At 38.8% G+C, this 144,179-nt stretch overlaps 1 protein-coding gene across 1 annotated transcript; it reads left to right on the top strand.

The window, feature by feature from the left end:
- Positions 1-48,285: 48,285 nt before the first annotated feature.
- On the top strand, positions 48,286-111,861 carry LOC149265825 (putative protein S-acyltransferase 22). The gene is made up of 9 exons (XM_089429786.1): positions 48,286-49,354; positions 49,454-49,567; positions 71,257-71,658; positions 108,307-108,375; positions 108,522-108,593; positions 109,083-109,211; positions 109,359-109,439; positions 109,535-109,717; positions 109,808-111,861. The coding sequence occupies exons 1-9, from the start codon at positions 49,313-49,315 to the stop codon at positions 110,804-110,806; spliced, it is 2,091 nt and encodes a 696-aa protein (XP_089285912.1). The 5' UTR covers positions 48,286-49,312; the 3' UTR covers positions 110,807-111,861.
- Positions 111,862-144,179: the final 32,318 nt, after the last annotated feature.

Raw genomic sequence — 144,179 nt, 5'->3', positions numbered from 1 at the left:
GTCAGGGAGTAATTCGACAGCTAGTTTCAATGAAGGAATCTCGCATTCAATCAGAAGGGTTACCTCTAGACCATACACCAACTGAAAGGGTGTGAATCTAGTTGTTGTCTTAGTTGTGGTTCGGTATGCCCATAGAGTTGAAAATAGCATAAGGTTCCAATTTCGTTTATGCATCCCAACAGTATGTTGAAGCATTGTAACCAAGACTTTGTTGACTGCCTCAACTTGGTCGTTGGCTTGTGGATAGTAAGGAGTTGAGTTGTCGTGACGCAAACCCAACTGAGAAGTAAGCTTTGTCATCATATAATTTCAAAAATGAGAGCCATGGTCGGTGATGATGGCTTGAGGGACACCAAATCGAGCTATGACGTGATTAAAAAGAAATTGAGCTACATTTTTACCTTCAGAATCATATGTGGGCATCGCCTCAGCCCATTTAGTGAAATAGTCGATGACGACGATGATATAACCATGCCCCTCAGCTGAGTGAGGGTTACATGTCATGAAATCAATACCCCATTTGGCAAAGGGTCCGATGGTAATAACTGGGTGCAAGGGTGTGGGTGGGGCACACTGTTTGTGGTTATAAATCTGGTAGGCATGACATTTTTGGACTGCTAAAATGCAATCTTTGAAGATCGAAGGCCAAAAATAACTGGCGCGAAGGATTTTTTGAGTCGTAGCATATCCCGACATGTGACCGCCACAGGCCCCAAAGTGACAATCATTTAAGACTCTCTCAACTTCTTCAAGCGTTAAACATCGATGAAGGATAGAATCAACACCAACACAGTACAAAGTATCCCCAATAATTCAGTAAGGTTGGGACTAGCGTCGGATGCGTCGGCGTCCAGAGTTGGATTAGTCGAAAATTTTGGGTTTGGAGATAGGCAATGATATCTTCATACCATGGATCGATAGTATTAAGGAGGAAGAGAGTTTCGTCAGGAATCAACTCGTCAGATGCAATAGACGTGGTTTCAGAAGGAAGACCACAAATTAACTCAGTGAAAACCAGTGATTTATTCGATTTAGCTTTAACAAATTCTAAATCAAATTCTTCTAAGATAACAATCCATTTAGAATACTTCCCCCCCAAAAACTGATGAGTCAGAATGTATGTCATGGGGTTGAAGTCAGAAATCACAGTGATTTTTCATAAGAGAATATGGTGTCAAAAGTGTTGAACAACGTGAATAGATGCAAAATTTAGTTTCTCGACATGTGCATATCGAGTTTTTGCATAAAAAATATTTCAACTCAAGTAATAAATCATGTGTTTGTCTCCATCATCATCGTCCTGAATAAGTACCATAACAATAGTATTATCAGCAGCGGCCAAGTACAAGAGATAATTGCGGTGATAATTTGGGGGATGTAGTAAATGATCACTAATGATGGCATTCTTCAATGTGTCGAAGGATTTTTGAGAAACTTCATTCCAAATGAATGGGATCCATTTCTTTAACAAATGAGTAAATCCCTTAGCAAGTTCAACGTAATTCGGGACAAAACGACAAAGGAAATTCACTTTCCCTTGTAAGCTTTGCAACTGATGTAAAGAAGATGGAGGGGGAAAATTCATGATGGCCTCCACCTTAAGGGGATCGATCTAGATGCCTTCCTTGGATACAAAAAACCCTAAGAGATGACCAAATTCGACACAAAAGACACACTTATGCGGATTCAAATGAATATTGTAGTGTCGACAGCGAAGAAAGATCTCTCAAAGGTGATCAGGATGGTCGTGACGCTTAGCATAATGTGCTGGTAAGTCATCAAGATAAGGTTGAATGATATGCTTAATATCATGAAAGGCATAAGACATCACTCATTGGAATGTAGTGCCAACATTCTTTAGACCAAAAGGGAGTTTTTTGTAAGCAAAGGTTCCCCAAGGACAAATGAAAGCAATTTTATGTTGATCGGTGAGGAGAATGTTAATATGGTTGTATCCAGAAAAACTGTCCATAAAGGAAAAAATCTCATTGTTGACACATTCATCGATGATTTGATCTATAAAGGGAGTGGGATAATTATCTTTAGGGCATCCCCTATTGATATTATGATAGTCAACACAAAAGCGGATAGTTACTTGTTTCTTAGTCAGAGGAACAATATTCGAGACCCAATATATCAATGGAATGGGGTAAATGAAACCAACTTTAAGAAGTTTTTCGACCTCTCCCTTTATGGAAGTTGCCTTTCTAGGGTGCATGGGATGAACATGTTGACGAATTGGCTTCACATTCATATAAGTAGGAATTCGTGCACTATTATACTCCGATCTATGCCGGAAATCTGTTCGTACGACCAAGAAAATACATCACGAAATTATTTGAAGAGGGCGGTATAAATCTTGATCTCATCCAAAGAACAAGAAACCCCAATATGGATATATTTGACAATCCCTGGTTTGATAGAGATGTCGATGGGCATTGTCGCTGAAATGTTCCCCATGTTTCCTTCATACAACACTTCATGAACCAAAATAGGTGTTTGAAGTGGATGAGTTGGTACATCGAAAACAAGGGTTTATAGACAAGAAGAGATCTCACTAAGGCTTGGGAGAAACGAGGAATGATGATGGGCATCATTCCATGGAGTTTCCTCAAGAGACATAACTTCTGTGATACTCTCGTCAATCAGAAATGTCTCATTCAAAGGATCCAGAGAATCCCAAGAACCAAGCCAGGGAGATTGCGAATATGCATCTAGACTCAGACTAAAATGATCATGAATTTCAGAAGTTGTTGTAGAAGCTGAAACAACAGCTTGATATGCTTGCTCTATAGGGCTAAGCGGCATAACATCGCCAAAAATGTCAATCTAATCAGGACAGGGAATGACCCAAGGATCGTGACAAGTCAAGATCATGTTAATTGAAGTGACATTCGGAGGTGGAAGGGAAAAGGTTCCCATAAGGGAAGATTCTTTGAAAAGACTCGCCCCAACACTCTCATAAGGGATATCGATATTCCCAATATATTGAACATTACCATTTGAGGACTTGGAAGAGAAAAAGGCGAGTTGATCAATCGTGACTATTTTCCCTAGATGATGAAAATGGAGCACTCAGAATAAAGTAGAAACCACGCAAAACATTGCATGGGTCCAACTACGACCAAGTAGAAGATTGTAATTCATATTGGCATCGACAACTTCTACTTCCAGGTTAACGATTTTTCCTTCCAATGATATCAGCAAGTCATTGAGAATACCATATGGGCATGAAACTCTACCATCAAAGGTTTCCAAAGTATTGGGGGACTGGTTGAGAGTTGGAGAGCCAATAACTTTCCAACATGAAAGGGACATGATGCAAGTAGAAGTACCCTCATCAATAACAATCTGATGAATAGTCTTCCCCTTGATAATAACTTGTATCAAGAAAGCAATTTGATGCGGGAGACGAGGAACGTGGTTCTCAAAGTCAAAAGTAATCAGATTTGAATCTGTAGGATCAATTCCTCCTATGGCAGATAATAATGCTTTCCTTTGCAATGGACAACTTTGGAGGACTTCCAAAGCTGACATCCCCGAAGGTGCTTGAGCTAAATATTATAATAATATTATAATGCTAAGTAGCTCACACATTTTGATTATACGATGACTTCCGAAGAACACCTTTGGGAGCTGGTCGAATAATGGAATCATTACTACGTCGTTCGATATGAAGAGGACTAGAACTGGGCGGAGTGGAAGTAGAAGGCATATTAGTGGCATCATTTTCCACAATCGGTTTGGTAGGAGTTTGAAAATATTTTGATCGAGTAGTTACAAGGACAGGTGTCGTTCCACTCGTAAAAACTTGAGAATCTGAAGATTTAGAGGATTGAGATTGATCTACTAGTGAAGTTTGTTGTGACGAAAATGGTTCTTTCAACACAGTCGATGTCCCTGGGATGCCTTATAATAAATGACTAACCTCAGCATGGCGGGGATAATCCTTGGTATAATTATATTCATCACATATAAGACAAGGATATTTTGGCTTGCATTTGGATGCATCATTAGTAGATGGTTTAGGAGGATCTTGTTTTGGGGTATCAGATTTAGCCTTACCTTTACCCTTATTTTTTCCTTTCAAGGCTTTGTCTGTTGTGGTAGATTGGACAACATTCACCTCAAAAGTTTTACCAGGGTTTTTGGGAGTATTCAAAGGAGGAGAAGGCACAGTTTCCAGAGTAGATCTATGCTTCGTAGAAGCAGAAGAAGAATTACTAGAATTTTGAGATACTGACCAAATAATGCCATCAATGGGTGGTGTATCCGCAAGTTTAGAAGACCAGTTGGATCAGTTGAAGGTCGCAAAGCATCGGGTAAGAGATCATAAAGTGTACCAGATTGTGAATATACCAAATCTAGATACTGAACACGGGCGATGGATTGTTCTTCAATCACACAACCACCCATAGCTATGTCTTTGGTGATTTGATTAACAAATGACTTAGTAAACCATTCGGTTAAAAGCTCATCAGGGATTTCAAACTTAATAAGGTGACGTCGACGTCTCCATTCATGGATGTGATCGAAGATGTGGGTAGCAGTATTCTGTTTCAAAGACATTAGGAGATGGGTACCATTTTCATATCAAACCAGTAGCTACAAGTGAGTAATAAAATCCATAGCCAAATTGTTGAAATCTTGAAAGGAACCTCGAGGTAACTCGATGTACCATTTGGTGGCAGAACCCATTAGGGTTCGCTGGAAAAGGCACAATCAAATGGAATTTTCGACCCAAGAATTGGATGAACACCATAAATGGTAGGTCATGACATGAGCTTGGGGGTCTTCTCCAGAATTCCCTTCAAATTTTGGTAGGAACCGGAGGCCAATATGGTGAATGAAGTATTGGGTCGTTTGTGAGCCTCAACACATCTGGTAACTCCAAAGTAGCTAAAAAAAGTAATTGGGGATTAAAAGGCATGAAAGGTCTTTGATATGGTCTAGATTGAGGATTCAAACCTTGTTGGTACGAATTTTTCCCCCATACTGATGGATTTTGACCATAGGGATTTTGATACTACCCCCACTGGGAGAAATTTTAACCATATAAAGGTTTAGTTTGTCCCCAAAAAGGTGGGTTCTAACCAAGAAAAGGTTGATATAGACCTGCCACATGCCTCTAAGAACCATAGGGGGGATAAACAACTTGTGAGGAATATTGGGCACAGGGTTGCTGATGCAACAATTGAGCTTGCTAGTATAACAGTTGACCTTGCTGCTACAATGATTGACCTTGTTAACCCTGTTTTTGCAAAGGTTGTTGATAAGACCCTTGTTGCATGTAAGGTCCTTGTTGCTAATGGGTTCCTTGTGGATTTTGATAGGTTCCTTGCTGTAAAGTATTACCAGCTCCTAAAGGATAAGTTCCAGAAGCAGACTAAAATTGACCAGACGCCCCAAATGAGGGATTAGGACTAGATGGCATTAAGGATCCTGCCTGTTGATTAAAAGGTAGATTTTGAGGTTGTTGTGAACCATAAGGAGGGTATGGATGTTGGTAAGGTATTTGAGCTTAAAGAGGTTGTTGATAAGGAATTTGACCAGATCCAAAAGGAATACTACAAACAATTTGACTTACTCCCATAATGTGAGTTTGAGATCCACTCACATAGGTTCCACCAGAAACAAGAGGTACATATGGAGGAGGTGGTTTCCCCCATGTGGTGTTTTATAGCTCCAAATCTCACTCTTATGGTTTGTGATGCTGCACTCATGGCCTAGGGCAACCCCTCCTTCCAGACTTGGTCCAAAAATTTAAAAAACAATGTTTTATCTCTTATACACGACATTGCCCTGAGTTAAACGTGTGTGTACGCGGGTGGACATATACCCAACCCGCGTATATGTATTAAAACACTTAAAAAAAATATAAAACTCCTTAATTTCGGGCGGAGATCGCGGGTTTTACCTACTGATCACCTATTAGTGCCCGTGGCCCAACTGTTCCCAACCAACTCCCAACTAAAAAACTACTTTGGGAGAGGTATAAAAAGACCTCAATGGGAAGGCCTAAGGGAGGAGAGAAGAGAGAGAAAGGTTATTATGCTGATATTTTTCCCCTGACCAGGTCTGAAGACCCTTGTGCCTTCTGCACTTCCCCCATTTGTACAGGAAACCCTTGTTTCCTTGTGTGTTGATGTTCATCCACTACTTGTGACATCATGGAGTAAGTCATGGAAGGAGTTTGTTAAAGGCTTGAGGCTGGACGAATCCGGAAGGAAGCTTTGCTTGGAGCCTGCGAAAGGTGACTCAGGTGAAATTATTCCTTTTCTGTACTTTATTTGTCTATAATAAAAGAAACACATGTCTTGGTTCCTGATATAAATCTTCTTTATGTTTATGACATTCATGTTGGAATTCATATGTGAATGGTTGTTTATATTTTATAACTAACTACCTTTTCTTTATAACATGAAGATGGTTTCTTTATAAGGTTTTGTCCATATACTGTTGTGCTCTCCGGAATTGGTTGTTTTGTAGGACAAAGCGAGCAAGAGGAACTTGAAGAAGGGTTTGGACCCTAAAAGAGCTTCTCAAACGTAGGACCTAAGGTACGCCCCCTTATCATAGAATTTGCTTATAATGGCTTAATGGTTGTGTGAATGTGTGTTTCTCTATATAGACAACTTTCAGTCTACTAGGGTTTCAACCCAAAAGCCCTAGGGGAACATTTCCCTTAAAAGAATTGGCAACTCCATTGCGGACAACATTGTTGTTGTTCCTAGTTTGGGTGTTTTCAAGCCAATCAGGGCTCAGCTGCCTGTTTGCTTGTTGTTGCTGTGTGATCTGTTCTTGAATTCTAAGTTTTTCCAGTTTCTTCAGTTTGTTTTTTATTTTTCTTGAAATCTTCTATATACGCTGTTTTTCTTAGTTACATAGGCGTATATACGCATGTTTCCTTAAGTGAACCCGCATATACGTAGGTTTCCTTAGGCACAGTCGCATATACACGCAATCTCTACATAAGTACAGTCGCGTATATCTAGTAATTTTCACGATTTTTAAATCATTTTGTCTCTAAAGGTCTGTCTGATGGTTTGACTCAGTCTGAAATAGTCACTTTCCAGTATCAGTTGTTAGTTTTACAGCAAGCATCTTGTCCAAATTCTCTCTGATTGTAAGAAGTATTGGTCTTGTTTTTGTTGTTGCAAGCGTCATCGTTTTTTGCTTAAGCACGCAAGATTTCTTGCCTGGGAATCTTGGCTGCTCTGATTCATCAGGGCAGGAAGATTAATCTCAATCTTTGTGTTAAATCTTGCTTTTGGTGGCTTTTGGTGGCTTTTGTTTGCTTGACAAAACCGCTTTTTGTGACCATCCACTTCTTTGTTTCATGAAAGTTGTTGATTGACACTTTCTTGAAATTTGTCTTTTTGATCTTTTTGGTCTTTGTTGCCAAAGCTTTCATTGCTGCTTTTGGTTGTTAAGAGCATCTTTAAACACATTTCTTTTTGTTGAGTTTTCATCCATTGGGTGGTGTCAACTTGAAAAAGTGTTTGTTGCCTATTCTTCAATCACAAAGTTTCAGTCTTGTTGAGATCATTTTTGAAAAGACTCTCTTGTTGTTGTTTTTGAAGAAAACTTTTCGAAAAACTTAGTTTTGCTTTCTTGAACTTTGTTTTGATTTGGTTTCCTTTTAGTGAATGAAAGTGCTTTATGTTTGTCTTGAAACTTGTTTTTAGTGTTTAGACGAAATGAATGGTAGCATCTCATATTCCATCTAGACATTTTAAGTGGAAAAATAAAAATTGATAAGCAAGCAACTTTCATTTCTTGATTTTAGAGTAGTTTTGAATCTTGCATCAGCATATATCTGTTACATTAGGATAGATTTGCATATCTTTTTAGGCATCCATAACTTTGTTAACTTTTGTGAGTGAGAAGCGTGAATTAACGAAAAGAAAAGAAAATTTGTTTTATTTGAAGTTCCTCTGAACCCTGTAGAGATTGCTTTTCATCGAAAAACGAAAACAAGTGCATGTGCATGTAGTTTGGTTTTTATTAATTTCTTTTGCGTCAAAACACCACTAGTTTCACTTCTGTTTATCCCGTGACTTAAAGAACAGCCTATTTTAAAATCAAGCGCTAATTAAAATTCACTAAAACTTTTTTTTAAGTTAGATACACCAACAAGTTTTAGGATTTTAGGGCCTTGGATTAGGTGAGTGGAGAGTTAACTCTCCAAGGCCATTTAAACTGTCAAACATAGGAGTCTGAATAGTGAGTGAAAATCCAATAGCGTTAGGAAGACCAGGAAAGCTCCGGATCTGGGAGTTAAGCACGAGGGTCTGTGAAGACAAGGAAGAGAGATACCCCCTCTCCTACTTGTCCGAACCTACCTCATGACTGTTCCGCCTGGCTTCTGCGACGAGTTGGTATCCATAGTTGCTACTCCTAGGGATCTACATAGGTGGCTGCGGAGGGGAATCCCGTGGCACCTGAGGCCGACATTGCATCACTCTCAGCGGTACTACTGGAGGGCACCCTTGCGAAGCTTGGGGGCTTGCACCGGTGCAGGCTGTTGTTAGGAGGTTAGTGTAACTTCCTCTGTTACCTTCACTGATAGGACTGGGCCCTCATCATCCCAGACTATCTTCGGAAGGCCCCTTAATTCACTTTCTTGTATTTTGGTGTCCGGTCCTAATCACCCAGAGCGGAAATACTTGGAAGTTGTTTGACTGGTTGATATCTTTAGGGACTTTACAATGTGTGCTCTGTGATCTTAGTTGGCCTAGCTTTCAACTTTTTGAGTCTTTAGTTAGATCTTAACAAAAAATTCAAAGTGGCTGACCGATCACCTAGACGGTCTCGAAGACTTCGTGGTCTTTCACCACCAAGTTTAGATCCTTCTCCTAGAAGGCGCAGAGGTAATATTGCAGGTGGGTTTCGTCCCACGACAGTTGACGCATCGGGGATTGATCATCCTCTCGGGGGCATTAGTGTTCAAGCAAGGCCTGGCACTTCCGTAGAACAAGAGAGAGACACTCCATTTCTTTCTCGAGTTCTCTTTCAAGCGGAGAATAACATAGAGGTAAAAGAACTCTTAGAGTCGTTAGCGGCTCCGAATTCTCCCCTACCATCTAGCCATCTGGACGTATTACAATACATTGGGACGCCGACGCATAGACCGTCAAGCATAGGTTACGCTATGCGCTTACCATTGATGACCACTACTGGAAGCATGGCTTCTACTGCAAGTGCTACAACTATGCAGACTCCAACATAGGTACAAGGGGGAGGAACGATTTCCATCTCCTTTGCTTCTTTATTTGGATCTTTTGCTAGCACATATTTAGTTGGGTCTACCTCCATTCCGTCCACGAGTGGAAATTCCCAAACCAATGCTTTTGGTTCTGGATTCTTCCCATTTGGCACCCGTTCACAGGGTATTCCATCAGTTCTGTTTAGTGCCGCCACATCCATGATGGGCAGATCAGCTTCATTCCAGGGTTTTCCTTTCGGAAGTGGTCATATACCACATTCCAACCTGATGATAGGATCCATGCCTTTTTCTTCTATAGGACAAAGCAGCAATCCTTTCCAAGGTTGGACTAACCCTGGGTTAGTGGCGCGAGAACTGGGAATCTGTTTTTTGGCCAACAAGGGAATAGGTTATACTCCACAGTTAGTTCGTTTCAAAGTATTCCTCCCTTAGCTTCGGCTTGGAATCCGTATCAGGGGTTATCAAATCCTTATAATCCTTTAAGACGAAGCTTTGCTGGTTATGGAGGCTTTGCGGCCGGAGTTGGTCAAACTCTGAATTTTGCTGGATCACAAGGCTTGCCTTTTGGTTCAGCCGGTTCTGTTGGTTACTTCGGGCAGCCTGGTGCCTTCCAAAATCCATGCCAATCTCTTCAGAACTTTGGGAGCTCCACCCAGTCTGGGTGGAATCCCCAAGGTCCTCCTAGGCTTCCGTTTCTAGCAACTTTGAACTTGCCAGATCTCACCAAGTTAACAAACGATCCAATCAAGTACAATCCAACCTGGCCTCCGGTCCCAACCAAATTCCCTTCGGACATTCCAAAATTCGAAGGGAAGAGCGGTGAAGACCCAGGCGACCATGTAACCACATTCCATTTGTGGTGCTCATCGAACTCCCTTATCGATGACTTGATTAGGTTGAGACTTTTTCAACGCACCTTGACTGGTAATGTGGCCAAATGGTATATAGAGTTGCCAGGGGGCAGCTTTACATCTTTTGCTGACTTAGCTAATATTTTCTTAAATCATTTCCAGTTGTCTGTCTGTTATGATGCCGGAACTGAACTTCTGGCCACTTTTCGTCAGGATAAGGCAACTCACATTTCTGACCATATTTAGGAATGGAGACGAAGAAAGAGGCTCATTAAAGCCGAAATCCCTCCGGAGTACCGTATCGAATGGTTTTTGAAATCTTTACAACCGGAGATCTCCAAGGATGTCTCCATGTTTGGAGTCTATTCTGAGGAGCAAGCCATTTTTAGGGCCCAGCAATTAGAATTGATCTACTCTCAATCTGGGATCCTACAAAAATACTTGCCGGATGCTCCTGGGTCTAAGGTTGACATAGCTAAGTAGAAGCTAGGTCCCCACGTGGATGGTATCGTTGGGTCGGCAGACATGAATGCAGTGAACTTGTTGAACCAATTGCAGCAGTTGTCTTTACAAACTGCTTCTAACAACCAAGTCACATCGTCTAACCCTCCGGCTTCCCAAACCTCTTCAATTAATGTTGTCCAATCTGATAACCCCAAAGGAAATCAAAATTCCAATGGGAAAAAGAAAGGACGAGGTAAGAAAAAGAATCAGGATGGGAAGGCTGACGCAAACAAATCTGGCAAAAATGCTGGTGGTGGTAGAAATGAGTCTAGAAAGAAAGTCAAGTTTCCATGCAAGTTGTGTAGTGGAGACCATTTAACTCACGTCTACCCCAAGATTGAAGACGCTCAACGCTTGTTAGGTCAGCAAGGGACTTCTAGTTCTCAAGCTGTGTTAACCAACCCTTTTCCTCAAGGGCAGCAACTGCTTGCTGGCGCGAGTTCAAATCCTGGTACCTCCGCAGGGGGCAACCAGGAAGGGGACAAGTCATCAAATGTTTTCATGATGGGTTCCCACGCTAAGGTGGCCACACGGTCACGCGATTATGGTGAAGGTGAAACTTCCAAGGGTAAATCAGTTCCCGAAACTAACAACCCACTTCATAGTGAGCAACCTTTTGTCAAGACTATACCGCGGGTACCGAAAGGTTCCGCTAAACGCGCGACTATCAACCCTAATATTAGGGTAGCCCAGAATTACTCCATTATTGAGGATCTGGCTCAGAGTCCATGTGCTATGTCCACTTTAGAGGTTCTCCAGTCATGTCCTGCTCAAAGAAGTGCCTTGCTATCGGCAATGGGGGCAGTGGATCCAAGTAATTCCTTAGCTCTCATTTTTGATATGAATAATGTCAAAAAGAGACTTCCTCATCACATGGCTTTCCAGATAAAGTATACCTACCAGAAAACGAATATTTTTCGGACAGTTATAGATGAGGGATCTTCCACGTGTGTCATGTCAATGTCAGGCTTGAAGGCCATTGGATCACCATCGTTTATTCCTTCACCTACCCTCTTGACAGCGTTTGATGGTCATTCTCATAGGCCATACGGGATTATCTCGGCCTTTCCTATATGTGTTGGAGGGAAGGTCATTAATATTGAAGTAGAAGTCATAGATGCTAACCTAGACTACAATCTCCTCTTAGGAAGGAACTGGGTATACGAAATGGAAGCCGTTGTTTCGACTCTGTTTCGTGTCGTTTGCTTTCCTCATGAAGGGAAAATCGTTAAGGTTGATCAATTGGATTATTCTCCAGTCGATCCTCGAGCAACTTCGGACTCTACCATTCCCTTAATGGATAACCCTCGTCTGCCTACTGAGAATCTAGGAGTCGGTATGTACTCTTCATTAATGGGTACGTTTGATCTTCCCCCTCCTACAGCTAGAATAGATACAATTTCATCCTCCAGGGACCCTTTACGGAGAGAGTTTGTTCAAACTCCTTATTCTTCGGATCCTGGAACCTTAGCTTCATCTGTTACCACATCAGATGACGCCCCAAATGAGGGATTAGGACCAGATGGCATTAAGGATCTTGCCTGTTGATTAAAAGGTAGATTTTGAGGTTGTTGCGAACCATAAGGAGGGTATGGATGTTGGTAAGGTATTTGAGCTTAAAGAGGTTGTTGATAAGGAATTTGACCAGATCCAAAAGGAATACTACAAACAATTTGACTTACTCCCATAATGTGAGTTTGAGATCCACTCACATAGGTTCCACCAGAAACAAGAGGTACATATGGAGGAGGTGGTTTCCCCCATGTGGTGGGATAGGGGGTGGTACATATTGCCAACTCAATGGAGGAGGTGTAACCACTATAGCGGTTGAAAGAGGATTTGAAGGACCTATGGGGAAATTAACTTTCCCAACCGTGACTGTAGGTTGAACAAGAACCAAAGAAACCGCAGTTTGAATAGGAATTTGGGAAGCCACATTCGAAATGAACGGGCCAGAGGTAGGCATAACGCCAGATGACCATATCGAATGATGATAAAGCGAAGATGCACTTAGAGTACCTGAAACTAAATGACCAAGATAGGTATAAACTGGCGGGAATAAAGGTTCATTACTTCCAGGTGGTGCAGTTGGCCCACTCCCCATATGAGGAGAAGAAACATATGGAAAGCCTTCAGGTGGAAAGTGATATTCAGATTCATCACCAAGACCCAGAGTATGAGTGGCTAAGACTTCCGGAGGAGGATCTTGAGGAGAGGTTGGAGTCTCACGTTCTGATGTCATGGGGTGGAAATAGTTGGCGAGGAGGAATTCGTGATGAACAAGGAGAAAGTTCAAAAGGTACGTCGAGATTATCAAACAGAATATATGGGTGTTGAGGAGATCTTATCAAAGGATCGTAAAGCATATTTGGGGGAAATAACAAACCATTGAGGAACCTCATGACTTTCTGGGTCAGATTCCTGAGATGATTACAACGACTCTCGAGGTGGAGGATGAGAAGCAAGTGGTTGAATACTCAAGACAATTCCAAGTTCAAAACCTTGACTTTCAAGTGACTCTGGAATCTCAGGGTGGACTCCTTGTGGTGACCCTTCAGTGTCAGACTGTGAAGGGGATAGATAAGGCAAACTTAGCGGTTCTGCCACGATGACCTTTTCTCAAAAACAAAAGGAGAGGAGGTGATTTATTTGAGCTTCAATTAAAATTTACCATTAATAAGGCATAATGAGGCCAAGGAGAACTACATGGGTAAGACATGTTATCATGGGCAGTAAATTTTAGAACTTAAAACAAAAAATAAATCAAAAAGGGTAATCTAGGCAAGAGGGTTTACCAAGTATCTGTGAACCGCTATATACACCTTAGCTAAAACCAAGGACTTAACGTATGACAACCAATCTCCCTGAATGTTGTGTTCAATGTATCACATTTACAAGGTGGCTGACTCGATTATCTATGGCTAAAGGATAACAACATACTGGGGTCTCCCAATATACACGTGACGGTACGGGGAGCACAAGTGCGTGTTAGTGTTGTCTAATGCATAACCGTTCGATGAGAGCATTACCATATACTTGCCATACGTGGAGCGCCTCCGATATACCTAAGAGTACTGGAGAACGATCCTATATACTTTCATACGTGGAACGAGATTTCACCCCCAGGATATAATGCTGGCAAATAACGACAACTACTAGGTTTATAGATGCCAAAACACGTCTCTAGCCTAGACCTCTAAATGTTTGCGTTAGGTTCCAAATGCTCCTTAGGTTGATTGAGTAAATTTTAATGTTTATCTTGAATTATGTTTCAATTTTGGGCTCAAAATGATGTCACTTGAATCCCTAAGATGCAACTATATGAGAAAAATAAAACTTTCCACTTCGATGAAAGCTAGACTAATCAAGGGAAGAAATTTCAATCAATAATGCATCAAACAACATGCCTTCCACTAACTTCCACTTTTTCTTTCCAAATGTAATGCTCAAAAATAAAATGATCTTCACTTTTCACTATCCTAAATGCAACTTTTCGAAAGCAAAATGATCTTCACTTTTACTAAGATGCACTTATATAAATGATGTTTTTCTTTGATTTTTGAATGCTCTAGTGCAACTAAAGCAAAATGAAAATTTGATTCAAATGCTTCTAATGCAACCAATGCATCAATCAAAGCAACACCAATTCGAATTCAAAAGCACTTAAATGAAAATACCTTTCACTTTTTCCCTTTTGAACAAATAAACAATGCACTCTTTTCAACTTGTAAATCAAACAATGTAATCTATGCTTGATGGACAACAAAGATGATTTTTCAAATGCAATATGACCTAATTCAATCGAAAAGCAACTTCGTAAAAGACAAGCTAAAACCAATGCCAATTGATGTTTTGAATGATTTCCACATAAAACAATATCTAATCAACCAACAAATCAAGATCTTAGTGACACTCACAAGCAACAAGTGACAATCAAATGACCTAAAAACCCTAGAATCAATCCAATTTCACTCCAAGCACTTGAAAACCAAAGAGACAAAAATTTGCTAATTAATGAAGATGACTAGACAAAACACTAATAAATCCAATCACAAAAGACAGGAAAAAGACCTCAGGGGCCAAGACACACTGGATTTTGACAGAGAAACCCTAATTTTTCTCAAATATTTGAGATCAACGCGACTGTTATAGCCAAACCCGTGCTGAAAGGGGGTTCAACGTAAATGTTTTAAGGAAATGCGCGTTGGCAGCGCCACTGTCTAGGTCAAAAATGAGCTGGGCGAGGACTATGGAAAAAAAAAGAAAAAGAAAAAAAAAAAAGATTTCAAAAAACAATCCAGATTCAATACTCTTAAGGTAGTAATAATTGAATGTGCAAACCTATACATGCTCAAGCTAGCTAAGAACTCAATGGTCGATCAAAGTGATCAAAAGACCAAATCAAGAAAAGAGATTGAAGAGGCTATAGCTTCCCCAGTGGAGTCGCCATTTTGTTGTGAAGATAAATCCCCTGTGTGGACAGAGGTGGTCTCTCTAACCCAATGAGTGGCTCTAGCAACAAATTGAACAAACTAATGCAGACTTTCCTAGCTTATGTTTAAAAATGCAGAGAGAGAAATAAACCTAACTCACTCTAATGCTAATCGCTCAATCATTTGGTGATGACTTCGATCTCCTAGCTTACAGGCTCGCTCCTTGCTTGTTCTTTACATCCAAATACCTGCAAGAGAGATCAAAGGACAATACAAGTACAAGAGCATACATAGTAAATATAAAACATAAACTACTTGATAGATCAAGGAGTATCAAGCTAAATGCATAGATATTTAGACATTTATGGAAAGTGAACATCAGATGTATATATTAATGAATAAAAAAGGGAAGCATATAGCCATTGCCTCATGTTGGAGACCTCCTTTTGGTGGATGTCCAATTCCAAGCCAAGACTCTTCAAACACTCCTTCTCCAAGTTATATGGGTAGCTTTTAGATATAATCTCGGCATAGGCATGTAGGCAATCAATGACCAACCATTTGGGCGTGGAAGGGATTTGATTTATAGGAAGGGAGAGGGAGTTAGGGATCCGCAAAAGAGGGAGAAAGGTCCAGATCTCAAGGGGAAGGCCTTTAAAATTAGGATCAAGAGCTCTAAATGTGAGATCTTCACCATATCTCTACCCAACAACATCCAACTCACTATTTCTCGAATTTTCTAGCATGTGATGCTTCTCCTCCATTTTGAAAAAACCTAACAGAAGAGGTTCAACGCGGGTTTTCATATCAAAACTCGCGCTAGTAGCACTAGGTCAAAGAACTGCAGCCTGCCATCAGCATGTGCAGACAATAGAGCAAAGAGTGTTGGTCCTTAAATTTAGGGTTTCAGTCAACCTTCTCCAGAATTGACTCTTGGCAATTTTTCTTCCATTCTTCAAGGATGTTTCGGTATGTGTTTCATGATGAATATACTTCACAATTGTTAATCATTTTGGCACTTCAGGATGTGGAACATGCAGTGAACAAGAGATGTGACAAAATACTGTGTAACACACATAGAAAACATTGTCTCTTTTCCATGGGGATTTGAGACCACATGGTCTCGCACACCTTCCAAAAGAATTCTACTGGTCTTTGCAACATCCTTCTTCCATTGGGCTAATTGTTGTGCATCTGACTGTGGAAGTTTTGCAATGTTATTTTTAGCATATTCTAACACACCATTGTCATTGAGCACTATTCCATTTGATCCTTCCAGGCTATGATATTTGATCTACCCTCTGGGGCATATTCCAATCTCAGTCCGTTGAAAGACATCCTCCCGATCATGAAGGAAAACTGCTACAAGAAAGCTGCAAATTCGAAATTCTTGAGAGACGAGTTCAAAATAATGGTTCTAATGTGAATTTTGAGGCTTAAATCAAGAGACACAATTCTACTTTACTAATTAGCAAAATTAAATTCACAATTTAGAGCAACATGCATAGACATGCAATAAGCAACACAAAAAATAAACAATGATTTGTAGGGGAAATCAACTGGGAAAAAACCCTCAAGCCTCTTTGCATTAATAATATGAATAGATAATCTATTACAATTGCTAGCTCCAACTCTGAGCTCAACCTGCAAAAGAATAATTGTTCTCTCTACTCAATGAACAAATATGGCCAACACTTAGCCAAATATCAACTCACTTAGCCTCATATTTCCTTATGCAAATCCTGAGGAAATTAGCTCCTATTCTTTAGGAATTTCCTCCAAATTGATTGCAAAATTCCCAAGGATCGATCATTGATTACATGCAACAACTGTACACTCAAGACTAGTGTGCAACTGATGTTACATTTCCTTGTCATCTCCACTTCAACTAAGGAACTCAAATTCTCTACATGCACTAGCTATCTAAGGTTGATTGATAAACTAACTAACAAATATCCGAGTTAGATTGTCGTCCCACTGCACAACTGACCTTCAACTGCCTCTAACAATAGCTAGAGGTCAGTTAACTAAAAACAACTGAACTAGATTACTAAAATTTAGCAATCACACATGCATAACTAATCTCCAAGCCCTCTAACTTGAATTTATTGAGCTAACTAAGTGACAAGAGCCATGTCACACTAGTTAACTACCTCCAAGTTGTCTTGTTGATGTGGAAATTCAATTTACTCAATTTGACTAAGGCTAAAGTCAAATTGAGCCTTTCTTGCTACAATTTTTCAACAAATTAATCTCATCCCCACAAAATGTGAGTCTTTCTTCCATTTATGTTTCATTATTTGTATCCTTCTAATGTGATTGGATACACGTGACACTTCTAGTCCTGTATTATGGAGCTCTTAGCTATTTAAAGGCTCAATTCATGAATGACATTTATTTAAACATTTGTTCACCACACACCATATTCTTCAAGACATGGGAAAATCATAATTATAAGTTAATAAATAAAGGCAAATATTTTATGGAAATACAAAGTAAATTGCTTCACCTTACACTAGATCACCATCTTTTACCTTGAATATCAGGTTTCTTAAATGCGCCTTGAATTTCCCTTGAAAGGTGTGTAATGCATACTTCCATGAATTTCACTAAGTATACCTCATAGGGATAGATATCACTCTTATAGAACTAAACAATAATAAGGTGTGGGATTCTTTGATATGTGAAGTGCATAAGTCAAGTTGTGTAGAGAAAAGGTTGTGTAAAGAAAAGAATATGAGAGTCATCCGCACATAAATGAAAAATCACCTAAGTATGAAGAATAATGTGGAGATAAGTAATGTTCAATGTGCATATGGTTAGTTCAAGGAGATGGATCTCCACACAAGTCTTGAGAATTCGACTAAGTATGAAACACTTATAGTTAGCTCAAGAAGAAGTGAGGTATGGTCTTTTTTATGGATTAATAGAAAATGGAAGGGAAGAAAATGAAGCTCATTGCAAAAGGAGAAATTAGAGAGTATGGGTGAGGCATGAAAATGGATCAACACTACCCTTACCTTGAATGAATTAAAGAATGATTCTTAGTTGGTAAACCTAAAGTCCATTGCTCGAGGCTTCCACTCTTATCCCAATTTATAGTAAAATTAAAGAAACAAATGTGGCTAGCTTATTTTTCTTTACTAATGTAAGTGTCTTATTCTTGAAGCATTAGTGGAGACAACATGAATATAATTAGCATTGCTTAGGATTCATGTTGACAAAATGGATAGGATATAAGCCTCTCATTTACGGATCATTTCATCACATTCCAAGAGAAAGCGATAGGATTGGCGATGGGCTAGAAAATGAAGCTATTTATCTTTCACAAGGAATTTTGATTAAAAATAGGGTTTCTTATCCCATGCCAATCCCTTGAGTTTATGATCCCTCTAAGAAATGAAAAGTGTCCCTCAACATCAATGGAACAGGTGGAATGCATTATGGAGTGGCGAGAGTTATATGCCTAGGAATGTTAAGTAAGGACAAAGCCTATGGGGTTTGCTACATGCCCATTTAGCATTGTCTTATAATTTATCTCCTTGGTATTTAATTCTATACCCTTTATGGTTGAGAAAGAGGTTCATCCTCTGGTGTATTCTTAGCTAGGGTTGTCTTTTTTGGCTATTCCTATTGGAGGAAGTTGGAATTACCACTTAGGCTTTCCCTAGTTTCATGTTTGGATAGGTTCATGGAGTCCATTCTTGGTAAGTAACAAATTGGTTTCTCTAATTGTTATTTTCATGGAATAGTTTCTCTAGTTATTATTTTCATAGACTAGTAGGTGAGAGGTATTTACTAGGTCACTCTATGGTTAATAGGTTTGGGTATGGTCATGTTGTAGCGGCTACAAACACCCTCCAAAATTTTTCCTTAGCTTCGTTTTGGAGCCTCCCTACCAACCTTCATAGCAGCATGCCTTGCTTCGTCAAGTACACAAGCTTCAGTGTTTTTCTTGTAGAGAGATAGCTTGTCGATCAAACCTTGATGCATTTCCCTCACAGGTTGTTCATCTGGACTTGGTCCAACAGCAGGGTGAGCAGGTCCTTCAAGAATTTGCGCAAATCTGGAGGGAAACCAGCCTTCCCTCCAGAAATTGTGCAATTCTGCTGAGCAAGCTTCACACAGAAAATTATGCAATCCTTCCTAGCTGGGCTGCTCAGCCTAGAATTTGCAAAAATCCGGGCAACAGTCAACTGCTCTGCCCAGAAATTGTGCAAATCTTCTGAGTATCCAACTCATCTCCCAGCCAGAAATGCGCATTTTCTCCCAACAGATTGAGCAACCTCTTGCATGTGCAGCTGAGTTGACTAGTTCCCTCCGGGACTGAGGAAAACAGACTTGCATGCATGGGATGCTTCTCCCAAGGCAACATGCAAAGGCATCCCTTGTTTCAGGGATCTATTTTTGGCAGTTAGAGGTTACATGCAAGGATCATTTCAGAAACCTCGCACCAAGTGTCACTTTCCCTAGATTTGTGGCATGTGTGTCACAACCTCGATTTGATCCAAACTCATCAATCGGACACTGCAGAGCTCATTCCTCACATCAACCTTGCAGCTCTGACATCCCACATCGCGTATAGGAGCTATCGACACATTCAGCTAAGTTGTTTTGGGGTAAGCCCGCTTTCCATGTCTTGTGATGAATTTTCTGGCGCTTTTTGTGTTTTGCTTCGTATGAACATTGTCTACTTGATTTCAGTGAATGCTTGCTATCGTTTTGATACATACTAGCTTGTACTAGCATTGTTTCAGTTTTCATTAACATATCACTGCTGTCACTTGCATGAAACTATTTTTCACAAACGGTCACTTATTCGGTGACTCGCCTCACCCACATGCATGTTTTTCTGTTTTCTGAATCTATCATTCACCATTTGCATGCATGATCTTTCTCTTATGCTTACACTTAGTATCACCATGCATTCGCTTTAACATTCCCATTTAGTTGCCCGTTGGCGAGTTTGGGCAGCCTTAGCCCGGACTCCGCCTCACCAAGACAACATTGCGTAATCCTGAGAGGAAAGGCTCTGTCTTCCTCTCAGGAAATGCACATTTCTACCCAGTGCCTATCCTCCAACCTTGCATTGCGCAATTCTGAGGGACAATGATTGTTGGCCCAGAAAATTGCACAATGTAGTCACTGAGCCTGCAACCATTGCCAGCTGAGATTGCGCATTGTGCAATTTTAACAGTCAACAGCTAGACTGGACTGTGCATTGCACAATTCCAGTAATCATTCAGCCTCCCAGCAACCCAGACTATGCCTTGCGCAGTCTTAGCAGTCATTCTCCCGACATCCCGGTGGAAATTGCGCGACCATCATGATCAGTCACATAGGTATGTTGCAAGTCAGTTCTCAAGTTCATTTTGGTTTTCAACTGATAGATTTACTGCCATGAGTGTTTCCATGTCTCCAAGTATCGCAAGTGTTCATCTGCCTCCTAGCAGCACAGGTACAATGGTTACTAGGAGAGCAGAGTCGAAGACACCTTTCATAGCACACTTGGGGATGCAGTCGATCATGTGTCTATGAGCTTGCCTATTCATAAAGACATCAAGTTGTTTGTAGACAAGGACATCAAGATATGACAACAGTAACATCACATCAAGCAACATCATGAACAACAATTGAAGGCAGCATACTAGATGCAATGAATGCAAGAGGAAAGTTGTTGACAACACAGAGGCGGAACAAAGTTGCCAGCTCAAGCAGATCCACTGATGATGAAAGCAACTTTAGAGACTCGTGCTATGAGGTGACGGCGCGATCACATGAAGATAGAGAATGGAATAAAGAAGGAGTTGCATGTGCTGAAGCAGTGACTCAAGGAAGAACATGAGCTACACAGACAAGCAAATGAGCTGCAGCAGGAACAAGAACAACAAGGGGCGCAACATGCACTCACAGATGAAACTGCACCCGTACAAGTTATAGATCCATCCCAGTAGTGAGCATGGAGCATACATGGTGAGCAGTGTTGTTGATCACATGCAAGGGATTCAGCAGCATGCATGTCATTGTGTGCATGCATACGATCCAACCCATTCAACACACTCACTAAGGCGAAGACAAGAAGCAAGTCTGACTAGAGCTGAGCATGTAGTTGATAGTTGATGCGCATGACCAGCAGCAAACACTGGAAGATCAACACAAACACTATGCATCAGTGTCTTGCCGGTTTTCTTGCACCAAGAAGACCATGCACATGCTAGTAAACGAGTTGGATGAAGGAGCCCCACTAATGCACCCAGATGCAACTGAGGCAAGAGTTTTCTTCAGCAAGATGTCACCATGGGGTTCATGCACACCATCATGGATGACCAAGCTTGGCATCATCTCACCACTTTCACCATCACAAGCATGTTAAAGAGTTGGTCTCACCACAACGGACCGAGTGTCAGTGATGTCTTGCATGGCTTGCTCAAGCCATTTTGTCTCACATGAGCACATGTGCATTGTAATGTAACGTCATGTCAAGTGGAAGTTCAAGTGTCAATAGTTGGATGTAACAATCATAGAATAGATGAAGAATCATGAGGGTAGATGAACTGTCACAAAGGAGAATGTCAAGGGTCACCCCACCCTTTGATATAAATAGAACCTCATAACTCATTGTAAAGTATTTTGGTTAGCCAAGCTTCGATAGGAGTATCTTAGAGAAAGCTTGGATAATATTGTAACGAGCCTTGGCTTCTCCACTGCGTAGAGCTAGTACATCTCTTTGGAGGAGCAGGCGGCTGTGGCTGTAATGTTCCACTATTGGAACTAGTGGTTTGACATGGATGTATTGTATGACCAAAACTTACACTTCTTAATATAGCAAGAGCCAACACATTTCATGCATATGTTGTATTGTATTCTATGTTATCTGTTTACTCTAAATGATATATGTATTTTCTTTCTTACGCATGCATGTATAGACTATTCTATATAAGTATGTACGAATCTTTATGAAATGTGTTGTTTGTTTAACCATCACTTTGGATTGCTCGCTAACTTGCCTTCCAGGTTATGATGTATCTTTGCTCCTATGTTCCCTTCCAAGCCGAGTCCTATCACAGGTTTCCAAGGGGTGCACTCACCTCACCCTTAGTGTGTTGGAGCCTCTCATGCACCTTCCTTGTCTAATTGCAGTTGTCACACCCTTGCTACCAATAGAGACATCTTACTTGCCTCTGTGCGAAATCGTGGTCAAGGCATTACTGTACGACCCACTACTGGGACTCCTATACCAAACGGTCTCAGGTCTAATTGGGACTTCTTACTGGGGAGATCCCCTTACATGTTGGTGGGTCTAGCACCATCAACAGGTCATCGTGCCCAAGTTTCTAGTTTTGCATGATCTCTAGTGAGTTGTGGCTTGTGGAAACATTTCCTAGCCCCCATGCCTAGTTCATCCATGGTATGTTCTTTGGGCGTGATATTGTTACAAGATTCAAGTCCATGATTATTAGTAGTTGCCTACAAGGAGCTTCTCTTAAATATTTATAGAACTGAATCCTATTTTTTTAATGTTGGCCTATGACTAAAATTCCTTTCCCTAGTCATGGGCACTACTTTGCAGTCTTGGACACAGACAACTTGTTATTCAGGTGTACTTTGACTTAAGAAACAATTTGCATTTCATTCAGGCCTTATTTTGTTACTCTAGTTCTATTTTGTTTGGTTGAATATTATTTGGGCCCCTCTTTGTTATCTTTATTTATGCTATCTATGGACCCTGCGTTGAAATACATAATATTTTGAGAAGGCAAGAGGAAGATTTGTAGAGTAATGACATAGCCCTAACATCATTTTTCTGCCACCATTCAAAAAAATCGAGAAACAATGCTAAGCATAGAATGCCAACTTCATGAATATATTGGTTGACCAAAGGAAAAAAAACAATGGAGATTGAGGTAGAGTGTCATATGTTGAAGAATCTAGTCTTGAATTTGTGCAAGGAACCATAATCAAAGGCTTCAAACCAACATGTCTCCAACAATTCAGAGGGAGGCGTGGAAGTGGATCAACCATTCTACTAGGAAGAAGTAGATAGTCAACACTTTCTTTCTGAGTTTTTTTTTTTTTTTTTTAAATCATATGTATGTTGGGTAGTTTTTACAAGCAAAATACTTGCACTTTTAATGGTCTTGTAGTAGATGTAAGAATGTGCAAACTTTCATATAGAATAGTTAAATATTGCAACTTTCTATGGAACAACATATTATACATCTTTGTATTTTTATAGCCATTCATGACTAAGTTTTACAAAAAAAAATCGCCTTCAATCCGCATGGTTTGAATCCAAAGAAACTTTCTCCCAAACTTCAACACTACTTAGCCTTATATCTCTAGCACAATGATTAACTCATATAGTTTTTTGTGATACACCAAACTCTCATTACTTTGCAACGCAAGGGTCCCTTTTATTTAGCTTTGAGTCTGCTACTACAAAATTTTCATTGGGATATATCACCATATTTCTCGAGAGCATTGTATTTGCTAGATCTAATACTTAGACCTTGATGCTAAGGAACATTTTATATTTTGATTCTATCCCTACTATTAGGTCAAAGGATGCTAAGGACCATATGCTTAGCTCTCTTCCTTTGAGAGACATTTGACCTTTACTGGTGATTTAGTAGAGACAAGCTCCCTAAGCTAACATGTACAAGGTTATTTACCTCTCACTTGCAACCCTATAGTAAAAACAGGCCCCATGGCTAACATCTATACTCACATAATATACCCGCAATGTGTCGTAGACCTAATCTGTTATATAAAAATTAGTTTCACCAAGAGGCACCCAGGGTGGTATAAAGCTAGGGACCTCCCACAAATTGTAACCATGTTCTATTTTTCAATAATAATAAATATGATTTTTCCTGAGTATTTGAGCGCGTTTGTGCCATCTGGTATCAGAGCGGTCGATTCTCCCGAGAATTCTTTGTCCATCCCTTTTTCATTTGGCCTCCTTCACTCATTCGACTCCATTGTCGTGCTCCCGCACCCTATTCTTCTGCTGTCCAACTGTGCCATTGCACCAGTTCTGCCTCGCCACTCCGAACGACCAAGCATTCTGACCCGTGTCAATCATCTTCCATCCTTCTCTACTGTGATCCACCGCATAAACATTCTGTTGTTCTGCTCGTCTCAACGTTGTCCTCCATCACTTCGTTCCACCAGCGTTCCACGTCCACCCTACCGTTCTACCTGTCGCCCTGATGGCAACACTGCACAGTGAATTCATGGCCCTGATCTACCGCCCATTCTGTCACCTTCTATCCACATGAACCGTCACCTCCTTTGGCATTGACCGTGTGTGTCTTCATTCAATTCGTATGCTCATTCAAATAGTACGCCATCTTATTATATAATGAATATATTTAAACTTTAATTTATTTTTATATAGTTTATAACTATATAATTTATTTAAAGTAATTATATAATTTTATTATTATTATTATTATTTAAAAAGCAAATAAATAAATTAAAATAAGGTTAAGCTAGCGGAAAAATATACACCCCCACAAATCGTTCAATGTCGTTGATGACAATGATCGATTTCAACAAAAAATTGATTGATCTCGAGAATAGGATTACTAGCCACTTCGATGATTTCAACCAAAAATTAGTCCATCTCGAGAGTAAGGTTATCAGACATTCCGACGATATCAAGAAGCTACAGGATACGACAAATCGAATAGAACAACAGCTCGGGCAGAACTATATCAAATCCGAAATAAATCATAATCAGACAATGACGTTGCTGAACACTTTGTGTGAAAGGATGAAGGTTACACCCGAACAACTACTCCAAGATGATGGAGGTAATCAATAACACAATTCATCAGATTCAACAAATTTAGCAGATTCTCATGAAAAAGCAGAGTCTCCAAAAAAATCATCCACACATCATCAAGGAAATAGTAACGCGACTTTTTCAAATAAGCAGCTCTGGAATACATTCACCAATCAATATCCTCTTTTTGCTCCACTATTAACGACGTATCAACGGAGAGAAAAAATCGAGCTACCCAAATTCGATGGTAAGGAAAAATGCACCGTTGCGTGGCTGAATAAAACAGAAGAATATTTCAAGATTTACGATATTGACAATGATGACGAAAAGATTAGACACGCTTCCATGAAGATGACAATCGCCATCAATTGGAGAAAATTTAAGGATGCATTCTTTAAAATATTCCAAGGTGTAAAGGAAGAAGAGTTCTTTTCAACACTCATCAAATTGCGACAAAAAGGAAATGTGGATGAGTACACTCGAGAATAGGAGACCTTAGCAACATGAGTACCTAGGTTATTAGAATCTCGTCTAAGTCAATCATACATATCCACACTTAAAACTCATCTACAAGTAGAAATTGAGCTTCATGACATTATGTCAATAGAAGTAGCAAGACAAAAAGAAAAAGTTGTTGAAAAGAAATGTGAATAGATACTATGGTCAAAACCGTAAAAAGTATATTCGAGATGAAGAATGCCCTAGTCCGTGAATATAGATAATACAAGGTATGTTCCACCACATTTCCATGAAGGTGAAAAATCTAACGTGGAAATGAAAAGGATAAAAGAAGGCAAATGCAAACACTGTGGCGAGAAGTGAGACCCTAAACATAGGTGTGATAAAGGAAAAGAATCGAAGAACCTATATAATTGTGAAGCAACTAATGATTCAAACAATGATGAATCAGACATAGAAGGAGTAGAAGATGACCCATAATTCCCTTCAGAATTAGATGACAGAAGTATTTCGCAAGTGACACTATCAGCAATGACAGGTATATCACAACCCCAGACTCTAAGATTAAAAGGACATATAAAGAAGAACAACGTAGTGGTTCTCATCGACTTTGGGAGCAGCGACAATTTTTTAGATGCAACCATGGCAAAGAGACTCAACATTTTCTCATTTCCCTTACCCAACATGAAGGTGATGGTAGCTGACGGTAAGAAGATTGAAAAGGTAGGGAAATTCCATAAGGTCAAATTGCATATTCGAGACTTTAATTTAGAATCCTCGTTCTTCACATTACCATTAGGAGGAGTAGATGTGGTCTTAAGTATCTAGTGGCTACGAACTTGTTGATGCCTCTAAAATCGCTGCATCAACATCGGGGAAAACCACCCGGTCCGGACCTTAGTGCAGCTCCTTTTTCGTTTGGTGTGGTGGCTCCGACTGGATGTAATGGGACTAGTTTCCCAGTGATATATGAGTTGATGGGTGATTGGTTTGTAATGTATAATGGAAGTGATAAGTGTTCTATCCTACAATGCGAAAATATACAAAGATAATTAATCTAACCTGGGTAATCTTTTAACAAAACAATTTCTTATTGTTTCTATTAAACAAAAAACCATAAAGGTGAATTATTCATAAAATAGAAATATGCATTCATATGATAATTACTTTGTTTAAGTAGTTAAACAAAGTAATAATAAAAACATTATCGCATTGATCATAATATATCACTGACATATATATATATATATTCAAATGATAACAATTCTAAAACATTCAGAAATGACAAGCTAAAGAATTGCTAGAGAAAAATATATATATATCAATAATAGAAATGTTGAAAAATGTTCATTCACATAGAGAAACAAGACAAGCACAGAGACAAAAGTACAGTATGCATTTGAATCCTCCCAAACAACATTCAGATTCTGTCTTCCTATCTGGGAACACCTTCAAAAGATGCAATAGTGCAAATCTTATAAAAGCCTCTTTAATAAAAATGCAGAACTTTGGTCCAGTTTCTGATTAAAAAATATCAGAAGTACGGTAGTGCAACTCCCAAATAAAGTCTTAATACAAATTGAGGACCCTTTCTAAATACATGAAATGGTCTTTAAATATTAAAATAACAACAAACTATCAATAGAAATCGCTATGCGCTGGTTTAACTAAAAACATATAAATTTGGGATTTATCCTGAAAATAGCAGTGCTGTGGCGGTTGAAATGAATTCATTGTATCGGCTTCTTTTCCTGAGTAGCTGACAGATTGCGAGCATAGTTTCGATTTCTGGAGGCTGACTCATCCGAGAGTGTAGCTGAGTTGTATAGGTGGCATCAGATAGTTCGGAGATCATGCAATTGATTGCATCTGAAAGACATTTCATAGCCATTTTTTGGCTATGTGGCTTAACAAGGAAAAACCAGAATGTTTCTCATGTCAAGCTCTGGATTCCTCCAATCAGATTTTCCTTGCGTGCCGGATCCTATTTCCATTGTTGTTCCAATGATTTTGCTTTTGGGAGCCTTCATGGAGAGCAATCAGTGATCAAATTGGACATATGCAAACTGTTATTTATCAATTCGATCAGACTATTCATTGATGCTCTACATCTGGACATTGCTCTTTCAGCTTTTATTAACTGAGACTCCCATTCGGCAAATAGGATTTCCTTATGCGATTCCTATATTCTGGGCAGATTGGCAGCTCTTCCTTCTTTGGAATCTTGCCAGGACAAAAAATTATTTAACTTTTCATCTGTCTTATCTAATTCAAGTCTGGCGTCTACTGCCTTTTCAATCATTGATGTAGAGATATCACATAAGGGGTTGGCTAATGATATACTGTGGCAAAGTATATCCAACTGTCGGGACAAGGCTTTGGTTATTTCCAAAGCTTCTGTTCTGAACTCTCTCACCTATGGATAACCTTTATACTTTTCTATCTGTTCTTTCATTTTTGCAATTTGTTCCTCCTTTGCCTTCTTTTCTTGCTCTCTTAATATCTGAAGCTTGCTCAACTCTTGAGACAACTCCTTTTGTTTATAAAGAGTTTGTTCATCGATCCTTTGCTTTTCCAGCTTCAATTGCTCTTTAATTTGTTCATTTAGTTGCCTTTGTTCTATTAACTATTGTTCAAGCTGTTTTATCTTCTGTTGTTGCTCTGTCGATTGTACCTCAAGTTGGGTAATCATCTGATCTTTTTCCCTCATCAGATGGCTAAATTTTGTAGCCTTATCCATTGTCACCGCTGTGTAGGCTCCCGCGAACTGAGATAGCTTTGTCAAATCCTCGGAGGGATCAACTTCTGATCTCCATACCACATTCATCATTTCTACTTGAGGAGTTAAAAGAGGACTTTGATCAATTTTCCTCCTCTTCCTCTATCTTTTAACTACAGCCCTATGCTTCGAACTGTAGAAAACATCAAGTAGTGGTATTTCTTCAGTTCGCAGTATAATCTCCTCATTGGGATTCTCGAGAATAATCTCTATGTCCTGCTGAATTCTGGGTAGGCCGCTTGTTCCTTCCATCAAAACTGTAATAACTTTTGGCTTCTGTACTGTGGGCATTTTTGGCGTAGTGAGCTCTTGGGATTTATTTGGTTTATTAATGATTGAGTCGAACTGCTCCCATTCCTTGATTAACTTAGGATCAATGTGAATATTTGTATCAAGGAGCTCACTAGTTCCTTCCTGTGTTTGCTCCCTTTCTTAGGTCCTTTCTTTCTCATGAGTCTTTTCACTAGTTTTCTCTTCAATCTGGCCTTGCGGTTGAACCTCAGAGGTAGTATTTAACAAGTCCAAAGGTAGCATTTCCAGTCTCTGTGTTCTGAACTTGTTAAATTCCTCTAATCCCTCTGCTCCCAATTTGATTTTAGCCAATTGTTTCACCTAAGAAAATACCTCGGATGAAGCAAATAAATCATCATAAATATCCTTCTCATGATCAAACGTGGCAATTTTGGCTTGAGAAGTGACATTGTCGGCAATTGATTTGGGGTCGTACTGCCTTTTTGGGTTGATTGCTAACTTTAGCATTTTTATTTTCTCAACTTCCTTCTCTGCATGTTTGAAATCATGCAAAGTGAAAGCACCACATCGGAGGGGAAATGAAGGCCATATGTGCTTTTTAGATTCCTTTAAGTTCCTTGATGTCCCTTATGTTATTATCTGGTATGCCAATTCTCTAGCAAGTAGCTTATCTGGTATGTATAAAGGGAGAACATGAAGATTAGCAGTGCTGCAGAAAAGCCTAATGTAGGTGAACTTTTCTTCACCAAACCAACTACCAATCGCAGTTAGGTCGACAGAGGCTTCCTCGGACAATCTAGGAGCGGGTTTATTGAATATGGCATAATACACAGGGAGGATGAAACCTTAGCAGATTCTATACAAATGATTTTTGTAATGGGCTTTCCATAGTTCCTTATGATAGAGGTGAATGGGGTTTGGGTCCTGAGGAGTCCATTTCCATCTTAGAATGGGGTATTCAAAATTGAAACAAATAGTGTCCATAATATATGCACTCATGTAAAATGGGGGTATCACCTGTGTAGTCACAAATCTGTTTTTTCTATAGTCAAATATCTAGTTGGTCATTTTATCAGACAAAATGGTCACCCAATCCATGATATAGCCATTAATTGCAGCCTACATTAATGGTACCATCTCTATAGAAAATTTAGCAGAATCATGGACTCCAAAGAGTCTGCACATCATTGCACTAACATAACAATAAGGAGAGGCCAACGAATCTACAGAGTACATACCTAATGATTCATTTTTGTGTTTGGTCGGAAAATTCCTCCATTGTCTGCTAGGATCCAATTCGATGGCATTTTCTTTGGTGAAAGCCTCTAGGAATGCTTTGTTATATCTCTTCTTTGGTTTAGGCAAATGGTACATTGCTTGGATATCTTCTGCTCTAAACGACCCAAACATTCTTCCATCAGTTGTAAAGAAAGTCCTGTCTGTGATATTGATGCTCTCAATAACCCACTTGACCACGTCATTATAGGGTAAAACTTTGGCATGAGCTGCTATTCTATGAAGATAGGAGCAAGCCAAATCTTTAAGAGTATTTTCTGACTTATTTGTGCCATCTGCTATTGCTTCCTCCTCGATTTCTTCAGGATCCTCAGCATCCAACAAATTGTAGATACTCTCCCATGAAACTTGGCTTAGACTGAGGCAGGTAGTATCTAATATCTGGACCTTCTTCACTGGCTCTTCCTTAGATACGACAGGGGCCTTTGCTTTCTTTTCTTTCTTTATCATTTTAGCTGGATTCATCAACTCGGACTTGTTCTGCAGAGGAAACAAAAGAACGTAACAGAGAAACAAACCTGTTCAAATCCAATGCATAATACAAAGCTTAATGGTAATTCAAACGTGATAAGTAATATGAAATGAAATATTACCACAGATGAAATCCTCAAAGGTTTCAACCTTAACTGTTGTATTAATTATTGCCGTAACTACCAATTGTGATAATTAAATGTAATCATGCTATGTCGCATCGCACGTTTTACTGACAATCTCTTAACGCAGATCTCTTGGCTTTCCCGACCAACGATTAGCGAAAATCACATATCGCAGATCGGGAGGTTGAGAGGTATAGCTTAAGCTGTTACCACAGGTTATTCCGATTGCGATAAGGTATGAGGAGGCGGGATAGTTAACAAATCATATGTTTTTTTGTTTATTATTGATTTAAAGTTTAAACCCGACAATATATGTTAAACAACCTTTTTATCTAAAAGCGCACTTTCCTTTATGAGATCGCATCGGCGAATTCCAAAGGGCTTCGTTATGGGTCTCAAGGTATCTGGGATGGCCGATTGTGATTGTATTATCGCATCGGAGGTTCGGCATAGATCTTTGGGATGCTTCGTTGTTGAATTTGCGATTTGCGATCTTTGATAGCATTATTGCATCGGAGGTTTGCCAATGAGAACTTATCCTTTTAAATAAAGGATGTGACATATTATCTTACATTTGTTTTACAAAAAGGTGTTGGATGATTTCAATATCAGATCGGACCTTTTCATAGGGACTTGCATGTGTAATTGATTAAAACCAAGCTTGCAATTTAACTTTGAATTATTGATCTTAACTAAAAAAGGGGCCCCATTTCATGTTAAAGTTTTGGATAAAAATTTTGAAATGGGGAGGGTTTTGTATAGTGTAGAAATTTTGAATAATATGACACTTATTCACTGAGATTATCCTGATTATACACTATCGCGGAATGCATGCATAATACATAACCTCCTCTACGTTGATCATCAATTTTGCGGAATTAAAAATAATGAAACATCAATCGCATGTGCACATTAACACAGTATGTAACCGGGGAAAGCATACAGCTAAAAACCCCCAACTATCTGTATATTATATTGATTGAGAACATGTAACAATACATAGTACAATACTCCTCGCAAGTACTCAGTACTATCTCCACCTGTTACACACAAACTAGCTCAGATCTGAATCAATCACAGGTTCAAATCTCCTCCTCTGCTTGCCTGCCTCCACTGCGCAATCCTGCATGAGAATGGTTGAAGCAAACTCGTATTTCCCTTGGCTGAACCACACAATCCTCATTGGCAATACTCAATCCGTTGATTGTGCAAATCTCATGCACAACTATAGTCACAACTGATAGCTGTCTTGCCCTTTCACTTACCTCTAACACCTGTCTCCACTGAACTGTCCATGCACTGAGTTAACTGAAGTATTATTTAGTTGCTTTATGAGTTAATAATTAGTGAATTAATTAACAATTAATTTACATCACTCATCACTAGTGTATTATGCAGTTAGACTAAATACAACTAGTTTAACCAAGTCAAACTGAACACAACTCCATCAACTCCTCAATCAACTCCACCAAACTTAACCACTTGAGTTCTAACTGAAGTCCATCATGCAATAGCTCAACTGACTCATAAGAAAAGCATATTTCCTTCTGACAGCTGCATGTGCCACATCTGTAGCTCAAACTGAAGTGCTCCAAGAGGATAAGATAATGTTTATAGTCCAAATATTATTAAGAGCTAATAATATTCGACTGTTCTATTTTTAGCCTGGCAGTCTAAAAATAGACTCTGCCCATATGTCTAAAATTAGAAGTCCATCTATTTTTACCAACATGACCAATCATCCACAAATAACATCCTGCAACTCATAGACCATGATCCATATGTCTAAAAATAGACTTTGCGCCAAAAATAGCCTGCGGGCCCACTTAGTGAAGGCGACTCCTTTCCATTAAGCTCCATCATCTTGTTGCATTTTCAACATATAGCACAACAACTGACGATTCACTAGGAGAAATAGTTATCTCTGAGAAAGTAATGCAATATCTATAACTTTCTAAATTTGGAAACCATTGAAGATAAAGAAAACAATCTAAGAATAGTTAGATAAAAATTAACTCTGAATGTAATGAAAAGTTCTTTTGTAATTCCTTTCTAATCCTAAAAATAAAAACATTCTAAGTTTATTCGAGCTTTTGATTGGTTGGTATAGATAAAGTAGGGGGCTTCTCCAACTTGGCTTTTAAGTTTACTCTATTGTCACAGGTAGTGCCTCTACTGCCAGCAGACGTTTATAGTCTCGACAGGGTTACCTTTTAACCATTTAATCATCCATTGTTCCATCCATCTAAGAGTATGACTTTTGAAAGATAAATTCAAAAAGATATGTTCACACATATTTTTTCTTTTTGTGTTTTTTATTCTTTCAAATTCTTTTAAAAGATAAAAAGCCATTGTCCTAGTTTGGTGGCCAGCTATTGACAATGCCATTCACTGGTTGTAATTAAACTGAACAAGCTAGCTCGTGATGAGACCCCTTGTCTTATAATTATAAGCCATTACTCTATTTTGATATGTAGTATTGGTAATGTCAGTTTGATTAGTTTCCTATGATCATGGTAAGCCGGCTCATGATGAGACCTCTTATCTCTTATCTCTAACATATTTTAGAATTACACTCTGAAAAACCATAAACTTAGTGGATGGGGTGAATGATTTTCTCCTTAAGAGTATATGGATGACAATTTTTAGAGTTGTAGGTGCTAAGTATGGAAAAGTCTTTACTTTTGATAAATAACCTTTCTTGGCTCTTTAAAACTTTTGAATGATTTACAGTATTTTCAAGGCATGTGAAGGTTTTTACAAATCTAAAAGAAGTTCTCAGAGTTTTCTTTTGACTAACTTTCTAGAACTGTGGTCTACTCCTGAAAGGTTTCCATCTATCGAAAGTAAGTGCTTACAATACTTCCTTTAATAACTTTCCAATAGTAAAAGGTCAATGGAAAACTATTTACAACCTTATTTCCTAACAAAATTTGAAACAAACAAAACTGCATAATGAATATTTACAAGTAAGAAGGGGTTACCTCCTTAAGTAAAGAATTTTTTCAAGATAAGCCCATTGATAAGAAGAGAATATCTCTTTCCTGATAGATCTTGCAATATGAATATTGATGAGCCTATCTTCTCTATGATTTGAAATGGTCCAAGCCACATCTTTTGAAATTTAGTGTGTTTGACTTTATCTTCGTGTGCTTTGTCTGATTTCAAAACAAGATCACCAATTTGTAAAAATTTTGGGCCGGTAGAATTTGTATCAAAAGAAGATTTAATAATTTGTTGATGTTTTGCATGCGTAATTCTGGCTCTTTCCCTTTCTTCTTCTAATTTAAGGATTTGATCATATCTCAATTGAATAGAAGATGAGGGGTTTTCTTCAATAAACTGCACTAAAGCTAAAGATGGGAGTGCTAAGTTTGTCGGTATGACAGCTTCTTTCCCATATACTAAGTTGAATGGAGAAGTGCCTATTGAGGCCTTCTGTGTTATGCGGTCTGCCCATAATGCAAATATTAAAGACTTGTGCCAATTCTTTTGGTTCTGGTCAACAGTTCTCTTAATGATCTTGACAAGATTTTTGTTGGTTGATTCTGCTAAACCATTACCTTGAGAATAGTAGTTTGCAGAATATTTCAATTTAAATCCTCTCTTTAGAGCAAATTCAAGTATGGTATTTCCAGAAAAATAAGATGCATTATAAAAAATTAGAGCATTAGGTACGCCAAACCTGGTAATGATGAACTGATCGATGAATTCAATGATTGCATTAGAGTTGGCTACCTTCAAAGGAATTGCTTCCACCCACTTTGTAAAGTAATCCGTCGCTGTAAGGATATATTTGTGCTGCTTGGAAGAATGTGGAACAATCTCTTCTATGATGTCCAGTCCCCATTGTTCGAATGGTTGTTCAATGTTGACTGGTTGCAAAGGAAAGGCTGGTTTCCTTTGTCTTCCACTGGCCATTTGGAAAATTTTACATTTCCTTACATAGTCATGGGTATCTTTGAATAAAGTGGGCCAATAATATCCAGCATGTATTATCTTGTGAGTTGTTGTATCACCTCCAAAATGTCCACCTGCTGGTCCATCATGTAATTCCTACAACACCTTTTGTGCTTTAGTTTTTTCAAGGCATCTTAACAAAATCGAATCATAATTCCTTCTAAATAACACATCATCAATGATTTCGAAGTGTTTTTCTTTCAATCTCAAGGCACATTTGTTTTTGTAAGAAAGATTGGGAGGATCGTATCCATTTTTTAAATAAAAGACTAGATCTGCATATTGAGATTTAGAATTCATAATACTTATCTCATTTATCTGAAGAGCATTGTCTGAATCTTCATGTTCTGGGATGTTTGAAGCTCCTGCTAACAACCTGCAAAAACCTTGACCTCTAACAATTTTCGTTGGTTTAATATCTAAATCATATTCTTGTAATGTTGTAACCTAGTTGGCTCTCTTCTCTCCCACTTCTCTTTGGACTAGTAATTGTCTCACTGTTGAGAATGGGACTATTACTTTTGTATGAGCCTTTAGGAGGAATGGCCTAAAGTGTTTAATAGATTTGAACACAGCGAAAGCTTGCTTTTCTACTTCAGAATAATTAAGTTCAGCACCTTGTAGATTAGAACTGAAAAAGGATATAGGTGCTTCAACTTGCTGATCATTGATTTGTGTTAACACAGCTGCATAGGAAGTTTCGGATGCTAAAGTATACAAAATAAAATGATTAGAGAAATTTGGAGTGTTCAATGCAGGAGCATTAATGATCGCCTTTTTTATTAAATCAAAAGCTTCCTTTTCGTTATGCCCCCATTTGAATACTGAGTTTTTCTTAATCATGGTCTGTAAAGGTAAAACAATTTGGGAAAAATCAGGAACAAATCTTTTTACAAAATTTATTTGACCTAAAAATGATTGCATTGATTTTTTATTGTGTGGGAGAGGAATATCAGAAATCTCCTTGATTCTTTCTGGATCAATATAAATGCCATCTTTAGATACGATAAACCCTAAAAGCTTCCCTTGATCAAGAGCGAAGAATGATTTCTTGGGATTTAATGAAATCCCGTACCTCATACAATGTTCAAAGATTTGCTTCAAATCATGTAAATGATTTGCTCTTTTCTTGGAGAAAACAGTAATGTCATCCAAATAGACAACAACTAACTTATTAATCAAACCCTTGAATGTTATATCCATTGCTCTCTGGAAGGTAGCTCCAGCATTAATCAAACCGAAAGGCATTTTCTGGTAGGCATATGTTCCCCATTTAGTTCTGAAGGTGGTCTTTAGTCTGTCATCTGGGTGCACCAATATTTGGTTATATCCAGAAAAACCATCCAAAAAGGACATTAATTCAGAACCAACAACTGAATGAAGAGTCTGTTCCATAGTTGGCAGTGGGAAATTATCCTTTTGACTTGCTTTGTTAAGATTTCTAAAATCAATGCAGATCCTTATGTCACCATTTTTCTTTCTAATAGGTACTAAGTTAGAAACCCATTTCGAATGTCTAACTGGGAAAATAATATTAGCTTTCAAGAGTTTATTTAACTCTGCTTTAATCTGACTCTTTAAATTCGAATGTATCTTCCTCAGTTTTCACTGCACAGGTTTCTCCTCAGAAATCATTGGAATTGTATGTTGTATGATAGAAGTATCATATGTTTTTAGATCGTCATAATTCCAAGCGAAAACATTTCTATATTTATTAAGCAACCTGATAAAGGCAAATCTTTCTTCTGGAGTAAGCCCTAGTCCCAGATTGATATTTTGTGGTTTGGCCTCAGTACCAAGATTAATCAATTCAAACCTCAAAGTAGAACTTTGAAGTTTTGAATTAGTGACTTGTTTAAAGCTATCCTTGATATCATAAAAATCCTCAAGTTTGACCATGAATTTAGGTATGGAGTTTTCCTCTGTTTTTTGGTTTATTTGAAGCTCATGGTCATTCTCATCAATAACCTGGTCATCATAGGATTTCTCAGAAGTTAAGAAATTCAAAATGTCTTTGTCATGATTAAATACCCTCCAATTGGTGACATTGTCTGGAACGGATGGTCTAAAAATCAATTCAACTGAAAACCTATCAGGGCTATAATCCTCTGATGGAAGGAGCTTAGAAGCAACATTGGCTAATAAATCAGCTGCTGCATTCTGAGATCTAGGAATGGGAGAAATATTAAATGCTAGAAAATGGGATATGAGGTCTTGAACCAAAGACTGATAATGCTTGAGGTGTCCTGAAAGGCAATGGATAGTATTCCTTACCTGTTTGATGACAATATCAAAATCACCAAACACTTTTAGATATTGAACCTTCAGGCCTATTGCTTTGTAAAGTCCTTGAATCAATGCCTCATATTCAACAATATTATTTGTACATTCAAATTCTAGTCTGCATGATAACATAGTTTTTTCCCCCTCAGGACTAACTAAAATACATCCTGCTCCTGCACTGTCATTGGATTTTGACCCATCAAAATATAAAGACCAAAATATAGGCTTATCTATAGTTTTATCTATAATTTTTTCAGTAATAGTAACACATCTTGATGTATCTGTATGAGAAAAATTTTCTATCTGTGATGCAAAACTATTGACAGAGAAAGGTGATGATTGAACACTAAAATTACCAAAGAATGAATCAGTTGAGTAATTTCCAAGAATGTTATTATTGAAAGCTATGGGTTGATTTTCCTGCTCAAACTCCATTGCAGTATGGGTCATGTGCTTCTCCCAATCGATCTTAATTTAATTTGGTTTCCCTTTATAGGGAAGCCACATATGAGACCAATCAGTAGAAATATAACCATGGAGTTTCTTAGACCAATCAGTAGAAATATAACCATGGAGTTTCTTAGACCAATCCCTGCTTAAAATTAGCCCATAAAACTCAGGGATGTCAACAATCAATATATCAATTCTCTGAACTACTCTAGGATTAGTTGATAACCTAATGGTGACTGAATTAATCTCTCCTAATACTTGAACCTTAGTTCGATCCAACTGAACAATATGTACTGCAGATTTTTGGGGCTCAATGTTCAATTTTGAGCAAACTGATGCTGGCATTATGTTTGATGAAGCCCCTGAATCTATTAAGCAATTGTGCAGATTTTTGTTGTAGATTTCATAGGTCAAGAGAAAAGGAGGAGTATGAGAATTAGATCTATCTCCGATTAACACAACATCAATAGCATCTACTCTATTTGATGGTGGCTTACCTGTACCCTTAGCTGCCTTGGAGAGTACAACATTGGGAAGAGGAGAAGAAGGTACTGCATTTAACTCTTTGAGTAGCAATTTCTGTTGATGTTTAAGCTTGCTAAGTTCAAACAGAGAAATATTTGATTTGGTCTTCTATAATGTTGTAATCCATAGAGTCGAAGACTACCAATGTCTTGGATGATGAGGGTGGATTGGAAGATGATGGCTGATTTTGAGTAGGCAACACAGTAGATTTCTTTATGAGAGCCTTATCTTTGGCAGTAGGGCTTACATTTTTCTTCTTCTGAGTTGGTTGAACAGGCTCTGCAGCAACTTTACTCCTAGTACTTACTGGGAGTGCCTCCTGTTCGCTTTCAGTATCAGAATTGGGCAAAATGAAGTCCCACATACCATGACATTCAACTACCTCATCTTCTTCTGTTTCTTCGGATGACAAAACCGTGGCTTCATCTTCATCATTATCTGGATCTGATTCTGCATTAGATATGGCATTAGGTCGTTTTGACTCAGATCTTTTGAAGTTCCTAAATAGCTTTTTAGTGGAGGTTTCAACTACCTGTTTCTTTATTTCTACCATTTCATTAGACATAGTTTTCAAAACTTTTTGCAAACCCTCCATATCATATGGATCTTTAGCCACTTTCTTCTTCAAATCATCTTTAAAAGTAACTTTTTTGGACTTTCTCTCCTCAAGAGCGGTTTTCTTTTCTAAAGCGATTATACGTTTCTCAACAGTGATTGCTTCTTTCATATTCTCTGCTAAAGTAGGCTTTGCAGCTCTATCAATGAAGATTGCTATATTCGAAGGTAAGGCATAAATATACCATTCGCTTCGAACTTCTTCACTGGGCTTAGACATAGCAGGAATTTTATTTAAGAGTTTATTAAGTTGCGAGTTGAAATCTTTAATAGGTTCTCTCGATTTAGATCATTGATTAATGTCGCTTTGGATCTATCATCTCTGAATTTAGTCAAAAACTGTTCTTGGAAAGCATTCCAACTGGTAATGGATCCTGCTGGTAACGAAAAATACCATGATCTAGCTGCTCCTTGTAAGGTATATGGGAAAAGTCTCACAACAACATCTTCTTATGTCACTCCATTTAAGTTTATTGACAACATAAAGTTGTTTATGTGTTCTTCTGCCAGTATTCCAATATCTGGATTAAACTTTGGCAACCATTTTTCGGGATGGGCTGGTAATTGACTTAAGGGAGCAGGCATTGCGACTGCCCCTGGATTTGTCCATGGCCTTGGTTGAGGTTGATTGTGTGCCATTGTGCTAATAGCAGAAGAAAGTGAGGATGTAGTTACAAGTGGTTGGGAAGAGGATGTCGGAGTACCTGTACCCTTTTGAACAATGATATGAAGTTTGGGACTGGATGATTAACTTTGCAATGGATTGGATGAAATGGATGATGATGATGAAAGAGTCTCACTGTCAGACTCTTTAGGTGTCTTCCTAGCTCTTTTCCTTTTAGGCAGAGGAAATTATGTTGGTTCAATACCAAGTTTTTCACTCTGTAATCTTGTAAGAGGATGAGAAGGAATGTATTGCGAAGTCACACTGCCTTGGGATAATTCAGACTTTTCTTGTGATATTGAAAACCCTTGAAGTTTGTGAATTAACGACTGAACTTCAGGGGGTTCAAGAGTGGATTTGTCTGATATGTTCAAGTCTTCAACAGTGGTTGTTATCTTTTCAACTTCTCGCTTTGGAATTGGAGATTTAGAATGGGAGGGAGAAGTTGGAGAAGATAATGAGGGAGATTTACTCTCGGAATGGGCTATGGATTTGGATTTTCTCGCCATTCACAGTTCATGCCCTCCTTCTAGTGCCAAAAATGTTGATGCCTCTAAAATCGCTGCATCAACATCGGGGAAAACCACCCGGTTTGGACCTTAGTGCAACTCCTTTTCCGTTTGGTGTGGTGGCTCCAACTAGATGTAATGGGACCAGTTTCCCAGTGATATATGAGTTGAAGGGTGATTGGTTTGTAATATATAATGGAAGTGATAAGTGTTCTATCCTACAATGCGAAAATATACAAAGATAACTAATCTAACCCGGTTATTCTTTTAATAACATGATTTTTTATTGTTTCTATTAAATAAATAACCATAAAGATTAATTATTCATAAAATAGAAATATGCATTCATATGATAATTACTTTGTTTAAGTAGTTAAACAAAGTAATAATAATAACATTATTGCATTGATCATAATATATCACTCACATATATATATTCAAATGATAACACACACACACACACACATATATAGCAATGTTGAAAAATGTTCATTCACATAGAGAAGCAAGACAAGCACAAAGATAAAAGTACCGTATGTAATTGAATCCTCCCGATGTAAACAACATTCAGATTTTGCGTTCCTATCTGGGAACACTTTCAAAAGATGCAATAGTGCAAATCTTATAAAAGCCTATTTAATAAAAATGCAGAACTTTGGTCCAGTTTCTGATAAAAAAATATTGGAAGTACAGTAGTGCAACTCCCAAGTCAAGTCTTAATACAAATTGAGGACCCTTTCTAAATACATGAAAGGCTCTTTAAATACTAAAAATAACAACAAACTTCAATAGAAATCACTATGCATTGGTTTAACTAAAAACATATAAATCTGGGATTTATCCTGAAAATAGTAGTGCTGTGGCGGTTGAAAAGAAGTCATTGTATCAGCTTCTTTTCCTGAGTTTGCAACTGACAGATTGCGAGCATAGGCTGGATTTTTGGAGGCTGACTCATCCGGGAGTGTAGTTGAGCTGTATAGGTGGCATCAGAGAGTTTGGAGATCATGCAATTGATTGCATCTGAAAGACATTTCATAACCATTTGTTGGTTGTGTGGCTTAACAAGGAAAAACCAGAACGTTTCTCATGTCAAGCTCTGGATTCCTCCACTCAGCTTTTCCCTGTGTGCCAACTCCTGCTTCCATTGTTGTTCCAATGATTTTGCTTTTGGGAGCCTTCCTGGAGAGCAATCAATGATCAAATTGGACATATGCAAACTGTTATTTATCAATTCGATCAAACTATTCATTAATTCTCTGCATCTGGACGTTGCTCTTTCGACTTTTATTAACTGAGACTCCCATTCGGCAAATAGGATTTCCTTATGCAATTCCTATATTTTGGGCAGATTAACAGCTATTCCTTCTTTGGAATCTTGCTAGGACATAAAATTATTTAACTTCTCATCTGTCTTATCTAATTCAAGTATGGCGTCTACTGCCTTTTCAATCATTGATGTAGAGATATCGCATAAGGGGTTGGCTAATGATATACTGTGGAAAGTATATCCAACTGTCGGGACAAGATTTGGTTATTTCCAAAGCTTTTGTTATGAATTCACTCACCTGTGGATAACCTTTATAATTTTCTATATGTTCTTTCATTTTTGCGATTTGTTCCTCCTTTGCCTTCTTTTCTTGCTCTCTTAATATTTGAAGCTTGCTCAACTCTTGAGACAACTCCTTTTGTTTATGAAGAGTCTGTTCATCGATCCTTTGCTTTTCTAGCTTCAATTGCTCTTTAATTTTTTCATTTAGTTGCCTTTGTTCTATTAATTGTTGTTCAAGCTATTTTATCTTCTATTGTTGCTTTGCCGATTGTACCTCAAGTTGGGTAATCATCTGATCCTTTTCCCTCATCAGATGGCTAACTTCTGTAGCTTTATCCATTGTCGTCACTGTGTAGGCTCTTGCGAACTGAGATAGCTTTGTCAAATCCTCGGAGGGATCAACTTATGATCTCCATACCACGTTCATCATCTTTGCTTGAGGAGTTAAAACAGGACTTTGATCAATTTTCCTCCTCTTCCTCTGTATTTTAACTACAACCTTGTACTTCGGACTGTAGAAGACATCAAGTGGTGGTATTTCTTCAGTTTGCAGTACAATCTCCTCAGTGGGATTCTCGAGAGTAATCTCTATGTCCTGCTGAATTCTGGGTAGGCCGCTTGTTCCTTCCATCGGAACTGTGATAACTTCTAGCTTCTATACTATAGGCATTTCTGGTGTAGTGAGCACTTGGGATTTATTTGGGTTATTAATGATCGAGTCGAACTGCTCCCATTCCTTGATTAACTTAGGATCAATATGAATATTTGTATCAAGGAGCTCACTAGTTCCTTCTTGTGTTTGCCCCCTTTCTAGGGTCCTTTCTTTCTCATGAGTCTTTTCACTAGTTTTCTCTTCAACCTAGCCTTGCGGTTGAACCTCAGAGGTAGTATTTAACAAGTCCAAATGTAGCGTTTCCAATTTTTGTGTTCTAAACTTGTACAATTCCTCTAATTCCTCTGCTCCCAATTTGATTTTAGCCAATTGTTTCACCTGAGAAAATACCTCGGCTGAAGCAAATAAATCATCATAAATATCCTTCTCATGATCAAACTTGGCAATTTTGGCTTGAGAATTGACATTGTAGGCAACCGATCTGGGTTTGTACTGCCTTTTCAGGATGATTGCTAACTTTAGCATTTTTATTTTCTAAGCTTCCTTCTCTGCATGTTTGAAATCATGCAAAGTGAAAGCACCACATCGAAGGGGAAATGAAGGCCACATGTGCTCTTTAGATTCCTTTAAGTTCCTTGATGTCCCTTATGTTATTATCTGGTATGCCAATTCTCTGGCAACTAGCTTATCCAGGATGTATAAAGGGAGAACATGAGGATTAGCAGTGCTGTCGAAAAGCCTAATGTAGGTGAACTTTTCTTCACCAAACCAACTACCAATTGCAGTTAGGTCGACAGAGGCTTCCTCGGACAATCTAGGAGCGGGTTTATTGAATATGGCATAATACACGGGGAGGATGAAACCTTGGCAGATTCTATACAAATGATTTTTGTAATGGGCTTTCCATAGTTCCTTATGATAGAGGTGAATGGGGTTTGGGTCCTGCGGAGTCCATTTGCATCCCAGAATGGGGTATTCGGAATTGAAACAGATAGTGTCCATAATATAGGCACTCATATAAAATGGGGGTATCACCCGCATAGTCACAAACCTGTTTTTACTATAGTCAAGTATCTAGTTGGCCATTTTATCAGACAAAATGGTCGCCCAATCCACAATATAGCCATTAATTGCAGCCTCCATTAATGGTACCATCTCTATAGAAAATTTAGCAGAATCATGGACTCCAAAGAGTCTGCACATCATTGCACCAGCATAATAATAAGGAGAGGCCAATGAATCTACGGAGTACATACCTAATGATTCATGTTTGTGTTTGGTCAAAAAATGCCTCCATTGTCTGATAGGATCCGATTCGATGGCGTTTTCTTTGGCGAAAGCCTCCAGGAATGCTTTGTTATATCTCTTCTATGGTTTAGGCAAATGATACATTTCTTGGATATCTTCTGCTCTAAACGACCCAAACATTCTTCCATCAGTTGTAAAGAAAGTTCTGTCTGTGATATTGATGCTTTCAATAACCCACCTGACCATGTCATTATAGGGTAAAACTTTGGCACGGGCTACTATTCTATGAAGATAGGAGCAGGCCAAATCTTTAAGAGTATTTTCTGACTTATTCGTGCCATCTGCTATTGCTTCCTCCTTGATTTCTTTAGGATCCTTAGCTTCCAACAAATTGTAGATACTCTCCCATGAAGCTTGGCCTAGACTGAGGCAGGTAGTATCTGATATCAGGACTTTCTTCACTGGCACTTCCTTAGCTACAATAGGGGCCTTTCCTTTCTTTGCTTTCTTTGTCATTTTAGCTGGATTCACCAAATCGGACTTGTTCTGCAGAGGAAACAAAAGAACGTAATAGAGAAATGAACCCGTTCAGAGCCAATGCATAATACAAAGCTTAATGGTAATTCAAGCATGATAATTAATACGAAATGAAATATTACCACGGATGAAATCCTCGAAGGATTCAACCTTAACTATTGTATTAATGATTGTCGTAAATTCCAATCATGATAATTAAATGTAATCATGATATGTCGCATCGCACATTTTACTAACAATCTCTTAACATAGATCTCTTGGCTTTCCCAATCAACGATTAGCGAAAATCACATATCGTAGATTGGGAGGTTGAAAGGTATAGCTTAAGCTGTTACCATAGGTTATTCCGATTGCGATAAGGTATGAGGAGGCAGGATAATTAACAAATCATATGTTTTTCATTTATTATTGATTTAAAGTTTAAACCTGCCAATATATGTTAAACAACCTTTTTATCGAAAAACACACTTTCCTTTATGAGATCGCATCGGCAAATTCCAAAGTGCTTCGTTATGGGTCTCAAGGTATCTGTGATGGCCGATTGCAATTATATTATTGCATCAAAGGTTTGGCATAGATCTTTGGGATGCTTCGTTGTTGAACTTGCGATTTGCGATCTTCGATAACATTATCACATCAGAGGTTTGCCAATGAGAACTTATCCTTTTAAATAAAGGATGTGACATATTATCTTACATTTGTTTTACAAAAAGGTGTTGGATGATTTCAATATTGCATCAGACCTTTTCATAGGGACTTGCATGTGTAATTGATTAAAACCAAGCTTGCGATTTAACATTGAATTATTGATCTTAATTAAAAAAGGGGCCCCATTTCATGTTAAAGTTTTGGATAAAATTTTTGAAATGGGGAGGGTTGTTGTATAACACAACAGAACCCTAGGCACTTACTCTGCCAACCATCAAGAGAAGTTCATAAGCTTTAACTGGGAAGGGCAGAGATATAAGTTATACGGACTCCAAGCACCAGAGAATCAAATCATGTCATCATCCTAGATGATGAAGATGATTAAAAAAGGAGCACCAAGTTATGTAGTACAATGTCACCAATTAGAAATGTTATCTGCAAACATGATCAACGAAGAGTCACAAAAAGTACAAAAGCTAATTCAGAAGCATGAAAAGGTATTCCAAGACCTGCCCATGAAAATGCCTCCTAACAGGGAAATCGAGCATAGAATAGAAGTCAAAGCAGGATCAGACCCCGTCAACATCAAGTCGTATCGATATCCACAGCACTAAAAGACTGAAATTGAGAGATTAATCCAAGACCTTTTAAAATGTAGGATTATCTCGAAAAGTAAGAGTGCGTATGTTGCTCCAGTGGTATTGGTAAGGAAGAAGGACAGATCATTAAGGCTACGCATTGATTATAGAGGATTAAACAAAATAACGATTAAACAAATTCCCAATTCCCTTTATCGATGAAATATTGGATGAACTACATGGCGCAAAATACTTCTCAAAGTTGGACTTAAGGTCAGGATATTACCAAATTAGAATCAGGTTGAAAGACATACCAAAAACGGCATTCCGAACACACGAAGGTCACTATGAATTTAAAGTAATGCCCTTTGGGTTAACCAATGCACCAACAACATTCCAAGCCACAATGAACGAGTTATTTCGTCCATATCTTAGGAAGTTTGTATTAATATTCTTTGATGATATTTTAATTTACAATAAAACTTGGAAGGAGCACCTACAACATTTGGATAAAGTTTTTACACTACTGAAAGAACATCAGTTCTACACCAAGAAATTCAAGTGCACCTTTGGGAAGGAAGAAATAGAATATCTCGGACACATAATATCCCATGAAGGAGTAAAAGTGGACCCTAATAAAATCATAGCTATAAAGGAATGGACCAAACTAATTAATATATCCAAGTTAAGAGGGTTCTTAGGGTTGTCTGGATATTATCAAAGATTTATTAAAAACTATGCACATATAACTGCACCTCTAACCAACCTTTTAAAGAAGAATTCATTTCAATGGAACGAGGAAGCAGGAAGGTGTTTTGAAGAATTGAAGGAAGTTATGTCTAATGCCCCGGTATTGGCAACTCCAGATTTTTCTAAACCATTTACCATTGAGTGTGATGCTTCCAGGTTTGGTATAGGTGCAATGTTAATGCAAGAGGGGCATCCAATAGCTTTTGAAAGCAGGAAGCTCAATAAAAGAGAACGCCTTAAGTCCACATACAACAAGGAAATGCTCGATATTATGCACGCACTGGCTAAGTGGAGACAATATCTTTTGGGAAGTAAGTTCTCCATTCGAACAGACCATAACGGTCTCCAGCACCTCCTTAAAAAAAAACACTTTCCGAAGAACAACACAAATGGATTGAAAAAATTGCCGCCTTTGACATGGAGATACTACATAAAAGGGGAAAATACAATGTAGTAGCAGATGCCTTGTCTAGGAAGGACGAAGAACCATCATTACTTGCAGTCTCGGTTGTTGTTCCTGAATGGCTTAATGAGATTCGAAGTGAGTATGCCAAGGATCCAAAAATAACTACAATAATCAATAACCTTCCAAACAACTAAAAATTTGAATGGAAGAATGATATTTTATGGTACAAAGGAAGAATCTATCTGAATTCAAACTCCAAGTTTGAATCCAAGATACTGAAGGAGTCACATGATTCATTGTCAACCAGACATATAGGATTCTTTAAAACTTACTACAATGCATGTCAATCATTCTTTTGGAAGGGGATGAGTCGCGATATTTAGAAATATGTAGCGGAATGTGACACATGTCAAAGAAATAAAAGTGAAAATATTATGACACCTGGATTACTTCATCCCTTAAATATTCCGAATCAGAAATGGGAAGACATATCAATGGACTTTATTGAGGGATTACCTTTATCTGAAGGCAAGGATAAGATTTTCGTAGTAGTCGACACACTCACCAAATATGCCCACTTTATTGCAATGAAGAAATCAAACTTAGCTAAACAAATTGCTGAGATATTCTACAAAAATATTTATAAATTACACGGTTTTCCGAAAGTCATTGTGAGTGATAGAGATGCCAAATTTAAGGGTAATTTTTGGAAAGAGTTATTCAACCATATAGGAACCTACCTAAATATGAGTTCCGCTTACCACCCTCAAACAAATGGACAAACAGAGGTTGTCAATAAATGTTTGGAAGCCTTCCTACGTTGTTATGTTATAGAAAAACAAAATAAGTGGGCTCAGTGGTTGCATCTTGCTGAATGGTGGTATAATTCTACTTATCATACGTCAGCGAAAATGACTCCATTCCAAGCCTTGTATGGGTACGAATCTCCAAAATGGAAGGATCTAGCTACCATCTAGACAAATCTACCAGCTGTAAAAAAACCAACTAGAATAAACCCAAAAAATCGTCCAAACCCTAAAAGAAAATTTAAATAATGCAAGAAACCGTATGAAGCAACAAGTTGACCGAAACAAAACCGAAAGAGAATTTAAAGTTGGAGAATGGGTATTTGTCTAGCTCTAGCCATATAAATAGTTGTCCTTGAAACAAAAAGGAAAAAATAAATTGGCACCGAAGTTCTATGGACCATACTAGATCAACGAAAAGATCAGTCAAGTTGCATATAGTCTAAGCCTTCCAGATAAAAGTCGTGTTCACAACGTCTTCCATGTATCCTACCTTAAAAGGGTAGTGGGTGACCATCAATCGGCACAAACAACGCTTCCATCCTTAGACGATGAAGGAAGGGTCATTTTAGAACCAAAAGGTATCATATCCACCAGAGAAAAGAAGCTTCGATCTCGTGTAATCAAGGAATACTTGGTCAAGTGGAAGGATTTACTAGAATAAGAAGCTTCTTGGGAGACTAAAGCATTTTGTCAACAACATTCGTCATTACATATGCTTTGAGAAGAAAGCATTTTATGGGAGTTAGGCAATGTTATATAAAAATTAGTTAGTTATATAATTATTAGGTAAAAGACATGATCCATTCACCAAAAAGCACCCAAGGCGATATAAAGCCAAGGGCCTCCCACAAATTATAACAATCTTCTATTTTTCAATAATAATAAATATGATTTTTCTAAGTATTTAAACGCGTTTATGTGGTAATCATTACCATGGCTTATGTCCATCACACATTTAATTGCAACCTTCCATATTAGAAGTGTTCTAAAACCAGAAATCAAACCTCCTTTTTATTGAACTTCTTAATTCTTCCCATATTATTGAATTAACAGCTTCCATTAACTTTCTTTTTTCATTAAAATATACTATTCACCTTTTCCCTATTATATTCACACCATCTATTCTTTACAAGGTCATAAATCAACTTTAACTTTTAATAAACATTAATATCTGAAATAAAATAAAATAAATTATAACCATTAACTTACCTTTTTCGAAGCATAAGCAAACTTATCGAATTAAACTTTTCATTGATTTTGTTAAATCCTGTCAGGAAGTAATGGGAAGAGTCCCTCGTAAGCAAAATTATAAACAATTGTCCAACAGCTCCTTATCATTGCAAATATGAAATCATACTCTGACATCCAAAGTCAGAATAGAAAGTGAAAATATCAGAGCATTATAACAAAAGATTTAATACCATTCGAGGAGATATATAGATATAGATTTTATTAGGTCGAGATCTTAGATTGCACGAGATGAACAATAGATTATAACATTTTGACTTTTAAATTAATTTTTTTTATTTAAATAAATTTTCATATATATATAAAATTTCAAACTATAAATAATAATAATAAATTTTCATATATATATATATATATAATTTTAAACTATAAATAATAATAATAAATTTTCATATATATATAATTTTAAACTATAAATAATAATATAAAAAAATATAAAAATACATATAAAAAAATCTAAAAATATTTAAATTTTATTTTATTATAAATTTATTAAACATTTAACATAAAATTACTCCATTTCCAAATTATAATATTATACCAAAAATTGAATCTGATCATCTGACAAAAATGAAAAGAGGAAAATATAAATCTATGTGTGATTTCAACAATCTTAAAATTGTAGGTTCCAAAGAAAATTGTCATAAACTAAACAACATGATATCAATTGCATGCCTAAAAGTTAGGATACACAGAGCAATCCTAGAGGGACCGAAATTGGCTAGCAGACAGGCGCTTGGACCTCGGGACATAGGGTGGCCAGCCACTAGTGCAGGCTACATGGATCGGAAAAGGACACCTAGCATAGAGCTATAGAGGGTATGAAACATGACTAAAGTACATTAACCAGGTAGTAATCTCCATGTACAGTGATCAAATATACATAAATGGGTGAAACTAACACTGGAGAGAGTAACCCAACCACCTAAATGAGTGTTTTCTAAGGTGGGTGTATGCAGATGGAGAGGATATGGGAGGGAGATTTGTGAGCCAAAGTGTGGAGGCTAGCATTGAATGCAGAGACAGTGAGCAGAAGCAAAGGACATGTCAGAGCTCTAAAGAAGGTGCAGAAGTGAACAGACAGGAGTAAATACTAGTAGTGAGGACTCGAAGAGGCATCTTCAAAAGGGTGGGAGGGAAAGAAGCAGAAGCTGCTGTGTCTGGGTCATTATCAGGTTGTTGGGGGTGTGGGCATTGTGTGTATGTAAGTTGGCTTGTATTGTCTTCAAAGAATACATTCTTTGAAGTGGGCCTCCATATGGTAGACTGTATGTTGATGAAGGTCAAAAGAAAAGAAAAAGGAATGAAAGAACCAGGGTGGAAAGACGGGGCCAATGCATTGTGACAGGCCAAGTAGCAGATGGGCCCTTTCAAGGATCATAACCCACATTTTCTTTTTATTGGGATTGGTAATCTTGTAGGGGAGGCCATCTGTGATAATGACAGTGAGAGGTGATGATTCCAGACAAGTCATGGTGGTTTAGGTCATTCTCTGATGTGTGTAATGATTGGGAAACATGTTGCGATGCTCATGTGTGAGGTGGATGCAATATTTGATCTCGTTATGAACAGTAATAAGACCTGTATTCCCCCACAGCGCTGAGCTTTTTCAGCGAGGCCTTGTATACCTCGGTATCTTTTAGGCTCTGTAAAAGACCGAGCTGATCTCTTTCATTGTTTTAGTTCAAGTCATAAGACTAGGCAATCGGTGCTTCTACGAAATCCTCCATAATGAGGAAGCATGGCTGGGAGCTTCCTTATCATCCTCTGCAGGTATCAGGCTCTGACGCTTTTGCTCTGGGCCTCTGTTTTGATTAATAAAGTCATCAACGAACAATACCCATATCTGTGATTGTTGATATATTGTTGTAGGTGGTGGCTGTAGCAGTGTTCCTTGCACTGGCATTTGCTTTCTACGTTTTCTTCGTGCCCTTTGTTGGGAAGAAGATGTTCCAATACATTGCCATGGGCCTCTATTCACCTCTGGTACCAGCTTGCTGCATCTTATTATTTGTATATGGATTCTATGGATGTTTCTTAGCTCAATACCCATCAAGCATTTCCTCCTAATGGCTAAGATCTGGCACTACCCTGAAAACATCTTGTTTTGATACTTTACTATTCAACGTCGCTATGCCCACTTAAAACATCGAGTTGTAGGTTAGTGGGCTAATGACTTTGATAATTTGATTTAACTTAATATGATGTGAAAACTTGCGATGAATATGTTTTGGAGATTGGAATTCGTTTTATATGTGATTGTTATGTTCTGATTTTGGATTTCATTTTCGATAGTGACTGCATCTGTTGGGAAGTTAACATTTATCTATCAAAGTTAATATTTATTTATCACTTGGCACCACTAGGTCCAACAAAAATAGTATCCAGTAGGTATGACTAGTACAGTAGCTAAATCTATGATAGTGGACTGATAGGTCACTGTCTACCCGTCCAGGCATTAGATCTAAACAATCACTGGCAAGCATATAGGCTACTGCAAAATTGTTGCTGAATCTAGTGAGTATGGAACCTGAAAGCTTACTCGTTGGACGAATTATTCACTTTGAAAATGACTGCGTCTTGGGCTGTAAATCATATCCCTTAGCTAGGCTTCTTGAATTATGGATTTTACATAATGATCCATTGAATACAAAACGTCTCGGGAAGCATAAGAGAGAAACCATGATGCAAAAAAACACGAAATTGGAGTTATTTCCATGCCAAAAATCAGTTCATTTAAGCCGGTTGGAAGTTATAGTTCGTTGGCATATAGTTTGATACATTTCAGTACGTTGTCTGCTCAATGGGTCAGACATTCCTCCAAGGGCAAACTGCTAAACACAAGTTTTTCCTTTGTTCTCTAAGCTGCTGTGATCGGGGTCACTCTTCTGTCAAAGTCACCCAGGACTTGCACCTGGCACCACTCGTTTATTCATTTCTTCAAAACCTTGGTAGGTGGCTTTTGACATGCCAAATGTTTTGTCACTAAACTGTGATTCCACTGGCATTTTCGTTTAGAACTTCATGCAATTCGTTCCAGCCAATCTTCATGTTTCTGTCCCATTTCATTTGGATCCTAGAGTAATGATATTCTATATATTTTGTAAGTGATTCAAGAAACATGCGTCTTTCATGATTTTGCCAGATTTTATTTACATCTTAAATGATATTATACATATTTTGCAAGGATTCAAGAAACGTGCTTCTTTCTCATTATTTTTCCATATAGGTGCATTTCTCAGGAACGATATCATATTTAATTATAATAGTAATCTATTTTTAACGTCACCACTAAGGCAGACACCGAATTGGTGTATGAGATCCCCTTATTTGCGGGACAAGGGACGGTTCGTCACTGCTAAGACAGACACCGAATTGGTGTATGAGATCCCCTTATTTGCGGGACGAGGGACGGTTCGTCACCGCCAAGGCAGACACCGAATTGGTGTATGAGGTCCCCTTATTTGCAGGACAAGGGATGGTTTGACGGTTTGACTGCTAAAAACTATTGAAATGTACATACTCTATCCCTCTGGATTTGAACCTGTCGCCTCTTACAAGGAAACACATGCTCTTAACCATCAAGTCCACTCAAATAATTTATGAAGTGTGCTCCATGTGGCTACCCTACAAAGAACAGACTTCAAGGAACATGGCCCCTTTCATGTTTTTCCCATTTAATTTGCAAAAGGAGAGATATTATGTATAGTATTTCATGAAGTGTGCTCCTACCCTGCAAAGAGCAGATTTAAGGGAACATGCTCCCTTTTATGTTTTTTCCCATTTAATTTGCAAAAGGATAGATATTATGTATAGTTTGGAAGTGATTCAAGAACACGCTCCTTTCATGGCTTACCCCCCTACAAAGAGCAGACTTCAGGGAACATGCCCGCTTTCATGTTCTTTTCCCATTTAATTTGCAAAAGGAGAGATATTATGTATAGTAATTCATGAAGTGTGCTCCAAGGGGCTACCCTACAAAGAGCAGACTTCAGGGAACATGCTCCTTTTCATGTTTTTTCTCATTTAATATGCAAAAGGATAGATATTATGTATGGTTTGGAAGTGATTCAAGAACACCCTCCTTTCATGGCTTGTCCCCATTCTATGGTCAGATGAATAATATGATATTATTTTGAAAGTGATTCAAGAAACATACCCCAAGGGCCTGCACCACAAAAAGTGGACCTCCCTTGGCTTAGGTAAAAAGTCCAAGGGTATGCACTTGCACCGGGCTGTACTCCTTTGAAACTCACAAGTCATGCTGTACAACGGTTGGGACAGACTACGATGAGAGTGGAACTCTGGCAAGTGTATTAAATTATTAACACTTCGTTGCCTCTCCATTGGCACAATGTTATTATATTATATTTCGAAAAAACTTGGTTTGTACTTCGATCATGTTTTTGATTTTTAGAAGTTTTCCAATATATCCAGTGTTGGATGCCTTGCAATTGAGTATATCAATTGGTTGGATTCTGTGTAGAAACCAAAAGATATACAAGGCTTTGAGATCGTAAAATGCCTTATTCAGGAGCTTAGAGTATGCACATTCAATGGTCTCGAGTCAGATCAAGATATTAATAGCTTTTGGTCACGCTGGGCTTGCCAAGAGTATTTGCCAACATCTCATGGATTTTGAAATCACAAGGTGTCAGTAGTACGATGAACTATCAAGTTTCTATAAAAGGCATGCTGAGCTATCATAAGTTAGATGGTAGAATAGAACAAGCTGTCACTAAAAAAGTCCTCTGGACAATCTTGTATGAGCACAGTTCCACTTCGGACTCGTACTCTTCTTAGGATGTTAGTCTAGTTTATGAGGGCCTTTGGTACACTTTCTGACTTACAACCTTTATCAAAGTGTCTAAGTGCTCATTTGCCTAAGATGGTCCTTGGTTGAGGAATTACTGGTTTCGAATATTTGACAAGTATATTATATACATCTGCTTTATGATGGCTATCCTTGCCTTTTCTGCCATCTGAGGCACATACATATGGATTCTGTGTCAAGGATATTTAAGTGGCATTTTTCAATTATGTGTTTTGCCACAGGAATTATTAGGGTCAGAAATCTGACGCAGATGTAGCTGGTGTCAAGGGTAGCGCCACAGGAACGCAGTTCATTGAGAACCATCGCTTTCCTATTATGGTAGTTTGTTCTAGGTCGACCACAGGGGCTGTTCTTGACATCTAAGACATATGCTTACTGACTACAGCCTTATCCACGGAAGAGTTAAAATGCTGCCAAAACCTGCCAATTTGTTCAATGCAAAAGTGAACATCTTACATTTATAACAGGTGTTTGCACTAAAAGTATTAATGCTGAACTGCTATTGAAATTTGAACTAGATGCCAAAATTTGGCAGTAACGAATAATGGCTGGAGAAGGATGATTTTGACACCCATCTGAGGGAACACTCATGAGGTTTTATCATAGAATTGAATAATGTTGTAAATAAAGATTCTAGCACGTATTCTTAAAGTCCTCAAGCTGCTGCACTTCCTGCCAAGTAGGTAGCGTATGGTGGGCTATGTAACATGTTTCCCACCATTGCAGAGAGGTTAGAGACAATCATTAAATTCTTCATCACTTGCCATGAAAGACGGCTTTCATTAGGCAATTTTTAAGACATCAGGAAATACATTTAGGAGAATTCACCCATATGAAAAAAATAAAAATAAAATTGTTTCCATGAAATAAGATCATTTTACATTTCATTCTCTTCCCCAAATGTTTCGAAGTTTTCCATAATTTCACTTTTGGACTCCAATGAATGGACAATTTTTTAATCACCATTTTTAAATTCAGTGTTTATCACAGGCGCCAAGTGTTTTTTTTTTTTTTTTTTTAACAATCACCTATTGCATTGGTGTTGTTACAGCAATATTGAGGTTAAGGGCCTATTTGTAGTCAAAACATATTTACACACAGATAACTACCAGTGATAGCTTTTCAACATTTTTTTAATGAAAGCTTTAGTTTAGAACAGGCTATATACTTCATGTTCAAGTACGTTTTTTTTGTCAACCTACACATTTTGAGTGGACTAAAAGATCAACTGTGAACTAAATTCTCAAATTTCTCAAACTTAGCATGACAGATTGTTCACTTGCTAAAAGCTAAATTAAATATCAAATCACCATAATGATATAAACAATGTATAAAATCACATACATCACATACATAATCATGAGCATATAATGTAGTTCAATCAACAATAAGAGTTGAGGTTATATTTCAAATCTAAATATAGTGTCCACACACACAGAGACACTTGGGCTGTGGTTTAGTGCTTGGGAATTAGGATGGGGATGCTACCATGCAAACAGTCTAGGTTCAAACCTCACTGAGTGTAGAGTTGTTGTGCGTGTGAGGAGGATGTTTGGCTTTGCGGAGTTGGTTTCTCTTTGTCATCAAAGGGGTTGTTAACATTAGATTTGCCCTGGAAATCAGAGTGTTAATCTATAGTACATATTCATGGATATCATTTGAGGTAACCTCATTGTTACAGAGTTCACTCTTTAGCATTGGTGGTTCTTGAGTACATTACGGGGTGGATTGTTTAGTTGGTCCAATTATGTATGTTGATGTTTGTAGCTTGGGCGGGTACTTTTGCACATACCTAAGTGTTTAGGCGTGCAAAAGTCACCCAAAGTCTCATTAGGATACTTGCTCAAGTATTGAGCTAGTTGCTATTTTAACTTAGCCTAAGTCTACCTTAGGAAAAAGTTAAAACACATGATTAATTATGTTGGCTATTGAGCTAAAGAAAATTAGGAAAAGTAAAGTATTTACTTTAGTGATTATGTTTTAATCTCAACCATTGATCTCAAGTGAAGTGAGATCTAATCTTGGCCATCAATCACTTTGGAGATTAGGGTTAAGGATTTAGCTCAATGTAAAGTTATAAAAACAAGTCCAAGGAGAGGAAAAAGACACACCATACAACAACACAAGCTATTGAGAGAGGGGTTTTCTTAAGTGGGGAGTGAGATACTCAATTGTGTCGGGTTTGAGGAATGTGCAGGGTTACAACATTAAACATATCTAGTGTTTGATTAGTTGGATCAAATCTAGGGTGTGTTGTAGTTGGAAATTTCTCAGTTGGGCCATTATCCCAGGACAAGAGCTCAAGTAGGTTCAGATTAATATTTAATGAAGAACTAATTTGATTGGGAAGATTTTGTATGTGTCACATATGATTGAGATTGGTTGTAATTTTTCTCCTGTTGAATAATTGTGGTAGGAACATAGTTGTGCTTTTATTCAATAGATTTGTATTCTGCTAGTTTAATAAATTAAAAGATTGATAGTTCATTGAGTGTCCTTGAAACTTGGCATATGGTTGCGTGTCTTTATTATTTAGGGATACATGGATGGATAGAGTTTATAGTATATACATGTTACCTTCATGTAAGTACATGTAGAGTTTATATCAGGGGTACATATTGATAGGTGATTTAGCATTACAAGTGCATGGTGCACCATACCTATAGTTTTAGTGCAGTATTTAGTGTGAGAATGAAGATTGAAGATCCCTAGGGGTGTATTCAGGGTGATCTTGTAGTATCATATTTTTTATGATTTGACCTTAGTTTTGGACACTCTTTGGGATTTTGGTGGATGTTATTTTTAGAAGTTTTTGTAGAGTGGTCTAATTGCTGGTTTGATTTCATATTTGAGGACCTAGTTGGAGGAGTTGGCTATGTTGTGAATTTTCATTAGATTCCAACGAGGAGTTATTTTTAGTAGGTGGTCTACTGTCTAATCGCTGGTTTGATTTCATATTTGAGGACCTAGTTGGAGTTTCATTAGATTCCAATGATGAGCTAGTTTTAGTAGGTGATTGGACATTTGGAGACCCAATATGGTGAGCAACATCAGTACATTGGTGTTCAATTCTAGGGCATCTTGATCACTTTGAATTTTGAGGGACCAGATGCATTTTGGCATGGTCTATATTTAGCTCACTGAGTCCACTGTTAGTTTTTGTAGCATCAAATGTGTTCTAGCCTTAGAAATTTTGTGGAGAGCTAGAATACATGAGATCTCCAAAACCCATAAATTGTTTCCCAAAATTCCACCTAGAAATGACTTAATTAGATTATTAGCTAGTTTTTAAATATTTCATAAGTCTAAACTTAGGGAATATGGTTAATTAATTAGTATTAATTAAGTCAAGGCATGAATGATCTAGAAACTCACACAGATCGACTCCAAGATGATCCTAACCATTGATTATGTTTTAATCTTGGCCGTTGGTGCTCCAACATAGGATTATAAGAGGAGGTTGATGTGGTGATGGAGAGGACACTGAGAGGTTCGCTTTCATGAGTAGTAGTGGTCAGTTGCCGGAGAGAGAGCTTGAGATCGAAGCAGTGAGAGAGGGGCAGAGGCAGTGAAGCTGGAGGAAGATTTCCAGATTCGGTGAGTGCATTTGCAGAGAGGCAAGAGAGCAATAGAGAGGCTGATGCTGGGGCAATGCAGTAGCCTCTAGAGGCAAGATCGATTTGCTGAGAGGGAGAGACGTTTTCAATTCTAGAGGTCGGGAAGGAGTCCCAGAGTGCTGAAGAAGCATCTTTCCAGTCAACAGAAGGCAAAACAACCTCATCAGAGTCCAGTTCGAGGCTAGACATCCAACCAACTACGCAAAGCAGCGTGGAGGTTGACACAAAGGCTTAGAGGGCCGAAATTCTGAAGGCAAGTTGTGTTGGGAGATTGCCTGTGGGGTGAGGAAAATTCCTCACTAGATTTTTGCCAGTATTTTCTCTGCAGGATTGCCAATATTTGGCATCCAAATTGTATTCAAATTATTTCACTGCTGCTTAAGAATAAAACCCTCAGTTGTTGCATCGGTTTTCCCAAGTTGGGTTTTTCCTGGGACTTTTGTCCAAAAATAATTGTGTTATTATTATGTGTGTGTGCTAGCATTTCTTCCAGCGTTTATTCTTCTGCAATTTTATTTGTGTAGATTGCAGTGTGGTTTATTCAATATTTGCTGTAGCAAAAAACAAATAAATTGTTAAATTAAATTAACAATTAGGAGAATAATTTCCAGTTGGTGCAATAGAATTCTGGTATTGGAATTTTCACATCCACATGGAAGATATTGGCTATTTTGGCATAGTGTTGAGTACTGGGAGGTTCTCATATGTTGTTAATTGAGGAGTGCTTGGTCTAGAGAAGCTTTTACATTGCTATTTTTAAAGTTTCTCCTTTCAAAAATTCACTTAACTCATGATATTATTTTTAATCCTCAATTATCCCATAATTTAAGGCTTAATTCTAGGGGATTCTCTCCTGAGGAAATTTGGAGGATCTATTTTAGGCAAATTACCATATATGTGTAGTTTATCTTATGGTTATCATTGAAGGAGAGGGATATTTTGGAGTTGTTGTTTCTTCATAAGTTCATACACATACTATTTTTTCTAAAATAAGTGTTATGTTTGGAGACCACAATTTTTCTCTTCTATTTTTTTTTAATCTTACCTATTTTTATTCTCTCATACTTCTATGTATAGTACTAAGCAAGTTGGAGAAAAGAACTTTATTGTGTGAGATCTTGAGCTTCTTCTCTTGTTCTTTCTTCTTCCCCTTCTCCGCTGCCTCATCTTCCCAAAGAGATTGAGATTGCTAGCTAGCGTGGAGTATTAGTGGTGGAGATTAGTTTTGCTGGGTTGTGACTAGCATTGCCCCATTTATTTGAGTTGATTTGTGCCTTGGAGTATTGATGTCCGAACTTGTTAGAAGTTTGTTTTTTCTACAACTTTTGATAATAAAGATACATGATTTCATTGGGAACTACCTCAAGTTTTTCATGTGTGGGATTTCTATTTTCGTAGACTTTCATGTGTTATTGATCTCATTCTTGACAGGGCTTGAGTGAATAGGCCTACGATTATTTTTTGTTCTATCTGCGTTCTATCTTTTCCTTTTTCTAACACTATGGAAGGTATTGGTTATTGATTCTACTCTCTCGTTTTCTGCATTTGATACAAATTTTCACATCAAACAATGAACACTTCGCATTTTAGGCATATTAGATTAGACATATAGGGATTTTTTAATTTCGTTTTAGGTACATTATGAGAAGTTTAGCTCACCGTAATTTTCAGTGTTCCACCAAGTTTTGGAAATGTAGGAGTGGGAGTTTGGAAACGCGCATGGGCGACGTGTGGACACCCCTCTACTAAATTTTAGGGAAATTCATGAGGGACAACGGTATGTCAGGTTCCCCACTATAGGGGTCCTTGTATCTCAAATTACAAAAGAACAAAAATCCCAACAGAACAATTCTTCCATGTAAATTCATCATTGTACAATGATTACTTTGCTTGCATAGTTTTTTTTCACTTTTTTTTTAAATGTTTTGCAAAACATGTCCCGCACACTGGTGAAACGTTTTGTTGTGTGTTTTGCCAAGTTTTGCGAAATGTGAAGTGTGGCAAAATGTTTCACCAGTGACCCTTGTCTGGAGGGTATGCCCTTGACCTTGTGGGATGCGTCTCCATCAAACACTGGTAATTTTCATCTCGTGCATAAACAAAGTGAGAACTTATAAAAACCTGTAAAAAATTATAAAAAAACTTAAAGAAAACAGCTTTAAAATTTAAAAAAAGGTCATAATTAGCTGCTGTATTTTCCAATATCACATATTGAAGACTGTTTTCAATCATATTAGTTGCATTGGGTTGCTTTCCCAACCTCATTAATTTTCTGCATTGGATTTTGTGCCATCTTTCAGCCTCAAAACAGAAATTACAGATTGCTGTAACTTCTGTTCTGTTATTTTATTGGGATTTTTTTCAAACTATAATTGCAATAGGTTTGCCCTTTCAGTGTTTCACTGATAGATAAAAATTGCATTGTTTTCCGTGCTTTTATTTTTTATTTTGGAGTCATTAAATTGTCTATTACTTGCTGTTTTTTGCATTTTATGTGCAGATTTGTTAAGGGCAGTAAGTTGCGAGTTTGATTTAAGTTTCACTTATTGTTTAACTACACAAGTGACAAGTCATCTAGTGGTTCCCCCGTGTGGTTAGCAATAACTAACCTGAAGTGTCCGGAAAGAGTATGTGGAGACAGTGTACTATTTCAATTGCCTTGGAACTGAACAGTTTTAAGTGATAACATATTGGCATCATTTTCAGGGAATACAACATTGGTGAGTATTGCGTTTATTGTAGATATTATAATTACTTGACCCATCCACTGGATTCCGGTTCCAACTTGTCTGATAGGTATTATTCCATATGAATAATGCATATTGAGGGATTGTATTTACATGAATTGATGGAACAACCAATAGAGGAAAGACAGACCAAAGTTAAATGGAGGGGTTTGCTCCATTAAACTTTAATGCCATATATGGGTATGCTAATCTCATTCCCAGTGATGGAAAGTGGTAGAATTACTTTCCATATTAATATGGAAAAAGGGGTGAATCAGTTTACTAACATCTCAGAAAGTTTGATATGTTTGTTGATCGCCTTGATGTGATACAAGAAGATGTAATTAATGAAACTGTTTGCTATCTCGTTAGCTCATGATGCCATGCAGTAGTTCATTCATGGGTTATTTCAACTTCTATTTCATCTCGGGTAGAGTTGCAGAAATAGTTCCTATATAGGTTTAGGGGCCCCAATGAAGGTGATGTGATTTCGAATAGGTTTTGATAATGATTCAGATGGCGAGGTTGTTTCCAATACCCCGTCTTCTTCCCTTGTTGAAAGAAAGAAAATTAATTGAAGTTATTAAGGATGGAGTGGTTGATAAGACCTTTACTAAGGATAAAGTTGTATATCTTTCTTGTGATGATTTATTGGATGATGAACATACTACAGTGCCTGAGAAAATGGTGACCCTCAATAATTGTGTTGAAATCGTACCTATACATCATGACATAGAGCTTCCAGTCCAGGTTGAAGGTAATTTTTCTAGTAGTGAGGAGGTGATACCAATTTTGAGCAGTGGGAATACTTTTATGATTTGGTAATAGTTTCTTGAATTGAGTTTATTTCAACATCTATTTTTGAGTTTAATCATTGCCTAGATTCAGGAGGGCATGTTGACCTAGAGGATCTATTTTAGAGAATAACAAGGAAGATTTGGGGGTTTTGTCCTCCTTTCTAGATGAGGATTTGCTTTATTATAAAATGCATAATTGGTTATGCTTGATTCCTGTTACCCACCAAAATCGGTGACCCCATAGGAAGAAATTTTTCGCTACATTTGATAGCCATCCAAACACATAGTTAGCCAATAGCCCGTGCCAACCACCTTTAGATGATGATATTCATTATTCCATGTGCCTTCGCCATTTGTATCAACATGTGCCTTTCACCATCCGACATTGACACTTGGAGGTAGGTGGGCTGCTATTCAAAAGGTATTTTGATCATTTTGTAATTAGGTGCTTACACTTGTTTGTTTTGGGCATTTAGTATGGATGACAGAGTGATCAGGAAGTTTGACAAATCTTGACTATAATTTTGTTCTCTCACCTTACTAAAGGGGTTAATCTTTGACCTTAGCCTAGTGGGACCTCCCTTAAGGTCCTTTAAGTTATAAGAGGGGCACTACTTGGAAAGCCATGATTGAGATAGCATGTTCCATTCTCCCTATATCATACGTAACATTTTCCATGCCACATTACAAGCCCCATATCTCACCTCCATTCTTCGGGCACAACTTGTCATTGGTTCTTGGGGATTTGGCACTCATATGTTCACATACCTTGAGTAAAATTTGCCTTGGGAAGATGATGCAGCTAAAAGAAAGGAAAATGCATATCATGGCCACAACAAAACAAAGAAAGAAAATCAAAATGCAAAACATGGTCGGGACATAAAGATTAGCACGTGGGCAAAAGCCTAACATGAGTTCTACCTCCCTCATATGGCCGTAACCTGGTTCTTGAGCACATGATGCTCCATTACATAAAAAATGAACCCTTGCATGTCCCAACTCCAGTGAGAGATAAATTGGCTCGTCTTAAAGGGGTAATAAAACTGCGACATCATACAAAGCAAGCTCTAACCCTCGAGCTATAAGCGACAATACAAGGAATAATCAAGATGTAAAAGGTGCACAAGAGGGGTGGAAGAATTAGGCCAAGCTGGTAACTCATTTATCAACGAATGCTCCCTCCTCACATCTATACACTCAAGATGTGGACACACCCTATCAGCTGCTCCCTTTGACCATGGCACTTGACCATGGAGTCCCCCCCCATTACCACATTAGTATACACTAACACCTATTGATTGAAGGGTGGACCAGGGCAATGTCATTCCCCTTAGGGGTTGGAAGCGCCTAATAGGGTTGACCATTAGCCATCCCTATCAAGGGAGAAACCACCCTTGCGAGAACTTGGTCCTGATTTTGGAAGGGGATCTCCGTTTGGAATATTAGTATACCCTTAACACTCAAGTTTGGTTCACTAAGATGCATTATTGATCTTAGTCTCTGATGGATGGTTGCTTTCACTAGAATTTATGTTATTTTTGTCAGGTGGGTCACTACAGCATGGGTCTTGGGCACTCACTTCACAGATAATACATTGGCCTAAGCAGATGTAGCGTTGAGAGACTAGAGCCTCCTGACAACACTAATAGATGAATCATGTCACCGGTCTCAGTGTACCTCCAGAACTCGGGATGTTGGTCAACTTTGACATGGTTTTGAGGATTCTTTATGATGACACCATTGGACTTAGTATGCCCTTAGGCTGGCCTTGACATAACTTGACGGGCAGGAGTTGATTCAGAGCCTAGATGAGGATGGTCTCCCATTGAGAGACTAGGGAGGGTTTGTTGCACCAGAGGAAGCCCTAACGCTAGAGAGAAGGAGGCCTTATTTGACAATTGGAGACCCATGGAGACCACTTGATGGCACCCCAGCTGACACTTGGGACCCCACAAGAGATATTAAGGTGGATTTGAGGGCCACCCCTCAAATCTTGGATCATACATGCATCTATACACATTTGGACACCTCATCACCCTTTGGCATGACATTTGGAGCCTAAATTGTACATGGTGTCAACAATTAAAGAGGCTACGACTCACACGTGTGGGCTAATTAGGCTTATTTTGTTGTTAGTTAATGGTTTGGCTTGTAACCCAAGTACATTAATGATCAAACTTGTTTTTAGGGGCTTTGTAGGCTAAATTAGGAGACCTAAGCTTCATATAAATGGAGGATAGGTTCATTTCATTTCTCGTCATCACTTGTGATCTAATTAGACCCTCTTAGAGAATTCAACCTAGCTGAATCGTGATCTTGTATCTTGTGGAGATGTGATCTTTTGAGGATTTTTGCTTATGGAGCTATTCTTTGGCTTTCAAGATGTCATTTTGGAGCAATAAAGGATTTGTTCATGCATTCTATCTTGTAAGTGTACCTTGTATTTGATAAATTGTTGCACTTTGTGGGTATTGTATGGAATGGTTAATTATCTGGGGTTTCTATGTGCAAGTTGTTGAAAATTATTCTATGAAATCTTGGTAATAATATTGCATACATTACCCACTTATAGAATGTGAATGACAATCCCATGGGTGATTCTTTTAACTAGCCCTCCCCATTGACTTTGCTCCCTCACAAAAGTGATAGCTAGGGGTTGAAACCTAGGGTTTCATGATTCCCTTACTCCTTTCTAGGGTTTAGTTATTTTCTCCTAAGTTAGAAATCCTTTAGACTCCATCACCCAAGATCAAGGCATTGGCCTTGGTCACATTGTTGATCGCCTTGAATACTCACAATAAAATTCACTTTTCTTCTCCAAAACTTGATTTCGACCTCTTAAGGAAAGTTGCTAGCAAGGGCTAGGGTATCTTTTTCAACTAGGGTTGAAGATGTTGCTATGTGGAGGGATTTAACAAATTGTGGTAAAAGATTTGCCTCAAAATCAAGTTATTCACGTGGCTAATTTATCCATTTTAGGGCTGATGTCCTTTGCCCTTGGTAAACTGTGCCTAGTTTATCATAGGATTCAACTTGAGGTTTCTTGAAAGCTTCTTGTGCCATTTATTGTAGCCTTTTCTTGGCCTTCTGATCTTAGGTGAGTCTATTAACCTTGCTTATTCTCAAGCCCTAGGTCACACTGTGCCCTAATTAGGCCTTTTGGAGGATGCACATTGCCTTGTTTTGCTCGCTGAGCCCTGTTCTTAAGAGGAGCATCCCTCCTTGGCCTATCTTTGTCACATTTATCCATAGTACTTGATAAATCCTTTAAGTGACTTGATATAGGGAAGCCTCCCTTATGGTGAAAGTCCACTAAAAAGCAGGAGGTAGTGGTTGTGATGACAGGGGGTTACACCTCATATTGGTGTCCCTTGGTCGAGTTTTTGTCTTGTGAGCTACCCTTACAAGAATTGCTAGATTTTGAGGCAACAGACCCGTTGTCACACAGAATGTCTAGGCACCGCGAAAACGACTCAGATCGGGGGAAGTCACATTGATCCCTAATCACTCCGTTTGAGTTGTCTCCCAATAGCAGACTAAGGGGGGTAAACCCTATGGAAATGGAAAAATGAAAGATTAGTTGGGAGCCAACCAACTTGAGAGACATAGCTAAGCAACCAATACTTGTTTTAGAGTGTGCAAGATTTTAAGGATTCAAAATGATTTGAAGAAGGTGATACCAGTGCCTTGTGGAGTCAACTATCTTGTGAAGAAAATAAGGTTCAAGTAAAGGATGGGAAACTACTACTGAAAAGACTTGACTGCCTCATATGCAAATGCAAAATTTAAAACTATGTGAAATGCAGGGACTTGGTTAATTTTAGTTAAATGAGGGCCTAAAATTATTTCTGAAATATGTCTTGAACGTTACTCAACTTAAGGCTCAGAAATGTGGTGATCTAAATGTGAAAGCAGGTACTTATACTAGCACTGCAAAATGTAAAATCTGCACAAATAATTACTGAAATGCACAATGGACTGAAATGTAAAACGCTGGAATAAAACACCTTTAAATTCAAAAATTCATTTGTATGAAATATTCAATCAAGAACATTAGATGCATAAGTAAAACTAGATTAGCCCAACTGGCTTAAGCATGTAAAAAACAAATGAACTTTAGAAATTAAACTAAATGTTTTAAACTTAGATCACATTAATGAAATATCAGTCTAGTAACCTTTTCTTACATCAAATGTTAAAACCAACAATATATACTAAAATAGCAGTCCTGTAACCATGCAATATTTAGAAATTTCTATATATAACAACAGAAAATTTTAAATGACAAACTGATAACTACAATTTAGAAAATTTTAGAGTTTAATTCTTTTTGATTTGTTGACGTATTTGATCTAAGAAACTCAGAAATAAACTACTGAACACTAGTAAAACAATTTTCAGAAATTTGTTTGCAAAAGTTACTGAAACTGACTTCTATTTCTACAATTATACAACAGTAAAAATGTAAATTAAATCTGTTGTTAAATTCAGAAAATTTCCGAGTTTAATTCTTTCTGATCTATTGATGTATTTGATCTAAAAACTCATAAAATTATTGAAAAAACAGTGAAATAATATTCAGAAAATAGCATGCAGAACTGAATACAATGGGTTATTTGGTGGAGGACTTCAGCTCCCAATGACCAAGAACAAACCCAGAAATTATTTCTTGAAATCTCAGTGACCAAGACAAGCTACGAAACTCTCCTCTGGAAGCTTTAGCGCCTACTTTCTTCTAACAACGACCATATCAACTATCATTAACTCCAATGCAGCTTAGAAAATAAGCAATGGGGATTGATACACGCACAATAGGGATAATCTTTGGCTCTGGTTCGAATCAACCAAACAAGCATGTCCCTTGGTGTATTGTGTTTACCCAACTCTGTGTACAAAATGCAGCCTTCTTATAGTCCAAAAATCATGGTCTCTTTGGATGTAATTTGACCAGTATGAGAGTAAAATACTTGGCCCCTTATTTGAGCAGACAACCTGTCCTCCGTTATCAACGTTTGGTCCTCAAATGACCCAAAAAATCGTATTCTTTAGTAGTATGAAGTATGGGTACTAAATCGACTCGTTCAAATGAGCTTGAAGCTGTGGTTCTCCATGGGTTCTCTCAACTTGTCAAACAAACAAATCTGGTTCTTTCTCCAGCTTGTCGACAAAGTAGGAAATACAATATAAGGATATAAAACAATTGATCAAGCTTGAGTACCTCAATATTTCTCAGGAAATTCGTTCTCCATTGAAGCTCTATGGTGAAATCTGAGTGATTTCACTCTCAGACTAGGGAGTATCGTCACAACACCGAAGTCTGCTATGGTAGCTAAGCCTCCAAAGCCCTTAGCTTCCTCTTCCAACTCTCTCCAAGAGTTCTCTCTTCAAACTCACACAATGTCTGAAAATGCCCTAGAGTCTCCTCAATTCCCTTCTTTAATGAGTTTAGGATTGTCTTTTCATCTTCACCTTCCCTTTTCTCTCTTTATTATTATTATTATTTTTTTCTTTTTATTTTTATTAAATTCACTTTTATAAAGTTGTTTTATGATACTCCACTTTATAAAGTTAAAGTGACATCCAACTTGCCTAGGAAATATCATCCTTTCTCCTTCTTTAATAAAGTCTCCTTAGGGAAATTTAAGTCCCCTTATTAATTATTCCAAAATTGCAAAACTCCCAAGTTATTTTGCATGCACAAAATTTGGAACATTACATGATAAAAGGGAGCGATTGTGTAGCCCAAAGTTACCTCTCTCCTTGACCTAACACCCCTCTGGCATGCCTTTTACTTCAGTGACTTTTGTTTTGTTTCTTGCATAGATTGGGCGACCAACTTGCTTAATGCTTGTTCAACACCCCTTATAGATGTAGCGGTTCATTGCTCATCGGGGTTGGGACATTTAGGAGTTCCTTGATTCAATAGGTGATGTTGTCGCACAAAATGTCTAGGCACCGCGACAATGACTTAGATCGGGGGTTGTCACTCTGATCCCCAATCTCTCCGTTTAAGCTGTCTCCCAACAACAGGCTAAGGGGGGTAGACCTCACAGAAATGGAATGGAGGAGAACTAGTTGGGAACCAACCAGTTTGGGAGACACAGTCAAGCGACCAAGTACTTGTTTTAGATTTAGCAAGACTTGTAAGATTCGATTAGATTTAAATGATTGATACCAGTGCCTTATGGATTCAACTATCTTGCTATGACATTTAGGACCAAGTAATTGTTGAGCAACTATTGCTTAGATGAATAACTATGTTATATGAAATGCAAATCCTAAAACTAATGTGAGATGCAGGAATATCGGTTAATTTTAGTTAAATGCCTATCTAAGTTTTAACCCTTGGATCCTTTTTATATCTTGATTTTGTAGTAAGTGCCAGAGAGAAGATAAGGTGAAGCACACTAAGGTGTGATTAGTGATACCTCTCCTGAAAATCTAACGTACCCGGTGTCTCCGGCGTTGTTTCTCTGATGACTGCAAGGTCACTGTTTTAAGTACTACTAAAACCAGGGTTCTCAAGCAAAAATGGATGGGTACCTATCTTTCTATCAACCAAGCTTATGCTTGGAAGTAAATTTTAATTATGCAAGGCTAACTTAAAATGAAAATGCACGAGATGATTAGGAGCGAGATGAAGCTAGATCAAGGATTGAAAGCGCTTATGTCACAATCTAAGCTATATGCCAAAGCCTTAATCACAAAACAATAACTGAAAGATAAACCTCTTAAAACATTCAACTCAACAATGAAACCACCGTATAATGCCCAATAGGAAATTAAATCACAAGCTTATCACTCAATTCTTTTCAATGCAATTATAGCTCAAAGAAAACAATTTTTTTTTCACAATTCTTTAATATCACCCTCAAGATAAATGCCAATTATATAGATACTCAATTACTCAATTTAGGAAATGAAAGATATGCAATTTTCCACAAGTCTACGATAGAGTATTCAGTAATTCCTTGAAAAAAATCTCAAAATTAATTATTTTGATCCAATAATTTCAAGTAAATAGACCCACACTTAGAGCGATTAAATATATTTAAAATTTAATGCTAATGATTATGAAAATTAGCGCGCAAAAGACTTAAACACTTAATTCCGAAAATTAATTACCATGAAGGATCATGAAATTCAAATGTCAAACACTTTAAACAATTCTTGAATTATAATAATTTTCTTAAGTAACCCAAATCCAGAAAAATTTCTTGTTTTTCTATAGTCAAACTTTAGAGATAATTTAAAAAATTTAAATGTGCCTTGACTATAGAAGAATTTTAAATTTTCACCACAAAAATTTCCCTTTTAAAGATTTAAAGTCCCAAACCCTTAACATAAAAAAACCCCAAAAAAGAGCTTTAGATTTGTAATTTATATTACTCTTTTGGCAAATTTAATGTGATAGAGTTTATAGAAAAATTCTTTAAAGAGGCAAATCAAAAGATTTAATTTATTAAATTTTTAATGGGCCAAAGCCCACATAAAAATTCAATTCGAAATGTTTAAAGCATTAAGGTAATTTTTTTTTTAGATTTAATTATTTTTGAGAGGGTTAAGGCTTACCCAAAAGAAATCGAAATTAAAAAAAACGATGAGCTAAGGAAAAATAAAGGTCGAGGGTGAAAAAGCGTAGGGTTTGGACTACAGGTCTAGAAGCGTAAAGGAGGCACGAGGAAGCACCGCAAAAGAAAGGCAACAAATGGGAAAGGAGGGGCTAATGCGCAGAGGGACGAGGAGATGGGTAGAGCTGTGAGGAGGGAGAAGCAAGGGCCAGGGATGCGGAAGGAAGATGCAACGGAAAAAGGATGCAGGCTAGGAAGATAGCACGTGAAGGAGAGGGAACACAACAAGATCGAGGAGCGACGGAGTGAGGGCCGCGAGTAAGGAGAGGCTGCGGGGCAGAGAAAAAGATGCGTGTGGTAGCATAGCGAGGGATGGCAATGCAGATGTAGATCGAGGGAGAAGTTTAATGCAGTAGGCAGTAGTTGATAGGGATGTGGAGAAGATGGGAGATGCTATTTGGTAACAAGAAAAAAAACATAGAGGGTAAAGGAAAAAACGCAGAGGTGAAGGAAGGTTTGCAGAGAAAAAAAGGGTTCTGCAGGAAAAGGCAGCAGTAGGATTTTGAAGGGTTTCAAAGCAGCGAATGGTAGCCCAAGAACCTCAAAAAATTTCCCAGAAATTTATATATTAAACTAATATATTCCAGCTTCAAAATTCCTCTCAGAAAAACTTATGAAATACTCAGATCTAAATTTGAAACCTTTTAAAAAAATAAATTCTCGGAATAATCTTCCTTGCCAATTTTTTGTTGAGGCCAGATCTTGCCCTCCAAGGTCTAGATTTGGCTCCAATTTTATTTTTTCCCTTCAGATCCGCACTTGCAAAATAGAAAACAAAAACACCCAGGTCTCTATATATACAAAAGTAAACAAAACTCCAGAAACCCAAGTTATAAAATCTTCAAATCTATACAAAATATCTACAGATCTATGCACAAGAGTTGCGGATCTATTAGATTTGAGGAGTATGAGTCTAACTCCGCTCCCAAATTTGAAGATCTAAGGCTCTTACTATCCAAATCTATCAATTTTTACACAAAATATTTAAAACATTTTGGTTTTTTAGAGATTTTCTAGTCCAAAAACTTCATGCCTAAAAAATTAATTTTTAGATAAATCTTGAAGTTAGTATGAGGTAGGCTCTTTAGAAAATATGTGTTGAGAGTTGGCTGGTCCAACCGAGGACTATCCCCAAATGTTCAATGAAAAACTTCAAAGATCTTCTACATATACTAGATCAACCATCAAATCAAGTAGAGAAATAGAATAACAATAAAATATTGAAGAAATAGAGATACCTGCTAATTTAATCAAAATTAAAAATGTTATCCTAGATCCAACAAACTGAATAAAATACCTGGATTCAGATTATTCTAAGAGAGCTATTGATTTGCGATTTTCAAATAATATTTGTAGAAATTAAAACGATGTTACCAGAGATTCATGAAGAGGAACACCACTGCAATTTGAAACCCCAAAGACTTTTGCATTAATTCTAGAAAATATACAAGAGAGCTTGAAAGCTTAGTACACGATTCAAAGATTGGATGGAATAGACTGACACCTACTTCTCATTTATATATAAATTTTCCAACGGCTAGTTGGCTTGATCCCTGTCAAATTAATATCGACCGTTCATTAAGATTTAATTAACCTTTAATCATCACCATCGAAATTATTTATTTTTTGAGGAAAAATCGAATTTTTCATTTAATTGATTTTTAATTAACTCAAAATTAATTATTTTGAGTTAATTTCCTCAAAAAATTGACTTTGACTTAACCACCAAGGCCTAAGGGTCCAAAATTTCTTGATTTCTTCAATATTTCCTTGGCCAAAGACCTCCAAAAATTAATTTCCTTAAAAGCCACGAATTTTACCTTTGGAAAGTTTAATTTTCCTTGGGACACAAAATTAATTAAATTTTTGGCTTAGGATTTTAATTTAATTTTGCCAGAAAAAATTTAATTAATTGACTTATGAGGGGATTTAATATTTTTTCCAACCCTATAATATTTAGCTATGGTGTCTAATTATGAGGTTCCCTGTATTAAATATTTTTTACATCAAGATATTACAATTTAATACGTAAAGGGGGAACACCCGTTCATTATAGATGCCCAAAAATCTACCCAATTTTTCGACTCAAAATATGATCTAGTAGACCAAGTAATTTGTAATAAAATAATCTAACCAATTAGCTAGGATTATTCCCAAATTACTTTTACAAGGACTCGATAAAAAACACTAGGACTCACTTAATATCTTGACGACAAAATCCACCCTAGTTTTGGAGTGAGGTTGGAGGGAAAAGCTCTGTTGATCATTTGTGTCTAGAGACATAGATGAATCAGTGGGATCGTCACCAAATACTATGCATACCTAGGTTGTCACATACATGATGTTGTTACTAAGATCGTTTACATTATAACCATGCAGAATGGGTTTACATTTTTAACAAATTGCTGATTGATGGCAAAATCTGAATGATGCGGTCAACAGGTGGATAAAGGGTGCTAGTATAGGTGACAAATGACAGTCAACCCAAAGAATGAAGGTGGATATCAAGAACAGATGGAAAGTGACAAGTATGGATTACCTTGGGCATGCTACATCAATTAGTGCTTCCTATTTGCCACCTCCTGAACAGTGGAAAGAAATAGGCCTTACACACTAAACTAGGGGTAAATGATAACCTCCTCGTGAAGTATTGGAACAAGGGTACAATCCAAGAGTGGTCAATCATCCAATTCAACCAGTGATCCACATTAGACTGCCCTTAACATTAAATGAAAGCACATGATTACTGAAATGGTTGGCGTACCTTTTGATAGATGACCCACCTTCCTTAAAGGAGCCTGCTAGATGGGAGAGAGAACTGACTGGAGCATGGGTGGAGAGCTTTGAAGTAAAACTATCTGTGGATCATCATAGGGATGCTTGCTTGCTGGCTGATCTGATCAGAAAGGAGAAAATTTTTATGGGTGGAGAGCTTTGAAGTAAAACTATCTGTGGATCATCATAGGGATGCTTGCTTGCTGGCTGATCTGATCAGAAAGGAGAAAATTTTTCTGCTAGGGGTTACCCATTTTGGTGGGTAACAGTGGGTACAATAAAGGCTCTACCTCTTCTGCTAAGCATTCCCCTTCCTGGCAAGTTCCCTAGCGCATCACCAGAGCTCAATTTGATGCTATGAAAGCTGTTCTGGATTTCCACTTCAGATTCTCTACTAAATAGTAAAATCAAAGCTGAGGTTGCCCATATGGAGCAGGGGATCAAACAGAAGCGGAGGAAAGAAACTTTCCAAGGCCTAGCTTGATGCAGAATTCAAGGAGCGGGTGGCAGACATTGGATTCCTAGATCTAGGACACCAAAATCTTCAAGCTCATTGATTACTTGGTGGAGGAAAAAGGTATCAAGCAGCAAGCCTTTCTGCATAAACTTGACCTTATGGACAAGAAATTTGATGCTGTGTGCAGAGCGGCTTATGCTATTGAAATCTAGTTAATGATCCTGTGGATCCGTAGGACAACTCAATGGAAGGAGTTGACCCAGTACAAGAACCTGCAGGTACACATTGCAATCTACTCCGCTAGATGATGACCCTGAGGCTCTTATGGATATGCATTACTGACAGAATCAGGGACCTAGCCCTCAGGTCTAGCTACCCTTATCTTTGTCAGAAGTATAGAGGGGTATCAACAGTCACTTCAGACTCATGCTATAGATATTTTTTTTTCTGTTATCAGTAGGATAGTTCAGACTAAGTATATACTCCTACATATTCTGAAATACAGTCAGCAATTTTTTGAAGCAAAAACAATGGGCTTTCTAAAGTTTAAACTAATGTGATCCTGGTTTCCCAGGTTGTAGGCCACATTTAGTGCTGTCTGTACTCTATTTTGTGACATACTATTACTAATGCTAGCTAGCTTACCAGAAAGACAATTGCGTCACATTTTACTATTATCTGCATTATCCTGTGGATCTTGATTGATATGCTCCCAAAAATATTTGATAAAGTGCAGAGTGCAGAGATATTTCATTGTCATGATGTTAGGTTTAAGCATCTCATTGTTTTGGCAGTTATTTCATTCAGCCGAGCTTTAAATTCCTCTTAATGTTTGCAGGTATCATTGGCTTTCTGTCTATATATATGGTGTGCAGCAACTGACCCAGGAGATCCTGGTGTATTCAGATCTAAAAAGTATGGGAAAGTTTCTGATCCTAGAAAGGCTTCATACAATGATCCATTACCCGGATCTGTTGCTTCTGTTGATGACACAAATACAGAATCTATAGGAGAAAAAGTCCAGTCAGAGGGCGACCTGGTGACTGTATTGCCTGTAAAGGAATCCAGGAACTTGGAGGAAAAGAAAAGTGGCTTCAATAGTCTTTCATCATTTTGGATTGTTATTTGTGCCTGGTTCCCTTTGGCTCATGTATGCAAGAATACTTGTTCCAAAAAGCAATCTTCAGAGCAGCAAGTTTGTGATGATGACATGCTTTATTGCAGCCTGTGTGAAGTGGAGGTACGCTGTAAAGTGGTTAAAAAAACAAGAGCTTTGTAATTTAGAGAAGTCTGTATATGATTTATAATCTGCAGTGTGTCAGAGAACAGAGCTGAGTGAAAGGGGGATCATTCTCTAATGAAATTATAGATATTAATCTTTTTCATTTCTGAGACAACTGCGGTATACTATATGTCTTGACATTTGCATGTATAATTGTGGAAAAGCGCATGTGAATTCTACCTTTTGTGCCCTGTTTAAACCTCTCTCCAGTATGCTCAAAATAGAGCTTTCTAATTCATAAACCAGAAGATCTACAAGTGGTAAATTGAATACTTGCTTTGCAAATTTGAAAACTTTTTGGGGAAGTGCAGTGAGATTTGCGCACATTGGGGTCTTGTTTTAATACCATTATAGCTCATTAATTAAGTTCACTTGTAGATGCTGTATTGGTTACTATCTGCTAGAAACCATGCATCTTTGCTAAGGCTGCACATATTTTATGTTGAAGGTGTTTCCTATGGAGTTATCATTTTACACCATTGGGATACGAAATAAACCAATTTGTCTGATCATTTGTTTTGTTGCATGGCATCTTCTGTTCATGCTTATTTGGTATCATGTATTTTTTTTCATATATCTGTTTGGGCAAACCCACATTACAATAAACTCTGAAGCTGAGTTTCTCTGAATGTCTCCCTTACCCCTGTTTCCTTCCAGGATGTTTTGAAAATGAAACACTTGTGAAACTCCTAGCAAACATTTCCTGTCCTCTGGATTGAAAAAAAGGCGTGCTTCTCTTTTTCCCTTTTTTTCGAGAATGCTGTGTTTCTTATAAAGCAGGAAGCAACAATCAAGTATGCAACAAAGCAGGAAGTCGCAAGTGTGACACAAGCACAAGTGGATGCAAGTGAGCATACACAGAAGCACATGCACAAGGAATCAATCATTCAAGCAAACAAGCTTGGTAGCACGTGTATTTTTTCCTGTCTGTGTGTGTGCATGTGTGTGCTTGTGTCATTGGTATATGCTTTATCACTCTATGGTAGTTATAAGTTCAAAATTTATTGGTGACAGGTGTATGATCTTTTACTCTCTGAAATTGCTTTTGGTCTTCATGTTCCTTGTGTTTGGACATGCTTCAATTGTCTGATCAACGTGACGGAAAATAGGCGTTGACATGGGCATGAGACCCTTGGTAGCATGTCCCATAAAGGTTGCAACACTAAGTCCTTGCTACATACTGCAGTATTTGTGTATTCAACTCCAAAGCAATGTTACAATATTGTTTTGTGGTATTTATTTCCAAGGGTCCAGAATTAAACTTATCAAAAATATGAGGGAAATTATTGGAAAATATTGGCAAGCATAAATTTGGACCTGAAAAAATTGGGGTCATTGGTAACTTAAAATGCTCAGGAAAATCGGAAATATTGGGAGAATTCGGGGATATTTGCAACACTGCTCCAGAGAGGGAGCATTCCTAGCAGCAGTTTTCACATGTTTTTAAACAGGAGTTCATATCTTTCCATGGAAGTTTGTGAAGAGGCATTTGATAATGTCGTTTCTAATAAGTTCTTCACTGAGTAGAAGAGGAACTTCCATTGAATTCTTCGAAACAAAAAGTATATATAAAGCTTGAAGGAATTGAATTAAAGATTTTGAAATACCTAGGTTAGTTACGAAAGACCTGTTTTGGAGGATCTTGTAAAAACATCTTTAGTAGACGCAAGTAGTTTTTAGGAGCACTCCACAATGGAAAACCTTTTTTTTTCCAAAAACTTCGCTTAGAATCCTTAATATAATGACTCTGAACAAACTAAATCTCTAATGAGCAAGGGTAAAAACATGGGGGCACACTTAATTAGCTGTTGTATAACCATGTAGATAGATACTGTAAACTGGGTAGATTCCAAGAAGCATAGCACTTTTTACTAAAAGTAGACAGGAGGAGTCCATGGGGTTAGCCCAATTGGTTGTTGCTTTTTGGGAATTTGGTTAGTTCTGTGCCAGCAGGTGCCTGATTTGAATCTTCCCAGGTGAACCACACAGTCTATGCTGATTAGTGTTATTAGGATCAGACTGGTTGACCCCAAATATGTGAACTGGACTAGAATTGGGAAAAAAACAGGCCAAACTGTTGGTTAACGAAAAACTGCATAAAATATTAAAATTTTGAAAACAAAACATATATAGTCATGTGCATCCATATGAATCCAAACCTTTTATACACAAATATGCAAAGTTTCTCATTTATATGGCAAGTAAGAGTTCATATAACCAAGCATTGAGTGCAATACTTCTTTGAATCAAGATACATTAACAAAGAGGTTCTAAATGTCATCTAGAGTCCAAAAATAAGCATAGTACTAATGAGTAACTATGGTGACATAGTCTAGAGTCCAAACTCTACAATTTGATCATATGGTACTAGTATTTGGCCGTGGTTGCATTGATTGTTGAACTGACACTAGGGTCATGATAGAAGAGTTCAACAATCAATGCAACCAACATTATGGTACATAGAGAGCTTGGTTCTTTTGATTAAATGCCAGTTCGAAACTCTTATACATGATAAAATCCAGTGGAAACCTTGCAATCCTGCCAATCCTAAAGCCTTGAAAACTGTTAGGTTAGCTGAAGTTTGAATGGAAACTAAAATTCTTCTTTCTCCATATGAAGTCCAACGAGGTTGGAACCACTCTCAAACATCCCAAAACAGTTAATAGTAATGTTAAAATTTTAAGTAAAAGGATAGGAAGAGAAAGATAAGGAGAATGTCAACTAGATAAGGAGAATTGTTGGATTCACACTTATAAGGAGGGGCAGGGGGATGAGTATAATTTCACACTTATTTAAACAGTCATGAATCATAACTAAACAATCTCACATAGGGAATACCAGATATAAATGATTTTTTTTTATAACAGATCTTTGTGGGCATCAACCTACTGATACAAATTTTGTAGGCGCCAACTCATAACAGACATCAACCCCTTTTGCTCTGAGATTTATAGGCACCAACCTACAGGGGTCACCAATCCCCTCTACTACAAATATTCACAGGCACCAACCTACTTCACTGAGTCTGCTTCCTACTTTTGCCTTTACCAGGTTTGTTAGCTGCTTCTTCCTGCACTAGGTTTGTTTGCTGCTTCTCCCTTCCCTAGGTTTGCATCTCCCAAAACTTGTTTTTGGCATCTTCCCAAGAACAAACTTGTACAACATGCCACCGATCCAATTTACAAATTTGATTATAAATTTTTTACCCGAGTCACTTATGTATGTCTCTTTGGACTCTGAATTTTTCACAGTATAAAAAGGTCCCAAAAAATAAGTTATAACAAAAATGCCAGACTAACTTGTTTGAAGCTGATTTCAGTACTATTTAGTAACCCTATCTGCCACACGACATATCTATGAAATTATAGTGAACTAAAGTCTTAAATTTCTACCACAATTACCTAGAGATCTTATCTCTGTTTCCTCAAGATTTCATAGTTTGAAACATCTTAGAAAAAAGTTACAGTGAAAATGCCACGCTGACATGTTTGAAGTAGATTTCAAGAGCATTCATGAAGCCTAACTTCTTCAAATCATATCTCCTAAATTACAACGAACCAAAGTTGGAAATTTCTACCACAGGTAGATGAAGATCTCCCCACTATCTTCTCCAAGTTTCATGGTCTGAAACATCCAAGAACAAAAGCTATAGTGAAAATGCCGAGTTGACCTGTTTGAAGAAGATTTCAGGAGCATTAAGGAACCCTAACTTCCTTAGATCATATCTTTGAAATTACAACGGACTAAAGTCTGGAATTTTTACCATAGGTACACAGAGGTCTCCCCTCTATCTCCTCCAAGTTTCATGGTTCGAAACATTCCAGAAGAAAAATTATAGCAAAAATTCCAAGATGATTTCTTCACTCCACAAATCACATTTTTGCTCCACCTTTACGATTCCAAGAGTATTCCCTAGATTTTGTTGCACACCTCAGAGCTCTTCTTGCTTGGATGGTCTTCAAATGCACTCATTTATCCTTTATTTATAGTATTTCTATGTTCACTTATGGGGATGACTTGTAAAATTGGTTGGGTTGACTTGTACTTTTCGGCTCTACCGACTTGAGAAAATATTTCATATCTTCTCATTCCTATGGAGTTAGAGGGAGTGCCATATATCATTGGAAAGGTCTTGGAATAAGCTTTTCAACCATATATCCTATTCTTCATTGTTGATTTTTTGTAGCTCGGGTAGGTACTTCTGCACAAGCCTTGTGTTTAGGCATGCAAAACTCACCTACATCACCTTTGAACACTTGCTCTAACACGTTGAACAAGTTGCTAATGTAACTTAGCCTAAGTTTAACTTAAGAAAAAAACATATATTAATATGTTGGCTTATTGAGCTAATAAAACTTAGGAAAAGTAAAGTAATTTATTTTAGTAAGTTTTAATCTTAGCCATTGATCTCAAGTGAGGCGAGATCTAATCTCAATTGTCAATCACTTTGAGATTAGGGTTAGGGTTAGGGTTTTATCTCAATGTAAAATTATAAAAGCAAGGCTAGGGAGAGGGAGAAACACACACTATGTAATGGCACTAACCTCAAGAGGAGTGTGATACTTTGGTGTGTCAGGTCTGAGGAAGGTGTAAGGAACAACGAGGGAGACAGATCCAAATCAACTGAGAAATATCAAAGGATAGATCTAGAGTTTGATCAGATGGATAACTCTAGGTTTATTGTTGTATTTTTAATTCCTTAGTTGGACCATTATCCCAGGACAAGAGCCCAAGTAGGTTTAGATTAATTTATTAATGAAGAACTGTGATTGGGAGAAATATGTTGTCATATGTGATTGAGATTGATTGTGTATTTGTGCTTTTGCTGAATATTTTGTTAGGAATTGAGTTGTGTGTTTATTCAGTATGTTTTTGCTAGTAATTAGGTTTAGATTAATTTATTAATGAAGAACTGTGATTGGGAGAAATATGTTGTCATATGTGATTGAGATTGATTGTGTATTTGTGCTTTTGCTGAATATTTTGTTAGGAACTGAGTTGTGTGTTTATTCAGTAAGTTTTTGCTAGTAATTAAACATTGGGTGCTGGGTTCTGAAAACTAACATGGTATCAGAGCTGGAACTCTGAAGTAAACCAATCTCGGAATCACAAATGCTAGGTTTGATGGCGATCATACAAACAAAATTCTTTTAAGGGTTGAAGTAAATTAGTTGAACGATCGACGAGGATATTTTTTTTAAACAGGTTGGTTTTTTTTAAAGGGGGCACGATATTAAAACAAAAAAATAAAAAAAATAAGAAAGGGAAGGGGGATGTGGTCAACAGGCTTGACGACCTACCTAGTTGACAAAGCATTTGCGAACTACTAGGCCGACCAACCCACAGATTACACTGCCATGGGGGTACTGGTTGTTGCAGGCAGCCACTGGGCCTTGCCAACTAAAGAACTATGCTTGGAAGTTTTTGGGCTGCAGCTTGTAGGAAAGGCTTGGGGTGGAGGAAAACAATGGGAGGCGACAATCGAGAGGTAGCAGAGGCTATTGTGGTAGTAGACAAACCATAGGTGTAGACAACAGGTCTGACGGTGGCACAAAGCAACAAATCAAACGAGCAAGCAAGTGAAAGTGGTAGAGGTGGCTTTGGGGTGATCGATTGTAGGTTAGAGACAAGGTCCAAGACACTGGTGATGGCGATAGTGGGTCATGTGACGATGATTGCTTGTGTCTACTTGTATAGGCCATAGGATCTAGAGGAAAGTGTGGAGCTTTGGAAGATAAGGAAGTCATTTGTTGATCCAACGCCGACATAGGAGATGCTGGAAATAAGGGGGGAAAACATAGTGTGAGTCCGATAAGTAACATGTCGACAAAAATCAAGCCAACTACAATGGATCATTTGCGAGTGGGAGTGAGTCGAGTTGCCCCAGGTGTAGATAGACAGGGGAAGACTAGCAACCAACACAGGGGTCCAGTTGCAGCAGTTGCAAGACTGCGGGGAAAATCGGGTTGTGTAGTTGCCAAGGAGTCGAGCTGGGTGTTTGGTCAAGAGGTCGACAGACAGTCAGCAACAGGGAGATGCAATACCACAAAGAGTGAGCAATGCACAACGACCAAGACAAAGTTGTTGATCGGGCCGTGGATCAATTTATGAAATCTGGTAGGGACGTGATCTTAATGTTGAGACAGGCAGACTATAGTTCACAGAGAGCTTGGGGTCATGCGACTATGTGAGGTAGTAGAGACTCAATGCAGAGTGTCAGGATTGCCACATGTGGAGGCATAAACATTGAGTTGAGCCATTGAGTACAGATCATCCACTAAGCATTGTTGTGGGTGTTCTAGCATGGATGAGGTGATGGGCCACAAGCAGAAACATTAAGTCGAGGCAGGTTAGGTTGCTAGGTGGGTAGCAATGAGTCCCTGGGCAGGAGATTTGCTGCGACAAGCACGACCTGGTAGTGGATGGAAGAGCAGGGTACAAAGGACAATATTAGCTTGCCAATAGGATTGGTAGAGGCCAACTCTCAGAGGGAGAGAGGGAGATCGTATCGGTTGAGGGATTGGCAATAGATTTCATGGGTGTCTCAAAGGATTGAGACATATCCACAATTGTGCTAGAAGGACTTAGCATAGTAGGGGTGATAGAGAGAACAAGGAGTGAGAAGCTCCGAAGGTTGAGCAACTCTAAGGGAGCCAACCTTTAGGTTTAGGTAGGGGGGAGTAATCGATAGATTCCTCCAAGTCTGACAAGAAGGTTGTTGAGGAGCAAGAGTCTTCTAGGAACAACGCCAAGGGGTGTTGGACTTTGTGGATCTTTCTAGACCAGGTGGTAAAGAAAGTTGAAAGCTTCTAGTTTAGAGGGAGCAACCAAGGCAACAAATACAAGTCTAGGATTGAAGACTGTTCCAGGGGGCAAAAGTAACTCCCTCGCTAGGAGGGAGTGTTGAATTTTTGTAGCTCGGGCAAGTACTTTTGCATGGTACTTGTGTCTAGGTGTACAAAAGTCGCCCACATTTCCTTAGAACACTTTCTTTAGGTTGAGCAAGTTGCTAATGTATCTTACCCGAAGTTTAACTTAGGAAAGAACACATATTAGTACGTTGGTTTATTGAGCTAAAAAACTTAGGAAAAGTAAAGTAATTTACTTTAGTAAATTAATCCTAGCCTTTGATCTCAAGTGAGGCGACATCTAATCTTAGTTGTCAATCACTTTGATATTAGGGTTTTGGCTCAATGTAAAGTTATAAAAGCAAATCTAGGGAGAGGGAGAAACACACAGTATACGACGACACTAGCCTCAGGAGGAGAGTGTGATACTCGAGTGTGTTGGGTATGAGTAAGGTACATGTGATAAGAATCACTTAGCTAGTAATTGTTGATAAGAACTCTAGTTTGAAGAACAATAAACAAAGAATTTACCTCTGATAAATTAAGTGCCATGGATGGTACTTGTTCCGTTTGTTCAACAATATAAGGTCTTGGGTTATTTTGGATCTTATTAGATGGATTGTGAGTCTTTCGTTGCACGACGTCCTTGAATGAGCCAGATCCACTTGGGTTTCTAGATCAAACAGCTTCATTGTAAGACACTGAGACATCTGGTTTCTTGGTACCCGTAGCTCCATAACACAACCTCACATTTACAACTACGACAAAGTTTCTTGAAATACCATATCCATGCAACAAAGAGAAATCCATTATCCGCTTCCCTTCATGTAATAAACATTGTGAAGACATAGGGATGCCAATCTGATGCTCAATCTACTGTTTTACATCATCACATAATCATATCCAGAAACCCAGAAGAGGACAAAGTTCACACTTAGGGTTTTTATAAAAATCTGAAAACCCTTCTCTAGATTCAGATTTTTTATGAAGATTTGGAATTTTCCATTTTCTGCTTGTCTTTCAACTAGATATGGGAGAAGGGACAAAAGTATATCCCACGAGAGGGAAGATCCCCTATGTAAGCCTATCTCGCTAGCTCACTAATCCCCAGAGCAAGGAAGGCGGGGTGATCTAGATTCCCTTTTTAGGCTCCTTGTGCTGGCTATAAACGCGTCTCTGCAACAAAAATTTGGTATTCCTTAAGCCCTGCAACTAGGAGAAAGGCACATATTGAGTCGTCTCTCTTCCATGCCCTCCATTAATTCTTGGTTTCCCAAGATCGTGCGATCCATGGTCGGTTGTTTCAAAACCTGTTGACATGTGTCTCCCAATTGCAAAAAGAGGATGTCTTTTTCAGATCCACCCTTGTCTGCTTCAAAAGGTTTGATCTTCTATTCTGCGATGGTAGTGGCAACGACCAAAAGGCTACAAAATATGAAAACCCTAATGCTCCTCTTCGCCGCGATCCTCTCTCGTAAATCCCCATGATTACATGTTGTATAAGAAAATAAATAAATAATTATTAGAATTTATTATTTATTATTAATTTTTATATAGTTTATAAATAAATATATATTTATTTTAAATTTAGTTTTAGAAAAATGATCTCTATATATCTATGTTGCACGAGGACCCGTCCCCCCCAAAAATACTTATATACCTTGCGTCCCTGCGTTCCGGGGACTTTTGGACCCTTAGGACACGTCCCCAAATTGTTGGGGACTCCACTGGGGACATGGGGACTTGCTAGCCGTCCCCAAGACGCTCCACAAAGATTTCAGGGATGTTCCAAACATATTTCAAGAATGTTTTTGGCAGATTTCAAGGGTTTTTGGGCAGATTTTAGGGATGTTTTGGGACGGTTTTAGGGATAATCCAAGCACAAAGCTTTAGTTTTGACAATCATGGACATTGATGATTGAACAATTCATTGTTTTTTTGGAATGCATTGAATCTAAATTGTTTGTACAAGTTGCAGCTCAAAACATGGGTTTTGTATGATGGGTTTCATTTTGGATTTCGAGTGATTTAGATATTGGATTTTCAATGGCAAAATTACAAAAAGCACCCTCCATGTCAAGAAAACAGAAAATATAATGTTTTAAAAGGATGATCCTTGTGGTTAATTTTCCCGTTCTTTCTTAGGATCATCTCAGTTTTTACATATTGTATGTGGGTTTTGAGAACTCATTCAAGTTCAGTGCTACTGCTTCCATCATCCTAACCCCAAGCATTGTAAAAACAATCAGATAGTTGTGAATTGGATTGAGTATTAAATGTTAAAATAAATTCCTAGTTAGTTCCCTTAATCTGAAATATGAATTTTATATCATTAGAAAACCAAATTATTTTATAGTGGTTTTCAACACAGCTATAAAAGTTTGTAAAACGTATTGAAAAGGGAATGCCTTTTGGGTTTAACATAGTCATCATTAACAAGAAATATGAGGAAAAAAACTAATATAAAGACAGTTCTTGTTGACAAATTGTTAATGGACCTTATTATAAATTTAAAGTAGTTAACAATTAAGTTTCCTAAAGCTAAAGTTCATGTCTAGTGGCCAATAATGGAATGCCAGTCAACCCGTTTTCAAATTATTTAAGATTTTAATTGGTGACTGTAAGGGTTGTGCATGATACTAGCTTGAAACAACTACAAATGTTAATATTGAATTCTGCATATATATATGTATATATATTGCCGTCCTCAAACCCTCGTCCCTTGAAAATTTGGGGGTGTGCTCTAGCTGTTCGGGAACTCGTGCCCTCGTCCCCGCTATTCCCCCGTCCCCAAAGCCAGTGCAACATAGCTATATATATATATATGTATGTATATATTAAAATTAATATGGTTATTATTAGCATAACAAAATCCTTCTAAAATCATCTTTTCCTAAAAATTTGTGTATATTTATTGTTTTACTCAAACAATTTAATTAATTCGAATTACAAAACCACGACTCTATTAAATATTAGATAGTATTTTGTGAGTCAACTAATTTGAATTACAAAACCACAACTCTATTAAATATTAGAAAGAATTGTTTGAGTTATTTGTGTATTTAATTGCTGTCATAGTTTTTGGTTTCGTCTAATATTAATCATAGTCATCTCACAACCAAAGAAAGTCGAACAATCAAAGCTAAAAGAGCCGATCATGGTTTTTTGGCTATACACACAAAATATATAAATCAATGTTGCATTAATCGTTATCGGGATTAAATCGGCGTGGGGAACAAATCGGATTTATTGGGAAAAATTCGGAAAAAATCAGGAAAAAATCGTTTGGTACAAAAATATTGATTTTTTTTCATTTTTTTTTTCAAAATTTTTAATATCTAAACCTTCTACAACATAAAATAAATACATTGACACATAAATATGATAAAAAAACTAATATATAAGATGTTTAAAATCATTTCTAGCTCTAAAATCACACATAACATTGAATCATGTCCTGAATACTAAGTCCTGACTCCTGAGTCCCAACTCAGCGTCAAAACATCAACAAAAAAATGATAATGTATCTCATCATGTCATAATATCATATACAATAAAATGAAAGTCTAATCCTATTGATTTCCTCTGCCCCTCTTGTGAGAAAATGCCACAACTTTCCGTTTCCCGATGCTGGTGCCTGTGCAGGTGGAGATGGCAGTGGAGTCTGATGTGCTCTAGAAGCTGAAGAACTAGAAGTAGGAGCTATAGGAGGTAGACCACGTAATCTACTGGTGGCAGTGGTAGCCCGGGCAGGCGGTGTCACCTCCTTCTCCTGTTCCTCTTCCTCCTCCTCCTCCTCCTCCACCTGCTCCTCCTCCTGCTCCTGCTCCTCCTCCCCCTCCACTACATCCTGCACTAACCAATCATCAGCAGAATCCATGAGAGGCCTCTCAGCCTCAACCCTCCATGCAACAGTGGTGTCAATCCCATCCAATGAGATGGTATCCACATCAAGTGTCCTCTCAAGTTGCCTCACCCACAATCGAAGATTGTAGTAGACGTAGACCATGTCATTAAGTCGCTAGGACTCCAACTTGTACAAAGATCATGAAATAATAATTAATAACTATAAAAAAAATATTGTTTAATGAATTCAAAAATTTATTTGGAAATTTGCAATATTTTCAATGTTTAAGTGTTAACCAGTTGCGCTTCTTGTTGTGTATTTTTTCAAATACACTCCAGTTGCGCTCACATCCTGAGGAGCTACATATTTGGCTGAGGATGCGAATGGCAAGCTTTTGCAGAAGGGGTACCCTGCCACCATACATTTTCCACCATGCATCTACAACAAAATTACAAATAAAATTTTAAATAAACATAAGAAAAAAAATGGAATTTGAAGAGACAATGAAATTTGAAACAAAGTTACAAACTAAAAAATACCTGGCATTTTAATTGTCCTATCAGTGATAGCCATCTCAAAGCCAAATGTGCCACCTGCCATCCTATATGTCTCAATTTGTTTAGAGATCTCTATACGTTGTTCTGGAGATCGCACCATCTTCTGGACACAGGATAAGAATCCATCCATGATCTCAGCATCAAAATCAAACCCACATGCATAAGAAAATGCAGGGTTCAGGAAAATCCCAGCAGCATGAATGGGACGATGGAGTGTGTTGTTCCATCGCTCATCAATCACTCCCCATAGAAGGAGTTGTTTATGAAACCCATCATCTCCCTTATCATCATAGTAGGCCCGAATGGCTTCTTTGGCCCTGTCCATGGCTTCATACAAATAGCCCATTGCGGGCTTCTCACCATCAACCAACCGAAGAACCTTTGCCAAAGGTTCAGTAACGGCGCACACCTCCTGCACTCCCGCCCAGAAGTCTTCCTGGTATGAAACTAGTCTGCATACGGCCTCTCCTTCTGGTTTGTGGCTCATTGGTAAAGCACGCCACTCTTCTGAAAGAAACATTCTCTTCACATTCCACATAGAAATCAAGAGGGATTGAAGAGATATGAAACTGGTGGCAAACCGTGTAATGGCGGGGCGCACCAACTCTTTGTTATTGGTGAATCTTCTCATCAAGTTAAGCACAGATGTATGATTATATATAAATTTTGTAATGCTTTTTGATGAGTCAACAATATCTTTGACAAAGGGAATTTTCCCTATGTCCTTTAACATCAAATCAATACAATGGGTAGCACAAGGTGTCCAAAATAAAGTAGGATGCCTGTCCATAAGCATCCTACCAGCAGCAACATAATTTGCAGCATTGTCCGTTATGACTTGGACAACATGTTGTTCACCCACTTCCAAAATAAACACATCTAGCAAATCACATAAAGTTCTTGCATCCTTGATTTGTGCAGATGCATCAACAGATTTGATAAACATAGTCCCCTTGGGACAACTAACCAAGAAGTTTATAAGGGTTCTCCCCTTTTGGTCAGTCCAACCATCTGACATAACAATGCATCCTGTTTGTGCCCATGATGCCCTAAAATCGTCCAATCTTTGGGTGCAGTCACGCTTTTCATTTTGAAGAATCCGGCCTCTGAAATCATGATAAGAAGGGATTTTGTACCCCGGGCCAACACTGGCAATAACATCAACAGTAGGTTGGAAAAATGGATTATTCCTTACAATGCTGAAAGGAATATCACTCCAGAGGAGAAATTTTGCCAGCAACTTGTCAGCTTGTTCTTTCTCAGTTCTTTTTAGCATTGAACCGATAGATGGTTGTGAACTAGGTGTGGTTCGAGGAACAAAAAATGATGATGCAGCGACCAGATTGGCTGATGCTACAGTGGAACCAGTGCCACTTGGCCCACATCCTTCAGCTGACCTTTTTAGTTGCCTTTTGAGTTCTTCTTTGGCCTCTCTATTCTGCTCTAAAGTTTCCAATGCTCTCATGGCTCTTTGGATAAGTTCAGAAGTTGTATTTGTACAAGGCTCCACATCATGTCCAGGGATTTTTGCAAGGTGAAACTTCAACCTGTACACCCACCCGGACATCCCCTTTCCACACAACTTGCAACTCAAGTTTACTCTATCATTCGGAGCATCAGGTACAACATATTCCCAGAAAGGATCCAATTTCCTTGGCATGTTTGTTTTTGAACTTTGAAGTTGCAAACTTGAAGTCTTGAATGGTGTTTTGGTGCAGTTGTGAACCTATGGGAAAATAAGAATTAGGATTACAATTTAGCATTTACAAAATTACGAGTTATAAATTTACAAATTACAATTTAGTAATTTAATTTTTAATTTTTACATTGATGATTGTACAATGAAAATCCAAGTTACCCGTAGCCCAACCTAAAACAACCATTCCAAAGTTCAAAGTTTCAAACACAAATTACCCAACCATTCCAAACCCAAGTTACCCAACCAAATGGTAAAAACAATGAAAAAAACATAAACAATGTTTAAAAAAATGAAAACAAAAAAAAAATTGGTTCCCATAGTCATACCAAGTTACCCAACCCAAAACAATGAAGAAATACAAAAAAATCTTTAAAAACAATGAAAACAAAAGAAAAATGGTGCCCATACCAAGTTTCCCAACCAAAAACAATGAAAAACATACAAAAACAATGTTTTTAAACAATGAAAACAAAAAAAAATTAATCCTCATACCGTTTCTATGGAGAAATCGGTGGTCTCCTCTTGATTTTCTTCTCTAAGCACTTAGAGTTGGCTAAAAACCCTCTTCAGCTTGGTCTCCAAGAGCTCCTCCTCCTCCTGCGCGCGACTGTCCAAATGAGCGCATGAAAAACCCAAAAAAACGTTATAAAACCACGCTGTCGCGACCCCCGACGATTTTTTTTTTGTTTTTATCGCGATTTTTTCAATAAAAATCGGCAAAAAAAAATACCGGCGATTTTTTCGTTTATTTATCGCGATTTGATCGACAGAGGGAAAAAATCGTGATTTTTTCATTTTATCGCGATTTTCACAACACTGATATAAATGCAGTGGGTAGACGGAATTAGAAGAAATTTATATGACGAATTTAGAAGCAACCGTTGTTGCTATAAGCTAGGAGTTGTGAATCTCCTTGATATGGAAATAAAACCACCCATTTCGTTGTTCGCTGAAGGATAGCAGTCGTTCATCGTTCTTCGTTGAAGAAAGGAGAGCTCCTGCTATTCATGATAGGAAGGAAACCCGAGTATGGCAAGTATAGCCGAGTCAGGCTGAGTATGCATGAGTATGGCTGAGCAAGGTGAGTGCCGAGTATGGCCAAGTCGCTCGTTTGGTAGAAGACTCGGACATACTCGGCCTGCTCTGTGAATATTAATCAAGTCGTGCTACACTAGGTGAAATAATATCAGTATACAGTGCAAGTGCCAAAATGGCTCCTACATGAGACAAAAACCAAGAAAACCAAGAGTATATTAATATAAAACACTAGATAGGCAATTCCAAAGAATGGAGAGGCAATCTAGGTGAAGGATGTCCAAGATGAGTGGCTCATTGGCCTATGATACTAGCTATAAGAGGCAATCGTGGATCATTGGAGCTCTCTTTCCTAACGCTTAGGGTGTAATGGAGAAACTCAACATAGATTTTTGTTTGGAAGAATAACAGGTGGGGGGCTTGAGCGAATACTGTGCAACTATTTGCAAGGGGGGGCTTGTTACCAAGGTCTAGAACGTCTCAATGTGCGACTGAGTTGACTACTAGAATGAGATTTCATCTGGGGGCATCTCAAGGATCTCATTGGGACAAGAATGGAGCCCCATGTCCTTACTAATCTATAATTATTTGTCTCCATCTGTTGCTTGGTGCGTTGATCCAGGAGCATCATAAAATAAGAGGTTATCTGCCAAGCAAAAGTTGATTTTTGGAGATTGCTAGAGTGGATGTGGCTAAAGAATTGAAGTGTAGAAGTGAAGAATCTCTTGCATGTATAAGGCCAAGCATCTTTGGTCGGGGTATCTAATGAATTGACTCAGTGTTTATATCTTGTGGAAAAGATAGTGGAAGTGCTCTTGAATCTCATGATTAACTGGACATCGAAAGATGAAGTGCCTCTTTGTCTCTCCTTCTTGGAGATGGCATAATTGGCATATCTTGTCTGAGTGGTTAATCTGGTGGTCACTCTCAATTTGTAATCTATGGGACTCAACTCTAAATTGGCCGAGGGGTATTTGAAGATCATGCATCTAGTGGAGAGATGTATAAGGAGGTCGAGTAATAAGTCCATCTCTCATAACCATGGAGTGCTTAATGTAGAAGGGCATCTTTGGCTGTAACCCACCATTGATTTGGGTGACCCTCACATATCTTTTGTAGGTGTCCTCTCTGACGATCCTGTTCAGTGCTTGCCGCATAGGTAGAAGGTGACCATGTGTGTTTAGGGAATATTTGAAAAGGGGGAGATGATCAATCATAATACCAACAAATACTAGAAGATATGAGACAAATGTACTAGCATTGGGGGCTAACCGAAGAACTGGTGGATGCAGTGGACTCGGATGAGCAGTAAACCCCAAGTACATATATCGATCTTGTCCCTTTGTAGTATTTGCTAGGCTTTGGATGTAGTGCACAAGAGATACAAGGCCAAATATTATCTTGGGTCGAAAGAGATAAGCTCCAAACTCTACAAAAGAATGATGGGCTAAGGGACTGACTACTTGCACTTGATGATGTAATGAAGAAGGGTGATCTGAACTCACTTTGTTAAACACCAATCAGACTCTAATAACATCGGGCCCCACACCTTAGAACCATATAGGATAGTGGGTTGATCTGGAGTATTTAGAAGTGACATTTTTGTCGATATGTCCTGGATTTGGCACCCATACATCCTCATACTTGTGTAGGGCCCAAGAACCATGCCTTGGGAGGTCAATGCAAATAAAAGAAAAGAAAGAGCATATCATGGCCACAAATAAGAAAAAAGACAAAATATCAAAATGCAAAAGATGGTTGGGACATACACATTAACACGTGGACAAAACCCTAGCATGAGCTCTACCTCACTCATTATGGCCATCACCCGGTTCTCGAGCACATGTTGCTATATTACATCATAAATGGAATCCTTGCATGCCCAACCCTGATGAGCAATGAAATGACTCATTCTTAAGGGGTAATACAACTATTATACACCATTCAAAGCAAGCTCTAACCCTTTGAGCTATGAGCAATAAGACAAAGAAAATATCAAGCAAAAGTAAAAGGTGCGCAAGAGGGGTGGAAAAACAAAGCCGAGTTGGTAACTCATGCATCCATGATTGCTCCCTCCTCACATCTATACACTCAGGATGGGGATCCCCATCATGTTGGTCCCTTGACCATGGCACTTGGCCATGAAGTTTTCTCCCCTCCATACCATATTATTATTCACTAACACCTATCAATTGAAGGGTGGACTGAGGAATGTTACTTCCCCTTGGGGGTTGGAAACACCTAATAGGGTTGTCCTTTAACCACTCTTTCTTAAGGAGGAAACACCATTGTGAGCTCAAGGCCCTAATTTTGGAAGGGAAGCCTTATTTGAAGTGTTAAGTAGCCCATTACATTCAAGCTTGGTTCACTTAGATGCAATAATGATTATTGTTCTCGGTGATTGGTTGCTTGCACTATACTTTATGTTGTGATTGTCAGGGGGCCCCAAAGAAGTATATTGGCACCCATAGGTGAAGTGTTGAGAGCCTTGGGCCTTCGAGCAACAACAACACATCATACCTACCTTGAGCACCTCCTGAACCCAGGACATTCTACCTCTTTGCACTACATTTGATGGTTCTTTAGGATGATACAGTTGGTCCAGCACACCTGCCAACTCGACCTTAGCACCTTATGAGGGATGGCAGTTGATTTAGGGCCTAGATGAGGATGGTCTCACCTTTAGAGACTTGGGAGGCCTAGTACCACTCGAAAAGCCCTCAATGTTGGAGTAGAGATGGACATTATGAGCAGTTGGAGACTTAGGAGACCCTTGTGGCAACCTAGCTGAGTTTTGGGGACTATAGAGAGCCATTGACAGAGTTTTGAGGGCCAACTCTTAAAGGATGTTTTTTAGGTGCTTCTACATCACCCTTGGTACTCTAGAGCACCTATGCTTGGCATTTGGACCATCCTACATGGATGACATCAGCCTAGAAGGCCTCATGGCTCACACGTGTGGGCTTTCTTCAACATTTATGTTGAGAGCTAGTGGGTTGGCTTGTAACCCAAAGGATTATTGTGATTTAACTTGTTGTTTAGGGGCTCTTAGGCTAAATTAGAACTCATCCTCCTCGTATAACTAGATAAGAGGACTATTTTATTTTCATCATCATCACTTGGACTATTTCCACCCTCCTTGGGAGAATTTCAGCCTCTTATATCTTGGCAAGATGTATCTATGGAATACTTTGTCTATTGGAGCTATTTTCTTAGCCTTGAAGTTGTCTTGGATTAATAATGGATTGTTCATGCATTTTCATCTTGCAAATGTACCTTGTTCTTGATAAATCTTTGAATTTTATGTTCAGTGTATGGAATGTATTGATAATCTAGGGTTTTTCTATCGTGCCCTAATTTGTTCAATATTAGTGGTATAGAATCTAGATATCATCATTGTATGCATTACTCATATTGGAAATGTGAATGACAGTCTCCTTGGTGAATCTTGACTATAACTCCTCCAAGTGACTTTGATCCCTCACAAAGGCAATAGTTAGGGTTTTGTTGTTATGGCATCAAAACATCTTTACTCTGCAAGATTTAGCTAATCTTAAGCATCCATAGGCTCCATCAACCCAAGGACTAGGCATTGGCCTTGTCTAGTTGGTGATCAAGTTGAATTTTATCCATAAAATGATTTTCTTTTTTTGTCTCCTTTTAAATTTGACCCTATTAAGGCCAAGTGACCCAATTAGGGCTTAGTGCGAATTAGTTAGGAAGAGGAATTTTTGGTCTTGGAAGGTCTCAAAATCAAGGGTTATAGTGTTTGCCTCAAAATCATTCCCCTTGGTGGTGATTCTTTTTGTTTTCATGCATAATTTCTCTTGCCCTAGTTATTTGCCATAAGATAAAACTCTAGTTTGGTTATAGCTTCAACTTGGGGGCTTGTTGAAGGTTTCATGTGCCTTTACCTTGCAAATATTCATTATTGGAAACTATTTTTTTTTGGCATTTTGACCTTAGGTCATTCTAACTCACAACATATCAACCAAACCCTAGGTCTTGCATTGCCTTAATTTGGCCCCAATTTGTGACGCAAATTGCCTTTTCTCATAGTACGAACCTTTTTCTTAAGCTGAGCCATCCCTAAGTGGGCCGTTTTGTCACCTTGAACCTCTAAACCTAGAATATCTATTAGGTGACCTACATACTGGGCTCCTTCCATGTTAGTTTCTGTAGCATCGGATGTGTTCTAACACGAAATTTGGTGGAGAGGCTAGAATACATGAGATCCCCAAAACCCAGAAATAGTTTTTGGAAATTCCACCTAGAAGTGTGCCTCAATTAGATTATTAACCGTTTTTAAAATATTTCCCAAGTCTAAACTTAGGAAATATGGTTAATTAATCAATATTAGTTGAGATAAGGTGAGAATTCTCTAGAAACTCACACAGATCAACAAGGAATTAATATGCGCCCTTGATTAAGTTCTAATCTTGGCCGTTGTTGCTCCAACAGAAGATTAGAAGAAGAAGTTGATGGGTAGATGGAGAACACGCTAGTGCAGATACTTAGCTGCCCAAGCAGTTCTATTTTCTCAGTAGCAGAGGCTCAGCAGAGAAGATAGAGCCAGTGGGTGAGCAACAGGTGGTAGAGGAGGCCAACAACATTTCAGGAGGAAGTGTTCTAGTTTCGGGAGAGGTAGTAAGAGGAAGGCCGAAATTCCTAGAGGGACTGCGCAAGCACTGCTTAGAGGTTGACGCAGAAGGATCCGTGTGTGGCTATGGAGGTAATTTCAGTGGCAGAAATTAGCTGTGGGGTGAGCAAAAATTCTCACAATAATTTTGCCAATATTTTTCCTCAGATTAGATTGCCAATAGAGCATCTAAATTATTGTACTCAGAATTGCTGCTGAAAAATAATAATAAAACCCTCATTTGCTGCACCATTCTTCCCGCATTGGATTTTTCTGGGGACAATTGTCCAAAAATAACTGTGTCAAAATTCTTATGTGTGCACTAGAATTTCTCAGTTTCCAATATTTTATTTTGTGCAGTATTTTTATGGTGAAAATCGTAGTTGTGATTTTATTCATTGTTTGCCGTAGCAAATAAACTGCATAATTTAATTTATAGTTAGGAGAATAAATTCCAGTTGCTACAATAGATGATTTTTTCACATTCCATTGGTGCAAATCCATAAAGAGAGGGGGTAGTAGCTGCGGTGACAATGGGCTACTACCTTATTGTTGTCATTTGGTCAGGGTACCCCTCTACCATGCCTGCTAGATTTTATGACAATAGTGCCAACCTGTAGGGGATTCTAGGAAGAAAGGGGTAAGTGAAGTCCCTTGATCTTCAAGTTTAGTTCTCTAGCTCTCTTCGTGCCCCCTTCCCTCAACCTAGCTTGGACCACCTCCTCAACCTCTGTGAGAGTGGGACTCTTGTCCTTCCATTCGACCATTTGTGCCCATGTTCTGATGTGTATCTTTGTTTCCTATTTAAAAGCTACTTACTGATTTTGCATTTCTTTGTGTTTATTTTTGAGATCAAGGATCTCTGCATGAGAGACATTATTGGGTGGCTATAGAGTGTTCTGAACTTGATTTTCTTGGAGCATCTTCCTTGGAGATAAGTTCTATGATTCCACCTGCTATACCATAGAGGACAGGAACTTCAATTCTTCTCATAACTGTTCAAATAATGTAACAAATTGGAAAAAACTAGGCAATGAGTATAAAAGGATTAGTCGAGTGATTGTTAATCGTGGGGGTAGATAACACGGGATTTGTCTTGTCATCGCTTTACAAGTTAGACCCTGGACTGGTATGCATGTTACTACCAGTGCGTTTAGAAGATGAACTAGAGGGGAGGGTGGAGGACGTAGTTGAGGGTGTGGAAGGGATGGAAGGATTGGGAGGAGAGGGTGACTTGGAGAGGAGGGGAGTGGGGAAGATCGTGAGCAGAGGGGTGGTGCAAAGGGGGTGAGGGGAGGGAGAAGTAGAAGAGGAAGGAGGAGGAGAAGATAAACCTATCACTAGGGGTTTGTGCAGAGACTTCAACACTCCTTTTTCTTGGCACAATTGCATAGGGTCACAAGTTCGATAATGGCTACACCTAAAATTCTATAATGGCTAGGTTCTAAATTCGTAGGTGCATCATTACTGCTGAAGAGAGATGTAGACAAAGAGATGAATCACAAAAGATTTGACGCGAATCGATGTGCTTGAGTGAGGCCTAAAGTGTGTAAGACCCACTCATGAGCTCACGAGTGAGGGAAGAAGATGATGCATGTTGAGTAGTTTTTTGTGGATGAGGTTTCTAGCAACGATGCACAAGGTTGAGGGTTTCCCATGACATATGAGGTTTATAGTGGCAACGAAAAGGGTTTTCAACGATGGCAAATGGGTCTTCTAGCAGTCACAGATGAGGTCATGTCCAATGATGACAATGTCAACAGAAGCCCCAGGATCTTGTGAAGCTGGATTGAGATTGGATGCCAACCTTGGGTTGGTTTAATTCCCACAAAGGTGATTTCTATCCTCACCCCCTTCTGATGAGGTTTGGACTTGAAACCTTGTGGGGACTAAATCTCACCCAAACCAATCGGCCTACACTTGATGGGTAGGAAAACACTCAAATTAATGCAGAAAAGCACAAGGATTTGAAAGATCAAACAACATATTTAATTTTGGTATGGAGGGAAATAATGCCACTTTGAAATTGCTATTTATTTATTTTTTAAAACTATTTATTCCTTTTTCAGGCTTTAAGTTTTGGAATACATCAATGTCTAGTTAAAAAATGTAAAACATTATGGAAACAACAATTCTATATTGGAATATGTTGGGAGACATCTGGAAACATTTACTAGCCATTCCCAAACAAAAAACATTTCTAGTATAGGGCAGATCAATTTTTGGTTATGTTACCCAACAAAAGTGGGTAACTCCTACGAGAAAAGTTTTATCCCCATCAGTCAACATAACCAACCAGTGGCGCTAAGATGCTCTACATATAGTTGTACTTCAGAGCTCTCCATCTATGCTTTGGTCACTACTCTCTCCCATCTAGCATACATCTTGAAGGAAGGTGGGTCATCTATCAAAAGGTATTCCAACCATTTTTGTAATCATGTGGTTTCATTTAATGTTTGGGGCATACAAATATGGATCAAAGGCCAATTTGGATGACTGACCACTCTTGATTGTACCCTTGTTCCCATACTTCACTTGGGAGATTATCCTTTGCCCCTAGTCCAGTGTGACCTCGCTTGAGGCCCTTTTTTTCACTATTAGGAAGGTACTGATAAGAAGCATTGATTGATATACCGTGCTCAAGGTAATCCATACTTACCTTCTTCTATGCCCCCAATTTATCTACCTCCATTCTTTAGGTTGATTGTCATTGGTCATTGGGAGCACCCTATATCCTTGTTTTGGAGAATTTGGTATCTACAGATAAATACTAATTCCCTAGATAAGTAGCCATATCTAGAACAATAGTTTAAAGCATTTTAGCCTTTTCCTATAAGCAATAGATAAGACAAAGAAGATGAGAAGACCTACTTGTAGTTCCGCTTTCCTCTTGTCTCCTTTGTATCGATCCCGTCGCTCCTTCCCGTACTTAACATGCTTGAGAAGTACTTGTAAACACAAACAAAAGACAAAGAACCGATCTATTGAATGCAAGTGAATGGAATCAGATACATTTCACACATATAAGCATTATAAGACAATACAAACATATGGGAGAAAGGTTCAAATACTTTATTGAATAGAAGAAGGAATTACAACCATTGTGTCTGATTCAAAGTCATTCCTCTAGCTTGGATCCCATCCACATCACATCAAAAGCATGACAAACTTGTAGCATTACAATACTTGCTTCAAAGACAATTCTCATAGCAACATTATCTCCTTACAATTCAACATAGTCCAGCCCCTGATCACTTAGATGAGTGGTCAATTTATAGGGAGATGAAGGAGGTTTTGTCATAAATGGTGGTATTGAATGGCCTTCCATACTTAGAATTAGTTCCATGGAGGAAGGGATGAGAGGATAGGATGCATCTTAACTCATTCCTCATCCATTTTCAAGCTCATAGGAATTGATAAGTGAGGGAACCTTCTAGATGACTCCAAAAGATAAGAATATTCCCCAAACCCTATGTGAATTTCGCTCAATCTCGCCTAGCGCAGGTGAAAGGAGGCCTAAGTGCTTTGCAGAGCACCCTGGCATGGACTCAACTGCTCTGCAGCGCACCCTTACATGGGCCTAATTGCGCTGGTTCCCTTAGAGGTCATTTCTAGATGTCTTCATGTCATGAAATTGTTTGGGAAGGAGGCATTCAAAAGGGTGACTTTTTTAGGGCATGTAGCAACTGAAATTAGGGTTTGATGAGCCCTAAAACACTGATTTGGATAATGGGAGTGATGTGCCCAAATGGATCTGTAACAATCCTCATTTATGAATCAGGGCTTGAAAATTTGCCCTAAGAGGTTGATGCAATTGAAAGAAAGATAAAAGCATATGAAGCCACAAATGAAAGAAAATGAAAAATGCAAAAGATGGTTGGGGCATATGTCAGCACATGGGCAAAATCCTAACATGAGCTTTATCCCCCTCATTAGCCATTACCCAGTTCCTAAGCATTCCATGCTCTATCTAACTAATGAACCTATGAATGGCCCAACCTCGATGAGTGATAAATTGCTACATCTTTAGGGGGCGTTGGAAAGGCATAAAGCAAGTTGAGTTACTTGAGCTATGCAAGAAAGAAAGATAAATCATTAAATTAAAAGGCACACCAAAGGGGTGGAAAAAGTATGCCAAGGAAAGGGGTAACTCACGCATCCACAATTGCTCACTTTTATCCTCATTATAGTTAAGGTGTTGGACATGACGTAGATAGAGGAAAGGGTTAACTCATGCATCCATGATTGCTCACTCTTATCCTCATTATACTCTAGGTGTTGGACCTCCTTTAGTTGGTACCATGGCTATGTCTCTCTTCCTTGAAGTCTTTCACATTGCATGACCATAGTTATCACATGCATTTATGGATTGATGGGTTTTCCTATGAAATGCCTGTCCCCTTAGTGGATAGAAGCACCTAATAGGGCTAATTGCGTAATCATCCGCATCATAAGTATGGTAAGTTTGCCCACAAATCGACCTAAAAGGACATTTGAAGGCAAGGTTTGTGTGAATTATTCTTGTGCCCCTAGCATTGAATATGGTGAATGATACTTTAATGGTTTTTGTGTCGAAAACTAGAATAACACTGAGAGGGGGATGAATCAATATATAAATTTTAACAACTATTTAGCTAGTCAAACTTATTCAATAATACAATAGTGCATCAATCACATAAAGAATTAGACACAGGATGATTGCGTTGAAACCATACGGTACAAAATCACAAATCTTCTTTTAATTTTTAATGTAAATGCAAGAACCAACTTCAATTTACATCAAGTTATGTAGGCACCAATGTACAAGAGGCACCAACCCCCTATTCTTTGCAAGCACCCACTTGTTGGAAGCACCAATCCCACTATTTGCAGGCACTGACCTGCTGGAGACTCTAATCCCTTGATCCACAAGCATCTACTTGCTTTGATTCTTTGATTCAAATGGATTTACTTTAGACCACAACAACTCCCTTATAATTTTTCACATGGACTAGACTCTTTTTCAACAAATAAACCTTCAACACTCCAAACCAATAATTTTTCACATGGACTAGACTCTTTTTCAACAAATAAACCTTCAACACTCCAAACCAACAATTTTCTTGTGCACAACAACTTTAGATCTCAGGCAATCTGTACGTTCAACCTTTGCTCAATTCTCCTCTTCACACTGTCTCATATCTGCTTTAGATTTCTGATGTTTAGCAATTTCAACCTTTGCCAAGTACTCTTGTTGTGCACACCCCTCTCTCTCTCTTTTTCTGCCTAATCAAAAACTCAACTCATATAAGTGTTTTGCAGCATCGCTCCCTCTCACGAATTGCCACAATACTATTTGTCTTCAACAGTGTTTTCGCCTTCTCATCATGAGAACACAAGACACTTCACTACTCATGTCGAATTACATTCAACATTTATATCCCCTAACATCAACCATAATTTCATTCGATCCTTCGTTTAGCAATTTAGGCGTTTTACCATTTTTGGCATCCTAGAAACACCAAATTTCCGACCCTGTTCTATTAAATTTGGCGCCTGAGACGCCAAATTTTTCAGCAGTGTCCCTTGAGCTTTAAACACCTCCAAGCCATGTGATCGAGGGCCAAAACTTGAAGCTTGGCTCAATATATGCTAAGTCTTGGACTTATGCAATTTGGTCATCTCCCGTAATAATGAAATTTCGAACAATCTGGCGTCCGGTCCTTCTTGAGCCTACACTTAGTAGCATGCTCTCAAATCTAGTCCAGGCCCAAATGTCCTCGCATCTAGATAAATCTGGGCAACAAAACTACGTCACCAAATGGTTGGATGGTCAGATGTTTGTATAACACTTTTAAACCTTTTCGTGGGGTCCACCTTTCATTGAGGTTTGCGCCGAGTCTCGGATTTGGGGATTCAACATCTGCCCATTCTAACTATCCAACAATTGCTGCATGCTTCGATCCTCAGATGCTCAGATATCTCAAAAATTGTGCCAAGAGTGGTATCCGGTAGATTTGACATCTAGGCATTTCTTCATTTGTCAAACTATTTGCACACATCAATTGTCGGATGCCCATATAACTGAGAACATCTTGGATAACTTGGGGGCTTAGAACTCTGACCAAATGACGAACCTTGACCCAATCTTCTGTACTTAGCCAAATGTGGATCTAGGTCTAAGCTTAAGTGCTTGTTGCTTGCACTCTCAGACATTTGGATGCCTAGATCACGTTTTCTTTCGGACTCCAAAACTGTTGAAGACGACGAAATTCTTTAACATTGTGAGGTCTTACAAAATATCTTCCTGGTGCAAATCTCGAGGTTTGCCATAGGTCCACATCATCTACCATGTCATCTCTCTGCCACAGGTCATGCCAAATCACTGCGAGGTCATTGCCATGTGTCACTCAAAAAAGGGCCAATTGGCTACCCAAAAATGTTGAATCCACTTGTCAGAGTGCCATGTCATCATTAATGACATGTCATTGCCACATGGTGACACTTGGATGTCATTTGTAATGCCATGTGTCACTTTGACCACCCAAAGGAGCGAAATCCACCTGCTACAAGTGCTCACCTTAGGGTGACATGGCATAAATATGAGTGACGTCAACTACTCTATCATTGCCACCTAGCTCCATGTGTGTTACAATGTCACACTTGTGTCCACTAGTTGTTTGGTGTCAGGAAATCCGGGATCTCACTATTTTAGTAAGCTTTTTCCTCTTGCACTCTCAGAGGCCTAGATGCTCGGAAGCCTTGGTGCATCTCGGATAGGTCTGGATGCTCGGATGAATCCAGATAGACAAACATCCACCTAGTTCACATGCATTGCTCGATGCTTGGATGGATGGCTATCCATTGTCTCATGGAACCATTACCCATCGGAACCTGGACCAAGTCTTTCTGGATTCCATCACTTCAAACTCAGGTTTATCTTCATTCCAGGGGAGTGCTATATACCATTGGAAAGTTCTTTGAGAGGGCTATCAAACCAAACACTTTTCATGCTCTTTTCAATAAGGTATCTGGAGGCAAAATGTTTGCAAAGATAGACTAGCTAGGCTCCACATCCAACACTCAACAAACAAGCTAGACTTCCAACATTCATGAATCGAAGACAACTTCATGTATACAACAATGACATCAATGACAATGGATACTTAACAAGCTTCCCTTGAAATTGACATAAATCACTGAACTTGACATCAACGGCAACAAACTACCATCATACTCAACATTTTATCCCTAATGATGTGGATATCACTTGATCTTGAGAATATGTTTTAGGTGGTTCATGGCACATGCAACAAAGATCCCTTAAGTGATGGTTTAACATCTCTCCAACATAGTGAAGAGGATGTCTAGCCCAGCTTTGAGTGCACATATGACATTGCATCCCCAATGTTGCCCCTCTTGAGATGAGCCTTGGGCTTTAAGGAGACCCCACATGGTTGTACGCCCATTTGCTAGACCTCCAAATGCTGAAATGATAAGCCAAGAAGCCAAGAAGCCAAGAAGCCAAGGCATTGGTTTCATTGATGATGTGCCCATATGGAGCCAAGACATCCCTAGGTTGGCCGTGAACTTATTTGATGGACCTTCCCTTGTTTTAGAGCCCAGATAATGATGGAGACCACTTGAGATGGTTTGGAAGGGCAAGTACCCCCTATTTTGATGCCAATGCTTGATCCTAGGACTAATATGTCACCCATGCATGCCCTAGGAGGGTGACGTGAACCTTCTTGATGATGACGTCTTGGTGGAGGAGATGTACCAATGCATTTGGATGATGTCCTTTGGAGTGAGGAGCACTCTTGGACCCATTTTGTCACTTGCTTGATGGAGATGCCCATTTCTAAAGGATGACATCATGTTGGAGAGCCTTTCCTCCTACACGAGTGGGGGATTTATGACATATTTCTTACGTTTTGTCATTTTGTAAAGTTATTTTGAGGTCGGCTTTGAATGCTTTATGCAAACATTTAGGGATTTTTGTTGTAAATTAGTGAAAAATGACTTGGTTGCCCTCCTAAAAAAGAAGGGAAGTCATTTTCACTTATTCATCATCAGACACTCTCTCTTCACTTGAGTAAATGTGCACTATTTGTCTTCTCATTTTCTCTTGGATGCAATGGATAATTGATGGAGCGAATCATCTTGGGAAGGGTGTTTTTGCATGAAGACTATCTTTGGATTGATGAAGTGATTCTTGATTGAATGGTGTAAATTTATTGTCATTTTTCTTCTATTTTATATGCCATTTTATGAAAGTAGGGTTTCTATTGTGCCATATTAAAAGGTGCAAAATATTTCATGAAATTTTGTTTCTATATGTTATGCAAAATTTGTCATTCAAGAATTCATCAAAGGAACTTCTTGCATGCATCCTTTAACCTTAAATTTCCTTCTAAAAGAATTTGCTAGGGTTTCTAAAGAGAAACTATTTAGTCTTCCACTCTCTCCATTCAAGTCATCCAAGTCCTTCGATCATTGACCTTGCCCTCTTTGACTCCATTGCCCAATTGAATAGAAGCACTAGTCTATTTGTGGGATCACCCTTAAAATCTCTCCTCTTTATTTCTTGTTTACTGGGGTTATGGTTTGGTTTAACTTTGCATTTAATAACATTTTTGTTCCTATATGTTATTGTGTTTTAGGTGTAAATTACATCTATTAATATTTGAAAGCAAATACTAACATTTATTGCATGTCCCCGCCCAAATTTAGGGCTGATATCCACGGTTTGTATTGCTGTTTTATGCATCTTTAACCATTAAAACCTAAAAATTGACCTATCCCTCGCTGACCTCTTAAATGGCCTTCAATCCTTTGTTGATTTCATTATTTAGACTGTAGAGGCTATTTCTTTGCTGCCGTATGCTTTTGCATGCTGTAAATTTGCATATCATAAAAATGCTAGCTTATAACAGCTTGTTTCTAGTTTATTGGGGTTGGTGAAAGTGTACTTGAACATTTATAACTCTTCTCTTGGCTTCTAGGGCTTTTGTCGGTACCTTCTCCCATAACCATTATACTCTTATTGCCCTGAACCCTCCTTTATTGAAGAAATTTTTAGGTGATTTATCTGCTAGCTCCTTAGAGAGCCATTTGGCTTGGAACCCTAGTCATCTAACCTCTAAGTATTGCTAGGGAAGCCTCCCTTGTGGGGATAACATCCAACCAAAGAATCACAGGAGAGAGGCCACTGAGGTGACAATGGTGGCTAATCTCTTTCTTGCCATAAGACCTAGATTGCCTAGTGAGGCTTTGCACTATGCCCACTAGATTTTGTGGTAACAGGTTTCAAAGAAGAAAAATAAATCAGCTATACAATTGGCAGTACAATTTCTGCTAAGATAAGATGGTATATTATGTCCAATGAATGAATAACAAAATACATTCCAAACTCTTGAAAAGATGGAATCTGGATACAGTGTTGTTTTGCTGTTATTCTTGTAATTTTCCTGAACCATTATAAGTGTTTTTTGCATGTGCTTTTATTTGTCTTGAACTTGTGTATCTTGGAGTCTTGCATAAAATTTGTTAAATTGATTGTTAGCTTGTATTTATATGACATGCCGAGCAAATGGCAAAGTTTCAATTTGATTCAAACATAAAAATAGGGAATTGTCTAATTGTTTTACTTTTTCAAACCATTTGGTTGTATTTTCATCAATATTGTTGTATATGGATCCAAAAAGTAGAACAGTTAGACTACTCCTAAAATTAGGGCTTGAAAATCAAATGGCCTACTTGAGTTCAAATGACAATACAGCTTTTAACATTGTAGTGTACAAATCATTTCTACAGATTCAAGTGCAGAAAATAGATGTCATTTTGTTACAGCACTAATCTTCATATTAATTCCACAAATGTGATACCTTCCAGAGTTTGAACTTGTGTCACTGGCATGCCAATGTCATATCACCACAGCTGAAAAGATGATAGACATCAATTTTTATAATTATTTCAGACAAAAACCATGTTTAATTGTATTTTCAATTTGACGGTGGTCTTTGAAAACCTAGAATAAATTATTGATAGTGATCTGGTGGTCAGAAATTGGCTGTGAAAATTAGGGAACTGCTGATAAGATATTGCTGAAGTTACTTGGAAATACCTTGGGAACCTAAAACTATTGTTTGGTATATATCACCAGAGAGAAGGCAGCAATTTTGAGGAGGTCCAAATTTAGAGCCAAACAATATCCCCAGTAGTGTTTTGCAGGTTTGATTTGGTGAGAAGGAACTCAGCAATGTTTTCAATATTGGTTGGTTTCGTGGCTCTTGCTAAAGGATGGAGGAATATTGATTGAATGACCGACCTACTTTATTTGAACAATCGAGTAGAAGGACGAGTGGTTGAGTTCTATTAGAAAATATTCTATGGCACGGCTTGCTGGGACTTGGCTAGGCATTCACTTTTATTTTGTTTAGTTAAACTTCGCGAATGCACGAAAACACGTTATCTTAGCGAATGTATATTTTTAGAAAATGAATTAGATATTTTAAATTGAAATATTTCAAGTTGAGCGAGTCATCACTAGATAGGTGCAGCGAATGTTTGAAGGGGTTGATTGAAGATTTGTAAAGTTTTGTAGATGTTCTATGCTAAGAGCAATTTCACTTTTCTCACAACAATCATACAAGTAGATAAGCAAAATGCAGATAGAACATATAAGCAGATCTTACAGAAGACAAATCAGAAACAAGAAAAATGTATGTGTTCGTTTCGGCGGTCAACAGGATGCTTCAACCAGCAAAGTCTCCTTTGGTCAGCCAGCCCAGCATGTGTCACAACAACCCTCCAACCAGTAGATGAGTCAACCCAAGTCAGTTCTACAAAAGTCAACGCTGTCCTGAAAAGTCAACGCAGGGGCAGCAAGCTAAAAGTCAACGCAGCAGCAAAACGGTCAACCCTTTGACCTCGATTTTTGTGCCAGGTAGTACGGCCTTCAAAAATCGAACCTCCCACAAGTTTTCAGCTTGTTTGGACCAAGTGTTGACCAAAGTCAACGCTGGTCAAACTTCTGCGAAACCCTAGCAGCAGAAACCCTAGCAGCAGAAAAATCCTCTTCGTCCTTCCCACGTGTGGCTAAAATTCGTCCTCCAGGTAGCTCGTACTTTTTAGAATGAGAGAGGAAGATGTGAGTTGTGTTATGATCAAATTCTCTCCAACTTTTCCTGTATATATATCCATCAATGAGGGTGTGTGACACATCTGTTGGGCATGTGAGCCTACATTACAAAACTGGCTGACCTTGCACATATAATTTATTAAGAATAATAAATTCAAAATATAAGTTTTGCTCATCGGATTAAGACTATTTTTATATGGATTTTACACCTCTCAGAAAGAGGAATCCAACAAAAATATTAGCCTCTTAATCTGAGCATCAGAACATGGAGTTTGGACCTAGTTGTCCAAAATTAACACTCCCTCTCAACTAGGGAGAACTCCATCTATTAGTGCAATTAACATCGTGAGTCATCCCGCCGAAACTTGCTTTGCTGGCTTCTTTATTTTAGAACAGAAGTGGGTCAGTCACAAAGACATCATTCCCCGACTGACATAATCAGTCCAGAGGTCCCAGACCTCACAAATCTTGATCCCAGATCAAGTGGTTGGACCATGCCATCCTAGATAGAGAGTACGGCAATCTCTGATGCGTCCATCAGTCTTTGCTAATAGTCTCTAGCTTTTCCACACCTCATTGGCCAAATGAGAGGTACTTCCCATGAGCCCTGAACTCAATGGGTAGGATGCATACGGGGCACATATTAAATGAGTGGCGAACCAGCTCAATAATCACAAGGGTGGGGCAGAAGCATTATGAGTGCTTATAGCTCCGAGAAGCTATCCCCAAAGCCCCCCAGAGCTCCCAGAGCTCATCGTCCAACAGGACCCACATCATAGGGTCTTTCCACGACACCAAGACTCTCACGGAAGGTTAGGAACTTGACCTTCCCCAGGGGCTTAGTGAGAATATCCGCGACCTGCTCATCAGTTCCTATATGATCGAGCCTTACGGCGCCTCGCTGTACCATATCCCGGATAAAGTGGTACCTGATATCAATATGCTTGGATCGGTCGTGGAACACAGGATTCTCAGTCATACGAATCCCACTCTGATTATCACAGAGTATTACAGTGGTATCTAGCACATGTTGGAACAGCTCACTAAAGAGCTTCCTCAACCAAACTGCTTCACAACAGGCCATACTAGCAGCAATGTATTCGGCCTCCGCGGTGCTCAAAGCCACCGACTTCTGCTTCCTGCTCATCCATGAGATCGAAGCAGAACCAAGATTGAAACAGCATCCAGATGTGCTCTTACGATCCACCACACTGCCAGCCCAATCGGCATCAGTATATCCCCGGAGTATCACACTCCCGGCAGTGTATCTCAGCCCATGGTTTATCGTGCCCCGAAGATATCTCAAAAGATTCTTGGCACCAACCCAGTGAAAATGATGAGGCTCAACCATCTGTTGACTCAAAGTATTCACTGCAAAACATATGTCCGGACGGGTGTTCTCTAAGAACATCAAAGCTCCTATGAGTTGACGATACTCAGTAGGATTGGCCAAGATAGGCCCTGCAGCGCTGCCACTCAACTTCTTAAAGTTGAGTTCCATTGGTGTCGACACGGACTTACAGTCCACCATCCCAAATCTTTCCAGAAGCTTCACAATATACTTTCCTTGAGAAAGGAAAATCTCTCCAGGTCTCTGCCAGACCTCCAGGCCTAGGAAATAGTGCATCAGTCCTAGGTCTTTCATCTCGAACTCAGCAGCAAGCTCCCTCTTACATTGATGAATGAGAGGGTCATCACCTGTCAGGAAGAGGTCGTCCACATACAGCACTAGAATGAGAGGCTTTCCTTCCACAACCTTAAAGTAAAGGTTTGGATCAGCATTGCTTCGAGTGAAGCCCAGCTTCATCAAGTAACTATCCATCCTCTCATACCAAGCTCTGGGTGCTTGCTTTAACCCATAGAGGGCTTTCTTCAACCTGCAGACATAAGTGTCTCGATCTTGAACTTCAAATCCCAGAGGTTGTTCTACATACACCTCTTCCTTTATTGCACCATGCAGAAAAGCGGTCTTGACATCCATCTGATGAAGACTCCATCCTTGCGTAGCAGCAAGGGCTATGATGGATCGGATGGTGGTATATCGAGCCACAGGTGCAAATATATCGTCATAGTCAATTCCTTCCTTTTGAGAGAAGCCACGGGCAACAAATCTTGCCTTAAACTTTTCAGCACTCCCATCAGATCCATGTTTAATCTTGTAGAGCCATTTAGCGGTGACAACAGATTTGTCCTTCGGTCTCGGGACCACATCCCAGACATCATTCTTCATAATAGCCTCATATTCTTCATGCATAGCATCCTTCCAGACTTGATGCTTGATGGCTTCCTCAAAAGATCCAGGTTCAGATTGTATAATAGTACTCATGGCAGCTAGATACCCTTGGTATCTACACGGCTTCTTGCTTTCTCGGAATGTTCCCCTTGGGGCAGCATGACCCTCAGCATCTTCGAGGGTGTCCCTGAGCCATGATGGCCTCTTTCCTAGAGAAGGGGAAGGATCAATAGGGTCCATTGGCCCTTCAACATCAGGCATAGTCTCATCCTGGGGTTCTTCCAGATTTCCAGGTCTTTCTTCATGGTTTTCTTCAGATCTAGGAAGATCTACTACTTTCTTCAGGGAAGCATCTTCGTCAAAAGTGACATCATGGCTTATCTCTACTTCCCTTTGACCAGGTACATAGACTCTATATGCCTTAGAAGTCTCACTGTAGCCCACAAACATTCCTTTCTTCCCAGTAGCATCCAGCTTACTTCTCTTTTCTTTCGGCACATGAAAATAGATAGGACATCCAAAAATTCTAAAATGTGAGACATCAGGTTTCTTACCAGAGAAAACCTCTTCGGGAGTTTTGGAGTCCAAAGCGGATGAGGGCATCGGTTTTGAATGTACACAGCAGTATTTGCAGCTTCTCCCCACAGAAACTTTGGAAGACCCTGGTCACATAGCATGGCACGGGCAGCTTCCACAATAGTCCTATTCTTGCGTTCAGCAACACCATTCTGCTCAGGAGTATATGCAGTGGTAGTCTCCCTCTTAATGCCAGCTTCTCTGCAAAAGTCTTTGAACTCATTTGACTCATATTCAGTGCCATTGTCAGTCCTCAAAATCTTGATCTTCTTTCCGGTCATATTTTCCACCAAGGCTTTGAAGGTACGGAACCACATGAAAGCCTCATCCTTCTTCTTCAAGAAGTATATCCAGGTTTTGCGAGAGAAGTCATCAGTAAATGTCATATAGTAAGAACATCCCCCCAGGGATGTTACAGGCAACATACCGGAAAGATCAGAATGGACCAGTTGCAATATCTCAGATGTCTTTGTGACACTTGAGGGGAAAGGTCCCCTTGTATGTTTTCCTTCAGCACAACCCTTACATACACCTTTATGATTATTTCCAAAATCAGGCATCCCTGTCACCACCTTCCTTGCTTCGGGAAGAGCCTTGTAATGAAGGTGTCCAAATCTTCGGTGCCATAGTTCGGTTTGACGGATAGTATCACAAGTCATAGCTCCCAACGGACTCCCTCCAACCTGGTAGAGTGTACCAACCCTAAAACCAATTGAGATAGCTTCCTTGAAGCTCTTCTTCCACATGAGTACCTTTCCATCAGAGAAAGTTACATTGAATCCTTTGTCTTCCATGGCAGATACAGACACAAGGTTCTTCTTTAATTTGGGTACATAGAGTACATCTTGTAGATGGAGGACTTGTCCTTGAGACAAGTGGAGGGTCACAGTCCCGGTCCCTTTCACAGGATAAGTGGCATTATCCCCAAGGATAATTTCTAGATTAGTATCCCTTTCAACCATGTCAGAAAGTGCTTCCTTGAATCCGGTGATGTGTCTTGAGGCACCACTATCGATTAGCCAGACATCCATAGTGTCGGGCGGAGATGCAGCTGAGAGAGCAGATATTAGAATATACTCATTTCTTTTATCAACAACATTAGACTCCTCATACCTGGTATTTCTGGTCCTTTTAGAAGGTGGATTGTTTCCTTCAAAGTGAGCCTTCCTCTTTCCTTTGGATTTGTCATTTCTTCGATTCCCATTCCTTCGGTTGTTGTTGTTGTCGTCACTATCGGGAGAATTCTTCTGGAAGGGGCATTCTCTAGCATAGTGTCCAGTCCTATGGCAGGGGAAACATTTACCCTTCTTCTTTTGAGTCTTAGTCCTTCCTTTGTCCTTGGAACCACCAGAGTTTCAAATTCCTTCATCCTTGTTTCTTCTTGCATACATCTAGACAGAAGCTCATCAAAGTTAGGGATGGTATTATTGTTGAGAAAGGTAGTTGAGAATAGTTGTCTCCCCAATAGCTAGCAGATTGTTCCTGGTTTCGGTCAACTTCATAAAGAAAGTTTGAATAGACTCGTCTCGGCCCTTCTTCATATTCTTCAACTTGTTCTTGAGGAATAGCACTTGGTTCACATTGTTTACTCGGAACATAAGTATCAGTTTGTCATACATCTCCTTGGATGCGCCTAGTTCAGATATGTAGGCAACCAGACTCTTATTTATGGTTCCCTGATCAGCAGCTTTGCTCTGATTTCTCCCTTCTTATACTTGTGTTTAACAGCAGCAGAGGCATTTGGTGGAGGTTCTTGAATCTTCCCTGTCACATGATCTAGGAGATCATGATCTTCTAATTTGAGATCTAATAACATCTTCCAGGCATGGAAGTCATCACTTCCAGTCAGCTTGTCATTCTCCCTGAATTCAAGCTTAGAGGAATCCATTTCCTTCGATGATGATTGCTATAGATAGAGTTTGTCTTCACCTTAGCTCTGATACCATGTAAAGTTTTGTAGATGTTCTATGCTAAGAGCAATTTCACTTTTCTCACAACAATCATACAAGTAGATAAGCAAAATGCAGATAGAACATATACGCAGATCTTATAGAAGACAAATCAGAAACAAGAAAAATGTATGTGTTCGTTTCGGCGGTCAACAGGATGCTTCAACCAGCAAAGTCTCCTTTGGTCAGCCAGCCCAGCATGTGTCACAACAACCCTCCAACCAGTAGATGAGTCAACCCAAGTCAGTTCTACAAAAGTCAACGCTGTCCTGAAAAGTCAACGCAGGGGCAGCAAGCTAAAAGTCAACGCAGCAGCAAAACGGTCAACCCTTTGACCTCGATTTTTGTGCCAGGTAGTACGGCCTTCAAAAATCGAACCTCCCACAAGTTTTCAGCTTGTTTGGACCAAGCGTTGACCAAAGTCAACGCTGGTCAAACTTCTGCGAAACCCTAGCAGCAGAAAAATCTTCTTCGTCCTTCCCACGTGTGGCTGAAATTCGTCCTCCAGGTAGCTCGTACTTTTTAGGATGAGAGAGGAAGATGTGAGTTGTGTTATGATCAAATTCTCTCCAACTTTTCCTGTATATATATCCATCAATGAGGGTGTGTGACACATCTGTTGGGCATGTGAGCCTACATTACAAAACTGGCTGACCTTGCACATATAATTTATTAAGAATAATAAATTCAAAATATAAGTTCTGCTCATCGGATTAAGACTATTTTTATATGGATTTTACACCTCTCAGAAAGAGGAATCCAACAAAAATATTAGCCTCTTAATCTGAGCATCAGAACATGGAGTTTGGACCTAGTTGTCCAAAATTAACAAGATTCCAACTATATGCATGATGAGGCCTAGATTAAGTGAGTTGAGACCCAAGGGTATCATGAACAAGCATGTTGTTGGAGTAGCTTCATTCATGCTTGTATATGATGGCAGATAGATTCTGAGTTCTAAACTTCTAGTATTGCAATCAGGAAAGAAATGACAGACAGTAACTTATTGACAGTGTACAAGCAGTATAGAATAATGAAACAATAGACATTAAATTGCTGACACTATACAAGCATGTTAGAGAGTATTGATGGTTGAGATACATAAAATTAGTTAACTGTATGGGCTTCAATAGACAAGTCAGTGGAGGGGTTTCACTGGCACACATTTAGTCACAGGTTGTTGTCAGACTTTAAAGTCTAAGAACTATAGGGGGTGAGCTGGAAATAATTATGAATGAGTAAACATTGGCACCCATTATTTGCAATGCCTCACAATTTTTTAAGGACACAGGCTCTTTTAGGAAGGTGTGAGACTCACAAATCCAAATAGTGCAGTTTAAAATGGACGCAAAAGATGGCACCATTTACAATGAAAGGTTTTCCTTGGATGAAAGAATTAGAAATATGAGGGGAAACTAAAGGAAGGGGTTCCTGTTTAATGGTTTATCCCCAGAGGTTGTAGAGGGGGCTTGCATACTATCATGAACTTTAATTGTCAGGATTGCAATATTTTGTAAGAGCTTTGGCAATTCATTTCTATATAGAAGAAGTATTCATTCCTACAGTGAGGTTTTAGTGAACTAATTAGGTTGAATATGACATCTTGAAGTAGTTTGATCTCTCTAGAGCTTTATGCATGAATGATATTAAATTCTCTGTACACATCTTACCGTACTACTTGGGAATCAAAATAAAGGTTTCATTATCAGTATTTCATTATCAGTATTGGTTATCACTGGACTGAATGGTGTTAAAATTTCTCGTATACATCTTATCTTAGGAATCAAAATAAAGGCACAGCTGTGGGTATTTGTCATCACTGGAGTGTTCTTCCCAAGTGCTTGACAACATGGCCATGTGATTTGACTGTAAATATCCTCGAGGTAGGGTCTGCATTGAATGAAGGGATTGGGCAGGTGGCAACAATGTGCTTGCTCTCATATTTTAAGTAATACCTCAAGGGGAGAGCATGCTTTATTGCATTTTTTGTTCAGCATCTGTGTTTCTGTTCTTGGTTCCATTACTCAAGTATTAGATAGTACTGATTGCTGCAAGAGTGACTATCAATGAGAGATCTGAATGAACTTTTGGGGTTATGCAGGTCTTCAAATACAGCAAGCACTGCCGAGTATGTGACAAATGTGTTGATGGCTTTGATCATCATTGTCGGGTATGAAGTATATATTTAAATGGCCTTTGTTTCTCGTTCTATAATAGTCAATGGGCAGTTAGACAAGCATTATTTCTGTTTAACAATCTAATCTTGTGCTTCTGCCTAATACCAGTGGTTATTTCTAAATGTTTTGATTCATACAGTGGCTTAATAACTGCATTGGTAAGAAGAACTACAAGGGATTTTTCACACTTATGGTATCTGCTCTTTTCCTGGTAAGTTGTTCTCTCAAATCATTCATTTAATTTGTATAATAGGATGATCAGTCTGGCCATATTATGAAATCATGCACATGCTGTCTTGTTCATAATTCTTTTCCTCAAGCAGTAAATCGAAAGATGTGGAAGGTTGCCGCTGAGACCTGCTAGTTGAGTTTATCATTTAGGTTCACCCTGTGTATTTTCCTCTTGTTGTTACTACCTGGTGCATTTTCTTTTGGTTTGTTTTTGTGTCAGCCTCTGCTTACCCGTTTACTTCCAGTTTATTACCCGATAGGCCTCTCAAGTGTTTTAATTTTTGTTATATGAGTTCCATTGAAAAGAACCATATGCCAGCTGTAACTGGTCTTCCAGAGTTTCTTAGGAGTAAAGCTCTCATTCATGTAGATTCTGTTGACTTGTAGTAAGCATTTATTTAGTATTTTCCGCTTTGCGTGATTATTGACAGGTATTCGTGGTTTGTACATCTTGGACTTGGGGTTGCAGCTTATTCTGCAGTGGGTTATAGGAATCGTTGTGCTGGTCTCCTGTTTCATAAATCGGAGTCACTTTGATGTGGAGATCATCTCTAAATTGGGCAGCGGGTTCTCGTTGGTGCCATTTATTGTTGTAGTTGTGAGTATTTCTTAAAGTTTAGTCCTCTTTGATTCTTTCTATAAAATTGACATCTCTATGCCGCTACTGTTGGTTGGAGTGTTGTAGTAAGTGGAATTTTGAGCCTATGACAATGAAACTATTAATCTTATTGCTTTCTTATTGCAGGCAGCTTGCACCATACTGGCGATGATTGCTTCACTTCCTCTTGGGCAACTATTCTTCTTCCACGTTCTGCTCATGAAAAAGGTAGAAAATGTCTGCCCTCCTCAGGAATGATGTCGATATTCACTCCATTTGAGAAAAGTTAGAAAAATTTAGCATAGTTGCTTTGACAATTTCAGGGCATCAGCACTTATGATTACATTATAGCAATGAGGGAACAAGAACAGCAAGCTATGGAAGGAATACAGAGCCCTCAGATGTCCCCTGTAAGCTCTGCTACAGTAATGAGCAGTGCAAGTTCTGTCAGTGCTTTACACCGGGGTGCATGGTGCACTCCTCCACGGCTTCTTTTTGAGGATCAGGTATAGGAATCTTTTGTAACTGGCTTCCCATACCCCCTTTTTTGTTATACTACATGAAATACTTACTGTGCTCTTGTGATGCTTTTGTAGTTCTCTGTGTTGCCACCAGAAGGAGCAGTGTCTTCTCTTGAGGCGGGGAGTAGGAATGCAAAAAGGAAGCAAGGTGAAAGAGCAAGACAAAGGAACAGTGGATCAGTGAAGATAAGCCCCTGGACCCTGGCTCGTTTGAATGCTGAAGAGGTGTCAAAGGCAGCTGCCCAAGCAAGGCAAAAGTCAAAAGTTCTGCTGCCTATATCTAGGCAAGATAGTGCATTAAGGATAGATACGGACAGCAGTTTGGAGAGTAGTAGTAGAGATATAAGCACAGACATTATTCCTCGATCTCAGTACAAGAAGCGGAATTACAAAAGGGGTAGGCAACCGTCGCCGCCCAAACATTTTCCTCAAGCAAGGTCTTCTAGGCCAACTAGGCTTCCTATGAAACCTGTGACAGAAGCAGGCTGCAGTGTCAATTATGAAAGTGTGGATCGTACCCATCCAATTGCCGAGAGTTCTGCTAGTCTGGCTCCTTTACAATTTGAGGCTAGGAATGCCTTTTGTTCTAATCTAGCAATATCTACTGGCGGGCAGATTATTTCATCACCTGAAAGTAGTTTAACTTCTCCTGATATTCAACCTTTCAGGGAATCAACATCAAGCAAGGATCTATCAAACCTTTTGGCTGCTCCATTATCCTTTACAAAAGGGGTTCATCTCCACAGGTCTACAAGCGATGGATATGAAGCATCTGGAGGAGAGAGTCCGGATGATAGTGACCAGGCTTCTGTAAGCCACTCTAAACCAAACTGGAATAAGATGCTTTTTAATCCTGCTTACACTGAAAAAAGCCCAGCTGTGGAGCTACTGCCGAATCAGATGAGCGTATTGCCTTACAGACCAAACAAAATAAAATCGGCAGGTCAGTCAGCAGGACTGAGGATGCAGGCTAGTAATGGGAAGGGTGTGATGAGAAAGCTTGCAGAGGAATCCCATTCAACCAATGAAATTAAATTTTGCCCTTCACAGTATGATTCCCCAGAAAGGGTCTAAAGATTGTTTCCATGTGCAAGAGAGTCTGGCCTGGATAATTATGCTAGGGCAGAGGCTGTGGTTTTGGGTTTTGGCTAATACTGTCTCATAAAGACTACAATCCTCATTTTGTCTCGCTGGAGAACAATCAGAGATGCAGAAAACAAAAATTATCATTGGCCTACTTCAGCATTTTCTGGTTTTGATTAAGTGCCACCAGAGTCAAGTTGAAGCCATTTTGTAAAATTCCGATAGGGTGCCATGGCATGAATTCAGAGAGTAATTGGTCCTAGTCTCTATCTCACATTTTAAAAAAATTTATGATGGGCTATATGCTATAGTATGTGGATCGTTTGGGCCAGTGTTCTATTGCTTCTATGATGCCCACTTAAAATATATTTTGACATCTCTACCCGGCTAAGGAAAAAAAATGCAGCCAAATTTCTTTCATCAAATTCATACAAAATTTTCATCAACTAACAATATGTTAGGAAAGCATAAATGTTTCTGCTACTACTAACCTCTGTACGCTGCAACTGTTTACCTTTTAGATCCTATATCAGGCATCATCAACACACAAGCTATGCAAAATTTTGAGTGTTAGTCTATTTTAGGCCTCTTTACAAGCTTAATCCCTTCATTTTCTTGGACACAGCAAAACATGATCAAGTTGTTTCTATAAAAATTTGGCAGCTGTTGCCAAGCATGTATTATGGTTGTCAGCTTGATAAGTTTTCAAATACTGCGAGTTCAAATAGGTTATGCGTTTTCAAATTTGTGAGTTCAGTTGTAACTGAGTTGAAAAATTGTAAAGCGAGTTTTATGGATATACTTTTAAATCTATCTAGGCTTTTGGGATAAAGCTTAGTAACGAAAATCAGCATTGTACAATAGTCATCATCTCGGAAAAAATTTCAGAGTTGTACAATGCATAGTTTTGTCTGTTTTGGTAAGAGGTAAGGCTGGTGGTGTACAAAGATAAGAAGACATGCAGTTATCATTAAAACATGATGTGGTACTAATAGTTTTGTAAGTTCTTTTTCTCTGTTAATGTTATGAAATATTATTTCATCTGATACATCAGGTCAATAATGTTTTTGGTTGGAGGAATCTACACATAAGTTTTTGAATGTTTTAACAGTAGTGACATTGGGAAAGTCTTATGCCCAATTGTAACGATGTTAATAAGAGGGAATAAAAAAACTCCCTGCACCATGAAAGGTATTGCGGTTATAACTCCTTTCAAGTATCCATTACCACCGAATACCTTATTGTAATGAGGTCAGCATGAGGAATGAATAAAACTTTTTGGATCATGAATGATATGCAGCTCACTCCTTGCAAGTATTCTTTACCATCTAATACCCACAAAAGGCATAAGTATTGAGTTGGTGGTATCATTGCCATTTATGGTGTGCAGTTTCCAAAAACTTCAATTTTGCAACCTACCAGCACTTTGCTTACACGGGCTTGGAGGATGATATTTTTTTTTATTGGATTCACACTTTTGATGAGGATTTTTATTGTTTTGATGATTGTGACCTCCCTAGACGGAGGAATCTATTGTATTTTGATAATCTATATTTCAATTTTGATGAGGATATTGTATTTTGATAATGTATATTTCGCTTTTGACGAGGACATCCACTGGAGGAGATTTTGGCATATATTTTGAGGGCGGTTAGCTTCTAGATGTAGTATGGGCACGGGATTTTCCCAAATGCGATCATAATAGAAATTCAGGTAAAAATTGTCACAATTATGGTGATCTTAAAATCTGTCACAAAAATATTATTATCGAATATATGAGCACTCTATTGGACACCTTTATAGGAGGGTGTCCACTTTGTAGAGACATCTATTCACTTGTACTACACATGTGGCATTGGTTCGCCATATTCTATTATTGTTGATTAGTTTCTCCTTTGTTTGTTAGAGGATATCAGGTTTTTCAGACATAGATTTAGGAGTTTGTTGAGATTTCATGCGATTTATTGTAGAGTTTGTTGAGATCTAATGCGATATATTGTAGAAGTGGTTAGATTATTTTTTTAATCGTGTAAATTAAGAAGAGTCTCCTCGTTTGCAAATTGGTGAGAAGTCTTGGAACACAATTTTTTCGCATTTGTTTCTTGTGATTGGTCTCTGCCCCTACATGTCGCGAATCCAGTGTGTTGGACACGATTCTCTGTGGACATGTGTCCGATTTGCTGCTGGCGAGTCTCCGAAGTTAGGGATTCGTGTTAGGAAGGTGTCCCATTTGTGCCCAGAGAGAATCGCAATTTGCTGTTTGGGTGTTGTGGGAGTGACCGGCAAAGGAGATAAGAGTTTTGTATGATGGTGATACTCGGGTTCATATTCCACACCACCAGATGCATGTATTATATTGGATACAAAGGAGGATGCAAAAGAGAGCAGTTGATGCATATATTACATTGGATACAGAGGAGGATGCCAAAGAGAGTAGTTGAGGCATATATTACATTGTTGATGCATATATTACATTGGATACAGAGGAGGATGCAAAAGAGAGCAGTTGTGGTACAAGAGAGCAGTTGTGGTACTGATGCTAAGTCTGATGTTGAGCTATAGGCATTCTTCCTTGTTGTTCTTACTATTTTCTTGTGTTTGTCCAATGTCAATTTATTGTATTCGTCATTGATATAGTAGTAAGTGCTAGTTGTAAACTTGTCATTGACGAATCATGATTGTGTGCATAATCTTACAATGTAAATGTATGATCGAATTTGTATCACCATGCGAATTTGTGTAATATATATATAGGAGTTGTCTATAATGCGACTTTTTGGAGATTCCGGTGACGGAATCCGGCGGAAGAAATTGAGGTTAAATCTTGATTTGTTGCAGCTAAAATGGTTTTTTAACTGCATATTTGGATTCAGCACCCTTGAAAACCCCTGGGACGCTTTCATTGTGCAGAAACTAGCTATCAAACTTGCTATTCCAATAAATTCCTGCCGGATTTCGACCGGAAAAACCCGCCGAAAAAACTTTCAAAAAGTCGCGTTATAGACAACTGCTATATATATATATATATAAATGTGTCCTATGTGTCATGTTTAGGAGGTCCTTATGTCCCATGTTGGACTCTTGTATTTGCGTGTCTTGTGTTTCCCGTGCCCTTGTGTTAGGTGATTTAGTGTTTAAAGTGTTACAATGATGGATGGTCAATCATTTAAGAAATATGGTATATGATTCTTGGAGCACACTAGTTAGGTTTTTATTACAAGTTTGGACTTGTCAAAGGTTACTTGAGTGCTAGAGAAGAGTGGTGACACTACATTGGAGATGTAAGTTATTTCTTGAAGAGTGGTGACACTACATTGGAGATGTAAGTTATTTCTGGTTTGTTTACTTATAGTGTACAAGTATTTGCTTTTTTATCCATTGTGAACAACATCTACTCATATTTATCTACTCATATTTTCATCTAGCAAGAAGTGGTGCACTGGTCCTTCCATGGAGTAATTTTTTGTTAATTTCTTCAAAAAATTACCTCCTCAAGGTGCATCTTGGCCCTTCTTGCCAAAAAATCAACTTTTTTCTTATAAATCTCAGAATCCAAATACTTCCTCTTTTGTTTATTTTTGCAATCTAAAATCTTATTTTATAACTATATCATAAAAATTAAACTGCAATAAAACCATACCGCTCCAAATTCCCACCATAAGATTAACTCTCCTTCGACAAACAAAGTGCTGGAATATTGTTTTTCAAAACCCCTAGATTTCTTGCTTGTGAAACCCTTGAAGTGTGTTTGGTTGCAAATCCTTATTGGGATATTGACTAATTGTTTGAATTTGATTTATTTTATTGAATAAAAATCACGAGAAACTGATTTAAACACATTTTATTTAATTTTAAGGCAAATAACCATTTTTTTTTGTTTTTCAAATCCATTTGTTAGCAAAATATCACTCAATAAGACTTTGAGTTAGCAAAATATCACTTAGTAAGACTTTGAATTTTAGTTTTAAATTTAGATTGGACATTTTATAATATCATGTGTATAGATTTGAAGTTATAAATGTGAGTATTAGGCGCTAAAGGTTTAGATTTTTTTTGCTCCCTTTGCACGAGTTTAGTGGTGTTTTTATATTTTGAAGACAAGCATATATTTTTAAGAATTAACATTATTAAGAATTGGTTATAAATCTGGATTTTTTTTGAAACATTATTCATATAAGATTAGCCTTGAGCTAGTCTTAAAAAAACATAGACATTTAACCCTTGGGCCTTAGTTTGCTCTAATTTGATCATTTTGAAAGCATCTAATATGTTAATTTGGATATGGAATTTGTCTTGTGAGAAAATCATTTCAATATGTCTGACATTGATGTGTGCTTGTTATTTGACAAATCTAATTCACTTGGTAAAATTCTTATGGTGTGTTTGATAGAGATAGCCTAATTTAGCACTTGTGATAGCTTTAATAAGTGTTCATAAATTTTCTTAAATTTGGAAATTTTTGTGTTTTTATCTCACAAACAAAGTTCACGGTGATCAATTGTTGTTTACAAGCAAGGGTTTTGTGTTTCATTGCATTATCTTGGATTCAGTTGCTTCACCTAGTCTTGTCGCATTGAATAATATTCAAAGGCTAATTTAAATTCTAGTTCAAGTGCTGAAACCAAAAACATAATCATATGTCTTAAATTGAATAATAATAAATTAATAACCTCACTAAGCTTTTCCCAACGTCCACCACACATTGCTACATTTTGAGCTTAGTCAACCTAAGGAAGATCTTTGATTAGGAACCCCATAGTCATAAAGAGAGAGAAGTAGAATGACTAAGGTGATAGTGGTGGCCTATCTATAGTTCCCCTTAGGGTCTCATCTCCATGATTAGGACTTTTACATCTAATAAGAACTTGGGAGGTGACACAGAGGCATTTTAAAATGTGCACAAATCCTTGTTAGCTCCTCACAAAAGCATCAACATAAACATAATTAATAAATGACTCTTACCGTTTTTCAACAATGTTTTTATACCAGTGGTCACTAATTTATAGCTTTGTAACATTTTTGAAATCAAGCTTGGGAGGTTTGAATTCTTCCACTAATTCAGTGAATGAGAACACAACACATCTTATGTATAACCCATTTTTCTAGGGAGTTGTTTATAATGGGACTTTTTGGAGATTCCGGTGACGGAATCCGGCGGAAGAAATTGAGGTTAAATCTTGATTTGTTGCAGTTAAAATGGTTTTTTAACTGCATATTTGGATTCAGCACCCTCGAAAACCCCTGGGACGCTTTCATTGTGCAGAAACTAGCTATCAAACTTGCGATTCCAATAAATTCCTGCCGGATTTCGACCGGAAAAACCCACCGGAAAGGCTTTCAAAAAGTCGCGTTATAGACAACTGCTTTTTCTAGTCATTCAATATGACATTTAATAAAAGTTAATTTGCATTATGTTATGATTTAAAATTTCTTGGTCATCAAAGAATATGTTACTCAGTTCCTTTGAAATTTCTATGATAGTGTTGTTTTGAAGGATGGTGGCATTGATTGGCTGATATACACGACCCTTGTGAAGTTTTCTTCGAAGTTAGAATATATAACTCCACACTTCTATTCCTACATGGATTTAGGATTATGGATGAGAATATTAAGTTTGAATTATCCTTGCTTAGTTTTCATAAGCTTCTTTTTCATGTATGTTGCTTTAAAGATCTTTGAATCAAAGGCCTTCTAAGGAGGGGCTTTGAAACTTAAACCTCGATGTTTATAATGATAAAATCATGCATACTAGCAAAGTACTCTTATTGAATTCAAGCATATTTCAGCATATATTAAACCATTTTTTTGTCTATGGCCACTCATGTGAAGGAAATATTCTAGTTCCCTCCACTGTTGTCTCTTGTGCATATTCTAGGGGTTATAGCTAATGTTCGTTGTTTGCATCGTCTCATCCTACTATAGTGAGGCCAAATCAAACTCCATAGAAATGAATGTGAAGGAATTGCATTCAAAACCTTTCTCAAAAATCTAACTTTACATAGCCTTGTAGAATGACGAAAGTAGCACAAGATTCATCTCCACCAATGATGTCAATCAAGCAAAACATAGATAACATAGAGTTGGGAGCGTGAGCTGACTCTAAACTCTATGATAGAGTTGCATAAAATCAACTCTGTAATGACTTGCCTACAATGAAAAATTACAAAGTCCTACTAAATAAACTGTGACACAATGCAAGCATGCATGGTAGTTTATCTAAAAATATACTTGCCCCTACCACATGCCCTCCCATAACCAAGGTAAAATAAATCATAATTGTTGAAGACACTGATGGTAAAACATGCTATCACTCAAGTTTGAATCTCATAATAGTGTTAGAGACATCGATGGTAATGTTGGTGTCTAGGTAGGGGTGATTTATCTACCTTGTTCCGACATTAATCTTATCAATCTGGGTGCGTATACTTTCAAGGAAACACACAAGGTATATGCAGGGGCAACGCGTAATCTTTCCCAACCAAGGGTTTGTGGTTTAAGATTCAAAACAAAAATGCAAGTTTAACAATTTACAGAACTATTAGAAATAACTATAAGCAATAAGGAACTGTAACAACACAGCTTAATAAATCACACATACACAAACACACAACACCTGATTAGAAGAGCGGGCCTAGCGCTCTGATCAGGGCTGTGTTAGCCACGAAAAGGATTATAACAACAAAATGAACAATCTTTATTAATCGGTAACAAAGGTTTACAATACTGATGGGTGAACCCCCATTCACAGGATCAACCTGCATTTTATACACAGTGAGGGAGATTAACAAATCTCCCAAAAACATAGCAACTGCAGATACAAAGATATCCATTAGTTGAAACAGCATCAGCATCAGATGTTTGAGATAGCAAGAAAGCCTAAGAATAGTTTAGGGAGCCTGTTCCCCGAGCTGCGCGTTCTCCTTCTGATCGGCCGTCGCCAGTTCTGTTGCAATATGCTAAGTTGAGGGTTCATGTTTTCATGCCGTGGTCAAACACACAGTTTAGTACTACGAATAGATAGACTCCGTGCATTTTACTTCATTAATTAATATACACCAATAGGACAAGTAAGGGGGAATTTACCTTATAAATTTATCATAACAGTATGGGTAAATGAGTGAAAAAGGGTCAAAAAGGGTAATGGAAATAGGCAGAAAGATAGCCCGATTTGGTACCCAACATCTCCCCCCAACTAGCCTACTGCATGTCCTCATGCAGTCCTCCGTTTTCGCAAATCTGGGTTCCGTAAATTGTAGGTTTCATGACGTTGGGCAAGATCATATTCCTTAGCCATTTCTGTCCCTAGAACTTTAAATCCGTTTGAGAGGACAACTTCCTTCCACCAATCCATCGGGACATCATAAGCTGGAGTATAATCTTTAGTAGGCAACCAGAGAACAGGGAACTGAAACTGGAGCCCCATCCACCGGGACCCACATGTCTGGACACATGCCACATACCTGGGCACCCTAGTAAGTACATGTGCAAAATTTGGTGCCCCAAAAGGTTCTCTCTCCCGGACGGCTGTTGGTGACATCATCCACCTCCTCTGACAGCAACTAAGGGCCTCTTTTTGAAATGTGGTGAGTTGCTTGACACAAAGATCAAGACACCATTTTTGTGTCCTCACCATTCTATCTCTGTTTTCCCCAATCCCTAGAAAGGTCCTGTGCTTATTGAACATTATGTCTGACCTCTCATGTTCCCCTCTTACTATAAATGGCTTTGTAACTTGATTGGATTCAAAAGTGTTACTAGCCTTCTGCCAGTGAATCTAATTAAAAGCGTAAGAGGTGAGGGCCCTCAAATGAATGTCCCCCACATACGGGACCGGGTTGAAATCTCTGTCCAGCCGCAGTAAGTACCTGTGCAAGTACAACTCACACATCAGATGTTGCGTTGGTACATTGTGACTCCTCAAAATCCGGAGGAATTGCACACCGTCCTCCATCTCATAGTTGACCTCATTCTTAATACTTTCCATGCAGAATAAAAGGAAACGTTCATGCAAAAATAAGGAATAACAAGAAGCAGGGGGACGACATGCCATAACCTCTTGCACCAGCTCGAACATCTGCTCCTTGTCGGCCTTCAGCTCTGCCGCTTTCTTCTCCAGCTGCTCTGTCTTGAGTTGCTGTTTTGCATGCCGTAGCCTCATCACATCCATACGCTCCACATATCCAAAAATTGTTGTGGAGGCCCTTTCCTCAGTCCTTCTGATCTCGTTTTTATATTGGGCCGCAGTAGATTTCTAGGACTGAATTTCAGCTGTTAGGGCATACTCCCGATCTTCAAACAATTGGTCGATCGGGTCTGTCTGAGTGTCGGCAGAGGTCATGACTATCCGGTCTACTTGGGTTTCTGCGTCAACCCAGATGGTTTTGGCCTTTCTGGCTTGCCGTTTGTGCTTCCTTAATTGTTTCTGCATTTTATTCACCTTCTTTCTTAGCTTCCTCACTTCCATTTTGAGCCGCATCATTTCCTTGAACTGCAACTGATACTTTTGTTTCATTGGAAGCCTTCGCTGTTCACACAGCTCTATCCACTCTTGCTTAACTAATATTTCCTCCACCGGAGGCAAATCCATTGAAACATCTTCTGCTATGTTGACTGGGGGGTTTTCCTCCACCGAAGGCAAATCCCTCGAAACATCTTCTGCTGTGTTGACTGGGGGATTTTCCTCCCCTGCTCGCTCTTCTCCACTTATTTCGTGCTCAACAGCCCCCTCGCCTGGTTGTATCATTGGCTCAGTCGTCGGGACCGTTTCACTTGGTCCCTCCTTTTCGCCAACAATGATCTCCTCTTCGTGCACACGCACCGCGACTGGCGATGTGCTGGCGAGACATTCTCCCGCTGCTGTGTCTGCTGGAATTCCTCCTGGTTCTCCAGCTTCCAGAATTTCTTTTCTCCTTTCCTGCTCCAAGGCATCTGCCACGTGAGTGGTTTCCAATCTATAAGCTTGTGGCCTCTGCAACAGGTTCAGAGCCACCAGAATTGCAAAATCTTCTTTTTCTCCCCGTCCGAGGGAACGAGTTACCCTCGCTCCTCTTGGAATCATGGCAGAGAGAGGGGACTGGGGTGCATATTCTACAATTGGCCCCAAAGTTGACGCTGGTTCTTATGGTTCAGTGTCAACCTCGCGCCCTGGCTCTTCTGCTGCTTCCTCGATGGGTCCCATAGTTTCCTCAACTCTGGGCCCTTCTTGTCTTTGTCCTTCCTCTTCTCTGAGTTCCATGGTCGGAGTGGTCATGACCTCCTCTTCAACCGGATTGTCTTCCTCCATTATTTCCAAGGTGGCAGGGGATCCTTGTGGGGTTCCTTCGGTCACCATATCAACTGCTTCGCCCATGCTGGCTTGTTGTGGGTCTGCTCTCGTGGCTGCCGTAGCGTCCTCTTGCTCTGCTAGTTCCATGGGTGAAGCTGGTTCTTGTGGTACAACCTCATTCGTGGTACTAGCGAGCCTTTCTACATCAACCCCTATGTCTGCCATTGCCTCCATACTTTCTGCTTGATCTTGGGGGGCTACCTCATCCCCATTTCCTCTGTTTCCATCTCCATTTCCTCTGGTTCCTCTTGATCGACATAGTCATCTTCGACAGGATCCTCCTCCATAGGTTCAGATTCCTCTGCCCTAGCGGCCATAACAACTGCTATCTGTTCCTCCGTGGAGTCCTGAAACACCTCCCACGGAATCAGAATCTGTCCAATGGCGTTCATTATTAGCAGCCGCACCAACCCATGATGAGTGATAACTGCTAGTACCTGTCGAGCCCCCTGAGCCGAATGTGCCATTAGATGCGAGCTCCTTAGCAGGAAGTAGGGCACATTCATGGAGAAAGCCTCTGCATGTGGAAATCGTAGGTGAGCTAATACTCTGAGTATCTGCCCTCGCATGTCATATATTTGATGACGAATTCTGCTACTTCTCCCCACGGATATGGTAGCGAATTTCTGTCATACCCCCTGCCTTTCTGTGCTATACTCTCTCCGGCTTGAAGGAAGGCCTCGGGGAATTCCGGAAGGGTAGTTCTTCTCACAAACCATCGTTCCCCAACTTGAGGAAGCCCACTGACTTCCGCAATGATTTCTTCTGTTATGGGGATCACCACTCTGCGAACCCACGAGCCTTCTTCCCCCAAGTTCAGTGTGAATTCCACTGTCAATTCTTCATTAAATCCTCTCAACCTGTCAAAATACACATCCCATCCTGCGTTCTGAAAGACCTGCCATACCTCCCGATTATTCCGAGCTGCCCTTGTGTTCTCAGGTTCATGACGAATTGATCGGCCACCCATCGTTGCGAGGCGGAATCAGCATGTCGACTGTAGTTGGTTGGCAGGGGAGAGTGACAAGTCTCCAAACCGTTGGAGGTTGAAATAATGTCATGGCTGATTTGGGAAAGATCGGACGAACAGTACTGGTACGTATGGGAGTAATGGCAAGTCCAGTATTGGTACGCTCGGACATAATGGCAAGTTATGATGGTACTGAGGTGTGTTCTGAAAATTAAATGCGGCATGTAGGAAAAGTGAACGATATGACTTGGTGCATACGAATCTACATCCCAACACGTTTAAAAAATATGATTACAGAGTACTAAAATCATTATATTCGGTTGAGCGGGATTTATGTGCACTAAATGTCTTTTCGTGGTATGTCGTCATTCCTTATGACGGTTCCCTCCCCCCCACCCCCAAAATTTAATGACAACTATCCTCGGCATGTTTAATTGTCCTTTATAGAATATTTAATTAAATCCATAAAACGACAGAGACGTACCTGTGGACTTACCTGATGGAGTGACAACACAGCGTGGAGCAACAACAGTGAGTGACGGCAACAGTGAGTAACAACTGCTCTGAAGTAGCGGAAACAGTGAATAGCAGGAACAATGAGTAACAACAGTTACAGAGTAACAACAATTACGGTGTAACGACAGTTACGAAGTAACAACAACTACGGTGTAACGGCAGTTGCGGAGTAACAACAGCTACGGTGTAACGACAGTTGCGGAGTAACAACAACTACGGTGTAACGAAAGTTGCGGAGTAACGACAGCTACGACAGTTGCGGAGTAACGACAGCTACGGTGTAACAACAGTTGCGGAGTAACGACAGCTACGGTGTAACGGCAGTTGTGGAGTAACGGTAGCTACGGTGTAATGGCAGTTGTGGAGTAACGGTAGCTACGGTGTAATGACAGTTGTAGAGTAACGGAAGCTACGGTGTAATGGAAATTCCAGAGTAACAACAGCTACAATGTAATGACAGTTGCGGAGTAACAGTAGCTACAGTGTAACGACAGTTGCGGAATAACAATAGCTACGGTGTAACGGCAGTTGTGGAGTAACAACAACTATGGTGTAACGGCAGTTGCGAAGTAACAACAGCGACGGTGTAACGACAGTTGCGGAGTAACAACCCCGATGGAGTAACAACAACTACGTTGTAATGGTAGTTGCGGAGTAACAACAACGATGGTGTAACGGTAGTTATGGAGTAACAACAGCTATGGTGTAATGACAGTTACAGAGTAACAAAAGCTACGGTGTAACAACTCTTAATGACTGATAAAGTGATAGCGTCGGGTGTTACATTTCTCCTCGCCATATTTCTTTGTTGTTCCTACAAAAGATAAACAAATAAACAACAATATATTACTATTATTATATATATATATATATATATATATATATATATATATATATTTTTTTTTTTAGAACAAAGTGAGGGTGTCTTGTTTTCCAATGACCATTAAATCAGATGAAGCAGACAGATTTTTAACAAAAGCATCTTTAGAGGCTGGATGGCGATATAATTTAAGATGGTGTCTGTTTACCAGGAAGGAAGTATGGTTTTCATCTATTGTACTTAATCTAACCGTTAAATTGTCGAACACTCCATCTACTTGATATTGGCCCATCCAGCGAGTGTAGAACTTGCCTGTGAAATCCTTAAATCTGGAGTCATACAATAATGCCCAGTCCCCCACCTGAAACACCTTAGTTTTGCTGAATTTATCATGCCATTTCATTCTCTGTTGTTGAACAGCAATAGTTCTCTAAACAACCACTGCTCGAATCTTGTCCAACTCATTCCACTGTTCCAGTGGGTGTTTCTGGGTTTCTGATAAATCTAGGCCTCCTTCTAGAGCTGTTCTGGGTGTACTTATCTTAAATTCCACCGGAAACAAGGGGGATTTTCCATAGACTAATTCATACGTAGAAAACCCTGTTGTATTCCACCATGTCGTTCTGTATGCCCATAGAGCTTCTAGAAGTTTCTGTGCCTAGTCTCAACGATGGCTTGCTCCTGTCTTTGTCAAGATATTTTCCAATACCTTATTTGTGCTCTCTACTTGTCCATTCGCATGGGGATGATACGGGGTTGTCACTCTATGTTTGACCCCATATTTTTGCATTAGATTTTCTATCATATGAGATGTAAACTGTGATCCACCGTCTTATACAATTTCTCTTGGAGTCCCATACCTGGCAAAGATTTCTTCAAAAAGGAAGTCTGCCACCACTTGTTCTATTGCTCTCGTGACCGCCCTAGCTTCCACCCATTTAGTTACATAGTCGGTGCAGACCAAGATGTAAGCCTTCTGATGCGAAGGTGGGTTGAAGGGACCAACGAAATCGATGGCCCATTTCTCGAATGGTTCAAGAACTATCTGGGGTTGCAGGGGCATCTCATCTGCTTTCCCAGGTTGTCCCATCCATTGACAACTATCACACCTCTGCACGTAATCCCGAGCGTCATGAAAGATGGAGGGTCAATAATATCCCATTTGCAATACTTTATGACATGTTCTTTTGTCTGCAAAGTGTCCCCCATAGGGTTCGCCGTGTGCAGCTTTTAATATCTTGAAAATATCATCTCCTGCTACACAAAGCCGAATTTGCTGATCCAGTCCCGTATGGAAGAGATATCCTGCCATCCATGAATATCGGGTACTCTGGTGAATGATCTTCCTTTGCTCCTTATAGGATAGGTGACGAGGCACTTTACCTGTAGCAAGATAATTAACAATATCTGCATACCACGAAGTGTTAGCAGAGACTGCAAAAGATGCTCATATGGAAAATCATCTTCAATTGGTGTTTCCTTACCATAACGTTCTATCCTAGATAAAAAATCTGCGACCACATTGTCTTTCCCCGGTTTATCCACTATAGTGATATCAAATTCATGTAGTAGCAACAACCATCTTGTAATTCGACCAGGGGTAACAGGTTTATTCATTAAATACCTGATGGCTGCATGATCGGTGTGCACAAAAGTAGGATACCTGGTAATGTAGTGCCGGAACTTGTTGATGGCATAAACGACAGCAAGAAATTCTTTCTCAGTCACTGTGTAGTTTAATTCAGCAGGAGCCAAATTTTTACTAACATAGTAGACTGTGTAAGGTACTTTATCCTCTTGCTGTCCCAATACTGCACCAATTGCTGTCTGAGAGGCATCCGTATGAATGTGGAAAGGTAATGCCCAGTTAGGTCCTCTAAGGATCGGAGCACTGCAAACTAACTCCTTAATTTTTGTAAACGCTGCATCACAGTCTTTTGTCCATACAAATTCTGAATCTTTCGTTAGTAATTGAAACAGTGGGTGTGCTACTTTTGCAAAATTTTCTATGAAACGTCTATAATAACCTACACAACCAATGAAACTGCGTACCTGTGTGACTATTTTAGGTGTTGGGAAGTGCAGGATTACTTGTATCTTTGCTGGATCCATCCTGATTCCTTCAGCTAAGAGCAAATGTCCCAGAACAATTCCTTCTTCCATCATCATGTGACATTTCACTGTACTCAGAGAGACACACGCTTGTATACACCTTGCAAGAACTTTTTCTATAATTTTCAATCCTGCATGAACGATTCCCCATACGGAGTAAAGTCATCCATATAGATCTCAACACTGTCATTTATCAAGTCAGAGAAGATTCCCAAAATTTCCCTTTGGAATGTTGCAGGAGCATTACACAGGCCAAAAGGAAGGACCCGTTATGCAAATTTCCCCTAGGGGCATGTGAACGTGGTCTTGTCCTGGTCCTCAGGAGCAATCTAGATCTGGTTATATCCACTAAACCCATCCAAGAAAGAGAAATATTTCTTACCAGCCAATGTGTCTAACACTTGATCAATAAACGGCAAGTGAAAGTGGTCTTTCTGCGTCGCGTTATTCAATTCTCAATAATCTACGCAGAACCGCCATTTGCCGTTCTTTTTGGGGACCATTACCAATGGTGAGACCCATTGGCTGTCTGAGATAGGGTAGATAAAACCTACATCCAGTAACTTCTGAAGTTCTTCTTTCACCACATTCTTCAATGCAGGGTTCATTCTCCTCTGAGGTTGTCTTATAGGACGACAATCTTCCTTGATATATATGTGATGGGTGCATAAGTTGGTAGGGATTCCCTTCATATCTGCATAATCCCAGGCGAAGGCCTCTTTATGTTTCCGCAGAATGTCTATAAGCTGCTCCTTCTGAGATTCTGACAGGTTCGGATTAATGTTCAAGGTTTTCCCCAGTTCCAATTCAAATTGCATACTTTCATGAGGTGCATCAACAGGTGGTTCCTCTAATCCTTCTGCTATTTCCATAGTTTCCTGAGTCTCATAGCTTAGGATAGATTCTAGGATTTGCTAGTTCGATTCTGAAATGGAACAAGGATCATCCATGAAGGAAGTGATTACATCATCTTCTGATTCCATTTTCAATTGCAGGGCCTGTCCGATAGTAAGGACAGGTCTTACTTCTTCCTCTTCCGTTCCATCCTCCACCGTAGATACAACCTTCTTACCACCTGCTGGTTTTATAGTTGAATTTGATTCTGCAGGTGGATATAACACTAAATTCTTAGTGTTATGCCCATTAGAAATGACCATATTCTCTGAGCAGCAAGCGTCTGCAGTGGCCAGCCATGGCCTACCCAAAATTAGGGGATGACCGCCCACTGAAGATTGTGTATGTAATACCAGGAAGTCTATGGGGTAATGCCATGAATCCACTGAAATTGTCACATCTTCCAACTTTCCTACAGGTTTAACTATAGATCGATCTGCTAATTCCAGTACTGTAGGTGTATGCTTTAAATTACGAAGTCCTAACACATGCATAGTTTCAGTGGTGATGACATTGATGGCAGCTCCCACGTCTACCAACGCATTTGGAATCTCTACCCCATTAATCTGTACTGTCAAGATCGGATTCCTAGATCTCCATATTTCACTGGCATTGATTTTCCCATCATAAATTCTGATAACTTTCCCATAACATGTATGGTAACGGGATCTTTAATTTTCTTGGCAGGTTTCTTTGAACAATATTCCCTAAGAGTCTTTGCATAGATTGGCACATTCTTCATAGCTTGTAATAAGGGAATTTTAACAAATAAGTTCTACAATTCTCCTAATAAATCAAATTCAGATTGAGTGGTTTACTCATGATTAATCTCTCTGGGTAAGGTGGTTCAGATTGAGGCTGCTTGATAGGAGGCATCTGGGTTCTATTGGTTCACTCTGGCTCTTTAGTGACTGGATCCGTCTCCTTATCTTCACTATAAAGCTGTTCAATGATAACTGGAGGAGGTTGGACATTAATTGTTCGACCTGATCGCAAATTCATTTCATACAACTCTGCAGTGGAGATACTATATGAAGGCAGGTTAAGAACATTAGCTTGATGAGCTCCCTTATTGTTGGGGTTAGGGTTAGGCTACATTAGGAGCTGAGGACGGGCAAGTTGGTTACCAGGAGGCACATTGGAGGGCAGTTGGAGCTGCTACTGGGGCATCTATTGCAGTATCTGCGGTTGCATCTGCTGAGGAAACTGACCAGGAGTGGATCCCCACTAGGTTGGAGCTCACAAAGAGCTCGTACTAGCTTGGGGATTCCACTGTTGCCAAGGTGGGTACTGGTATTGTGGCCACATGGGAGGATAAGGCATGGTTTGAGGATTCATATTAAAATTGTTAAAATATTGAGATGGATCTAGGTACATACCTTGATTTCCCATCGGTGGTCGAGGCTGCCGTGGCTTCCCAGATCCCATGAGGTACAACTGCTCCGTGTCCTCCCCTGTTCCTTGAAATACTGCTTTCAAGCTTGGTAAGGAAAGGCATGAGCTGGTTGCATGATTGAACTCACAGATCGCACATTCCTCTATGTAATTTAGTGGACATTCCCTCTCCGGGTGCTTCTTTCTGCACTTTGGACAAAATACCGCCATAGTCCTGTCCAGCTCTAGCTGCTTTTGTTTTACTTGCAAGGTGTCCATCTGTGCTGATAGGGTATTGAGGATATCTGTTCTTAGGTTTTCTAGCAAATTTCTGATTTCTTCTTTTGTAACACCCCCGCTAGATCCCTTTACTGAACAGATCCCCTGCTTGTTTCTTGTAAGCCCCCTTGAGCACTAAATACATAATTTGAAAATATATTCGAAGTTCTTCTTGGAGATATCTCCCTTTCCCACAATGTTCAAGAGTTCCATCGAGTCTTCTCGAAGGGATCGAAGGAGGATAATCTTTAATATTTCCTTATCCAGGTCAGAATGACCTGACCTCTGTAAGGTGTAGTTGAACCTATCCACACAATCTTCCAAGCTTTCATATTCTTTCTGTGTGAATTTGAAGAGTTCCTCCTTCATGTTCCAGGATTTACAGTAATCCTGGTATTTCTCTAGGAAAGCCGTTTGCATATCCTCCCATGTAGAAATGGATTTTCCTCCAAGGCCCATGAACCATCGCAGAGCCGTCCCTTTTAGAGTGGAAGGGAAAATCTTCAACTTCTGGGCATCTGTTGTATAGTCATACCCCTGGCATACTATATCAAACTCAAATAGAAATGTGTTGGGGTCTTCCGAGATAAGCCCATGGAAGGTTGGTAGAGTTGCCAATGGAATAGGCTTTGTAGGCACACTAGTTCCTAGATCTCCAATAGGGAAATCGATGGTGGAGTTTGTAGGAGCCATGAATATTTTCCAATAATCACTGGGGATTTCAACAGGCTCTGTAGAGGGTGCCTGAGGATTCTTTGCTACCGGAACTCGAGCTGCTTTGGTAGCACTTCCCCGGTCTCTTGGTGATGTAAATATCTCCTCGTCTCTTTCTCCTGTGGCCTGATGGCTTGATCCTTCGGCTGCAACTCCATTTCCTTTGCTAGAACAGTCCGAACCTACCAATGCTCTGCTTGCAACTTCCTCCTCTGCTAACACCAATGCAAGATTCTCTAGATCAGGTCTACTACTAGATGTCTCCTCCATGGTCAGAGGAACCTGCTGTATTGAGTCACCACATAATGCTGCAGCTGATAGTGGCTGTTCCACTGATTGTCCTTCTGACTTCACCCTTCTTGCTCTTGGTCTCACAGCGACGCGAGAGGATGCTTCAGATTCAACATTTGCTATGATCTCTTGTATATAAGTTTTTCCTCCCAGGTCTGGTCTTCTCCCCCTTGGGGCTCTCCCTCTGCCCCTTTTATTGGATTCTTTGTTCATACAAAAGTTGGATTGATGGGAGTTTCTGTATGAACCTACAATGCTTCAACCCTGAAGTAAGGTGTCAAAAGACCATTCCTTCCCTAGGATGAAAGAAATCACAAAAAGAAAGGCAGCGATGGATAAAAAATCTAGGGTTTCAAGCCTGGAGCAGGGCATCAAAGGACTCCTCCATCCCCAGGAACAAGAACCAAACAATCAAAAACCATGGGAAGCCCTAAATTTTCTGGATCTGAAGCAGGGTGTAAAAAATTGTCCCTCCCCAGGGTAAAAGCTAGGGATTTCCAAAAAAGAACGCACACACAGGTTAAGAAAAACAATTATAGATCAAGGCCTGGAGTAGGGCGTCAAAAGACTCCTCCCTCCGAATGGCCCAAAATAATCAGAAAAACAAAAATAAACAAATGAAAAGAGTACCTACGCTCAGGACCTGAAGCAGAGTGAGAAAACTTGTTCTCTCCCCAGGACGAGAGATTGACCCTCTGGTTGGTTCGGATCGTTGTTGCACCTTGTAGCCTCCCCGGCAACGGCGCCAAAATGTTGGTGTCCAGGTAAGGGTGATTTATCTACCTTGTTTCGACATTAATCTTATCAATCCAAGTGCATATACTTTCAAGGCAACGCACAAGGTATATGCAGGGGCAACGCGTAATCTTTCCCAACCAAGGGTTCGTGGTTTAAGATTCAAAACATAAATGCAAGATTAACAATTTACAGAACTGCAGAAATAACTATAAGCAGTAAGGAACTATAACAACAACACAACTCAATAAATCACACATACACAAAGATGCAGCACCTGATCAGAAGAGCGGGTCCAGCTCTCTGATCAGGGTTGCGTTAGCCACGAAAAGGATTATAACAACAAAATGAACGATCTTTTATTAATCGGTAACAAAGGTTTACAACACTGATGGGTGAACCCCCATTCACAGGATCAACCTGCATTTTATACACAACGAGGGAGATTAACAGATCTCCCGAAAACATAGCGACTGCAGATACAAAGATATCCATCGGTTGAAATGGCATCAACATCAGATTTCTGAGATAGCAAGAAAGCCTAAGAATAGTTCAGGGAGCCTATTCCCCGAGCTGTGCGTCCTCCTTCTTATCGACCGTTGCCAGTTCTGTTGCAATATGCTGAGTTGAGGGTTCCTGTTTTCATGCTGCGGTCAAACACACAGTTTAGTACCATGAATAGATAGACTCCGTGCGTTTTACTTCATTAATTGAAATACACCAATAGGAAAAGTAAGGGGGAATTTACCTTGTAAATTTATCATAACAGTATGGGTAAATGAGAGAAAAAGGGTCAAAAAGGGTAATGGAAATAGGCAGAAAGATAGCCCAATTTGGTACCCAACAGGTAAGATGACCTTTTCCCATTGTTAATTTTAGTTAACAATGGTATGTTCTATTCTTAGCACAATTACTTCAATGTTCTTTAGCAGCCCAGTGAAAATTTCGAACTTAGATTTCCTATAGCAATCACATTAACCATAAATCACATTGATAGTAATTGTAGATAGAACATGTACAATAAAAATGCAGAAGGCAAGCCAAGACAAGAGAACACCAGATTTGGTGGATGCCAGGGAAAAACCCCAATTTGGGGAAAACTCTTTGATCAATTCTTCTTATTATTATTTCAAATGTTCAAGAAAGAGAGAGTACAAAAAGTCAAAATTGACTTGCCAATAGATGTCCAAAACAACCCTGTCAAAATCTGAAATGTTGTTCTTAGTCAACAATAGTTAAATCAACCCAAATCAATCAATGGTGCAGTAGAAAAAAATCCACAAAAGAGATCGGTCAACCTTGGTCAAATGTGGCCTGATCAACTGGTCAAGATGCCTTGAAAACAATCCCAAAATTCCTCCTTAAACTCTGTCAAAGTCAAATATGTTGCAGAAACCCTAGTTGTAGGTCTTAAGTCAACACAGTCAAAGTCAATAGAAAGGCTCAATTTTGTGCTAATAAATGCTGCCTACTGAGACATAAATCCTCCCAAAAGATCGAAGTCAAAATATGCTTGGAAAGTCAAAGTCAACGCTGGTCAAACTGCGGGAAACCTTGAAATTTTTGGCCTCGTAATTCTGTCTGAAATCCGTCCTCCTTGCCACATGTGTGAGAGAAAAAGCTATGCCCAATAGTTGTACGAACCAATGAGAGGAAAGAGAAGAATGTGTGAACGATGATGATTCCAAATGAGGTGAGAGGTCACTTATATTTATACAAGTCGTTGAGGGTGAAGTGACACGTCCATTGGGCTTCCTGAGCCTACATGATGATGTGGCCAACCTCGACAATTTTCACATGTGTGGGAATAAATTCAAAAACACATTTCTGCTTGTCCAAATTTGATGATCTTTAGGTCGAGTTTGGTCCTCTCGAAAAGAGGAATTCAATGCACTAATTATCTCCATCAAATGTGCTGTCTAATAGTGGAAATTGGCCCTAGTTTTTGATTTTAACACTCCTTCTCAACTAGGGAGAATTCCACCTGCCAATCCATCTGCCATCATCCATCATCATGCCATCTTGTCGCCATGTACCATTTTTGTATCTCATATTAACTCTATTGAACACTGATATAGATAATGAAGAAGAATTGATAGAGAGTGAGTCACAAGACCTTACCACTCTCCACTGACAAAAGTCAGTCCAGGGGTAGAACCCCAATCAGACTTTATCACATATCAAGTTGTTGAACACCATAAATCCTAGACATTGGGAGTACGACTGTACACAATGTGTCCATTTGTAGTGCTATGGTCCCTATTCACTTTTCCCAACGCATTGGCCAAATGAGAGGTACTTCCCATTAGTACCTTGGTCAAATGTGGCCTGATCAGCTCGTCAAGATGCCTTGAAAACAATCCAAAAATGTAGGATTTTACATGATAAGTTCCTCAGATAGAACACCAAAGAACACCACTCACAAACATATCACAGATCAATACATTAGTATTCTTGACGTGGTTAAAACCCTAAAAAAGGGAAACAGTCCACGACCTGAGCCAACACGGCCACTTCAAGCAATTTATTAATGTAAAAGAAAGAAAATTTACATAAGCTTCTCTCATGAACGGTCACCTTACAAATGACCCTCCATGCTTTTTAAACAGAGATCATGGACTAATCAAGTGTTAAGCCACGGATCAAGTGTCAGTAATATCGAGGAGAGAATGAACTATCGGATCACTTCATGTCTAGAACATATCATGACCGTTGGATTGTAAGTTACAAAAGTACATAGTAAAGAAACACACTTTACCTAACTCTACACTAGACCAAGCTATACTTAACTATTTCGTATGTGTCAGAATATCCTAACATCCCCCCTTAAGAACAACTTGGGATAGGATTGAAGGATTTACAAATATGACACAATAGGAGGAGGAAGGAGGCAATAGAGCCTATCCCCCCTTAGTGACAACTTCCTGAAATCCAACCATAAATCGAAGTTTAGTAAACTTCGCCTCTGTGAGAGCCTTTGTAAAGATGTTTGCAACTTGATCATTAGTTGAACAATATTGCACTTCAAGAATATGGTCATGAATGAGATTTTTGATGAAGTGCATGTGTAGTTCAATGTGTTTTCCGCACTGATGTTGGTATGGATATTTGCATAGTTGAATGCAAATTTGACTATCACACCAAAGTGTAGTCGGACGTTGCTGCTGAAAGCCAAACTTTGACAGGATTTGACAAAGCCACAAAACTTCCTTACTAGCTTCTACGGCACCACGATACTATGCTTATGCTGAAGAAAGAGAAACGACACTTTATTTCTTGCAAGCCCATGTAATAGGTCCAAAACCAAGAGTGAAAACATAACTTGCAGTAGACTTTCGATCATCAAGTTCAGCAGCCCAATCAGAATTAGTGAAACTAACCAATAGAGGAGAATATTTTGCACTGTAATGAATCCAAAACTGAACTGTACCTCGAACATAACGAAGTATTCTTTTAGCTGCTTTCCAATGACTTTCATGTGGGTTTTGCATAAACCGAGCAATAAGGCCAACAACAAAGGAAATGTTAGGACGAGTATGGGTTAGATACAAAAGTTTTCCTACAAGCTGATGGTATAAGGTAGCATCAACTTTAGGGGAAGTACAAGTGATTGAAAGTTTGGCTCCACACTGAAAGGGATAAGGGGCTGGCTTACAGTCTTCCATGTGAAATTGGCATAGAAGATCACATGCATGCTTGGACTGGGAAAGGGAAATACCTTCTTTGGATTGCAAGACTTTAAGACCAAGAAAATAATGCAAATGTCCTAAGTCTATCCTTTCAAACTGCTTTTTAAGGCTGGATTTCACATGGTTTATAACATTGGGATCACTACCAGTAAGGATAAGATCATCAACATAAAGAACAAGAATGATAAGAGACTTACCCATTTTCTTGGTGTAGACAGTATTGTTAGAATGACACCTAGGAAAGCTAGTATCTAAAAGAAAGCTATCCATTTTGGCATACCAAGCCTAAGGGGCTTGCTTGAGACCATAAAGGGATTTCTTAAGTCGACATACAAGGATGGAGTCTATTTGTATAAAGCCAAGAGGTTGTTCCATAAAGATTTCTTCATGCAAGTCCCCATGCAAGAAGGAAAATTTAACAGCCATCTGATGGACTTCCTATTTGAAAGAGGCAGCGAGGGAAAGAACAAGGTGGATAGAGTTCATTTTGGCAACATGGGAGAAGGTTTTAGTATATCCAATGCCTTCAACTTGTGAAAAACCCTTAGCAACAAGACAAACTTTATGTTTGTCAACTTTTCCATTTGGTCCAAACTTGGTTCTGTAAACCCATTGCATCTAACAAGTGTTTGTCCCTTTGGAAGAGGAACAAGATCCCATGTATCATTTGCCAATAGTGAACAATATTTTTCATTCATAGCTGCATCCCAATCTGGATGGCCTAAAGTTTCTACAAAGGCGTCAGGATCATAATTCATTGAAGCTTGAGCCAGTAAAGAAGAGGCTCTTTCAAACCGAGAACGTTTGCGACGTTGATCTGTAGGATCACCTACAAGAGCACCTGCTACATGTCGAGTGGCGCGAAAGGATTTTTGAAGATGCAGAGCTGAAGGAGGATCCTGAGAAGGTGGGGGAGAATTTTCATCCTCGCTGTCAACATCTGAAGAAGAAATATTTTTAGAAGTAGAAGGGATAGAGAGAGGTGGCACATCTGCCGAACTAGGTTTGTATGCCAATATATTTTTAGCAAAATTTACATCTCTTCTAATGATAACATATTTAGGTTTAGGTGGAAGAAGTCTATATCCTTTGACATCTTCAGAATATCCAACAAAAATACATTTTTCACTCTTAGGTTCTAAGCATTTATGTTTCTCATTGGGAATATGGGCTCATGCTTCACTTCCAAAAACATGAAAGTGACTTACATCTGGTTTAATTGAGCTCCATGCTTTTTCTAGAGTGATATTCTTTAAAACCTTAGTAGGAGTGCGATTTACTATGTAATTTTCATAATTAATTGCTTGAAGCATATAATTAGCCATTTCTTTTAAGGTGCGATTCTTCCTTTCAAATACACCATTTTGTTGTGGAGTATATGGAACAATATGTTGCAATTAAATTCCATGCTCAGTGCAAAAGTTGAAGAATTTGTTGTTAACATATTCTCTGCCATTATCAGATCTTAGCTTAAGAATTTAATGTCCATATTGTTTCTCCACAAAGGCCTTAAAGGCCAAGAACATGTTAAAGACTCCACTCTTGAGTTTTAAGAAGTATACCCAAGTGCATTGGGAGAAATCATCAATGAAAATTAAGAAATACTTGTAGCCAGAGAATGAAACAACTGGAAGTGGACCACATAAATCACTGTGCACAAGCTGTAAAGGGGCTAAGGCGTGCCAAGAGGAACATTTTTTCAAAACTATCCCGATGATGTTTTCCTAGTACACATCCGGAACAAACACCGTCTCTGCAAGATACCATAGGAAGATCTGTCACCAAATTTTCCTTACATAGATTTTGAAGTGAGTGATAGTTTAAGTGACCAAATCGCTCATGCCAAAATTTGTTCACTTCATCATTATGAGCAACAAATACCGAGGGAAGAGTTGATGACCCAAATTTGTTAAACTTATACAACCTTTTAGAATCATCAACAATGCTAGTAGCTAAAATCTGTCTAGGATCTCTTAGGTTCTTAATTACAACATCATGAGGTGAAAATTCAATGGTTTTACCTTCACCCAAATGAGTTATCTAATATACAGATAGAAGGTTTTTGGATAAGGTAGGAACACATAATATATAATTAAATTGACCATTGTCTAGATGAATAATTCCAGTCCCTACAGCACTAAGAGATCTACCATCACCAACATATATATTTTCGGTGTTACAATCATTTAAAGAAGAAAACATGGCTTTGTTTTTGGCCATGTGATAAGAAGCTATAGAATCAATGAGACACTCATGAGAATGAGAAGAATAAGATACATTTAGTGCATAACCAGACTGAGATGCTTGAAAACCACATGCAAAAAGTGCTATTCCTGAATATGAAGTTGAAGTTGAAGAGTGCTCCAAATGGATGTTATGTTTCTTATTGCTGCTTCCAAGGCTTCCATATTTTTAAAGCATTTGGATTCTAAGTGGCCATCACGATTAAAAAAGTTGCAATGTCTATCAATCTTCTTTCCTTTGTTTTTATTTGCCTTATCATTTTGTTGAATTGATTTTTCATTTTGAGACTAAAATTGCTTAGGGTCCTTGTTTGGTTTGTGACCATTCTTTTTAGGATGTTGCTTTTTAGGATTCTTTGAATTTGGTTGCTGTTGGGCTTCTAAGGATTTTTTAGAAGAGTTTCCAATATTAAGAAGACCAATATGTAAGTGTTTTTCTTCTTCTCTTATTAAAGAATCACAAAAGGCATCAAAAGAGGGGGACTTGTAGTCTTGTTCTTGAAAAATAAAGAGTTCTCTTGTAGAATGGAAGGTGGAAACAAACACAGAGTAGGCTAGTCCCAACTTAGTAAGAATGGAATATATAAGGCTACTATCTTCTTTCTTAACCTTAACACATTCTAAGAGAAGTCTAAGGGTCTTGAATTTGGACAAAAAATATTTAATGGAAGAAAAATTATTGGGGTCCAACGTAAGCAACTAATTTTCGAGTTGATGGGCTCTAATTTCATTTTTAATTCCAAAAACTTTATTGAGCTGTTTCATTGCTTCATCAAGGGTATCAAGTTTTGCGATATGGAATCTAAGGTCTAAAGAAATAGACATCCCTATCAGCCCATGTGTTTGATCTTGCCTATTTTTCCATTTGGCTTGGTTATCTTCATCTTTAGGTTTATACTCTTGGCCTGAGGCTATTCTATAAAGAGCTTTACTTCTAAGTAAATCCTCCATGTAGGACTACCATTGGAAGTAGTTGGTATTGTCAAGAATAACTGGGCATGGACTTTTCATTTTAATAGAAACTAAAACCGTAGATGCTGAAACCAAGTGTTTCAATGGAAACAAATCAAAAAATTAGACCGATTAAAAAAAACGGCTCTGAAAACAACTTATGGATGAAGAAGTTATGGCTTTTTGAAGAAAAGTTGTTGAAGATGCCAACGAAGTACATGAACGTGCAGAAGTGAATGATAATGTTATATTTTTAACAAACACCAGCTCTGCAAGAGACCATAGGAAGACCTGTCACCATATTTTCCTTACAAAGATTTTGAAGCGAGCGATAGTTTAAGTGACCAAGTCGCTCATGCCAAAGTTTGTTCACTTCATCATTATGAGCAACAAATACCGATGGAAGAGTTGATGACCCAAAGTTTCTAACTTATACAACCTTGTAGAATCATCAACAATGCTAGTAGCTAAAATATGCTTAGGATCTCTTAGGTCCTTAATTACAACATCATGAGGTGAAAATTCAACGGTTTTACCTTCACCTGAATGAGTTATCTGATATACAGATAGAAGGTTGCAGGGTAAGGTAGGAACACATAATATATCATTAAATTGACCATTGTCTAGATGAATAGTTCCAGTGCCTACAACACTAAGAGATATATCATCACCAACATATATATTTTTAGTGTTACAATCATTTAAAGAAGAAAACATGGCTTTGTTTTTGGCCATGTGATAAGAAGCTTCAGAATCAATGAGCCACCCATGAGAATGAGAAGAAGAATATACATTTAGTGCATAACCAGACCAATATGCTTGACAGCCACATGCAAAAGGTGCTATTCCTGAAGATGAAGTTGAAGTTGAAGAGTGCTCCAAATGGATGTTATGCTTCTTCATTGCTGCGTCCAAGGCTTCCATATTTTTAAAGCATTTGGATTCTAAGTGGCCATCACGATTACAAAAGTTGCAATGTCTATCAATATTATTTCCTTTGTTTTTATTTGCCTTATCATTTTGTTGAATTGATTTTTCAATTTCAGACTGAAATTGCCTAGGACCTTTGTTTGGTTTAGGACCATTCTTTTTAGGATGTTGCTTATTAGGATTCTTTGAATTTAGTTACTGCTGGGCTTTTAAGGCTTTCTTAAAAGAGTTTCCAATATTAAGAAGACCAATATGTAAGGGTTTTTCTTGTTCTCTTATTAAAGAATCATGGAAGGCATCAAAAGAGGGGGACTTGTAGTCTTGTCCTTGAGAAATAAAGAGTTCTCTTGTAGAATGGAAGGTGGAAACAAACATAGAGTAGGCTGGTCCCAACTTAGTAAGAATCAAATAGATAAGGCTACCATATTTTTTCTTAACCTTAACACATTCTAAGAGAAGTGTAAGGGTCTTGAACTTGGACAAAAAATCTTCATTGGAAGAAAAATTATTGGGGTCCAACGTAAGAAACTCATTTTCGAGTTGATGGGCTTTAATTTTATTTTTAATTCCAAAAACTTTATTGAGTTGTTTCATTGCTTCATCAAGGGTATCAAGTTTTGCGATATGGAATCTAAGGTCTAGAGAAATAGACATCCCTATCAATCCACGTGCTTGATCTTGCCTATTTTCCCATTTGGTTTGCTTATCTTCATCTTTAGGTTTAGACTCTTGGCCTGAGGCTATTCTATAAAGACTTTTACTTCTAAGTAAATCCTCCATGTAGGACAACCATTGAAAGTAGTTGGTACTGTCAAGAATAACTTGGCATGGAATTTCCATTTTAATAGAAACTGAAGTTGTAGATGCTGAATTAAGTGTTCCAATGGAAAGATCTCAAAAAATTAGGCCGATTAAAATAAAAACTGCTCTGAAAACAACTTCCGGATGAAGAAGTTATGGCTTTTTGAAGAACAGTTGTTGAAGATGCCAACGAAGTACGTGAATGTGCGAAAGTGAATGATAATGTTATATTTTTTAAAAAATCCCTCCCCCTTTCCAAACTTAATCTAATTAGCTTATTTTTTTTTTATGTGACCCACTTTCATAAATAAGTGAAAGTCACTTTTACAATGGTACTTTATGAGCTACCCACTAAATTGTAACTTAAATAATAGATAAAGATACTTTAGAATTATAAGTGACTCACTGCTTATAATGGGTGAGAACACTTTTACATAAAGTAACTTTAAACATAAGTTACATGTGTTTTTTGAAAAAGTCACTAAAAAAAAATAAAGACTTGAACTAAAGACTTCTATTCTCATAAAGTAACTTTGGACCAAGTGAGCTAGTTTAAAAAGTTAGTAATTTTTGGGAAAGAGGAAGGTTTTTTTGTTTTGTTAAGTCACTGAATCTTTGGAGTGCGTGATTACGTGAGAAAGCCCTTTTGCCTAGAAAACAAAAGACCACACAACCCAAAACGGACATGCAAAAAAAACCAAACCTTACAGCTTGAAGTTAGATTTCGCCGGAAACTAAATATTTTCCTCAATGTTTCTGATTTTTCGAGATGACACTAAGGTGGGTGGAAAAGAGCATACACATGAGAAAAATCCTTCCTTTCTATTTCTGATTTGCATAGATCGCACAGAGTTGCGGGGAAAAGAGCATACACATAAATGAAATGTATGGATCTGGTAATAAAAAACAGAGAGGCAAATAAACTGAAATAAATAGAGAGATGAATAACTAAAATTGCAAATAAAGACTGTATACCTCTAGATCTTAAAAATGATGTAGCTAGGGCTACCGAAAACTTTTTCGCGTGAAACGAAAAAGGTTCCTCATTGGAACAGATGCTTCTAACACAAAAGAGCAGTCATCTCGACCCGAAAGTAGTCATAAGCAATATATATAGGAAATGACAATCAGATGCATTTGTACCAGCTTCGGCTTTGGATCACCAACGGATGTGGCCCTCAAATAGCTTCGATACCATGTAGGAATTTAAGGATACGTTCCTAAGATAGAACACCGAAGGACACCGCTCACAAACAGATCATAGATCAATACACTAGTATTCTTGACGTGGTTAAAATTCTCAAAGAGGGAAACAATCCATGACCTGACCCAATGCGGCCACTTCAGACAATTTATTAATGTAAAAGAAAGAAAATTTACATAAGCTTCTCTCATGAACAATCACCTTAGAAATGTCCCCCCATGCTCTTTAAATAGAGATCATGGACCAATTAGGTATCAAGCCATGGATCAAGTGTCAGTAATACCGACGAGAGAATGAACCATCAGATTACTTCATGTCTAGAACATATCATGACCGTCAGATTGTAACTTACAAAAGTACAGAGTAAAGAAACACACTTTACCTAACTCTACACTAGACCAAGTTATACTTAACTATTTCCTATGTGTCGGAATATCCTAACAAAAAATTCCTGCTTAAACTTGGTCAAAGTCAAATCTGTTGGAGAAACCCTAGTTTTAGGTCTGAAGTCAACACAGTGAAAGTCAATAGAAAGCGTTAATTTTGTGCCAATAAATGCGATTCACTGAGACAAAAGTCCTCCCAAAAGGTCGAAGTCAAAATATGCCTCAAAAGTCAAAGTAAACTCTGGTCAAACTGCGGGAAAATATGAAATTTTCAGCCTCGTAATTCTGTGTGAAATTCATCCTCCTTACCACATGTGTGAGAGAAAAATCTATGCCCAATAGTTGTACGAACCAATGAGAGGAGAGAAGAATGTGTGAATGATGATGATGCCAAATTAGGTGAGAGGTAACTTATATTTATACAAGTCATTGAGGGTGAAGTGACACGTCCATTGGGCTTCTAGAGCTTACATGATGATGTGGCCGACCTTGACAATTTGCACATGTGTGGGCATAATTCAAAAACACATTTTTGCTTGTCCAAATTTTATGATCTTTAGGTCGATTTTGGTCCTTTCGAAAAGAGTAATTCAATGCACTAATTATCTCTATCAACTGAGTTTTCCAATAGTGTAAATTTGTCCTAGTTGACAATTTTAACACTCCCTCTCAACTAGGGATAATTCCACCTGCCAATCCATCTGTCATCATCCATCATCATGCCATCCTGTCTCCATGTACCATTTTTATATCTCATCTCAACTCTGCTGAACACTGATATAGATAATGAAGAAGAATTGATAGAGAGTGAGTCACAAGACCTTATCACTCTCAACTGACAAAAGTCAGTCCAGGGGTAGAAACCTAATCAAACTTGATCCTAGATCAAGTTGTTGAACACCATGCATCCTAGACATTAGGACTACGACAGTACACGATGTGTGCATTTGTAGTGCTATGGTTCCTATCCACTTTTCCCAACTCATTGGCCAAATGAGAGGTACTTCCCATGAGTCCCAGGCTACATGGGTAGGATATATGCTGGGGCATCTGCAGGAGAAGGTGAACCACTCATCCTACTCATATTCCATAGGAGAAGGTGAACCACTCATCCTACTCATATGCCATAGGAGAAGGTGAACCACTCATTTTATGCATATAGCATCAATTTTAGGGGAAGCTGAACCACTCACCCTACACACATGTTTCATCAATCGTAGGGGAAGGTGAACCACTCAACCTGTACACAACGCACCTATAGGGGAGGTGAACCACTCACCTTATGGTCACTCATAGCTCCAATAAGTACCCCAAGCTCCTAGGAGATCCAAGAGCTCAGTGTCCAACTCAAGCAGGACCCTCATGGGAGGGTCCTTCCATGACTCCAAGTCTCTCTCGGAAGGCTAAGAATTTGACCTTACCCAAGGTCTTCGTGAGGATGTTAGCAACTTGTTCATTGGTATTGATGCGTTGGAGCCTTATTTATCCCTGTTGTACCATATTTTGGATAAAGTGGTACATGATATCAATGTGCTTAGAAAGGTCGTGGAACACGATATTCTCTGAAAGGCAAATCCCACTTTGTTTGTTGTAATAGATCATGGTGGTATCCAACACGTGCTCAAATAGCTCACTGAAGCAGTTCCTCAACCAAACAACTTCACAATAGGACATACTAGTTGCAATGTATTCGGCCTCGACAATGCTTAAAGAAACTAATTTATGCTTCCTTCTCATCCATGAAATTGAAGCAGACCCCAATGATAAGCAACATCTTGACGTCCTCTTTCGATTCACCACACTGCCAATCCAGTCAACATCAGTATATCCATGTAGCCTCAAATTCCCAACAGTGTATCTCAACCCATAGTTGATTGTGCCACGAAGATATCTTAAGAAATTATTAACAGAAATATAATGTATGTGATGACACTCAACCATAAATTGACTCGATGTATTCACAACGAAACATATTTCCAGATGAGAGTTTACCAAGAACATCAGGGCCCCCACAATTTGTCAATACTCGGAATGGTTTGCCAATTCAGGTCGAACAACATTTCCATATAGCTTCTTGAAGTTGAGTTCCATTGAAGTAGAAACAAACTTGCAATTCACCGTCTCACATCTCTCTAGCAAATTCAAAATGTATTTTCCTTGAGAAAGGAAAATATTTCCTGGCTTTTGCCAGACCTCCAGACCTAGGAATTAGTGCATCAATCTTAGGTCCTTCATCTCGAACTTGGAAGTCAACTCCCTCTTACATTGATAAATGAGAGGGCTGACACCTAGCAGAAAGAGATCATCAACATAAAGAACTAAAATGAGGGGCATGTCCTTTTCAACCTTGAAGTATAGGTTAGGATCAACATAGATCCTCGTGAATCCTAAATTCATATGATAGCTATCAATCTTATCATACCAATCCCTAGGGGCTTGCTTAAAGCCATAACAGGCTTTCTTCAACCTACATACATGTGTTATTTGATCTTGACCTTTGAACCCCTGAGGTTGTTCCAAGTAGACTTCCTCCTTAAACGAGTCATGCAAGAAAGTAGTCTTAACATCCATTTGATGTAGGCTCCATCCTTGAGTGGAAACTAGATCAATAATAGATCAGATAATGGTATATCGGGTAACCGGTAAAAATATCTCATCACAGTCCACTACTCTCTTTTGAGAGAAGCCTCAAGCAACGAGCCTAGCTTATTTTTTAGCCCTCCCATAAGGTCCATGTTTGGTTTTTTAAATCCATTTAGAAGTGACCACAAACATGTCCTTGGGTCTAGCAACCACGTCCCAGACATCATTCTTCATGATTGATTCAAACTCTTCATTCATCGCATATTTCCATACTTGATATTTTACAGCTTCTTCGAACTTGCATGGTTCAACTTGAACAATAATACTCATAGCAGCCAAATATCCTTGGTACTTGTTCGAATTATTACTTTCACGAAATTTCCCTCTTGGAGAAGCATGTATTTCAGAATATTCGGGAGTATCTTTGAGCCATATGGGTCATTTCCTTGAGGTAGAGGGATTACTAGAAGGTGGATCAATAGGATCCATTAGACCATCAACATTGGGCATATTAAGCTTATCTGTCGGAGGTTCATCTTGTTTTTCCGCAACATCATCATTGTCCTTCCTTGGAATGGGGAGATCTATGGATTACCCAAGGGTAGTATCTTCATCAAAGGTAACATCATGACTTACTTCCACTTCTCTTTGACTAGGTACATAGATTCTATATGCTTTCGAATTTTCACTATTTCCAATAAATATACCCTTCTTCCCAGATGCTTCCAACTTGTTTATTTTCTCTTTAGGCACATGAAAATACACGGGACAACCAAATATTCTAAAATGAGAACCATCAAGTTTCTTACTAGAGAAAACCTCCTCGGGTGTCTTGAAATCCAATGTTTGATGCAAGATCCTATTTTGAACATATATAACAATGTTGGAAGCTTCTCCCCAAGAACTTCAGTAGGCCTTGATCATGGAGCATGACATGAGTGGCTTCCATTATTGTTCGTTTCTTCCTTTCAACAATGCCATTTTGCTTAGGAGTGTATGAAATAGTTGTCTCCCTCTTAATGCCAACTTCTTTGCAAAATTCATTGAATTCATTTGATTCATATTCAGTTCCATTGTCGGTCCTCAATATATTGATCTTCTTCCTTGTTTGATTTTCCATCGATGCTTTGAAATAACATAATCATTTGAAAACTTCATCCTTCTTCTTTAAGAAATAGATCCATATTTTTCATGAAAAGTCATCTACAAAGATTGCATAATATAGATATTTTACCAATGATGTTATGGGAAACATGCCAGATAGATCAAAAGGGACCAATTGAATAATATTGGTAGTCTTGCTTTCACTAGAAGGGAATTGTCCCCTTGTAATTTTCCCAGCTGCACAACCGTGACAAACAACTTCATGATTCATGTTGAACTCGGGCATACCTGTGACCATCTTCCATACCCTAGGTAAGGCTTTGTAATGTAAGTGGGCGAACCTCTGGTGCCATAGCTCAGATTGAAGAGAAGTATCACTTGCCAAATCTCTTAATGGACTTACTCCAACTTGATAGAGACCATCAACCTTAATTCCATGAGTAAATGCATATTTAGGGTTTCTTTTCCAAATACATACCTTTCCATCAATGAATGATAATTTTAAACCTTTATTTTCCATCGCAGAAATAGATACCAGGTTCTTCTTCAAATCAGGCACATACAACACTTATTGTAGATGAATGGTTTGATCTTGATTTAAGTGAAGAGTAATAGTACCTGTTAGCTTTGCCATATAACAGTGATTTGCCGAAGTCGGAAGCATATTCTGCCCATGGTCACATTCAAAGGAGCGGCTATGGTGGTTGCTCTCACATTCTCTCCCCCCCCCCATCCTCCATTGGTCTTTATTTCCTGTGTTTTCATCAAAAATTACATAAAATACTTTTCCTTAAGCCCCGGGCATTAAAAATCTCAAAACCCATATAACTGCGCACTTTCACAAAACCCATAATCCGTCGTGTCCTTGTCACATCAAACAAAAACGTGTGCAATCAAACCCACACCGTCCGATCATCTCCACCACGATTGGACGGCGGTCGTTCCTCCCGCGCCGTCCAATCATCTCCGCCGCGATAGGACGGTGGTCATTCCTCCCACGCCTTCGAACCGCTCGCGTGCTAACTCGTGATCAAAGTGGTTTCTGTCACGTCCCATCCGCCACACGTCACCCATTAATAGGTGTCACGCACCTTTGTATGATTACCACCCAGGTCCCAACGGCGGTGAGATAAATATCGCTCACCGCCGAAACCGCCTGTTCCCGCCGGTTAACCCCCGCGTATCTTCCCCGCCCGATGGCTGTTGGATCTATCCACCAGAGATCCAACGGCTCATGATTGTTTTGCTCACGCTGCCTCCCGATACCCTCCGCCGACCGATTCTCGCTGTCGATCCGCCCAATCTAAGGGCCGGTCTTCCCCCTCCATTCGTCCATACTGTCCACATCCATAGTCATTCCATACTCTCGAAAGGAAAAAGGTGGCCAACATCTAGTACTCTGCGCAGTTACTTCTCAACCACCGTCTCTAACAAACAGCATGA

The sequence above is a fragment of the Pinus tabuliformis genome, chromosome 6 (assembly GCF_031772625.1).
Source record: "Pinus tabuliformis cultivar Carrire ecotype Pingquan chromosome 6, CPIR1, whole genome shotgun sequence".
In the NCBI taxonomy this organism is placed as follows: Eukaryota; Viridiplantae; Streptophyta; class Pinopsida; order Pinales; family Pinaceae; genus Pinus; species Pinus tabuliformis.
This window is presented reverse-complemented; position numbering and strand designations above follow the sequence as displayed.

Excerpts from the sequence above, each read along its gene's own strand:
- LOC149265825 (XM_089429786.1), top strand. The coding sequence starts at position 49,313 with ATGAGGAAGCATGGCTGGGAGCTTCCTTATCATCCTCTGCAG. Across the intron at positions 49,568-71,256 it reads TGGGCCTCTATTCACCTCTG|GTATCATTGGCTTTCTGTCT; the intron begins GTACCAGCTTGC and ends TAATGTTTGCAG. Across the intron at positions 108,594-109,082 it reads TGGTATCTGCTCTTTTCCTG|CTTATTCTGCAGTGGGTTAT; the intron begins GTAAGTTGTTCT and ends TTGGGGTTGCAG.